The 144,179-nt window shown below is 47.6% G+C and overlaps 3 protein-coding genes, 1 long non-coding RNA gene and 1 other non-coding gene across 8 annotated transcripts; 1 reads left to right on the top strand and 4 right to left on the bottom strand.

Moving 5' to 3' along the window:
- Positions 1–64,955: 64,955 nt before the first annotated feature.
- Positions 64,956–65,062, bottom strand: LOC120680317. Its single transcript, XR_005677588.1, has one exon. It is a non-coding gene; the product is annotated as a small nucleolar RNA R71 (small nucleolar RNA).
- Positions 65,063–90,498: 25,436 nt separating this feature from the next.
- Positions 90,499–91,739, top strand: LOC120680074 (WRKY transcription factor WRKY51-like). Its single transcript, XM_039961718.1, has one exon. It carries the CDS (start codon positions 90,694–90,696, stop codon positions 91,558–91,560), a length of 867 nt encoding a protein of 288 aa, XP_039817652.1. The 5' UTR covers positions 90,499–90,693; the 3' UTR covers positions 91,561–91,739.
- Positions 91,740–100,723: 8,984 nt separating this feature from the next.
- Positions 100,724–101,890, bottom strand: LOC120677976 (disease resistance protein RPM1-like). The gene has a single exon (XM_039959152.1). The coding sequence runs from the start codon at positions 101,888–101,890 to the stop codon at positions 100,724–100,726; it is 1,167 nt and encodes a 388-aa protein (XP_039815086.1).
- A 15,828-nt stretch (positions 101,891–117,718) lies between these two features.
- LOC120679637 lies at positions 117,719–120,649 on the bottom strand. Of its 3 annotated transcripts, none has more exons than XR_005677278.1 (3): positions 119,820–120,649; positions 119,451–119,732; positions 117,719–118,712 (listed from the first exon to the last, which is right to left on the bottom strand). It is a non-coding gene; the product is annotated as an uncharacterized LOC120679637 (long non-coding RNA). The 3 variants fall into 3 exon arrangements; XR_005677279.1 differs by having other exon boundaries at positions 119,961–120,649; XR_005677280.1 differs by having other exon boundaries at positions 120,103–120,649.
- Positions 120,650–141,418: 20,769 nt separating this feature from the next.
- On the bottom strand, positions 141,419–143,898 carry LOC120679072 (60S ribosomal protein L7-3-like). 2 transcript variants are annotated; one of them, XR_005676960.1, is made up of 7 exons: positions 143,717–143,881; positions 143,454–143,636; positions 142,889–142,986; positions 142,673–142,810; positions 142,031–142,133; positions 141,614–141,935; positions 141,419–141,557 (listed from the first exon to the last, which is right to left on the bottom strand). XR_005676960.1 is itself a non-coding variant. In XM_039960570.1 (6 exons), exons 2-6 carry the CDS (start codon positions 143,634–143,636, stop codon positions 141,720–141,722), a joined length of 738 nt encoding a protein of 245 aa, XP_039816504.1. In that variant the 5' UTR covers positions 143,717–143,898; the 3' UTR covers positions 141,458–141,719. The 2 variants fall into 2 exon arrangements, 1 of the variants encoding a protein (XP_039816504.1); XM_039960570.1 differs by having other exon boundaries at positions 141,458–141,935; positions 143,717–143,898.
- Positions 143,899–144,179: the final 281 nt, after the last annotated feature.

Below are 144,179 nucleotides of genomic sequence, written 5' to 3'. Positions count from 1 at the left end.
TCCATAATTATCGAGTTAAACATGTGATTAGCGCCTCAATTAACACAGGGGTGTTACAAGTGTCCAAGCTTACCACATGCATAGCACTTTTCCAAAGTCGTGTTCTTCTTCTTCTTGAAGGTAGTGGTCTTGTTAGGCTTGTTGTTCCCTTTGTTCTTGCCACGTGGGAACTTCTGGACCAGGTTGGCGATGGACTGACCTTGATCTCCTTTCTCAGGCATGTCCTTCTTTCGAGCCTTCTCCTCAACATCAAGAGTTGCTATCAGGTTTTCAACTGATATCTCCTGTCTCTTGTGTTTCAGAATTGTGGCGAAGTTCCTCCTCTGGAAAGGCAACTTTGCAATAATGCAACCAGCCACAAACTTATAGGGAATAGGACACTTAAGGAGATCAAGATCCTTGACAATGCACTGCACCTCATGTGCCTGTTCCACCACAGAACGGTTATTCACCATCATGTAGTCATATGTAACACCCGGTTTATAAAAGAACATAAACCGAGCAATCATATACGTGCCAGGATCAAGTCACACGTATATACAACAGAATGAACAGTATATCATAGCACATATCACGTAAAAAGACATAATAAAGCGAATACGAATGTTATTTATTACATTAATGACAAAATGTCTGATACAGCGGAAGCAAAGTACAAAAATACGATAAAAGCTCTCCGAAGCTGAAGCAGGGCGCCACAGGGACGTCGACTGGGAGACGAACACCTAGAAGTCCTCGTAGTCCTGGTAGCGCTGGACGAACTCCCTCGTGTCGGCAGGAACTGAGCAGTAGTTGCGTAGCCAAGAGGAAAAAGTAGAGAAGAGGCAAGAGTGAGTACACATCTTGTACTCAACAAGTATAACACAAACTATGAGGCTCTAAGGTTGGCTGACTCAACTGCATTAGCTTTTAAGTGTTAGCAAGATTTTATTAAAGCTATTTACTACAAGTTGATGAATTACCCTTAACCCAGTTACATAGTATTTAATCAAGATTAAACATGTAACTACTGAGAAACCAAACCAAAACCAAGCCACCAGGGTAACCCCGAGAAGCACCTCCCTCGTCGGAAGGAGATAACTCCACTAATCAAAAGGAGGATCTGGGCCGCTCATAACCGTGAGCACGGCTAGTATACCAGTTTTACACTCTGCAGAGGTTGCACATCTTTACCCACAAGTCGTGAGCTACGCTAGAGGTTCATCACACTTCCTTAGGTGAGATGACTAGCGACTCACTACGAGGCCTTTACAAAGAATCTCGTTGGTAGGGAGTAACCGCGAGGGTGGATCAGCGACTATGGAGCAGGTCTAGTGGGCGTCAAGACACGAAGCACAGACGAGGCCACTCAGCACGAGGGCCATAGAAGCTTACCGCCCCTGCCCCGCAGGTAAGTTACTCCAAACCAAAAAGATCTAATTATTACGCCAAGTCTATCCCATTCTAGCCTTGTGGTAGCGCTGTTGTCCCAGGTTGTCGCTCTATGAACCGGTCCTTATGGAGAGTGGCCAACCAAGCACTAAGCACTGTGCTGGCCCCCTAAACCATGTTTCTACAAAAACATCTTTTAACGAGACGTGAGCCACTCAAGCACGAAGCACAGAGGGCCACTCTCAGAATTAAGTTCAAGTAAACCATTAATCAAATTAATTAAAAAGGACCAGAGTGTGTTATAGCGCAGCAACCTAGCACAACTAAACAAAATGCAACCCAAGGATATATATAAAGGATATAAAGTGGCTAGGAATGTCCTTATAGGCATACAGTATTAAAATGCAGTATGAAAATGTATTTAAAGGTGATAGGTTGTTCATGTTATACTTGCCTTCCTCGTACTGCTCCTGCTGCTGCTCAAAGTGCTCGGAAGACGGCTGCTCCAGGTACTGGTACTGGGGCTCCTCGGAAGGATCAACGTCTACTCACGAACACATGGCCAAAATAACGCACAACAATAAGCATACAAGCAAACACTAATAAAAACTAAGAAACAGTTCATCAATACATAAAAACAGCACGCTAAACTACTCTAATACTGTTCTACGCGTTACAACGATCGCGTGGATATAAAGAACGCTAAAAACGGAGCTAAAACGCATAATCTAGGCCAAAAACAAGTTCTAGGGGCTTAATTGCGAGAAAAACTAAGTTCCCGGGGGTTTTCTGCAAAAACCGAGGGCTAAAATGTAAATAAACATTAATTCTGGGGTCTAACTCGCAAAAATACTAAGCCTGGACGGCGGGTTCAAATTCTAGGAAGCTCAGGGGTGTTCTTGCAAAGTTTTGGGCCTATCTGCGATTATTTTTCAAAATAGGTGGACTGCGGGTTGAATAGGGAAAAACCGAGGGCCTCTTTAGAAAAAGAGCCAGGCCGAACCGGTATGATCTAATATGGGCCGTTGATCTCAGATCTAAAGGCCTGGAGCGAAGCGGTACGCCAATCTAATCCGGGCTGCTGATTCCGGATCTGGCGGCCACGGGCGAAGGGGCGTGCGGGCGGCGGCGCTGACCGCCGGAACAGGCGTTCCGCGGCGGCGGCTCGCCGGCGCAAGCCAAACTCAGCCTTCCCGTGGAGGATTCGAGCGGGGCTGGGGTCTAGAGGCATCTAGGCGGCATGCGCAAGCCACCTGAGGCCACAAAACAAAGGATTGGGGCCTGGTAGGAGCTTGCCACGGCGGGGAGCGGACTGCGCGGCGGCGCATCGCCGGCGTGCAGCGTCCTAGGCGCTAGCGCGTCCTACAGGCTGAGATTTCTAGCGCAAACAACAAGGGAGGCTCTGGGGGGGCTCACCAAGGTCCGGAACGGCCGGAGTTGCAGCGGAGCGGGGCCGACGTCGAGGTCCGGCGGCAGCGGCGGCGTGGAGGTCGTGGACTGGTCGCAGGGGTGGTTCTCCGGGCTCTGGACCTTCACGGTTCGTCTCGCGGTGGTGCTGCGGAGGCCTAACGGGGGTCAGGGTGGTCCAGCGGTCGCCGGCGACATGGAAATTGCGGCAGCAGAGCCACTTACCGGCGATGCGTCCCTGGCGAAATTCCCGGTGCGGCGTGACTCGGTCCGGGGCCAAGGAGGTCGAGGAGCTCCACTGGGCGGGGGCGAAGCTAAAGCGGGGGTCCCGGTCGATGGCGGGTCGACGGGGCAGCGCAGGCGCGGCGGTGGAGGGAGCTCTGTTCCGGGCGGGGTGGCTGCTAGGGTTGCGGCAGCCTTTGGCGTGGGGTGTGGGTGCAGGGAGGTGCGGCCTGGGGCGTTTAAAGGAGGGGGAGCCGGGGATTGCGGAGGGGCGCCGCGGGATTAGGATCCCGGCGACCTCGCCGGTGATCTCGGGGCCGTTGCGGAGCCGGGAAGGAAGGGGAGAAGAGGGGGCTGACGCGCGGAGCCGGCTGGTCAGCAGCGGGGCGCGCGTCGCGCGGCTGCCTGCCAGGTGGGGTCAAGGCGTCGGGGGAGCGGGCGGGATGCGCGCGAGCGGGCGGAAGCAGGCCGCGGCGTGGGCCGTGCGGGAGAGGTGGGAGCGGGCGCTGGGCTGGGCGCGTGGGCGCTGGGAACTGGCCATGGGCCGAGCTGGGCCGGAGCGCTGCGCTGGGGAAGGGAGGAACGGGCCGCAGGAGAGAGAGAAGGAGACCTGGGCCGCGCTGGGCCGGCTTGGGAAAGAGGTTTGGGCTGGGTTGGGTCTTGGGTTTTGTTGGGTTTTCTTCTCTTTTTAATTCTAAACTTTTCTATTCCTAATTCAAACAAGGTTTGACTTCAAATACAAATTTGAATTCAACCACACTCAAATCATTGAAAGTATGCACCGGCATGAATGCAACAACAAAATTTAAACCTATGATAAATTTTAATTACTTAAGGAACAAAAATTAGATTAAATGCCAACTAAACACAATAAACCTTAGAAAATTAAATAAAGCCAATTTAATTTATTAATAAATGCTGAAATTTAAATTAGGGTGTTACAGACCCTACCCCCTTAAAGAAATCTCGTCCCCGAGATTTAGCTGGGCTGGCTAGCAAAGAGATCTGGATATGTCTTCTTCAACTCATCTTCTCGCTCCCATGTAGCCTCAGCTTCACTGTGATGACTCCACTGAACTCTGCACATCTTGATGCGCTTGTTCCGAGTGACCCTCTCTGATGTCTCCAGAATCTTCACCGGATGCTCAGTATAAGTCAGATCCTCCTGGACATCTACTCCATCCAGTGGTGCCTGCTCCTCGGGTACTCGCAAACACCTCTTCAGCTGAGATATATGGAAGACATCATGAACTCCTGAGAGACTGAGAGGTAACTCCGGGCGATAAGCAACTTCGCCTTTCCGCTCTAGCACCTTGAATGGCCCCACATACGGAGGTGCTAACTTCCCTTTGACATTGAATCTGCGGATTCCTCTCATCGGAGACACCTTCAGGTACACATAATCACCAACACTGAAAGTCAGGTCTCTCCGTTTGCCATCTGCATAGCTCTTCTGTCTGCTCTGTGCAATCCTCAGATTTTCTCGCACAGCCTGAACCATCTGCTCTGCATCATCGATGATCTCAGGACCGAAGAGCTGCTTCTCACCAATCTGATCCCAATAGAGAGGAGTCCTGCATTTTCTGCCATACAATGCCTCAAAGGGAGACTTCTTCAGACTGGCCTGATAGCTGTTGTTATATGAGAACTCAGCATATGACAGGCACTTATCCCAACTAGTACCGTACTGAATAGCACAAGCTCTCAGCATATCCTCCAACACTTGGTTGGTTCTCTCTGTCTGCCCATCTGTCTGAGGGTGATAAGCCGTACTGAAGCGCAGCTTCGTATCCAACGAATCATGGAGCTGCTCCCAGAATCGAGAAGTGAACTGAGACCCTCTGTCAGATATGATCTTCTTGGGCACACCATGCAAGCAGACAATCCGAGAGATGTACAACTCTGCAAGTCTAGCACCGGAGTAAGTAGTGTTCACTGGAATGAAGTGAGCAACCTTCGTCAATCGATCCACTACTACCCATATAGAGTTGTACCCTTTCTGAGTACGAGGCAATCCAACAATGAAGTCCATAGTGATTTCCTCCCATTTCCACTCTGGAATCTTCAAAGGCTGTAGCAGACCTGCTGGCCTCTGATGCTCAGCCTTGACACGCTGACAGGTGTCACAAATAGCCACATACTCTGCCACTGAACGCTTCATCCCATACCACCAGAAACGTTCCTTCAGATCATAATACATCTTCGTGCTGCCCGGATGAATAGAGTAAGCTGTATCATGGGCCTCACTCAGAATCAACTTCCGGAGATCCTTCACATCTGGCACACATATCCGGTTCTTGTACCACAAAGTACCCTGATCATCCTCTCTGAAATGAGGAGCCTTGCCCTTCTTGAGCAACTCACGAATCTCCTGCAGCTTCTCATCATCTTTCTGATGCTGCCTGATCTCTGACTCTAGAGTCGGTACTGCCTCAAATGCTGCACTGGAAGTATGATGCAAGAAGCCCAGACTCAACTGCTCGAACTCCTCGCATAACTCTGGAGGCATCTGGAAAGCCACGGCCATGTTGACATAACTTCTTCTGCTCAGAGCATCTGCTACAACATTGGCCTTGCCCGGATGATAGTGAATCTCCAGATCATAGTCCTTGACCAACTCTAACCATCTCCTCTGCCGCATGTTCAGCTCATTCTGCGTGAAAATGTACTTGAGGCTCTTGTGATCAGTCTAGATATCACACCACTGCCCATACAAGTAATGCCTCCAAATCTTCAGAGCATGCACAACTGCGGCTAACTCAAGATCATGAGTAGGATAATTCAGCTCATGCCGACGTAACTGCCGTGAAGCATAAGCAATCAATCTGCCCTCCTGCATCAGAACACACCCAAGACCATCCTTCGAAGCATCACAATATACCGTGAACCTCTTCGTCTGGTCTGGCAGAGTCAGGACTGGCGCCGTAGTCAACCTTTTCTTCAGCTCATCAAAGGCCCTCTGACGCTCATCAGTCCACACGAAAGCCACATTTTTCTCCAGCAAAGAAGTCAAAGGCTTCGCGATCTTGGAGAAATTCTCAATGAACCTCCGATAATATCCAGCTAAGCCCAAGAATGACCTGACTTCCTTGACTATCTGCGGTGTCTCCCACTCTAGCACATCCTTCACCTTGCTCGGATCAATAGCAATGCCTCCCTGAGAGATAACATGACCGAGGAATGGCACCTCGTCAATCCAGAACTCGCACTTGCTGAACTTGGCATACAACTGATGCCCTCTCAATCTTTGCAACACGAGCCTCAGATGCTCTTCATGCTCTTCCTCTGTCTTGGAGAAGATCAGAATATCATCAATAAAGATCACCATGAAGACATCCAGATAATCCATGAAGACCATGTTCATCAGATGCATGAAGTAAGCCGGGGCATTAGTCAAGCCGAAGGACATGACTGTATACTCATATAGCCCGTACTTGCAAGTGAATGCCGTCTTCGGAATATCCCCAGGACGGATCCTCAGCTGAAAATAACCCGAACGAAGATCAATCTTCGAGAATATACGAGCACCTCGAAGCAAATCAAAGAGATCCTCAATACGGGGCAGCGGATGCTTGTTCTTGATAGTGACTGCATTCAGCTCCCGATAATCGACACACATCCTCTTCGAGCCATCCTTCTTATCTACCAGCAACAATGGGAAAGCCCAAGGAGAGAAGCTGCGACGGATATAGCCCTTGGCTAGCAACTCATCAATAGTTTTCTTGACTTCCTCATGCTCTATAGGTGCCATACGGTAGGGCCGCTTTGCAATGGGAGCTGTGCCAGGCAAGAGATCAATACAAAACTCAATGGCGCGTTCAGGCGGCATACCTGGCAGATCATCCGGAAAGACATCCGGGAATTCAGACACCACGCGAATACCGTCCGTGGGTCTAGCCTCCATCTGGTGAAGAAATCCAGAAGGCTCTGAAGCACTGACTGTCACCTCTTGGCCATCAGATGCCGATAAGTGAACTGTCCGCTGAGCACAATCAATACGGACTCCCCATCTGGTAAGGGTCTCCATGCCCAGAATCACATCTATCCCCGAGGAGTCAATAACTATCAAGCCAGTGCGGAACTCTACCCCCTTTATGACAATACTAACTCTGGAGCATATAGAACATGTACGAATCTGACCCCCAGGTGAGGTAACTACCATAGCTGTCCTCATACAAAAAACTGGTATACCATGCTGCTCGGCAAATGACTTGGAAATGAAAGAATGGGTAGCACCGGTATCGAAAAGCACTGTAGCGGGGTGAGAGTTGACCATGAACGTACCAATAACCACGTTAGGAGCCTCGGCCGCTGACTCGGCCGTCACGTGGTTCACCCTGCCCTGTGTTGGTGCCCTGGGCTGAGCTGGGCGCCCCTGCTGTCCCGCCTGCGCCTTCCGGGGGCAAGTGTTGGCGTAGTGCCCCGGCTGGCCGCAGTGATAGCAGACGCGTGCAAGTGTCGAAGCCTGCTGTCCGGTAGGAGCTGCCGGACGTGGAGCCTGAGGTGCTGGCGGCGCTGGTGGAGCAGAACGAGCCGGAGGAGCCGGTAACCTCTGGCCCTGCCCCGCCTGCTGCTGCTGTCGAGGCGGGTACTGCTGCGGCCTCGGCTGGTACTGCTGGGGAGGCCGGTACTGCTGCTGGTACTGCTGAGGCGGCTAGAGTCGAGGACGAGTGTTGCTGCCAGAAGCAACGGGGACAATCTTCCTCTTCTTGTCCTCCATCTCCAGGTGCTTGCGCTCAGTGTTGAGCGCGCTGTCAACCAGGTGGTTGAAGTCGTCGAAGCGGAGGTTGAGCAGCGCATACTGGAGGTAGTCCTCAAGGCCCTCCATGAAGTGCTCCTGCTTCTTGCCGTCATCCGCAACATCGGCAGGGGCGTAGCGAGCCAGCTGAAGAAAGCAATCACGATACTCCGTGACCGACATAGTCCCCTGAATTGACAAAGACAGATAGATATCGAAAGATTAACTCAAGATTCATAAGGATAGAACAAGGGGCATTAGCTCAAAAGAAACCGCTGAATGATTATATTTAAGGTTACCTGCTTCAGTGCAAGGAACTCCTTCTGCTTCATCTTCATAACGCCCGCGGGGACGTTGTGGCTGCGGAAACGCTCCCTGAACTGGAGCCAAGTAAGAGACTCGCGGTCGTGAACTGGGTGGGACTCCCACCAGTCCAAAGCTGCCCCTCGCAGCTGTCCTGCTGCGTACAGAACTCGCTCACGATCATCGCACTGGGCGATGTCCAGCTGACACTCCACTGCACGGAGCCAGTCGTCGGCCTGAAGAGGGTCGGACGTGTGAGAGAACGTCGGCGGGTGACCCCTCAGGAACTCAGCACGCCTGTCGCGAGGCTGCGGCGGTGGAGGAGGCGGAGGCTGAGTGTGAGCCTGCTGAAGAGCCTGAACAGTGTTGTTCAGGGTGGCCATCATCTGCATCTGGAGCTGGAAGTACTGCTCCGGAGTCAAAGGCGGCGGCATCGGGATCCCGGTCCCCTGGGTGTTCTGACCCTGGTTGTTCTGCCCCTGCTGGTCAGAACCACGCCTGGTGTTCACCATCTGATTTTGGACAAAAGATTTCACGAGTAAGGATATAGCAGGAATAAATTCAGATGGATATGATAACTCTTTGCGGATAAAGACTCAGCCATGATAAAGTAGACAGGATAGAGTGGACTGTTTTACCCCCAACGTTCTAACTCATTTTATTAATTAGTTAACTTTAACATCAGAGTGATTTTCTTTACACAAAATTAAACAACTAAGCTATGCAATCAGTCAAAAATCCAAATCAATCATGTAGCATAATAACAAGCAGACAATTTTTTTCACAACTTAGCCGAGTTTAACAAAAGACTCGACTAACACAACGCGTCGTAGAACGTGCTATCGTATTATTATAAAAGGGTCACCTAGCTAATACTCATGGTGGTCAGATGACTGATTCAGGCCAAAATCTACGAAAACTATTCTTCAGAGAGAAAAATCAAGGCAAGACGGGTAAAAAGTCATAGAAGTCAAGGGGTATAATAGTAAAATAGTTTCAGCAGACAAGGATTGGAGAGAAGAAGTCCTAAAACTCGACCAGTTCTATCTAGGCTTCGTCCTACAGTCGATACGGCTCTGATACCACTCTGTAACACCCGGTTTATAAAAGAACATAAACCGAGCAATCATATACGTGCCAGGATCAAGTCACACGTATATACAACAGAATGAACAGTATATCATAGCACATATCACGTAAAAAGACATAATAAAGCGAATACGAATGTTATTTATTACATTAATGACAAAATGTCTGATACAGCGGAAGCGAAGTACAAAAATACGATAAAAGCTCTCCGAAGCTGAAGCAGGGCGCCACAGGGACGTCGACTGGGAGACGAACACCTAGAAGTCCTCGTAGTCCTGGTAGCGCTGGACGAACTCCCTCGTGTCGGCAGGAACTGAGCAGCAGTAGCGTAGCCAAGAGGAAAAAGTAGAGAAGAGGCAAGAGTGAGTACACATCTTGTACTCAACAAGTATAACACAAACTATGAGGCTCTAAGGTTGGCTGACTCAACTGCATTAGCTTTTAAGTGTTAGCAAGATTTTATTAAAGCTATTTACTACAAGTTGATGAATTACCCTTAACCCAGTTACATAGTATTTAATCAAGATTAAACATGTAACTACTGAGAAACCAAACCAAAACCAAGCCACCAGGGTAACCCCGAGAAGCACCTCCCTCGTCGGAAGGAGATAACTCCACTAATCAAAAGGAGGATCTGGGCCGCTCATAACCGTGAGCACGGCTAGTATACCAGTTTTACACTCTGCAGAGGTTGCACATCTTTACCCACAAGTCGTGAGCTACGCTAGAGGTTCATCACACTTCCTTAGGTGAGATGACTAGCGACTCACTACGAGGCCTTTACAAAGAATCTTGTTGGTAGGGAGTAACCGCGAGGGTGGATCAGCGACTATGGAGCAGGTCTAGTGGGCGTCAAGACACGAAGCACAGACGAGGCCACTCAGCACGAGGGCCATAGAAGCTTACCGCCCCTGCCCCGCAGGTAAGTTACTCCAAACCAAAAAGATCTAATTATTACGCCAAGTCTATCCCATTCTAGCCTTGTGGTAGCGCTGTTGTCCCAGGTTGTCGCTCTATGAACCGGTCCTTATGGAGAGTGGCCAACCAAGCACTAAGCACCGTGCTGGCCCCCTAAACCGTGTTTCTACAAAAACATCTTTTAACGAGACGTGAGCCACTCAAGCACGAAGCACAGAGGGCCACTCTCAGAATTAAGTTCAAGTAAACCATTAATCAAATTAATTAAAAAGGACCAGAGTGTGTTATAGCGCAGCAACCTAGCACAACTAAACAAATTGCAACCCAAAGATATATATAAAGGATATAAAGTGGCTAGGAATGTCCTTATAGGCATACAGTATTAAAATGCAGTATGAAAATGTATTTAAAGGTGATAGGTTGTTCATGTTATACTTGCCTTCCTCGTACTGCTCCTGCTGCTGCTCAAAGTGCTCGGAAGACGGCTGCTCCGGGTACTGGTACTGGGGCTCCTCGGAAGGATCAACGTCTACTCACGAACACATGGCCAAAATAACGCACAACAATAAGCATACAAGCAAACACTAATAAAAACTAAGAAACAGTTCATCAATACATAAAAATAGCACGCTAAACTACTCTAATACTGTTCTACGCGTTACAACGATCGCGTGGATATAAAGAACGCTAAAAACGGAGCTAAAACGCATAATCTAGGCCAAAAACAAGTTCTAGGGGCTTAATTGCGAGAAAAACTAAGTTCCCGGGGGGGTTTTTGCAAAAACCGAGGGTTAAAACGTAAATAAACATTAATTCTAGGGTCTAACTCGCAAAAAGACTAAGCCTGGACGGCGGGTTCAAATTCTAGGAAGCTCAGGGGTGTTCTTGCAAAGTTTTGGGCCTATCTGCGATTATTTTTCAAAATAGGTGGACTGCGGGTTGAATAGGGAAAAACCGAGGGCCTCTTTAGAAATAGAGCCAGACCGAACCGGTATGATCTAATATGGGCCGTTGATCTCAGATCTAAAGGCCTGGAGCGAAGCGGTACGCCAATCTAATCCGGGCCGCTGATTCCGGATCTGGCGGCCACGGGCGAAGGGGCGTGCGGGCGGCGGCGCTGACCGCCGGAACAGGCGTTCCGCGGCGGCGGCTCGCCGGCGCAAGCCAAACTCGGCCTTCCCGTGGAGGATTCGAGCGGGGCTGGGGTCTAGAGGCATCTAGGCGGCATGCGCAAGCCACCTGAGGCCACAAAACAAAGGATTGGGGCCTGGTAGGAGCTTGCCACGGCGGGGAGCGGACTGCGCGGCGGCGCATCGCCGGCGTGCAGCGTCCTAGGTGCTAGCGCGTCCTACAGGCTGAGATTTCTAGCGCAAACAACAAGGGAGGCTCTGGGGGGCACACCAAGGTCCGGAACGGCCGGAGTTGCAGCGGAGCGGGGCCGACGTCGAGGTCCGGCGGCAGCGGCGGCGTGGAGGTCGCGGACTGGTCGCAGGGGTGGTTCTCCGGGCTCTGGACCTTCACGGTTCGTCTCGCGGTGGTGCTGCGGAGGCCTAACGGGGGTCAGGGTGGTCCAGCGGTCGCCGGCGACATGGAAATTGTGGCGGCAGAGCCACTTACCGGCGATGCGTCCCTGGCGAAATTCCCGGTGCGGCGTGACTCGGTCCGGGGCCAAGGAGGTCGAGGAGCTCCACTGGGCGGGGGCGAAGCTAAAGCGATGGTCCCGGTCGACGGCGGGTCGACGGGGCAGCGCAGGCGCGGCGGTGGAGGGAGCTCTGTTCCGGGCGGGGTGGCTGCTAGGGTTGTGGCAGCCTTTGGCGTGGGGTGTGGGTGCAGGGAGGTGCGGCCTGGGGCGTTTAAAGGAGGGGGAGCCGGGGATTGCGGAGGGGCGCCGCGGGATTAGGATCCCGGCGACCTCGCCGGTGATCTCGGGGCCGTTGCGGAGCCGGGAAGGAAGGGGAGAAGAGGGGGCTGACGCGCGGGGCCGGCTGGTCAGCGGCGGGGCGCGCGTCGCGCGGCTGCCTGCCAGGTGGGGTCAAGGCGTCGGGGGAGCGGGCGGGATGCGCTCAAGCGGGCGGAAGCAGGCCGCGGCGTGGGCCGTGTGGGAGAGGTGGGAGCGGGCGCTGGGCTGGGCGCGTGGGCGCTGGGAATTGGCCATGGGCCGAGCTGGGCCGGAGCGCTGCGCTGGGGAAGGGAGGAACGGGCCGCAGGAGAGAGAGAAGGAGACCTGGGCCGCGCTGGGCCGGCTTGGGAAAGAGGTTTGGGCTGGGTTGGGTCTTGGGTTTTGTTGGGTTTTCTTCTCTTTTTAATTCTAAACTTTTCTATTCCTAATTCAAACAAGGTTTGAATTCAAATACAAATTTGAATTCAACCACACTCAAATCATTGAAAGTATGCACCGGCATGAATGCAACAACAAAATTTAAACCTATGATAAATTTTAATTACTTAAGGAACAAAAATTAGATTAAATGCCAACTAAGCACAATAAACCTTAGAAAATTAAATAAAGCCAATTTAATTTATTAATAAATGCTGAAATTTAAATTAGGGTGTTACATCATAGAAACTCTCCATGAGGTACAGTTCATTGCCCACATCTGTTGCATCATACTTTGCAACCAGAGCATCCCACAACGTCTTCGTCTCTGTCTCATCAATGTGCACACAGACCAATCTGTCTGATAGATTGCTAATGATACATCTAACAAAAAGATTATTGGCCTCATTGTACTTCTTCTGCTCTTCAGCATTAAGTACGCCCTCAAGCTTGCCAAGTCTCATGTCCCAGATGTGCATAGCAGTAAACTAGAGGCAAATCTTTGACTTCCAGATCTTAAAGTTCACGCCAGTAAACTTATCTGGCCTCAGTGAAACCAGTCATTGTTAAATCAATAGATTGCCTATAATCAGGTTTTTGGATTGTTGAAAAATAGACAAATGTAAGTTTAAATTCCGAACTAGATTTAACATGATGAGAATTAAACCTAGCATGCAAGACTCTAACATACTAGACAGTACGAACATCATAAACATGATCTTAGAAAATATGATTATGAACTAGATCTAATCTCGAAATACCTACTGAGCGAGAGCCGCCAAAAAGATGAACGGCGCAGACGGGACGAAGACGGTCCTTCGAATGGGGCGCAGCAACAGGCGTTGCAGACGAGCAGTCACGCTTGGTGTCGGTGTTTACCGCCAAGCCTGCTCAGGGATACCCTTAGCAGGAAGATTTGTAGGTAGGGATCGACTGCTCTGGAACTCGATGGTACAAGGAACACAAAGATTTAGACAGGTTCGGGCCGCGAGTTGCGTAATACCCTACGTCCTGTGTCGTGGTTTGTATTGCCTTAGGTGTTGATGTGTTTCGAGGGGGTCCCTATCCGCCCTTATATATCCCGGGGGATAGGGTTACATGGAAAGTCCTAGCCAAGTACAGTTGGAGTCCTACTACAGCATGATCGGGTAGTTTCCTTTGTACTGCAGCTAGTTCTACGCCTATTCGGGTTGTTTACAAGAGAGGTAAGGTACATCCATGAGCTATCCCTTACTCTAGAACATTCTATGCCTATAAGTAGCCCCGCTGCCCCGGGTCTGACAAGCCCCCGAGCTCTTCGTAGTCGAGTCCTACAGGCATCGAGTACTTGGACGGCGTCTTCGAGTACTTGGACGGTGTCTTCGAGTACTTCAAGTAATCATAACATCCTTCTGGTTGCTTCTAAGCCTTCCTTCAGATGCGTCGAGTAGTCCTCCAAGTACTTGTGGTTGCTCTGAGGCTGTGAGGTGCTCAAGCCCTGAAATCTTGATCATATATGGTGCGCGAAGTACTCGTGCTCCATATGGTGTAGGCCGCGAGCCTTAGGTTGAATCGCAGAATCAGGCTGAGGGTCACTTCAGTTTCTTTCCTTCATTATTTTTCAAAAAAATTGAAAAATAAATCTCTGATACATATATACCGCAGCCCCCGAGTCTTGAATATAAATCTCTTAATTTAGATTTAAGAATCAAAAACTTGTGACAAAAAATGTGATGATACTTCCCTGAAAAGTAAACAATCCGTTGATCTTCTAGGTATTCACAAAATTTCCATCAAAGACCATATAAACCCGTTCGGTAACTTCTAGGGTTTTTATCTTCTTGACTCCTGGCCACCGTCAATTTCAGATTTACACTTCTCAACTGCTTGTGGCATCCATTAACCTCTCTCATAGCCCCAAGGCTAAACTCGTGACACTGAGATGGCTCCCAAGAAGAATAAGTCCAAGATTGAAGATGAAGCAGTTGCAAATCATTCGACGGGCTGGCGTATGAGCAAAATATCTCAAGTAGCTGTACAAGAACTGGAGAATATGGGTCTTCTCCAAAGTCAAGCTGTGATCCAATTGCGCACAGGCGAAGGAGAAGATTACCCTTTTGAAGGTACTCTTGAAACCATTTTGTTCCGTGATTTTGTGGAATGCAGTCTTGCAGTTCCTATGTCTGAGTTCCTCCAAGCTCTTCTGCAATTCTAGGGAATCCAATTACATCATTTGACTCCTCAATCCATCTTGCATCTTTCTATATTTACTCATTTTTGCAAAGTATTCCTTGGTATCCTTTCCCACTTCCATCTTTTCCAACATTTCCTCACCCTTGAACCCATTCCAAAATCCACCAAACCCGCCGTCGTCGGCGGATGTGAACTAGTGCTTCATCCTGAGACCCGATATGAGTACTTATCTTATGATCCAGCGGGTAAAGGAACCGAGTGGAAAAATTTCTAGTTTTGTGTTGGAAACTTCGAATCTCCGCTTCCAGAGAGAGTTGCTGGCACCCCCCAAGTCCAAGCAAACTGGTCGAGTACAGGACCTGGTGGCAAGCAAGTCGAATGTATCCTTAGAGCCATTGCAAATTTCAAAAACAAAGTAGTTGCTGGTGACCATGTGGTCTTTTCCTTTGTGAGTTGTCGGATTTAACCTCTTCAGCGTTGGAAGCATCCTACCTTCAGATATGAAGGTACAAACTATACCACTAGACTCTCTCTCCAGAAGCAAAGGCTCATTCTGAAACAGTCAGGAGATGTTGTAAAGTACTCGGTAATTTCGACAAGTCTTTGGTACTGCCAGCACTCTTCTCGGCAGTCAATCCTCCCGAAAAGACCTGGGTAAGTATTGAGAAACATGTTCGAGTACTTGTAGATAAGCATTTTTTTGGTCTTCTGACGAATCCTTGCTTTCTTCATAGAAAAATTATAAAACATGGTACTGCATGCCTCCATCTTCGGAAGATGCTGCTCCTTCTGATGATAGCAAGAAGCGGAAGGCAGCTCCTGGAGCTTTGTTCCAGAGGAAAATACCCCGCCTCGACAGTGTCCTGGAGTTCCTTATAGTTGACCTGTTAGGATGAACTCCGTCGAGTTACCCAAGTTGGACAAACAAGTAAAGGTATCAATATACCTTCTCGAGCTAGCGAGTAGGTTTTGTCGTTATACTAAGGATGAGATGTGGCTTGTATAGTTATCTCCATGGAGAACTGTGTAAGCTATCCTAATCAGGTTATCCAGGTCGGCATGAATATGTGGAGATTATCCTGGTTGGCAGAACCTGTTAGAGAATAGTCCAATATGATGCTGCCAGGTTGAAAACTGCCTCTTAATGTAGTTGATCGGATAATGGAAACCCTTGACTTATTAAAGAAATCAATTGACATCACCATGTTACTTGGATCAAGGATAAAATCTGCGCAAGTGCTCGATGTTCCAGGAATTGGGTACCTCATTACCATCTGCATCAGTAATTCTTTATGATCTAGGTCTTGTAACCTTGGATATGATGAAAGGTCCCTCCCATCTGGAATTTAACTTGTGCAGTCCCGTTTCATCTTGAATCCTTCGTAGGACTAGATCTCCTATGCTGAAGGATCTTTGCTAGACATTGCGATCATGATAACGTCTGACTCCTTGAAGGTACCTAGCCGATTGGGTCAAAGCATTGATCCTGGCTTCTTCGACTGAATCCAATTCAAGTTGTCGAGCTTCATCTACTTCTCCTTCTTGATAGGGTTCTACTCTTGGAGATTTCCACATGATATCTGCAGGTAGTATAGCCTCTGACCCATAGGTGAGGAAGAAGAGAGACTGTCCAGTTGCTTTGCTGGGCTGCGTTCGCAGCCCCCAAAACACATAGGGCAGTTCTTGGATCCACTTGCCACCTTTCTTGGAGTTGGCATCGTAGAGTCTTTTCTTCATGCCGTCAAGTACCAAGTCATTGATACGATTTGCTCGAATTATCGAGGATGAGCCACTGAAGCATACTTGACCTCTACGCAAGAATTATCGCAGAAATCCCAGAAAGACTGTGATGTAAAGTTAGAGGCAAGCTCTGTGATGATGGTGTGAGGAAATCCAAACTGGTGTATGATGTCGAAGATGAAATCCACCGCTCTATTTGATGAGATCTTGACAATAGGCTTGTACTCGATCCACTTGGTAAATTTATCAACTGCTACCAGCACATGATTAAATCCTCCTGGAGCTACGGTTAGGGGTCCGATCATGTCCAGACTCCAACAGGAGAACGGCCATGATGGAGGGATTGTTATCAAATTGTGTGCTGGGATGTGAGTCTTCTTGCCGAAGAATTGGCAGCCAGGGCATCGTCTGACAAGGTCTTCTGCATCCGATACAACTATTGGCCAGAAGAACGCTGATCTATAAGACTTGCCAACTAGCGTCCTTGATACGGCGTGGTTGTCATAGACTCCTTCATGTATCTCTCTGAGGATGTCTTTCCCTTCTTCAAGGGTAACACATTTCGTAAAGATGCCTGAAGCAGAGCGCTTATACAGATTGTCCCAATGAGAACGAAACCCATGCTTCGCTTGATAATGTGAGCAGCTTCAGCTCTCTTGGCATCAACATGTGGTGGAAGCTTGAACTCCTTGATGAAATCGATGAACTGAATCTGCCAGTCTTCTTCGATCATTAGCACTTCTCTGGCTGTGGCCGGGGCCTCCTTGTCAGTAGCTTGTTGGCTTTGTACCTTGACTGATGGATGATGTAGTTCATGAACAAAGACTCCAGGTGGAACAACTGCTCGAGTAGGTCCAAGTTTGGAAAGGAGATCAGCTCCCACGTTATTGTCATGGTCTACGTGGTGGATTTCCAATCCTGAAAACTTGTTCTCGAGCTTTCTGATTTCTTCAACGTATGCATCCATTGTGTCCTTGTTGATGTCCCATTCTTTATTTACTTGTTGGACGATGAGCAGAGAATCGCCATAGACAAGTAGTCGCTTGATACCGAGAGAAACTGCTAAGCGAAGCCCGTGTAGCAGTGCCTCGTATTCTGCTTCATTGTTGGAGACTTTAAACAGGAATTGGAACACATACTTCAATTGTTCTCCCTTGGGGGAGATGAACAGAACTCCCGCGCCGCCTCCATCGAGCTCGAGTGAGCCATCAAAGTACATTACCCAATGCTCAGGGATGTTGTGAGGTGCTGGGATTTGATTCTCTCGCCATTCCGCTAAGAAGTCGACTAGTGCTTGTGACTTGATTGCTGTCATTGGCTTAAAGTTGATTTCCAAGGCTCCCAGTTCAATTGCCCACTTTGAGATTTGTCCGGTGGCATCCCGGTTGTGGAGTATATCCGCCAAGGGGAAGTCAATTATTACTGAGATCTTGTACTCGTCGAAATAGTGTCGAAGCTTCCTGGAGGTGATTAGAATTCCATACAGAACTTTCTGGATTGATGGATATCTAACCTTTGATTCAAAGAGTACTTCGCTTATGAAGTAGACTGGCCTCTGAACGCCGTAAGCGTGGCCTTCCTCCGGACGTTCGACTACTATCGCCGCACTGACCACATGTGTAGTCGCAGCGATGTAGAGGAGTAGTTCCTCTCCTGGTAGTGGTGCTGTAAGAATTGGCGGTGAATGGAGATGATGCTTAAGGTTCTCGAGTGCTTCTGCGGCTTCTTTAGTCCAATCAAATTTGTCTTGTCGCATGAGGAGCTTGAAGAAGGGTAGGCCCCGTTCACCAAGCCTGGACAAGAACTGGTTCAAGGCTGCCATGCAACCTATAAGCTTCTGGACGTCCTTGATGGTAGCTGGGGCATCCATAGCCATAATGGCATTGATCTTCTTTGGATTAGCCTCGATTCCTCGGTTGCTGATGATGAATCCGAGTAGTTTTCCCGAGGGTACATCGAAGACACACTTAGTTGGATTGAGTTTCTAGCGGACCTTTCGGAGGTTGTTGAAGGTTTCTTCCAGGTCAACGATGAATTGATCTTGGGTCTTGGTTTTGATGATAACATCGTCGATGTAGGCTTCAACATTGCGATGTAGGTAATCAGCAAAGCACAGCTGTATCGCACGCTGGTAAGTGGAACCAGCGTTCTTCAACCCAAAGGACATTGTCTTGTAGGCGTATGCCCCGTAAGAGGTGACGAATGTCATCTTGATTTGGTCTTCTTCTTTTAAGGCGATCTGATGATAGCCTGAATAGCAGTCAAGGAAGGATAACAGGACACATCATGTCGTGGAGTCGATTACTTGATCAATGCGGGGTAGCCCGAAAGGATCCTTTGGGCAATGCTTGTTTAGATCGGTATAGTCGACGCACATCCTCCAGTCGTTGTTGTTCTTTTTCTAGAAGAGAACAAGGTTGGCCAACCATTTGGGGTGGTTGACCTCTTTGATGAAGCCTGCTGCGAGTAGTTTCGCCAGCTCCTTCTTGATGGCTTCTCGCTTGTCCGGGGAAAAACGCCGTAGCCATTTCTTCTTTGGTATGGCTTTGGAGTCGACTTTAAGGGCATGTTCGATCAACTCCTTGGGCACTCCTGGCATATCACTGGTTTCCACGCGAATACATCTCGGTTGGTGGTTTTTGGAGTCATCTCCCTCTTGTAGCTGAATAGTCTTGGTGCCCACGTCGCCAGTTGGCTTAACCGACGACTGGCTTGGTTTCTTGGATGGCATTGAATCCTATTTGTCACCCAAACCAGCTCCGATGATGGTGGTTTTTGGATTGTTGGCTCAACTGAAAGAATTTCTCTGAGTAGTAGCTTCTGGGCCCGCTTGGAGAAGCTGGGATCTGCTCCAAATATGACGTTGACGACATTTTGTTGTTGTTGGAACCCATCGGGGTCTTTCTCATCGTCTTCGTCATCCTTGTTCTGCTTTTTCTTGGGAGCATCTGGCGGTGTTGACTGGATGGATTTGCACAGGATCGTGCACTCCCACATCAAGTGGTTGCTCTTGGGGTGGATTGGGCACCACATGTTGTGAATGATCTTGTCAAACTGATCCTGCTGCTTTTCATTCTTCTTACCACGCGGGGTGCAATCCATAGTCCTGACAGTATCATCAGGCTTGTGCTTGCGTGCAGGATCCCACTGGTTGCTGGGCCCGCCACGGTCGTTATGACGCTTCCCATTGTTATCGTTGTTACGGCCACTAGGAGTACAACCTAGATTTGTTTTTGTTTTCAATGAATGATAACCACCATCACCTTGATCTCACCACGATGATATTCTTATATGCTCTTGCTTATGGAAAAGTGATGAAAGTTGCTGCTTTGTTTTACCTATGCTATGTTGTATATGACTTGACCATTTGCTCTCAATTAAATGGAATTAAAATGATTAAATACCGGCTCTTTTATTTGTGGAGGTTAAATGACTAAATTCTAAACCCACATATTCTATGTTGCTCTTTGATTTAAGTCTACTGATGACCTTACACCTTGTGTTATTTAATTTGAAAACTTAATTCCTATGCTATCTATATTTGTGAATCTCTTGCAAAGTTCTACCCACCAAAGCCTATACATACATATTCTTTCATGATGAAACCTTTAGATTGCAAACTTATATTTTGATGAGTTGGATTAAGATTGATTTCTTTGGTACGAGACTAAGAAGCTGGTCATTCCATTTTTTTGTGTAACCTTCTTTTTTGCTAGCCTATTTATCCATGCATTGTGAGTTTCTACTTTGGGAATTTTACAAACCTCGCTGGATATCCACCCTAAACCAAAAATATCTTTTTGTGATTACCTCCATGACCACAACCCACTTTGAGTATGGATTATCATTTCGACGGAATCAAAAGAATCAAGGGCACCATATAAAGAAAAGTTTTGGGAGACAAGTCTCCCCAGAGATTCAAGAGGTTCTACGAAGAAGAAGGTGAATTTGAGATACTTACCCTAGCTAGTTGGTTCTCCCACTATTCATACTCGAGGATGAGCATTCGTTCAAGCATGGGGGGATGGCTGGGTAAGTATTCTATGTTATCAAAAGTTCTAAGGAGAAAAAAGAAAGAAAAAAAAGAAAGAGAAAAATAGAAAATGATAGAAAAAGAAAAAAAGAGAAGAATAAAATGCTCCTTAGCTCTTTTTGGCTTCATTAATTTTCCAAGTTACTTTGAAGAACTATTCCATACTCAAATTTTCCAACCATGTGCAATCCGATAACGAGAACTTCATTTGTGTCTCGGGATCATCCATTTGCCACTTGCACATGTCCACCTATCTAAATGTGTGTGTTTCATCTTTCTCCCTCTCCAACATTATTTTCCAATGGCCTTTTTGAGTAGTCTCAGTAATTCCATTAGATCTCTCTCTTAGTTTGACAATATTTCAGATATAATGTTTTGCTAGGATTGTTTTTACCTACCAAGCTCCACATAAGCCTTCCACTTTTATATATGAGTAGAATAGGTTGAAGACAATCTAATGTAGGCTTGAGAGACTTGATGAGATGAGTATTTCCATGATCTTTTGCAAGAGAACCTCACTTATGTTTGATATGCATTCTTTTGAAAACTCTTCACGATGAAACAAGGTAAAGGTTTGAAGTTCGCATAAGTTTGAGAGCATTGCATTTATCTATTATTGTGGCTTGTTCTTTAATTGCTAGTCTATCTCCCATAATGAAAAAGTAGCCGGTCACAACAAGAACTTAAATGCTAAATACTTGAGAGGGAAATATATCTTGTTATGTATGACTAAGTGCAGAGAGGACATTGAGGGGCAACGCTGATTTCTTTATAAGCAAAGCTCCTGGACTTACTCGAGGACGAGCAAGGTTTAAGCATGGGGGGAATGTTGGCGCTCCTTAAGTACCCCTTTTATCCCTTGTTTAACCTTGAAAATGGCATGAATTTAATATCAAAATCACTAACCGTCCTAACCCCGGCCTAATTATTGGTCATTTTCACACTTGCACATATATTTTGGAGGAACTTCGTTTTTGTAGGTTTTTGGCCTATTTTGTAGCATGAAATGATGAGGCCCGTGAACGAGTGCTGACACGGGGAAAGACGAAGACCAAAGCCCAAAGGGAGGACCAAAGCCCATGTTGATTCGAAGCCCATTCACGCACATCCATCCTCCAAGAGAGCCCAAAGGACCGAGCCCATAAAGATGAGATCAAGATACTTCAGGATTAAGCAAAGCAAATGAAGATTTAAGGAAGGATTCTCTATCCCATCCTTTCATCGAAGATATCTCCAAGATAACGACGTCCAAAGGGGTGCAATCGTGAAGGACATAAACTCTAGAAGATGCGAGGAGTCTACACGCGAAAGAAGAGACCAAGGCGAGCCCGAAAGGGGGTAGGCCGGCCAGCCTAGGCCCATGGGGCCGGCCGGCCTAGCCCGTTTCTGAGGCGGTTCGGCCTCCCCTTCGACCGGTGGCTTCCTCGGCTTATAAATAGTTCGCACCTTATTCAACTCGGAGCATCCATCCACCCAGAACTCGACGAAAACCTAGGGCTAAGACCGGAGGGAGACGACGGCCGCCGCAAGTCTTCGAAGTTGTCTAGGAGATGGCTTAGGCCACCCCTAGCCGCCATGGCCTCCCTGCATGGTTGTGTCATGGTGGAGTTCATGAGCTAGTTGGAGTCGTCAATGATGTATACGCGGTGGTGACGATCCAAACGAATCTATTATGTGAGTAATGTCTTCATGTCATCCGATCTATTTAGCGATCATGTCTCTCCTCTTTGATTTCGTTCTTGCCTTGGGTGTGCTTATTCCTAGATCTATTCTCGAGATAGAATGAATGGGGTGTTCTTGTAGCTATGGTGGCTAGGAGTTCATACCGGATCTAGCCAGGGTGGTTCGACACTAGTGTGCTTGTGGGTGCCCTTGTCCAAAGGGAGTGTCGTGACAGGGCGTGGCCTGAGTAGGGGGATTCCCAAGGGGTTGGATTGGAGGTTTTGGTTTAAAGAGGCTTTGGATGAGATGCATGTTGTGTTTACTCGTTTAGCTAGAACTACAACTAGAATGCGAGCGATCGGTTTAGTCATGCCTTCGGTCATGCTTTATCCTTACCGATGTTCATGGATGAGATCAACCTTTGTACATCACTCATATCTATCAAAGGTTTACCCTTTATATGCAATCAATGCTTCATGTTAGGATAGATCTATTAGATTAGATGGAAAACCTTAGGTAGTTCATTGTCGATCCACGGATTGATAAACCTTGGGGGAATACTCTAAGGGAAAAGCTACCATGATCCGTGCGCTTGCGGTATATAAATTGGGGTGCTAAGGAGCGTCAACAGGGTGCTAGGGTAGTGACCTCATATGCGGGCATGGTGCCCGGGTATACGAGATCCTTCGGATATGACGGTGCTCCACGGTGTGACTGGGGTAGACCGCAGGTGGTGACAGCCCTGTCGATCCGCCAGGAAGCTGCTTCTCGGTTAGTGTACTCCCCGACGTTCGAGTACGGTGTAGGAGTTCATGCAAAGATGAAACGGGACTGGATGTTCTCCAATGCGGGTCATTCTCCCTGATGTCCCTAATTTCCTAGCACCTGCAGCTCTAAGCAATGCAGCTAACGTAACTTATCTGCTAACATGATTAGTATAACAGGAATCTTTGCCTATGCTCCCACTAACCTTAGGATTGCTTGTTTATTCTTTATTCATGAGAGTTGGCTATTCTGTGTGTGTCACATTACCCCTGATTATCCTTATCATTTATCACTTACCCCTGTATAGTCAATGGTCTTCATCTTGGTCATACGTGTCATGGTTATGTAACTAAGTAAATACACTTTACACAACCTAGCCATCCCTTGGGAAAATATAAATAACGATACCTTGAATACTTCCAGGTGAAATGCTGCAACGGTATATCCGTGCGCTTGCGGATCCTTCTGTAAACATTAAGACATACCACACGTCATCTTTGAGGCGCCATTGCTAGGAACTAACCACTCCTAGTGATGACGCTAAGAAATGCCAACAAGCATTTCTGGCGCCGTTGCCGGGGATGGCACTAGGTGTAAAGTTATTTACTAAAGTACATAAACATGGCAATATAAGTAAGAGGTAGCTACTACTTATACAGGCTAATGTGTTTATCTTTTTGTTTTCTCCTGATTGGATGAAAACAGGGTAGTGTATGTCTGGTTTCTCCTTGCCGACAAATTTTGTTGAAAATCCCGAGAAGCTCCTGAGAAGGGTCTGAGCTCGCGTCGTTCCTCCTCCGATCTCGCAGTCGACAAGTGAACCAGCTTTCGAAACACCATCAACTCAACTCATGGCTGAGAAGACTCTCCGTGACTTCTCCGTCCCCTCAGCTGCCAATGTGGCAACTGGACCCAATGTTGATGTTGGGGACGTGAACTTTGAGCTGAAGTCCAGCCTCATAAACATGGTGCAGGCTAGCCCATTCTGTGGCAAACCGAATGAGGACGCTAACGCCCATCTCCAGAACTTTCTGGAGTTATGCAAAACCGTAACCATACGGGGTGTTATAGCTGATGCCATCAGGCTCCGCCTGTTTCCTTTCTCCCTCCTGGGGAAGGCGAAACAATGGTTTTATCAGAACAAGGAAGCCGTCAGCACGTGGGACAAGTGTTCCATGGCATTCCTCGCTAAGTTCTTCCCGTTGGGCAAAACCAATGTCCTACGTGGAAGAATCTAAAGTTTCCAGCAGATAGGATGGGATCCATCCCAGAAGCTTGGGAAAGGTTGGAAGAGTACATACTCGCCTATCCTCATCATGGGATGAACGAGTGGCTCGAGCTCCAAAGCTTCTACAATGGGCTAACGACTACATCCAGAGCCCATCTTGATGCTGCTGCTAGAGGAGCCTATCTCGACCTCACAATTGCCAAGGCTACGGCCTTAATCGAGAAGATGGTCTCCAACCAGGGCTGGAACGAGGAGCATTCCCAGCCCAGAACCAAAGGCAGAATGCATACTGTCAAGGAGACGGATATGCTCGCAGCCAAGCTGAACATCCTACTAAAGAAGATTGATGAAGGGAACCAGCCATAGATGCCTGTTCCCGTCCATGCTACAAACTCGTACTTTATGTGCGAGGTTTGTGGTGACGGTGGACACTCGGTGAATGACTGCCCCGAGACCCGAGAAGACGCAGCCTACATCAACAACAACACCGGGTTCCGTCCACAAGGAGGCCAGGGGTGGGGTCAATCACACCCACCATTCCAAGGAGGAGGTAACAATTTCAACTCAAATTTCAATTCAAACCAACCCTCCTTGAGAGACTTAGTCTTTGGCCAAGCTAAAATCAAGGAATCCTTAAACAAAAAGCTTGCTGCCAATGATAAAATCCTAGAAAGTATACATGCTAAAGTTGAAACTCTTTCTTCTGCTCATAAAAAGCAACTAAGTTTCAACAAAATGATAGAAACTCAACTGGCTCAATTAGCTGCTGCTGCTCCTGTCTCTGAGAATGGGAAGATCCCGGGGCAACCCGAATCTCCTGTCGAAACTGCAAATATGGTGTCTACTGGGTGGGGCAACCTTCCCCGGCAGACCTCTCGCACTAACCATGCAGGAGGAACCACGCACCCAAGGATGAATGCGTGGGGTGGGCTGACAGCGAAACATCATGGAGACCCAGGGGTGCCCATGGTCACCTGTTCCATCTTCGATCAGTCCTTTACATGGGCCCTCTGCGACCATGGGTCAAGCATAAACATGATGCCTAAGGTAATCTTTGAGCAATTACAATATCCTGCTCTTTCCCAAACCCGTATGTTCGTACAGCTTGCATATTCCACAGTACGACATGCCGAAGGGATAGTCGAAAACATCTATGTACGAATCTGGAATTGCTTCGTCCTAGCCGATTTTGTCGTCCTCAACATGGATGGAGACTTGGGACTAGACCTCATCCTCGGACGACCTTTTCTGAATAGTGTGAAAGCTAGGATCAATGTCGGATCTGGAGAAGTCCAGTTCCGTATCGGGGTCGACAACATATTCTTTAAATTCCTCTACAGGAAGGAGCAGAAATTCATGATCCAGCAGGCTCACGATGGGAGTCCACTCTGGGGTGCACCTGAAACCCAGCCAGAAGGACCTACGACCACACGATCCAGAAAAAGACGTGCAAAGAAGATGTGGCGTAAGGTCGCAAGCTCGTCCTCGTCCAATTCTCCAGGACGAGCTGAGCAATGGTGAGCACAGCAGGAGAAAGGTCCCACTCATCAGACTCAAAACGACGAGCCCTTGCCGAAGGTAAATCGGTACGTATCTCATATTCACCCTCCATCATTTTACTTTTCTCAACTTTTTCGATTTTTCACTGCATATTTGAATTTTCAAAAAACACCCTTGCATGCTAGAAACTTTTCTAGCACATTTTCTATTTTCCACAAAAATCCAAAAATATTTCCGAGCATGAAAATCCCTTGAAAATAAATTTGAACATCTTTTCGAAGCAAAGTTTGGCCGGCACCAAAGTTTTAAAAGTTTTTGACCGTTAGAAGGGCAGTGGGCCCTAGCTTTCAGCAGGGTGGCCCACCTAGGGTTCGGCCGAACCCTAGGGTCGGCCGGCCCCCTGCCAATGGCTAATGGGCCCAGCCTTTTCCAACGGTCACTAGCCGTTGTGCCTGGCTTCTCCCAACGGTGCCCGGCCATTCTCTCTTTAAATAGAGGCCGAGGAGTGGGTGTTGAGCTCTCACACTCAACTCTCATTCACTCTCTCTCTCAAATTCTCTCAAACTTTGCTCTCGGGTTTTCATTGGATTTTTGCTCAAAATTTGAATTCAAGAGACCTCTCTCTCTCATTTCTTTGCTGCAAGAAAGAAGGAGCAACTCACGGGTAAGAACATTCAATTCGGTTTTACTAACGTAACCCATTTCGAGTTGCACTTGTCTTTGTTCCTTCATGAAAGGCATAAGGCGGACGGTTTCCCGCGCATTCAAGAAGATGATGGGTGGAAGTTCATCCCGTTCTCGGGGTGGCTCAAGCTCGTACACACCCGAACATATGCCTACACCAAGCACGATAGACTACGAGGAAGAAGAACAACACGAAGAGATGCAAGCCGAACCGCAAGCCGGGGTCATAGAGATTGATGCGGAAGATGCACCGTACCTCGACTTTCGAGATGATTGTGAACGACAAGGCAACACCATCCTCAAGAACAGAAGCTTCATCCACACCCGAGCATTCGATCCAGACCTCCTCATCAAAACAAGTATGTACGAAGACTTATCGAATGTTTGGCATGCAAATGGATGGGATAACTTCGTTCCCGTTGAGGAGTATGGTTCTCGACTCCTCACTATCCAACTTCTTTGCACTCTTCGGGAGGTGGAAAATGGGGTTTATTTTTGACTTTTCGGGAAAGAGTATTTGCTTTCTTAGAAAACATTTGTCGGCCACCTCGATTTCAACAAACGCTAGCCTATTTCTTTGGACCAAGCTTGCCGAGGTTTTAATCGTCATGAATTTTGGGGCCGGATTTCGGGTCAAGTTGTCCATGGCAAGTTTGCACCTCGGTGCAATGATATTCATAATCCAACTCTTCAATTGATGCACAAGTGATTGACCATCACTCTCTTCCCAAGAGATGATGTCCGACTCATGTGCAACGATGAGTTGCTCATTCTCTATGCCATGGTCAACAAGATCAAAATCTCCCCCGTGCAAGCTTTGGTTAGGCAATGGCTTTCGAATTTCAAGATGACGGGTCCTATTGAGTGCACTTCTTTGATTACTCGCATCACTACACGTATCGGTGCCTTAGAGGGGAATTTTATTCCTTTCATTGAGGGCGACTATGCGTATATCGACGAGGACTATTTGATCCAAGGTCACACATTTAAGAAAGGCCAGAATGATTCTTTGATTTTCTTTTACATGGGCTATACAAATGAGATTCCGCTGCCCAATGCGGAGTTCCATTTGTATAATTGCCATTCGCTAACCATCCCTCTCGTTCCATGAGAAGGGAGTCGTAGGCACAGATCTTCTGCTTTGCCTGGCAGGATGACAAGAAGCAAGACCAGAAGGGAGGCAGAGCCGACACCACCGCCTCAGCAGCCACACCACTCATATCAGCATGAGGCCAGTGGTTCATCTTGGCACAGTGCCAGCAGTGAGGAGTGGACACGGCAGGCACCAGGCCACCGGTCCACCAGTTCCAGCTCCGATGGAGCCCCGAACCTCATCAGACGGACATCTTCATCCCGAGGTTTCGGTGCCATCACCCAGCAGCTAGGTGAGCTGCGGGTGCTGGGCGACAACATACAAGAGATGCTGAACCAACACATCGATAGTACCCAAGCATGGCAGCGTCACACTGGCGAGAGACTCCACGACATGGAGCAGTCGCAGTTGCAGTGACAGGAGGAGTGGAGGGCATACTACGGCTGGACGGGTTTCAACCCCGACCAGCCGTAGTGAGCCTGAAGCTAGTTTGGGGGAGGACCCCCACGAGAGGTAACTTGTATCATTTCTCATTTACTACTTTCATAACATTGCATGAAACCCATAAAAATTTGCAAAATCAGAAAATCCATAAAAATTTGCATAACTAAAAACAAATAAAAATTTACAAAACTTAGAAAAAACCAAAAATATTTTCCTTTAATATGTGTAGTAAGCATGGTGTAAGTTTTTCCTTGTTGAGATGATGAATAGTTGCTTTGTTAATTTCCTTCATATGCATAGTTACAACTTTATGCTCTACCTAGTTTTGAGTTTGGTGGTTTAAAATGTTCATACCTTAAACTTGAAACTTGTGGGTAGCAAAAAGCATGATCCAAATCTAAGTTATTGTGAGCTATGATATGGTTAAGTAGAGTTGCTATGATCTTCTCTTATGTGATACTTGACATCCGGAGTATTTAATTTTGAAAACACAAAAATATAATAAAGTTCCTCGATGATATGAAATTTCTATCCAAAGCCATATGTTGTTTTCAATTGCAAAACCTTCCACATATGCAACTTGCTATCTCATTGAGTTTTGTCAAATTGTTGTGACCCTTAGTGAGATTCATTTCATACTCCCATGATCAAGATCACGTACACATTTCCACCACATGCTATGCTTCTACACTAGAAGTAAAGAAAATACCCATCCACAAAATAAAACTCCATGTTCATGTATAACACTACTCTCTCTCAAAAATATGTCAAGGATATGGGGCTATACAAAAAGAAAATAAAAGATGCATACCCAAAGAAGGTATGCCACATGCTTCGGCATGTCAAAAAAAAAGAGAGAGAATAAAAAATGCATACCCAAAGAAGGTATGCTACATGCTTAGGCATGTCAAAAAAAAGAAGAAAAGATAGCCCCTTATCCAAAAAGAAAGAAAAAGAGAGAAATGGTGCATACATCATCCACCAAAAATATCCACACACTTGCACATCTTGATCAAGGTTTATAACTTGTTTCTCCTTTGGATCCGGTCTTTGACTTAGCAAAATATGAGAAGCAGGTATGCCTTCAAATCCTCTATACCTACATCTCCACAAAAATAGCCATTAGAGATAGGTTGAGGAATAAAGGCACAATAAAAAGCCTTGGTAAGGAATTATACACATTGAGCGATCCGAGAGATCATCCGAGGAACTTTATAAATTTCTTTTGAAAAACTTTACAAAACCTCTGTATTGACGGTTGAGCTAAAGAGAAAGAAATATGAGCACTCTATGATACCGTTCTAACTCTCAACCGCCAAAGATGAGGTGAAGCTATAAGCACCACAAGAGTAAGGTAAGAGGTAAGAACAAAAGGCCAACTTATTCAAAATCAAGGTAAGAAGCATTCGGTTGTGCCTCAGTATGAGTTGGAAATTCAACATTGTAGAAACTCCTGATCAACAACGAGCACCTTGTTTTGCTCAGGGACGAGCAAAAGGCTAGCTTGGGGGTGTTGTTGACGGTCGTTAAGTACGAAATATGACCATCAACTGTACTCATTTAACAAGGAAAACTATACCTCTTACTCGCATATTTGAATCACTAACCTAGCTCCACAGTTGTTTTCGAGAATTTATGATTTCAGGAGCACAAGTCCGGAATAAGACAAAAACACAATGAATACGCAGACAGAAGTCACAGACGATCGTGTCCTGTGTAACATGAACAAAGGAGGCCCACAAACCAGACCAAACCGACCAAGCAAGCCCCGGCACCGACCATCTGACATCAGGACCCACAGAGCAGTGAACCAGAGATGGTCAGTGGGAAAAGGCGCCAAGGGGGGGTCGGCCGACCCCACCTGTCTGCCTCTCATGCTGATTTTTGGCGGGAAGCTTGATCTTATCCTCCCAATGGCGGTTTGGCATGTTTCCATACAAGGAGATGGCGGGAACCGACCTCTCAAGCTATAAAAGGGGCCTCCCACCACTCTCTCAACACACACCGCTTGGAAGCCTCCTTCTCTACACTCTCTTGTGACTTGTACTCCTTAGGGTAGTGGAGCTAGGCTAGTACTTCATCTCTTAGCGAATCCAGTCGTCCTCGGGGTCGGCGAGCAATCCTCGGCCTCTGGTATGGCTTTGTATTCCCAACTTTCTTTATGCTAATCATTCAGAGTTCGTTCTTGGTTATCTTGCTATGTTCGTAGCTTGCCATAGCATCTTACCTGTCCATCCGAAGGGTGGGGGACCCGGGGGTGCTAGGGTAGTGACCTCATATGCGGGCATGGTGCCAGGTATGCGGGATCCTTCGTATATGACTGTGCTCCACGGTGTGACTGGGGTAGACCACAGGTGCTGATAGCCCTGTCGGTCTACTGGGAAGCTTCTTCTCGGTTAGTGTACTCCCCGACGTTCGGGTACGGTGTAGGAGTTCATGCAAAGATGAAACGGGACTGGTTGTTCTCCAGTGCGGGTCATTCTCCCCGATGTCCCTAATTTCCCGGCACCTACAGCTCTAAGCAACGCAGCTAACGTAACTTATCTGCTAACATGATTAGTATAACATGAATCTTTGCCTATGCTCCCACTAACCTTAGGATTGCTTGTTTATTCTTTATTCATGAGAGTTGGCTGTTCTATGTGTGTCACATTACCCCTGATTATCCTTATCATTTATCACTTACCCCTATATAGTCAGTGGTCTTCATCTTGCTCATACGTGTCATGGTTATCTAACTAAGTAAATACACTTTACACAACCTAGCCATCCCTTGGGAAAATATAAATAACGATACCCTGAATACTTCTGGGTGAAATGCTACAACGGTATATCCGTGCGCTTGCGGATCCTTCTGTAAACGTTAAAACATACCACACAGCATCTTCGAGGCGCCATTGCTAGGAACTAACCACTCCTAGTGATGATGCTAAGAAATGCCAATAGTGCACAGTGGATGTCTACTGTAGAAGGTACACTATGAGGCACTGGAGAGTCAGGTGCCGGGCATGCAGTTGTCCTGGGTGATGTTCTGGCCCTGCGGAGATCGCGCCGGCCCCGCGCTCCCAGATCTCGGGCCCCTCTTTAAACCGCCCCGCGAACCCCCTCTCTCCCCATACCTCATCAGGGCCGCCCCAAGCCCTAGCCGCGGCCGCCGCTCTGCCTCACCGGCGCAGAAGCTCTGCGCCACCCCGGAACCGCCCCTCCACCGCACCCCGAGCCTCCACGACCCCCGATATAGCTCCGCCTGAGCCCCAGGATTCTCCTCGCGCTCTCCTTCCCCGGCCTAGGGCTCTACCCTCACCGGATTTCAGCCCGGGACCTGCCGCCGGTGAGCTCGCCTGCCGCTGAAATCCGCCGCCACCGGTGCTGTTCAGGTCGCCCTAACCCCCTGAACACCTACACAGGCCCCTCCCGGACTTCCTCGACGGATCCCGAAGCCCGGAAGACCACCACACCGCCCTGTCCGCGAGCTCCGCCCTGACCACGCCGCCGGTACTCGTCGCCGACCGCCCCTGGCTGCAGCTCCGGCCGTTTTGGGCCCTCGGTAAGCACCCTCAGGCCATCCCAAGCCTTTTTGCGCTAGATTAGGTATGCCGTAGCCCTGGAGTCCCCGGAGCACCCGCTCGCCGGCGAGGGTCTCCGTACAGAGCCGCCGCCGTCCATGTTCACGCCGTCTCGAGCTCCAACCCCCCATCCTGAGCACGTAGGTGGACCACGCGTGCCGTTCTCGAGCTCCTAGGCCAAATCCCGGGGCAAACCATGCACGGGAGCGCCGTTTTGGCTTGCTCCGGCGAACTCACCGCCGCGGAGCCGCGCTCCGGCGAGTCCCGCCGCCGCCCCACGCGCCCAAACTCCCAGGGCCCTCCGATCCGAGCCCAGCGGTCACGATTAGATCGTGGCCCGATCCGATCTGATCCGTCAGATCGTGATCCAATGGCCCTTATCTGAAGATACCGGTTCGGCCTGGTAATTTTGTTAAAGAGCCCCTGCCCTTCCTTGAATTCAACCCGCCGTCCTAGCCTGTTCAAAAATAATTCCAGTTAAGCCCCTGCTTTTACGTTTTAAACCCTGAGCTCTCCAGAAATTGAACCCGCCGTCCACCCCTGGCTTTTTCACGTGTTAGCCCCTGGATCTTTTCAGTTTTTATGTTTTAGTCCTCAGTTTTTGTAGAAAACCCCCTGGAACTCCAGTTTTCTTACAAATAAGCCCCTGAACCTTGTTTTTAGCCTAGATTATGCGTTTTAGCTCCGTTTTAGGCGTTCTTTATGTCCACGCGATCGTTGTAACGCGTAGAATAGTTTTAGACTAGTTTAGTGTGCTGTTTTTATGTATTGTTGTACTGTTTATTAGTGTTAGCCTTTGTTTGCTTGTATGTTTATGTTGTGAACTGTTTTTGGCCATGTGATCGTGAGTAGACGTTGATCCATCTGAGGAGACCCAGTATCAGTACCAGGAGCAGTCGTCTTCCGAGCACTTTGAGCAGCAGCCAGAGCAGTACGAGGAAGGCAAGTATAACATGAACAACCAATCACCTTTAAATACAATTTCATACTGCATTTTAATACTGTATGCCTATAAGGACTTTTCTAGCCACTTTATATCCTTTATATATATCCTTTGGTTGCATTTTGGTTAGTTGTGCTAGGTGCCGCGCTATAACATATAATGGTCCTTTTTAATTAATTTGATTAATGGTATATGCAACTTAATTCTGAGAGTGGCCCTCTGTGTGGCTTGAGTGGCTCACTTCTCATTAAAATTGGTTTTGTTAGAAACATGGTTTAGGGGGCCAGCACGGTGCTTACTGCCTGGTTGGCCACTCTCCATAAGGACCGGTTCATAGAGCGACAACCTGGGACAACAGCGCTATCACAAGACTGGAATGGGACGGTCTTGGCTTACTAATTAGGCCATTTTGGTTCGGGAGTAACTTACCGACGGGGCAAGAGGGGAGTCGAACCTCAATGGTGCCCAGGCTACGAGGCTTGGTGTGCGTACCCCTCGAGGTGGGTACCATTGATGCATTGCCTGAATCCTTAGCGGTTACACCTTACCAACGTGTCCTTTGTAACGGCCTCGTAGTGAGTCGCTAGCCATCTCACCTAAGGAAGTGTGATGAACAACTGGCGTAGCTCACGACTTGTGGGTAAAGATGTGCAACCTCTGCAGAGTGTAAAACTGGTATACTAGCCGTGCTCACGGTTATGAGCGGCCCAGATCCTCCTTTTGATTAGTGAAGTTATCTCCTTCCGACGAGGGAGGTGCTTCTCGGGGTTACCTTGGTGGCTTGGTTTTGGTTTGGTTTCTCAGTAGTAGTATAATTAATTCTGAATAATTATTATGTAACTGGGTCAAGGGTAATTCATCAACTCGTAGTAAATAGCTTTAATAAAATTTTGCCAACACTTAAAAGCTAATGCAGTTGGGTCAGCCAGCCTAGAGCCTCATAGTTTGTGTTATACTTGTTGAGTACAAGTTGTGTACTCACCCTTGCCTCTTCTCTACTTTTTCCTCTTGGCTACGCTACTGCTGCTCAGTTCCTGCCGGCACGAGGGAGTTCGTCCAGCGCTACCAGGACTACGAGGACTTCTAGGTGTTCGTCTCCCAGTCGACGTCCCTGTGGCGCCCTGCTTCAGCTTCGGAGAGCTTTATTCGTATTTTGTACTTCGCTTCCGCTGTATCAGACATTCTGTCATTAATGTAATAAATAACATTCGTATTCGTTTTATTATATCTTTTTACGTGATATGTGCTATGATATACTGTTCATTCTGTTGTATATACGTGTGACTTGATCCTGGCACGTATATGATTGCTCGGTTTATGTTCTTTTATAAACCGGGTGTTACAATAGCACAGCTTGCTCGGATTTGATTTTGCCGATGGGTCGAGCCTCAATCCACCTGGAGAACTTATCGACTGCTACCAACAAGTGAGTGAAGCCCCCGAGCGCTTTCTACAAAGGCCCAACGAGGTCCAATCCCCACACGGCGAACGGCCATGTGATGGGGATTATCTGCAGAGCGTGAGCCGGGAGGTGTGTCTTCCGGGCGTAAAACTGGCAACCCTCGCAGGTCCGCATGACGTTGGTGGCGTCAGCGACTGCAGTGGGCCAGTAGAAGACGTGCCGAAACGCGTTGCCCATGAGGGTGCGCTGCGTGGCGTGATGATCGCAGATTCCATCGTGGATGTCCCAGATCAGCTCCTTGCCCTCGGGGATGGGGATGCAACACTGCAGAATGCCTGAGGGGCTGCTCATGTACAGTTCGTCACGAACAGAACAAAGGACTTGGCCCGCCTGGCGATACGCCATGCCTGAGCACAGCCCGAGGGTAGAACCCCTCGGATCATCCAGTCGAGGTACTGGGTATGCCAGTCTCGCGGACATGGGGCCTCGTCAATCTCCATTGCTTCAGCCTCGTCTGCCGAGGAGGTCTCGGCTTCAGTGCCCATGGCCTCGGGCTCCTCCGCCGAGGGATCTTCGGCCAATGGCTTGATGGTCGCGGCCCCGAGGGTTCGGGTGCCGCTCCGATGGCCTCCGCAGGGTTCTTGAAGTCGACGGATGGCTTGGTGAGGTCGCGGGTGAAGATGTTTGGGGTTGCTCGTTGTACTTGCGCGCGATGTGGTTAAGCTCGAGCGATGTGGTTAAGCTCGAGCCCGTCGAACTTGTCTTCGAGGCGACGTACAGCGTTGCACTACGCCTCCATCTTCTCATTATGGCAACTGGCCTCCTTCATCACCTGGTCGATGATGAGCTGAGAGTCTCCCCGGACGTCGAGGCGCTTGATGCCGAGCCCGATGGCGTTGCGGAGGCCACTGAGGAGGGCCTCGTACTCTGCCATATTGTTGGACGCCGGGAACTGCAGGCGTACCACGTAGCGCATGTGCTCTCCGAGGGGTGAGACGAAGTGCAGGCCCAAGCTTTCGCCGGTCTTCATCACTGACCCATCGAAGTACATGAGCCAGCATTCTACTTGAATCTGTGGTGGGGGCAGCTGAGTGTCGGTCCACTCGGCAATGAAGTCTGCCAAGATCTGGGATTTGACCGCCTTGTGTGGTGCATAGGTGAGAGTTTGCCCCATTAGATCTACTGACCACTTGGCTATTCTACCTGTGACTTCCTGGTTGTGGACTATCTCCCCGAGGGGGAAAGACGAGACCATGGTGACGGGATGAGCCTCAAAGTATTGGCGCAGTTTGCGCCGAGCCAAGATCACTACGTAGAGCAACTTCTGGATTTGTGGATACCGCGTCTTGGTTTCAGACATCACTTCACTGATGAAGTACACCGGCCTCTGGACAAGCAGGGTGTGTCCCTCCTCTTGTCATTCCACAACGATGGCTGCGCGAACGACCTGAGTCGTGGCTGCCACGTATAGGTAGAGGGGCTCACCATCCATTGGCGGTGTTAGGATTGGTGCGCTCGTGAGCAACGCTTTGAGTTTGTCAAGGGCCTCTTGGGCCTCGGGGGTCCACGTGAAGCATTCGGATTTCCTCAGGAGCCAGTACAGAGGCAAGCCTTTGTCACCGAGGCATGAGATGAATAAGTTGAGAGCTGCTACGCAACCCATGACCTTCTGTACCCCCTTTAGGTCTCGGATCGGTCCCATCCGAGTGATGTCCGAGACTTTCTCAGGGTTGGGTTCAATGCCCCGCTGGGAGACAATGAAACAAAAAAGAATGCTTCGAGGGACTCCAAACACGCACTTCTCAGGGTTGAGCTTTACCCCTTTGGCCCTAAGGCAATCGAATGCGATCCTGAAATCCACTACCAGGTCGTCCGCCTTCCTGGTTTTACAATGATGTCGTCGACATATGCCTCTATAGTTCGCCCGATATGGTCCCTAAACACGTGGAGCATGCATCGTTGGTATGTGGCTCCGGCGTTTCTAAGGCCAAAGGGCATCATAACGTAGCAGTACATGCCAAAAGGGGTAATAAAAGAAGTCGCGAGCTGGTCGGACTCTTTCATTCTGATCTGGTGATAACCGGAATACGCATCAAGAAAAGATAGAAGCTCACATCCCGCAGTTGAATCAACGATTTGATCAATATGTGGCAAAGGAAAGGGAACTTTAGGACATGCTTTATTTAAACTAGTATAGTCTACACCAATCCTCCATTTCCCACTCTTTTTCTTAAGTAGTACAGGATTAGCTAGCCACTCGGGATGAAATACCTGCTTGATGAATCCGGCCTCCAAAAGCTTGTGCACCTCCTCGCCGATCACCCGTCGCTTGAGCTCGTCGAAGCGCCACAGGCGTTGCTTGACCGGCTTGGAGTTCTGTAACACCCGGTTTATAAAAGGACATAAACCGAGCAATCATATACGTGCCAGGATCAAGTCACACGTATATACAACAGAATGAACAGTATATCATAGCACATATCACGTAAAAAGATATAATAAAGCGAATACGAATGTTATTTATTACAGTAATGACAAAATGTCTGATACAGCGGAAGCGAAGTACAAAATACGATAAAAGCTGTCCGAAAGCTGAAGCAGGGCGCCACAGGGACGTCGACTGGGAGACGAACACCTAGAAGTCCTCGTAGTCCTGGTAGCGCTGGACGAACTCCCTCGTGTCGGCAGGAACTGAGCAGCAGTAGCGTAGCCAAGAGGAAAAAAAATAGAGAAGAGGCAAGAGTGAGTACACAACTTGTACTCAACAAGTATAACACAAACTATGAGGCTCTAAGGTTGGCTGACTCAACTGCATTAGCTTTTAAGTCTTGGCAAAATTTTATTAAAGCTATTTACTACGAGTTGATGAATTACCATTATCCCAGTTACATAGTAATTAATCAAATTAACATGATACTACTGAGATCCAAACCAAAACCAAGCCACCAAGGTAACCCCGAGAAGCACCTCCCTCGTCGGAAGGAGATAACTCCACTAATCAAAAGGAGGATCTAGGCCGCTCATAACCGTGAGCACGGCTAGTATACCAGTTTTACACTCTGCAGAGGTTGCACATCTTTACCCACAAGTCGTGAGCTACGCCAGTTGTTCATCACACTTCCTTAGGTGAGATGACTAGCGACTCACTACGAGGCCTTTACAAAGAAACTCGTTGGTAGGGAGTAACCGCAAGGGTGGATCGGCGACTATGGAGCAAGTCTAGTGGGCGTCAAGACACGAAGCACAGACGAGGCCACTCAGCACGAGGGCCATAGAAGCTTACCGCCCCTGCCCCGCAGGTAAGTTACTCCAAACCAAAAAGATCTAATTATTACGCCAAGTCTATCCCATTCTAGCCTTGTGGTAGCGCTGTTGTCCCAGGTTGTCGCTCTATGAACCGGTCCTTATGGAGAGTGGCCAACCAAGCACTAAGCACCGTGCTGGCCCCCTAAACCATGTTTCTACAAAACCATATTTTAACGAGACGTGAGCCACCCAAGCACGAAGCACAGAGGGCCACTCTCAGAATTAAGTTCAAGTAAACCATTAATCAAATTAATTAAAAAGGACCAAAGTGTGTTATAGCGCAGCAACCTAGCACAACTATACAAAATGCAACCCAAAGGTACATATAAAGGATATAAAGTGGCTAGGAAATCCTTATAGGCATACAGTATTAAAATGCAGTATGAAATTGTAATTAAAGTGATAGGTTGTTCATGTTACACTTGCCTTCCTCATACTGCTCTGGCTGCTGCTCAAACTGCTCCGAAGATGGCTGCTCCGGGTACTGGTACTGGGGCTCCTCAGATGGATCAACGTCTACTCACGAACACATGGCCAAAACAACACACAACAATAAGCATACAAGCAAACACTAGCAAAAACTAAGAAACAATACATCAATAAATAAAAACAGCACACTAAACTAATCTAAAACTATTCTACGCGTTACAACGATCGCGTGGATATAAAGAACGCTAAAAACGGAGCTAAAACGCATAAACTAGGCCTAAAACAAGGTTCAGGGGCTTATTTGTAAGAAAAACAGGGTTCCAGGGGTTTTTCTGCTAAAACCGAGGGCCTAGACGTAATTAAACATTAGATTCAGGGGCTAACTCGCAAAAACACCAAGGCTGGACGGCGGGTTCAATTTCCAGGAAGCTCAGGGGGTTAAGTGCTAAAAACAGGGCCTCTGCGTAAATATTTTTGAATAAGGCCGGACTGCAGGGTTGATTACTGGAAACTACAGGGGCTCTTTAACAAAAATCCCAGCCGAACCGTTACGCGCGAATCACGGCCGCTGGATCTCGATCTGGTGGTTTGGATCTAAAGGGCCTGAGTTCTAATCGCGGCCGTCGCTCCGAGATCGGGCGGCTGGGGGTTTGGGCGCGCGGGGCGGCGGCGCTGCTCACGGAGCGCGGCGGTGCGCGGCCGCGGAGCCACCGGAGTAAGCAAATCCGGCGCTCCGGGGGTCAAATCGACCCGGGTTTGGGTCGGTTGGACTCCACGCATCATGTGTGATCCACTAGGGAGGTTTCCCGGGTTCGGGGAGGCTCTGCAGGGGCTCGCCACGGCGCGGGGCGGAACTTGGTGGTGGTGCTCGCCGGCGAGCGGTGTTGTGCGGGCGGGGCTATGCTACGGGCTACGCTATCTTGCACAAAAGAACCAGGAGGCTGATGAGGTGCTCACCGGGCTCGGAAACGAAGGAAGGACCGGTTGGCGGCGAGCTCCGGCGGCGAGTCGCGGGCGGCGCTCGGTGGCGGGGACTCCCTGGTTCGACTCCCGGCAGGGCTGTGACGGTGAAGCGGGGGTTAGGGTGGTCCGGCGGTCGCCGGTGGCATGGAAATCGCGGCGGCAGAGCCACTTACCGGCGATGCGTCCCTGGCGAAAATTCCGGTGCGGCGTGACTCGGTCCGGGGCCAAGGAGCTCGAGGAGCTCCACTGGATGGGGGCGAAGCTAAAGCGGGGGTCCCGGTCGACGGCGGGTCGACGGGGCAGCGCAGGCGCGGCGGTGGAGGGAGCTCTGTTCCGGGCGGGGTGGCTGCTAGGGTTGCGGCAGCCTTTGGCGTGGGGTGTGGGTGCAGGGGGGGTCTGCCGGGTGGGTTTAAAGAGGCCGGGCGGGGATTGCGGCGGGGCGCAGCGGGATTCGAATCCCGGCGACCTCGCCGGTGATCTCGGGCGGCCGGTGCGGAGCCGGGAAGGAAGGGGTGAGGAGGGCGCTGACGCGCGGGCCCGGCGTGGCAGAGAGAGTGAGCGTGGGCGCTAGCTGGTGGGCCGGCTGGGTCGCTGGCGGGGTGGGGTCCAGGTGGCAGCGGGGTGACGCGCTCTGTGGGCGCGAGGCGAGCGGGCGCAGGCCGGCGCGAGCAGGGCCGAAGTGGAGCGGGACGCGCGCGCGCGGGTTGGGCGGGGTCCTGCTGGGCTGAGGTGTGGGCCGTGCGGGGTGAGGTAGAGCGAGGGGGACGCGGGCCCAGCTGGGAAAAGAAAGGGCCGCGGGCTGGGCTGGATTGGTGGGTTGGGTTTGGCTTTGGGTTGGGCTGGGTTCTTTTCTAGTTTCTTTTCTCTTTTCTATTTCTAAACACCACTCAACTATTTGAATTCAAACCAAAATTTGAATTCAAACCCTAAGCACTCAACCCATAAAATTTATGCACCAGCATGAATGCACAAGCAAGTTTGACCTAAAATAAATTTTAATTACTTTAGGATCAAAATTAGATTAAATGCAAGTCTAATCACCAAAAACCTTAGAAATTTAAATAAAACCAATTAAATTTATTAATAAATGCTGAAATTTGAATTAGGGTGTTACAGACCCTACCCCCTTAAAGAAATCTCGTCCCCGAGATTTAGCTGGGCTGTCTAGCAAAGAGATCTGGATATGTCTTCTTCAGCTCATCTTCTCGCTCCCAAGTAGCCTCAGCTTCACTGTGATGACTCCACTGAACTCTGCACATCTTGATGCGCTTATTCCGAGTAACCCTCTCTGACGTCTCCAGAATCTTCACCGGATGCTCAGTATAAGTCAGATCTTCCTGCACATCTACTCCATCCAGTGGTGCCTGCTCCTCGGGTACTCGCAAACACCTCTTCAGCTGAGATATATGGAAGACATCATGAACTCCCGAGAGGCTGAGAGGTAACTCCAGGCGATAAGCAACTTCGCCTTTCCGCTCTAGCACCTTGAATGGCCCCACATACCGGGGTGCTAACTTCCCCTTGACATTAAATCTGCGGATTCCTCTCATCGGAGACACCTTCAGATACACATAATCACCGACACTGAAGGTCAGATCTCTCCGTTTGCCATCAGCATAGCTCTTCTGTCTGCTCTGTGCAATCCTCAGATTTTCTCGCACAGCCTGAACCATCTGCTCTGCATCATCTATGATCTCTGGGCCAAAGAGCTGCTTCTCACCGATCTGATCCCAATAGAGAGGGGTCCTGCACTTTCTGCCATATAATGCCTCAAAGGGAGACTTCTTCAGACTGGCCTGGTAGCTGTTGTTATATGAGAACTCAGCATAAGACAGGCACTTATCCCAACTAGTACCGTACTGAATAGCATAAGCTCTCAGCATATCCTCCAACACTTGGTTGGTTCTCTCTATCTACCCATCTGTCTGAGGGTGATAGGCCGTACTGAAACGCAGCTTCGTATCCAACGAATCATGGAGCTGCTCCCAGAACCGAGAAGTGAACTGAGACCCTCTGTCAGATATGATCTTCTTGGGCACACCATGCAAGCAGACAATCCGAGAGATGTACAACTCTGCAAGTCTAGCACCGGAGTAAGTAGTGTTCACTGGAATGAAGTGAGCAACCTTCGTCAATCGATCCACTACTACCCATATGGAGTTGTACCCTTTCTGAGTACGAGGCAATCCAACAATGAAGTCCATAGTGATTTCCTCCCATTTCCACTCTGGAATCTTCAAAGGCTGTAACAGACCTGCTGGCCTCTGATGCTCAGCCTTGACACGCTGACAGGTGTCACAAATAGCCACGTACTCTGCCACTGAACGCTTCATCCCGTACCACCAGAAACGTTCCTTCAGATCATAATACATCTTCGTGCTGCCCGGATGAATAGAGTAAGCTGTATCATGGGCCTCACTCAGAATCAACTTCCGGAGATCATGCACATCAGGCACGCAGATCCGGTTCTTGTACCACAAGGTACCCTGATCATCCTCTCTGAAATGAGGAGCCTTGCCCTTCTTGAGCAACTCACGAATCTCCTGCAGCTTCTCATCATCTTTCTGATGCTGCCTGATCTCTGCCTCTAGAGTAGGTACTGCCTCAAACGCTGCACTCGAAGTATGATGCAAGAAGCCCAGACTCAACTGCTCAAACTCCTCGCATAACTCTGGAGGCATCTGGAAAGCCACGGCCATGTTGACATAACTTCTTCTGCTCAGAGCATCTGCTACAACATTGGCCTTGCCCGGATGGTAGTGAATCTCCAGATCATAATCCTTGACCAACTCTAGCCATCTTCTCTGCCGCATGTTCAGCTCATTCTGCGTGAAAATGTACTTGAGGCTCTTGTGATCAGTGTAGATATCACAACGCTGCCCATACAGGTAGTGCCTCCAAATCTTCAGAGCATGCACAACTGCGGCTAACTCAAGATCATGAGTAGGATAGTTCAGCTCATGCCGACGTAACTGCAGTGAAGCATAAGCAATCACTCTGCCCTCCTACATCAGAACACACCCAAGACCATCCTTCGAAGCATCACAATATACCGTGAACCTCTTCGTCTGGTCTGGCAGAGTCAGGACTGGCGCCGTAGTCAACCTTTTCTTCAGCTCATCAAAGGCCCTCTGACGCTCATCAGTCCACACGAAAGCCACATTCTTCTCCAGCAAAGAAGTCAAAGGCTTTGCGATCTTGGAGAAATTCTCAATGAACCTCCGATAATATCCAGCTAAGCCCAAGAATGACCTGACTTCCTTCACTGTCTGCGGTGTCTCCCACTCGAGTACATCCTTCACCTTGCTCGGATCAACAACAATGCCTCCCTGATAGATAACATGACCGAGGAATGGAACCTCATCAATCCAGAACTCGCACTTGCTGAACTTGGCATACAGCTGATGCTCTCTCAATCTCTGCAACACGAGTCTCAGATGCTCCTCATGCTCTTCTTCTGTCTTGGAAAAGATCAGAATATCATCAATGAAAATCACCACAAAGACATCCAGATAATCCATGAAGACCATGTTCATCAGATGCATGAAGTAAGCCGGGGCATTAGTCAAGCCGAAAGACATGACTGTGTACTCATATAGCCCGTACTTGCAGGTGAATGCCGTCTTCGGAATATCCCCAGGACGGATCCTCAGCTGAAAATAACCCGAACGAAGATCAATCTTCGAGAATATACGAGCACCTCGAAGCAGATCGAAGAGATCCTCAATACGGGGCAGTGGATGCTTGTTCTTGATAGTGACTACATTCAGCTCCCGATAATCAACACACATTCTCTTCGAGCCATCCTTCTTATCTACCAGCAATAATGGAAAAGCCCAAGGAGAGAAGTTGCGACGGATATAGCCCTTGGCTAGCAACTCATCAATAGTTTTCTTGACTTCTTCATGCTCTATAGGTGCCATACGGTAGGGCCGCTTTGCAATAGGAGCTGTGCCAGGCAAGAGATCAATACAAAACTCAATGGCGCGTTCAGGCGGCATACCTGGCAGATCATCCGAAAAGACATCCGGGAATTCAGACACCACGCGAATACCGTCCGTGGGTCTAGCCTCCATCTGATGAAGAAATCCAGAAGGCTCTGAAGCACTGACTGTCACCTCTTGGCCATCAGATGCCGATAAGTGAACTGTCCGCTGAGCACAATCAATACGGACTCCCCATCTGGTAAGAGTCTCCATGCCCAGAATCACATCTATCCCCGAGGAGTCAATAACTATCAAGCCAGTGCGGAACTCTACCCCCTTTATGACAATACTAACTCTGGAGCATATAGAACATGTACGAATCTGACCCCCAGGTGAGGTAACTACCATAGCTGTCCTCATACAAGAAACCGGTATACCATGCTGCTCGGCAAATGACTTGGAAATGAAAGAATGGGTAGCACCGGTATCGAAAAGCACTGTAGCGGGGTGAGAGTTGACCATGAACGTACCAATAACCACGTTAGGAGCCTCGGCCGCTGACTCGGCCATCACGTGGTTCACCCGACCCTGTGCTGGCGCCCTGGGCTGAGCTGGGCGTCCCTGCTGTCCCGCCTGCGTCTTCCGGGGGCAAGTGTTGGCGTAGTGCCCCGGCTGGCCGCAGTGATAGCAGACGCGTGCAAGTGTCGGAGCCTGCTGTCCGGTAGGAGCTGCCGGACGTGGAGCCTGCGGTGCTGGCAGAGCTGGTGGAGCACGAGCCGGAGGTGCCGGTAACCTCGGGCCCTACCCCGCCTGCTGCTGCTGTCGAGGCTGGTACTGCTGCGGTGGCCTCTGCTGGTACTACTGGAGGGCCGGTACTGCTGCTGGTACTGCTGGGGCGGCTGGAGGCGAGGACGAGTGTTGCTGCCGGAAGCAACGGGGACAATCTTCCTCTTCTTGTCCTCCATCTCCAGGTGCTTACGCTCAGTGTTGAGCGCGCTGTCAACCAGATGGTTGAAGTCGTCGAAGTGGAGGTTGAGCAGCGCGTACTGGAGGTAGTCCTCAAGACCCTCCATGAAGTGCTCCTGCTTCTTGCGGTCATCCGCAACATCGGCAGGGGCGTAGCGAGCAAGCTGCAGAAAGCGATCACGATACTCCGTGACCGACATAGTCCCCTGAATTCACAAAGACAGATAGATATCGAAAGATTAACTCAAGATTCATAAGGATGGAACAAGGGGCATTAGCTCAAAAGAAACCGCTGAATGATTATATTTAAGGTTACCTGCTTCAGTGCAAGGAACTCCTTCTGCTTCATCTTCATAACGCCCGCGGGGACGTTGTGGCTGCGGAAACGCTCCCTAAACTGGAGCCAAGTAAGAGACTCGCGGTCATGAACTGGGTGGGACTCCCACCAGTCCAAAGCTGCCCCTCGCAGCTGTCCTGCTGCGTACAGAACTCGCTCCCGATCATCGCACTGGGCGATGTCCAGCTGACGCTCCACTACACGGAGCCAGTCGTCAGCCTGAAGGGGGTCGGACGTGTGAGAAAACGTCGGCGGGTGACCCCTCAGGAACTCAGCTCGCCTGTCGCGAGGCTGCGGCGGTGGTGGAGGCGGAGGCTGAGTGTGAGCCTGCTGAAGAGCCTGAACGGTGTTGTTCAGGGTAGCCATCATCTGCATCTGGAGCTGGAAGTACTGCTCCGGAGTCAAAGGCGGAGGCTTCGGGATCCCGGTCCCCTGGGTGTTCTGACCCTGATTGTTCTGCCCCTGCTGGTCAGAACCACGCCTGGTGTTCACCATCTGATTTTGGACAAAAGATTTCACGAGTAAGGATATTGCAGAAATAAATTCAGATGGATATGATAACTCTTTGCGGAAAAAGACTCAGCCATGATAAAGTAGACAGGATAGAGTTGACTGTTTTACCCCCAACGATCTAACTCATTTTATTAATTAGTTAACTTTAGCATCTGAGTGATTTTCTTTAAACAAATTTAAACTACTAAGCTATGCAATCAACCAAAAATCCAAATCAAACATGTAGCATAATAACAAGCAGACAATTTTCACATCTTAGCCGAGTTTAGCAAAAAGACTCGACTAACACAACGCATCGCAGAACGTACTACCGTATTATTATAAAAGGGTCACCTAGCTAACTCATGGTGGTCAGATGACTGATTCAGGCCAAAGTCTACGAAAACTATTCTTCAGAGAGAGAAATCAAGGCAAGAAGGGTAAAAAGTCAAAGAAGTCAAGGGGTATAATAGTAAAATAATTTCAGCAGACAAGGATTGGAGAGAAGAAGTCCTAAAACTCGACCAGTTCTATCTAGGCTTTGTCCTACAGTCGATACGGCTCTGATACCACTCTGTAACACCCGGTTTATAAAAGGACATAAACCGAGCAATCATATACGTGCCAGGATCAAGTCACACGTATATACAACAGAATGAACAGTATATCATAGCACATATCACGTAAAAAGATATAATAAAGCGAATACGAATGTTATTTATTACAGTAATGACAAAATGTCTGATACAGCGGAAGCGAAGTACAAAATACGATAAAAGCTGTCCGAAAGCTGAAGCAGGGCGCCACAGGGACGTCGACTGGGAGACGAACACCTAGAAGTCCTCGTAGTCCTGGTAGCGCTGGACGAACTCCCTCGTGTCGGCAGGAACTGAGCAGCAGTAGCGTAGCCAAGAGGAAAAAAAATAGAGAAGAGGCAAGAGTGAGTACACAACTTGTAATCAACAAGTATAACACAAACTATGAGGCTCTAAGGTTGGCTGACTCAACTGCATTAGCTTTTAAGTCTTGGCAAAATTTTATTAAAGCTATTTACTACGAGTTGATGAATTACCATTATCCCAGTTACATAGTAATTAATCAAATTAACATGATACTACTGAGATCCAAACCAAAACCAAGCCACCAAGGTAACCCCGAGAAGCACCTCCCTCGTCGGAAGGAGATAACTCCACTAATCAAAAGGAGGATCTGGGCCGCTCATAACCGTGAGCACGGCTAGTATACCAGTTTTACACTCTGCAGAGGTTGCACATCTTTACCCACAAGTCGTGAGCTACGCCAGTTGTTCATCACACTTCCTTAGGTGAGATGACTAGCGACTCACTACGAGGCCTTTACAAAGAAACTCGTTGGTAGGGAGTAACCGCGAGGGTGGATCGGCGACTATGGAGCAAGTCTAGTGGGCGTCAAGACACGAAGCACAGACGAGGCCACTCAGCACGAGGGCCATAGAAGCTTACCGCCCCTGCCCCGCAGGTAAGTTACTCCAAACCAAAAAGATCTAATTATTACGCCAAGTCTATCCCATTCTAGCCTTGTGGTAGCGCTGTTGTCCCAGGTTGTCGCTCTATGAACCGGTCCTTATGGAGAGTGGCCAACCAAGCACTAAGCACCGTGCTGGCCCCCTAAACCATGTTTCTACAAAACCATATTTTAACGAGACGTGAGCCACCCAAGCACGAAGCACAGAGGGCCACTCTCAGAATTAAGTTCAAGTAAACCATTAATCAAATTAATTAAAAAGGACCAGAGTGTGTTATAGCGCAGCAACCTAGCACAACTATACAAAATGCAACCCAAAGGTATATATAAAGGATATAAAGTGGCTAGGAAATCCTTATAGGCATACAGTATTAAAATGCAGTATGAAATTGTAATTAAAGTGATAGGTTGTTCATGTTACACTTGCCTTCCTCGTACTACTCTGGCTGCTGCTCAAACTGCTCCGAAGATGGCTGCTCCGGGTACTGGTACTGGGGCTCCTCAGATTGATCAACGTCTACTCACGAACACATGGCCAAAACAACGCACAACAATAAGCATACAAGCAAACACTAGAAAAAACTAAGAAACAGTACATCAATAAATAAAAATAGCACACTAAACTAATCTAAAACTATTCTACACATTACAACGATCGCGTGGATATAAAGAACGCTAAAAACGGAGCTAAAACGCATAAACTAGGCCTAAAACAAGGTTCAGGGGCTTATTTGTAAGAAAAACAGGGTTCCAGGGGTTTTTCTGCTAAAACCGAGGGCCTAGACGTAATTAAACATTAGATTCAGGGGCTAACTCGCAAAAACACCAAGGCTGGACGGCGGGTTCAATTTCCAGGAAGCTCAGGGGGTTAAGTGCTAAAAACAGGGCCTCTGCGTAAATATTTTTGAATAAGGCCGGACTGCGGGTTGATTACTGGAAACTACAGGGGCTCTTTAACAAAAATCCCAGCCGAACCGTTACGCGCGAATCACGGCCGCTGGATCTCGATCTGGTGGTTTGGATCTAAAGGACCTGAGTTCTAATCGCGGCTGTCGCTCCGAGATCGGGCGGCTAGGGGTTTGGGCGCGCGGGGCGGCGGCGCTGCTCACGGAGCGCGGCGGCGCGCGGCCGCGGAGCCGCCGGAGTAAGCAAATCCGGTGCTCCGGGGGTCAAATCGACCCGGGTTTGGGTCGGTTGGACTCCACGCATCATGCGTGATCCACTGGGGAGGTTTCCCGGGTTCGGGGAGGCTCTGCAGGGGCTCGCCACGGCGCGGGGCGGAGCTGGGTGGTGGTGCTCGCCGGCGAGCGGTGTTGTGCGGGCGGGGCTATGCTACGGGCTACGCTATCTTGCACAAAAGAACCAGGAGGCTGATGAGGTGCTCACCGGGCTCGGAAACGAAGGAAGGACCGGTTGGCGGCGAGCTCCGGCGGCGAGTCGCGGGCGGCGCTCGGTGGCGGGGCACTGCGGTGGAGTTCCAAGCATCTGGACTCCCTGGTTCGACTCCCGGCAGGGCTGTGACGGTGAAGCGGGGGTTAGGGTGGTCCGGCGGTCGCCGGCGGCATGGAAATCGCGGCGGCAGAGCCACTTACCGGCGATGCGTCCCTGGCGAAAATTCCGGTGCGGCGTGACTCGGTCCGGGGCCAAGGAGCTCGAGGAGCTCCACTGGACGGGGGCGAAGCTAAAGCGGGGGTCCCGGTCGACGGCGGGTCGACGGGGCAGCGCAGGCGCGGCGGTGGAGGGAGCTCTGTTCCGGGCGGGGTGGCTGCTAGGGTTGCGGCAGCCTTTGGCGTGGGGTGTGGGTGCAGGGGGGGTCCGCCGGGTGGGTTTAAAGAGGCCGGGCGGGGATTGCGGCGGGACGCAGCGGGATTCGGATCCCGGCGACCTCGCCGGTGATCTTGGGCGGCCGGTGCGGAGCCGGGAAGGAAGGGGTGAGGAGGGCGCTGACGCGCGGGCCCGGCGTGGCAGAGAGAGTGAGCGTGGGCGCTAGCTGGTGGGCCGGCTGGGTCGCTGGCGGGGTGGGGTCTAGGTGGCAGCGGGGTGACGCGCTCTGTGGGCGCGAGGCGAGCGGGCGCAGGCCGGCGCGAGCTGGGCCGAAGTGGAGCAGGACGCGCGCGCGCGGGTTGGGCGGGGTCCTGCTGGGCCGAGGTGTGGGCCGTGCGGGGTGAGGTAGAGCGAGGGGGACGCGGGCCCAGCTGGGAAAAGAAAGGGCCGCGGGCTGGGCTGGATTGGTGGGTTGGGTTTGGCTTTGGGTTGGCTGGGTTCTTTTCTAGTTTCTTTTCTCTTTTCTATTTCTAAACACCACTCAACTATTTGAATTCAAACCAAAATTTGAATTCAAACCCTAAGCACTCAACCCATAAAATTTATGCACCAGCATGAATGCACAAGCAAGTTTGACCTAAAATAAATTTTAATTACTTTAGGATCAAAATTAGATTAAATGCAAGTCTAATCACCAAAAACCTTAGAAATTTAAATAAAACCAATTAAATTTATTAATAAATGCTGAAATTTGAATTAGGGTGTTACAAGTTCGGCAGGATATCAAGGGAGTGCTCGGCAACCTCCCTCGGGATGCCAGGCATGTCCGAGGGGCTCCACGCAAAGATGTCAGCGTTGGCGCAGAGGAAGTCGAGGAGCACTACTTCCTATTTGCTGTCGAGGGTGGCACTGATCTTCAACGCCTTGCCGTCGGTGTTGTTCGGGTTGAGGGGATGTCCTTGGTACCTTCGGCGGACTCGAAGGCGCCTACGTGCCGCTGCCTGGAGTCCATGGCCATGTCTGCCATGTCCTTTAGCTGCACAGCGAGGGCCTTGTCCACCGCTAGGACCTTGGCATGCTCGACGCACTCAACATCGCACTCGTAGGCGTGCTCGAATGAGGAGTCGACGGTGATGACCCCCTTCGGGTCCGGCATCTTCATCTTGAGGTAGGTGTAGTTGGGGATCGCCATGAACTTGGCATAGCACGGACGCCAAAGAATGGCGTGGTATGCTCCCCGGAACTCCACCACCTCGAAGGTGAGCACCTCCTTGCAGAAGTTGGCCGCTGTGCCGAAGCAAATGGGCAGGTCGATCTGGCCGAGGGGTTGGACCCGCTTCCCCGGCACCACGCCGTGGAACGGCGACTTGCTGGGGCGGAGCTTGTCCAGACCGATCCCCATGAGCTCTAAGGTGTGGGAATACATGATGTTGAGGCTGCTGCCCCCGTCCATGAGCACCTTGGAGAAGCGGGTGTTGCCGATAATAGGGTCCTCAATGAGTGGGTGCTGTCCCGGGTTCAGGACGTAGTCGGGGTGCTCCTCGCGGCCGAAGGAGATGGTGTCCTCCGGCCAGTCGAGGTAGGATGGCGTGGCCTTGTTGACGGAGAAAACTTCTCGGCGCTCGCACTTGTGCTGCCGAGAGGTCATGTTCGTCGTTGGCCCTCCGAAGATGAAGAAGGTGTTCTCCACCGAGGGGAACTCGCCATCGCCACCCATGTCGTCCGCATCCTTCTTCTTGCTCTCATCACGGTGTGCAACGTAGTTGTAGTACTTGCGAAGCATCTCACACTGCTCGAGAGTGTGGTTGACCGAGCCCTTGTGGTAAGGGCACGGCTTCTTGAGCATGTCATCGAACAGGCCGCCACCGCTTCGAGGGGGGCCTCGAAGGCCCTTGCGGTCTGGGGAAGCGATGAAGGCCTCGTCCGAGTCCTCCGCTTACCCCTGTCCGCGCTGGTTCGGTGGTGCCAGCTTCTTTCCTTTCTTCCCCCGCTTTTGCTTCTTTGCGGGGTCCTTGGCCTTGCTGTTGCTGCCCTCCGCGGGCGCATCTTCCTTGCACTCACTCGTCTTGTCATCGAAGATGGCACCAACTGCCTCCTTGCCGAAAGCGAAGTAGGTGGCGGCATCGAACAACTCATTGATGATGGTGGGACGGCTTCGTGCAAGCTCGTGCACCAGGTTCCTGCACGTCGTGCCATCGAGGAAGGCATTGATGACTTCGACGTTCGTGACGTTGGGGAGCTCGGTGCACTACTTGGAGAAGCGTCGAACGTAGTTGCGCAGGGATTCGTTGGGCTTCTGGCGACACCCTCGGAGATCCCAAGAGTTCCCAGGGCGCACGTAAGTGCCCTAGAAGTTGCCCACGAAGATCTTGACCAGGTCGGCCCAGTCATGGATCTGATTCGTGGGCAGATGTTCGAGCCACGTCCGCGTGGAGTCGGCGAGGTGCAGAGGAAGGTTGCGGATGATCACGACATTGTCCGTCGCACCGCCTAGCTGGCCTGCTAGGCGGTAGTCGTTGAGCCAAACTGCGGGGTAGTGGGTTGGCGAAAGCGTGGGGAAAATGGAGCAGTACGGATCTCCCGGCTGAACACATGGGTGCCCGGGGGCTCCGGTGATACACCCCTATCGTGCTCGGGGTCGATCCGCCCTCCGCGTCGAGGGTTGTATCTCTTCCCGTTGATGATGTTGCGGGCGTCTCCATCATCGGCGTGCCCGCGCGTGTCTTGGAGGCGCTCCTTCGCAGGAGGCCATTTGATGCAGTCATGCACCGAGGGTGCTTTCGCATCGTCGGCCGCGGCCACTTTGCCCTTTCCTCCCGGTGGAATGTGCACCGAGGCCTCGGGGTCTTGCCCCGCGGTGCCTCCAGCCCTTACCGAGGCTGTCGAACGCATGCGAGACGCGAAGATCTCAGCCTATTGTACTGTAGCCGGCTCGATGAGCGCCCGTGCCTCATTGCGCAGGTTGCGACCCGCAGGCGTAGAGGGTTCGGGCATGGCTTGGAGTAGGTATGCCGCGGTGACGAGTTTTTAGCTGGCCCTTTTCAGGTCCAACGGGTTGTCGACGTCGTCGTCGGCCAGGATCCGCTCCTGGGCGACACGCCTCGCTGCCCGAGCATGTGCACCGCGTGCGGTGCGCTCTTGCTCAAGCGCGGTACGCAGAAGTCGGGTCTGCCGACGCTCCTCATCGAGCCTGGTCTCGAGCTCCTTGAGTTGCGCCAGCTGTGCCTGTCGCACCGCCGAGCCTGCAGATGCAGCTGGGTTCGCGGCAGGCACCACTGCTTGGTTTGCTGGTGGGGGCTCCTCGTTGTTCCCGTCGTCGCTCGGTGCGTCGTCGATAGACCCATCCTCCAGCTCGACCACGAAGCACTCCCGAGTGGGATCGTAATCCCCCTCGCTGGAGTCCTCAGAGCAGGTGAGGCAATAATTTGCCGCAAGCTGAAACGACCGGAAAGCATCGAGGTAACGTACCCCGGAGTAGTCCCACTCCGGGGCCACAAGGTTGTCCATGAAGAAGTTTATGTCGTCGGTAGTGTCGGGGTAGGAGTCGTCGGGTGATGACGCGATGAGGTTGCGGATCGAGAGGAGGTGATGACCTGGCAGATCCTCGTATGCGCTCATGTTGGTGCTAATCGAAGAGGCGTAGGTTGCAGCGGCGTTGCGCATCCCGAAGGGAAAGGGCGACGGCACAGTCGCGCCTTCCTTGGGAAGTGCCGGGGCCGCACTTGGTGGTGGTGACGAGGTGGCGACGTCCCCTGCCGCGGCCGCAGGCTGCGACGTGCCAACCTCTACCGACGTGGGGGTAGCAAGGCGTGCCGCTCTGCACCGCTCCATGCGCGCTTGTCGTGCGCGCTGGCCCGAGCGCCTCCTGCGCTGGGGCGGTACAGTCGGAGTGTCAGGGTTGGACCTGGCCGGGAGGAGCTCCATGTCGTAACCGTTGCCGATCGCGACGAAGTCGAGGCTCCCGATCCGGAGAACCATGCCTGCCGGGAATAGGTGTGGCCCGTCTGCTATCTAGGAACAAGAGGGAACGAAAACAAAAGTCACGCAGCGCTCCCCCTACCTGGCGCGCGAACTGTCGGTGTCCAGACCCGGCGGTCCGGCACCAACTAGTAAAGATGCTGCGTAATCCCTAACCCTAGACGGTTGATGCAAGAGGCAATACAGGAACGCGCGGGTTTATCCTGGTTCCAACCATGGGGCCATACGTCCAGCAGGGGTGCGTGAGGGAGCTGTATTATCTTGCACCGGGGTGCCTGTAGTAGGGGTACAAGCAAGGCGAGAGAGGGAGGGAAGCTCCCAGGTCTCTGCTAGATGATTGAGGCAAGTGCCAATATCAGAGATGGAGAGAGAGCGAAGCTAAATGAGTTGGTCTGAGCAGATGAGAAGTTAGATCGCCTCTCCCAGAAAGGAGCCAACCTCCTCCTTTTATAGACACAAGGAGGGGCAGTGTACATGTACGGGGGGGGGGGTCAGAAGACGTCGTGTCCTCCCCGAATCGGGGGTGCATAGTGGATATCTACTGTAGAAGGTACACTATGAGGCACTGGAGAGTAAGGCTCCGGGCGTGCAGTTGTCCTGGGCGACGTCCTGGCCCTGCGGAGATCGCGCTAGTGTCCTGATAGCTCCTGGCGTCGTTGCGGTTGTTGTGGAGGGTACCGTCCTCCAGACTTGCGTGGCCGAGCATCGAGGGGCCTCCAGGCAGAGGTCTTGCTCTGGTCAAGGTCCAGGCCGCGTCCGAGGGTCGCGCCCATGCCGATCGAGGGTTCTGCAGTAGAGAAAGTACGATGGGAGTATGGGGAGTAGGCAGCACAGTGGCGGGAGCAGTGCCGGGGATGTCTGCACAGGGCCGGGGATGGCAGAGCAGTGACCAGAGTTGGCGGGCGGGACCCCAGTCACAGCTGCTGGACGGCGTAGTGGCATGTCACCGCCTGACTCCCCACTCAGCGGTGGAGTGGTAGGCATTTATTGCTTCCGTCAGGCGGGCGGGTGAGCCGGCGGGTCGCATACTCCGTCAGCCGAGGGGTAGCCTCGAGCGAGTCGGAGTTAGTTCGCTCTCCCGAGGGTAGGTCCGCTACCCTCGAGCGAGACGGAGTCGCAATGCGCTGTCGAGGGCCTCGGCGGGGAGGTCTCGAGCGAAGCAGAGATGGCTCTGCGGGTTCGATGGTGTTCGGATGGGCTGCACTGTGAAGGGCCGTGAGCCTAGCGAAGATGGGGCCTCTCTGGAGCCTTTCTTCCCCTTCAGATGGGAAGAAGACTGTAGGCTTTTGTGTGTCCGATTGCCGAACATGTGTTCTGCATTTTGAGGGCAATTTAGTCCCTGATTAGGATGCCCCTAATTATGGTACCCGACACTACGCCTACACCAAGCACGATGGACTACAAGGAAGAAGAATAATACAAGGAGATCCAAGCCGAACCGCAAGCCGAGATCATAGAGATTGATGCGAAAGATGCACCGTACCTCGACTTGCGAGTTGATCGTGAACGACAAGGCTACGCCATCCTCAAGAACAGAAGCTTCATCCACACCCGAGCATTCGATCCGGACCTCCTCATCAAAATAGGTATGCATGAAGACTTCTCTAACGTTTGGCATGAAATTGGATGGGACAATTTCATTCCCGTTGAGGAGTATGGTTCTCGACTCCTCACCATCCAATTTCTTTGCACTCTTCGGGAGGTGGAAAACGGGGTTTACTTTCGACTTTTCGGGAAAGAATATTTACTTTCTTGGAAAACTTTTGCCGGCCACCTTGATTCCAACAAATACTGGCCAATTTCTCTTGACCAAGATTGCCGAGGTTTTAATCGTCATGAATTTTGTGGCAAGATTTTGGGTCAAGTTGTCCATGGCAAGTTCGCACCTCGGTGCAGCGACATTCATAATCCAACTCTTCAGTTGATGCACAAGTGGTTGACCATCACTCTTTTTCCAAGAGATGATGTCCGACCCATGCGCAACGATGAGTTGCTCATTCTTTACGCCATGGTCAACAAGATCAAAATCTCCCCCGCGCAAGTTATGGTTGAGCAATGGCTTTTGAATTTCAAGATGACGGGTCCTATTGAGTGCACTTCTTTGATTACTCGCATCGCTACATGTATTGGTGCCTTAGAAGGGAATTCTATTCCTTTCATTGAGGGCGACCGTGCGTATATCGACGAGGCCTATTTCATCCAAGGTCACACACTCAAGAAAGGCCCAAATGACTCTTTGATTTTCTTTTACTTGGGCTATACAAATGAGATTCGGCTGCCCAATGCAGAGTTCCATTTGTATAATTGCCATTCGCTAACTATCCCTCTCGTTCCACGAGAAGGGGGTCGTAGGCACAGATCTTCTGGTTTACCTGGCAGGATGACAAGAAGCAGGACCAGAAGGGAGGCAGAGCCGACACCACCGCCTCAACAGCCACATCACTCACATCAGCATGAGGCCGGTGGTTCGTCATGGCACAGTGTCAGCACTGAGGAGTGGACATGGCAGGCACCAGGCCGCCGGTCCACCAGTTCCAGCTCCGGTGGAGCCCCGAACCTCATCAGACGGACGTCTTCGTCCCGAGGTTTCGGCGCCATCACCCAACAGATAGGAGAGCTGCGGGTGCAGGGCGACAACATACAAGAGACGCTGAACCACCATATCGATACAACCCAAGCATGGCAGCGTCACACCGGCGAAAGAATCCATGACATGGAGCAGCTACAGTTGCAGCGACAGGACGAGTGGAGGGCATACTGCCGCTGGACGGGTTTTAACCCCAACCAGCCGTAGTGAGCATGAAGCTAACTTGGGGGAGGACCCCCACGAGAGGTAACTTGCATCATTTATCTTTACTGCTTTCATAACCTTGCATGAAACCCATAAAAATTTGCAAAATCAGAAAATCTATAAAAATTTCCATAACTAAAAACAAATAAAAATTTGTAAAATTTAGAAAACACCAAAAATATTTTCTTTTAATATGTGTAGTAAGCATGGTGTAAGTTTTTCTTGTTGAGATGATGAATAGTTGCTCTGTTAATTTCTTTCATATGCTTAGCTACAACTTTATGCTTTACCTAGTTTTGGGTTTGGTGGCTAATTTGTTCAAACCTTAAACATGAAACTTGTGGGTAGCAAAAAAGCACGAACCAAATCTAAGTTGTTGTTAGCTATGATATGGTTAAGTAGAGTTGCTATGATCTTCTCTTATGTGATACTTGACATCCGGAGTATTTAATTTTTAAAACACAAAAATGTAATAAAGTTCCTCGATGATATGAAATTCCTATCCAAAGCCATATGTTGTTTTTCATTGCAAAACCTTCTACATATGCAACTTGCTTTCTCATTGAGCTTTGTCAAATTATTGTGACCCTTAGTGAGATTCATTTCATACTCTCATGATCAAGATCACGTACACATTTTCACCACATATGCTTCTACACTAGAAGTGAGCAAAATTTCATCCATCCACAAAATAAAACTCCAAGTCTATGTATGACACCTCTCTCTCAAAAATATGTCAAGAATATGGGGCTATAAGAAAATAAAAGATGCATACCCAAAGAAGGTATGCCACATGCTTCGGCATGTCAAAAAAAAGAAAATAAAATAAAAGATGCATACCCAAAGAAGGTATGCCACATGCTTAGGCATGTCAAAAAAAGAGAAAAAAAAGAAGAGAGAGAGCCCCTGATCCAAAAAGAAAGGAAAGAAAAGAGAGAGATAGTGCATACAAAGGAGTTCATACACCATCCACCAAAAATATCCACACACTTGTACATCTTGATCAAGGTTTATGACTTATTTCTCCTTTGGAACCGGTCTTTGACTTAGCAAAATATGAGAAGCAGATATGCCTTCAAATCCTCCATACCTACAGCTCCACAAAAATAGCCATTAGAGATAGGTTGAGGAAGAAAGGCAAAAATAGCCATTAGAGATAGGTTGAGGAAGAAAGGCATAATAAAGCCTTGGTAAGGAATCATACACATTGAGCGATCTGAGAGATCATCCCAGGAACTTTATAAATTTCTTTTGAAAAATCTTACAAAACCTCCGGACTGAGGGTTGAACTAAAAGAAAAGAAATATGAGCACTCTATGATACCGTTCTGACTCTCAACCGTCAAAGATGAGGTGAAGCTATAAGTTCCACAAGAGTAAGGTAAGAGGTAAGAAGCATTCGGTTGTGCCTAATTATAAATTGGAAATTCGACATTGTAGCAACTCCTGATCAACAACGAGCGCCTTGTTTTGCTCAGGGACGAGCAAAAGGCTAGCTTGGGGGTGTTGTTGACGGTCGTTAAGTGTGAAATATGACCGTCAACTATACTCATAAAAGAAGGAAAACTACACCTCTTACTGGCATATTTGTATCACTAACCTAGCTCTACAGTTGTTTTCGAAGATTCATGATTTCAGGAGCACAAGACCGGAATAAGATGAAAACACGACGAATACGCAGACAGAAGTCATAGACGATCGTATCCTACGTAACATGAGCAAAGGAGGCCCACAAACCAGACTAAACCGACCAACCAAGCTCCGACACCGACTATCTGACATTAGCACCCACCAGGCAGTGTACCAGAGAAGGACGGTGGCCAATGGCGGGAAGAGGGGGTCGGTCGACCCCACATGTCAGCCATTCAGGCTGAGATTTGGCGGGAAGCTTGATCCTATCCTCCAGAAGGCGGTTGATGATGTTTCCATGTTTAGAGATGGCGGGAACCGACCTCTCAAGCTATAAAAGGGGCCTCCCACCACTCTCACCACACACACCACTTGAAGGCCTCTCTCTACACTCTCTTGTGACTTGTACTCCTTAGGGTAGTGGAGCTAGGCTAGTACTTCATCTCCTTAGCGAATCCAGTCGTCCTTGGGGTCGGCGAATAATCCTCGGCCTCTGGTATGGCTTTGTATTCCGACTTTTGTTATGCTATTCATTCAGAGTTTGTTCTTGGTTATCTTGCTATGTTCTTAGCATGCTTAGCCTTGATCTATGCTTCATCAAGTTATTCTAGTTGCTTGCTTAGACCAGATGATCTGGGTAAGGATATCGGTTCGTTGTGCTTTCAAGATTTCCTTAGCATCTTACATGTCCATCCGAAGGGTGGGGGACCCAAGGGTGGTAGGGTAGTGACTTCATATGCGGGCACGGTGCCCGGGTATGCGGGATCCTTCGGATTTGACGGTGCTCCACGGTGTGACTGGGGTAGACCGCAGGTGGTGACAGCCCTGTCGGTTCGCCGGGAAGCTGCTTCTCGGTTAGCGTACTCCCCGATGTTCGGGTACGGTGTAGGAGTTCATGCAAAGATGAAACGGGACTGGATGTTCTCCAGTGCGGGTCATTCTCCCCGATGTCCCTAATTTCCCGGCATCTGTAGTTCTAAGTGGCTAACATAATTTATCTGCTAACATAAATAGTATACTAGGATCTTTGCCTATGCTCCCACTAACCTTGGGATTGCTTGTATATTCTTTATTCATGAGAGTTGGTTGTTCAATGTGTGTCACATTACCCCTGATTATCATTTATTTATTACTTACCCTTGTATAGTCAGTAGTCTTCATCTTACTTCATACGTGTCATGGTTATGGAACTTGTAAATACACTTTACACAACCGAGCCATCCCTTGGGAAAATATAAATAACGATACCCTGAATACTTCCGGGTGAAATGCTGCAACGGTATATCCGTGTGCTTGCGGATCCTTTTGTAAATGTTAAGACATACCACACGGCATTTTCAAGGCGCCATTGCTAGGAACTAACCACTCCTAGTGATGACACTAAGAAATGCAAACAAATACGATCGGGTAGTTTCCTTCGTACTGCACCTAGTTCTATGCCTATTCGGGTAGTTACAAGAGAGGTAAGGTACATCCATGAGCTATCCCTTACTCTAGAATATTCTATGCCTATAAGCAGTTCCGCTGGCCCGGGTCTGACACTTGGCGCTTCCCAAAAACCTGATTCGCCCTCTCCCGGTGCAGGATCACAAGAGCGAACGGTTCCGGAGACCTGCTCTCCCGTTCGCCGGTGCACGCCGGCGCTCGGCATGGAGCAACAACGAAGGCAGCGCAGCAGCCAAGAGAGGCAAAAACCCTAACTTGATTAGATGTCTTTTTGGTAGAGGCCGATGGGTTAGATATATAGAAGAGCCCATGACCTCGCGTCGTCATCAGTTCCGAAAAATCAGGAAACCGATTAGGATTCCATATCTCAGTAGACTTAAAGGCCAAGTAACCAAAAATGGCAAAAGGAAGCAGCGCCCACGCAAGGCGAGGGGCCGAATTTCGGCGGATCATTCAAACGTACGTCGTGCGCCCGCATTTTTCGCCACGCCATGCCACATCATGCCACGCCACAATTAGGATTCCATATCTCAGTAGACTTAAAGGCCAAGTAACCAAAAACAGCAAAAGGAAGCAGCGCCCCCGCAAGGCGAGGGGCCGAATTTCGCCGGACTATTCACGCATACGTCGTGCGCCCGCATATTTCGCCACGCCACGCCACGCCACGATTAGGATTCCATATCTCAATAGACTTAAAGGCCAAGTAACCAAAAACAACAAAAGGAAGCAGCGCCCCCGCAAGGCGAGGGGCCGGATTTCGGCGGACCATTCACGCGTAGGTCATGTGCCCGCGTATTTCGTCACACCACGCCACGATTAGGATTCCATATCTCAGTAGACTTAAAAGCCAAGTAACAAAAAATAACAAAAGTAAGCAGCGCCCTCGCAAGGCGAGGGGCCGGATTTCGGCAGACCATTCACGCGTACGTCGTACGCCCGCGTATTTTGCCACGCCACGCCATGCCACGATTAGGATTCCATATCTCAGTAGACTTAAAGGCCAAGTAACCAAAAACAGCAAAAGGAAGCAGCGCCCCCGCAATGCGAGGGGCTGGATTTCGGTGGACCATTCACACGTACGTCGTGCGCCCGCGTATTTCGCCACGCCACGCCATGATTAGGATTCCATATCTCAGTAGACTTAAAGGCCAAATAACCAAAGCAGCAAAAGGAAGCAGTGCCCCCGCAAGGCGAGGGGCTGGATTTCAGCGGACCATTCACGCGTACGTCGTGCGCCCGCGTATTTCGCCACGCCACGCCACGCCACGCGACGCCGCGATTAGGATTCCATATCTCAGTAGACAAAAAGGCCAAGTAACCAAAAACAGCAAAAGGAAGCAGCACCCCCGCAAGGCCAGGGGCCGAATTTCGGGGACCATTCACGCGTACATCATGTGCCCGCATATTTCGCCATGCAACGCCACTCTCGACAAGTCGAGCGAGCAGGCGTGTGTGGAGCTCTCCTTCTCTCCCCACACATATAGCTTGGAGAGGTGAAGACAACCACCATATTTAAGTTGGTCATACTCAACTTCAACTAGTAAGGTGGGACTAAAGGATTGTACACTAACTCACTTCCTCATGCACTATATGGGCCTTTGAGATTTATTTGAAATTTTTAAAATTTCTCATGTGCCAAGCCCAACAAATTCCATCAGTCCACATATCGGTGAAAGCGACGGTATTTATTTTCTATCGTCTGAAGCTTGCCTTGCCCGGAATTGGGCCACGAGTGAGAGCAAGGTTAATAATATAGCTGTAAGGATTTCTTATAGCTTTTTCTAAACCAATTCATATAGTAGTTGAGCTCTTCACTATTAATGCATGGCCCACCTATCTCTCTCACAAATTTTCCTAGTTCTTGTGCATAAGCGGGCTGTAAACTTGCAGCCCACCTTTCTTCTTTTTTCTCTTCTCTCTTCTCCACCTCAGTATTTAGCCAACTTAGAGCCCACTATAATACTTGCTCTGAGCTGGCTGCAAGCGAAGGAGCACGTGAGCGAGAGGACCTAGGTGCCTGAGCGGGCCGCGATAATAGAATATTCGGTTTTCCTATGTCATTTTGTCAACTATGAACACTTGAATATGTTTATTCTACAATAAAAGTTGTTACATGTCATCTGTTTTCGAATATCTAGTCTATCCATAAAATTAGTGCACAAAATAAATAAAATTGTTCTCACGTGAAAAGATTATTCAACATGAAGGAAAAACGTGTCCATATTGACAACAGGTGAAAAGTTTAGTCATAAAACTAACAAATAATTTAATAGTTCGAAACGCAAGAACCCCCCTCCCCTCCCACACACACACAATTTTTTTCTACATGTATACGTCCATATTGCAAAGAAAAAAAAATAATTTCATATGAAGAACAAACACTTCAAATAAATTATTCATACAATTCAACAAAAAGTATATATACATAGCAAATAAGTGTGTATACAAATAAAAGAAAGAAGAAAATAAAATAGATAAAAAAATATAAAAAATAGTACTACTGAAAAGAAAAAATACAAGGAAAGAGAAAATAAAAATATATTTTTGGAAAGAATAAAGAAAAAAGGAGAAAAAAGACATGACGTTGACATAGATAGAAACGGAAATTTCTCGAACGCTGATCATCAATCTTTTTTTTCGGAAAAAAGAAGCTTTATTGATCTAAGAACAATTCCAGTCAGACCCTCTAAACAGCCCCACATCCCAAGTTTAGAGGGCTAAGCCAAAAAATACACTCCAGCAGACCCTCTACTTCACCCTCTATTTTGGGGAGGCCTCCAAAATTCCTCCTCCACCCTCCATTCCTATGGGGTCTCTAGGGAGCTCTCTATTATATATTGGAATTGAGGGCTATTGCTGGAGTTGAAATAAATTTAGAAGCCCCTAAAAAATAGAGGCTGCCCCTATTTAACATTTAGAGGGTCTGATTTAGGTGTTGTTGCTGGAGATGCTCTTAGACAATTACATCAAGATGATACAATCATACTAAGATCCAACCCGGCCTCTGCATAACCAGGATGACACACATGCTAAAGAGCAAAAGGAACAAAAGAGCGATATGACAAAAAAGCATGCCGAAGCAAACTACAACATACAACTTCATCTTTAGCTCCTTGCCTCCTTCATTACCATAGCAACACCTGGACTTCGAATAAGACTCCCAAAACAATACCACCAACGTGGAAACGGTACGCGCACGCACCGCTATTGCAGTGACCCAACCAATTAAGGCCAGATCATAGGTTTTCACCATAGAGAGCAAATCTTCGGAATCCAAACAATGCCTTCAGCAAGGCCATTGCTAGGTACAACCAGTTAAGGTTAGACCTTGGAATTTCTTTCTGTCACCGAAGAATTAGTACCGAACAAGTACCACATAGACAAAGTCATTTGGTGCTGCTCCCCCTTTTTGTCATGCCAATGCTACCAAATAGACCAGACTTGGCCCACTTCAAACAGCCACGAACTCCAAGTCTAGCAAACCATCTGTAGCCTCGTCTGCCGCGAATACCATGCTACAAAGTGGCCAATATAGCTACGTGCATAGTCCACCGGAACAAAGTGCAGATGGAACCCATCTTCGGAGTAAGAGAATCCGCATATTGAAGCCAAGATGACACGAGCCTCTGGAACTGCGTGGAAGACACAGGTGAAAATACAATGAAGATGTCGTCGCCAGAAGTAGTCACGAAACCCGGAGCTAGGCTCTCCGTCGTCGAAGCCGGAGGCCCTCACGACAAGGAACCGCGAGAGGGATCGACGCTAGGGTTGAGACTTTGCCACTGCCGGGAGGGAGCCGCGCCCAGATCTGGCACGAGGAAGCAGCATCGTCGGCAATTAACCCCACCGCCGCCATCCTCGGGACCTAGCCCAATGAACCATGGCCATCACGCACAGACCACCAAGCCGCCCGCCAGGACTGGCCTTGTGCGAATCAGCTGGGGGAGGCGCCGGATCCGACCTCCGTGGTGGCAGATCCGAGGTTCGCTGGTCCCCATGGCCAGAAGGCCGGCTCTGCAAATGGCACGTACGCCGATGCCCTTGGAAGGTTGAACGAGAGGAGGGAGGAGCTCAAGAAATGGCGGACAAGTGCCCTGCCGCCGCCGTCATCGCGGCCATCCGGGCTTCCGGGGGTGTGCTCCGGCGGCGGCCGGACGGCAAATGTGCGCGCGGGAGTGAGCTGGCGGCGCGCGTGGGGGAGCGCCACCCAAGTCACCAGTACGGACGAGGGGGGGGGGGGGGCTGTTGCAGGTCGAGGGTTTCCTCCTGATCTGATCATCAATCTATTAAGAAGGATATAAGACAAAATATACAAAAGTTCCTATAATCACAAGCCATTCAATGGTGTGGTGGCAATTGGCTTATTTTTCTCACTCAACAGACTTGGGGTTCAAATTCCAATCTCTAAACTACTTTAATGGTTCCAGTGAAAAGAAAAGGGGGAAAAACAAACGTGGGCTTAGCCGTATTAGCAATGCAAAACGCATATAGCTCTGTTCAGATGGTAATAACGGCTGGGCTGGAGAGGGAAGCGGGAATGAGAGAAGTCGAAGGAATGAGAGAGGGGAGTCCAAAGATGAGCCCGAACGGCGGATGATCAGCCTAGCTGGCTTGGTTCTCCTTTGCTTCGCCTGTGTATGATAATGCGCTCAGGTTGGGAATGGGCCGGCCCGGATTATATAAGTTAGGGTCTCAAAAAGAATTAAGAAAAATCCCCACATAGCGATACCCTTTGTTCTCTTAATGCCGCATTCAAACTTGCCCAGAACCAAAACAAACATCACATGTTCACTGCTGAAACAAAAAAAAATCACATGCGCACATTTGCTGTCAGCAAAAAATTTGTTCAAGTTACATTACACAGATAAGTAGTATATCGGACTACGGTCTCGCTGGTGCTATATAACGAGCAGTCAGATCATAAAGGATTGCAACAATTAGAAGTCCACCAAATCAGTAAAAGAACATCCTATATACTAGTCCATTGTTTGGCTTGACCGAGTAAGTAAGCAGGCAGCAGATATTGCCGCACGTGATGGGGAACAGATTCTAGAACAAAACCTAGGTCAACCAATGGAGAGGAAAGAACAGAGACAGAAGAAACCTAGGCCCGAGCATACTTGTAGCTCAATCCATCCATCCATAGGCCCTACAAGAAGGGAAAGCGCGCTTCGCCGCGCCTGGTGATGGGATCGCACTATCGAACCAAATTACAAATACGGAACCTTTAGCAGGATTATTAGCTTTTGGGCCAGCAATAGTTATGGAAATTATTGACCACGCACCAACGATTCGCACAGAGATATATAGCCCACCAGGACGCTGAACGAGAGGCCCAAAATAAGTAGATGCATGCCGCTAGGGAAATAACCCGTGTCGGAGTAAAAGAGCAAGTTGGCATCATGCACGTAAAAAACAGAAACCCAGGTACACGCGTCAGCTATCGGTAAGTAGAGATGGGAGAGCTGCTGCCTTTGCTCGGAATTCTTCCAGCATAAGAGTGTACATATTCTTGCAGGCAGCAGGACCACTTGGGCTGAGCCTTACGTACTGGACCTCTCTTTCTTCTTTTGTTCTAATGGATGGGCCCATCTCAACTAAGACGCGCCATAACTTTTGAGCAGCCGGACCTCTTCATACCTATTTGGGCTGAGCTTTATGGACTGGACCTTTATTCTTTTGTTCTAAATGACGGGTGCTGACAAAAAAATGGTAAAAGTTTTTTTTTTTTTGCCTCCCTCAACTATACGCAAAATCTGACTTTCCTCCCTAGACCGCAAAACCGTCTGACTAGGCTCCCTGTTCTTCCCATACCGGGCACGGGTCTTCCTTTAGCGGGTTTGAGACCGGTTTCGTCCGATGTGGCGCAGGGTGGATGACACGTCCGTTGTCTCGCGTGGCGTCGCGTGGCAAGGGCCCACTCATCAGTTCTTCTCACTTCTCACTGATAAACGGTCCGCCGCCACTGCTCGCGTCCTCTCTCCCCCCATTTCCCCTTTCGTCCCAAACCCTAGCTTGCACCAACCCAATCCCCGTCATAGCGAACCCTAGCAAGGATGTCAAGCTCGATGAGCTCCAGCACAGGTCGTGGGCCGTGGAATGGAGATGGCTGGCGCTGCCAATCGCCCATCCCGTACCGCAGAGATTCGTTCAACTACGAGCCCGTCGTGAACTGCTACTGCGGGACGAAGGCGGCCCTCCGGGTAAGTACATAAAGTTAACTGGATTCGGTAATGTTAGTCTGTAATACAATGTACGTTTGAAATGGATTGGTGGGAACATTGCAGTCTGGAGGATGTGGTTTCATGGGATGGTTCGACGGGCATGTGGATCCATTCGTCGCTACCCTGCTGGTGGACCTGCGTGATGCTGTGTGGGCGCTGAAGCGTGAAAGGGTCGAGCTGAAGTCTACAATTGCGATGTTGTGGTAAAGATGGAGCAGCAGAAGAAGGAAATCACTGCTCTGAAGGAAGCTAACGAAGCTCTGAATGCTGGCAACTTGGCGAGGTCACAGAAGGCAATGATGAACAAGCTGTGGCTTGTTGGTTTGGTTGTGGGCTTTGCTGGTGCTGCTGCTTTCATGCTCTTAGATTAGGCTTGTAGTGTTGCCAGTAGTTTGTGTTTGACCAAGAAGAAGTGCACCTGTTAGGAATGCTAATGATCTAGATATGTGATCTAGGAGTGGACCTGGTAATGGAAGTAGAAGGTGTATCTGTGTGGTAGGTTGTATTTTGTGTTCTACCACCTCTTTTGTGATGCATCTATAATGGCAGTTGGTGCACTTTGAAACTGTGGTGTGTAATGGTAGTATTGTCTAACTTATGGAATTTCTGCTACCCTAGGATGTATGTGTATGCCTCGAGTTTGTGATGCAAGTAACTTGAAAAAATTGCAAGGGTAATAGAATGAACGATATTATTGGCACTGTTGACGGCCATAAATTCACATTCTAGCCATCAACTTCTCGGGGAATAAAATGAGCTGAAATTCACATTCTAGCCGTCACATTCTAAGTCAGTCGATTAAGCTAGCACGGTTATCACTCGATTTACGATACCCTTTACCGTAGTGCTTCCCTGAGGAAAAATATGATACCCTGAAATACTCCAAGGTGAAGTGCTATAGCGGTGATTATGTGCGCTTGCGGAATATCTATTCTATCGGGCATAAGAAACGCCAACAAGCATTTCTGGCGCCGTTGCTGGGGAAGCAATTGGCTAAAGATATTGTAGATAGTTTGATGAACCTTACTAGTTTGTCGCCGCTAACCCTAGCGGGCTTATCATTGTCGTCTCTATCTTTTGATTGATGCAAAGCAGTGCATGACCGGTTTCGACCTACCAAGCAACTTCAACCCGAATCCAGAAAGAATTGGGAGAAGCGTGAGATGCCGTGTCGTGCCACCTCAGAGGAGACTCACTTGGCCTTAGAGTTCACCATCCACTTCAACATCCTCACCCATGGCTCAGAAGACTCTTCGTCAGTTCTCTGCCCCGTCCAGTAGCCATATCCCTACTGGATTGAATATCAACCAAGCCGGCAATGACGGCTTCGAGCTGAAGACTGGACTAGTGAACATGGTCCAAGCAAGTCTGTTCTGCGGAAAGGCATCCGAGGATGCCAATGCCCATCTCTAGAACTTCCTGGAGGTGAGTAACACCATCAACCCCAAAGGAACCACACTGGATATCGTCTGTCTTTGTCTGTTCCCGTTCTCACTGCTCGGGAAAGTCAAGACGTGGTTCTATTCCAACAAGGAAGCTTCCACTACATGGGAAACTTGTTCAAATGCATTCCTAGCCAAATACTTTCCGGTGGGCAAGACAAATGCCCTCCGGAACAGGATCACCAGAATTCAACAATTGCTGGATGAGAGCATCCCGGAAGTCTGGGAATGTCTCCAGGAGTACATTCAAGTATGCCCACACCACGGCATAGAAGAGTGGTTGATTATTCAGAACTTCTTCCATGGCCTGAATCAGCAAGCCCAGGACCACGTTGACGCAGCAGCGGGTGGTTCTTTCCTTTCTCTCGATGTTGCGAGAGCAAAAACGTTGATTGACAAGATAGCTTCCAACCAGAGTTGTAAAGGAGAAAGGCAGCCAGCCCGTCCCAGGGGCGTGCATCAGATCGACACAGTCGATATGTTAGCTGCCAAATTGGAATTTTTGATGAAGAAGCTGGAATCTCCACACCAGGAGGTTAATCAGATTTCGGAGTCTCGTATGACATGTGAAACATGTGGCGAGACTGGGCAATCGGGCAACTCATGCCCATTGACTCAAGAGGACACAAACATCGTTGGGAGCAACAACAATCCCAACTTAGGATTTCGTCCTCAGCAGGGTTGGAACTCCAAGCCCAACCTCCCCTTCGGTCAACAACAATGTATGAATTTCAATAACAGTTTTCAGCCCACATTAAAAGACCTAGTGTACGGCCAAAAGCAAATTAATGACAACATTAGTAAGAAATTCCTTGCTAATGACAAGATCTCGGAATCTATGACTGCGCAACTAGAGGGATTTAATTCTATTATTAAGAACCAACTGAGCTTTAACAAGATGATAGAAACTCAAGTAGCTCAGCTTGCATCTTCTTGTCCTAACGTTAACACGATAAAACTACCCGAGCAACCAGAAGTACCCCCAAAAGAAAAAGTTAGTGCGGTGACCACGCGTGGTGGTAAGACCATGCAAAAGCCACCTTTTCCACAAGGTGTAGGAAAGCAGCAGAAGACCGTAATCGCTAGCCGTACCAAAGTTGAAGACGAAATGCAGGAGGAGGCTATCAAATCCAACACTTCTGCTACCCAGAAAGACACCGTAGAATCTCCTAGAACTTCATGGGACTATCACGACACAACTGCCTTACCGTTTCCAGAGCGGATAAGGAAGCCGGTGGCCGACGAACAATTCAGCAAATTCGTCGAGGTAATAAAGAAGTTGTATGTAAATATACCAATTCTTGACGCTATGCAGGTACCTACGTATGCCAAGAATATCAAAGACATCCTTGGAAATAAGCGGATGCTGCCCACCATCGAGGTTGTGCAGTTAACTGAAGAGTGTAGCGCTTCTATACTTGATCCTCTCCTAGTGAAGAAGAAAGACCCAGGCTGTCCCACCATCACTTGCTCAATCGGGGCCCAACACTTTTCGAACGCCCTCTGCGACTTGGGAGCAAGCATCAGTGTCATGCCAAAGGTAGTTTATGACAAACTTTACCATCATGCACTTGCCCCTATTGCCATGTGTTTGCAGCTAGTAGACCAAACGGTCCACTACCCCGCAGGAATAGCAGAGAACATTTTCGTGAAAATCCGGAATTTCTTCATTCCCGTCGACTTCGTCGTGCTCGACATGGAAGTCGACACCAAGACGCCGCTCATCCTGGGTAGGCCATTCTTGAGTACAGCAAACGCCCACATTGATGTTGGAGCTGGAGAAATTCAGCTCAACATCAATGGTCAGAAGGAGAAGTTCGCCTTCAAACCGAAGGTCAAACAATGCTCACTAGTCAAGGAGGTACATTGGAAAAAGAAACCCGAGAAAGAGGCGAAGAAACCATCGCTTCCCAACATTGAAGCCCTCATTGCGTTCATAGAAAGTCTGCGGATTCAGGAGGAACTGAGGATTCAGGAGGAAGCGAAGCAAATCAAGCTTCATAATCAGAAGAATGCCAAACGAAGAATCTAGCGTAAGAAATTTCTGGAATCGCAGAAGACAAAGGTTGAAACACCACCCACACCCAAGAAAGTGTGGCGGAAGAAAGTGTCATCGCCCAAGACTCCATCCGGCGACGACAACCAAACCAACGGAATGGAGAGTCCAACTCCAGACTCTAAATCCGAGCCCTCGCCATGAGGTACGTGGCACATATCCATTGTTGCATTGCATATAGTATAGTTTAATTTTTCCTTGCATAATTTTTTTCCTTTTGCATAATCATGTTTGAAATTTAACTAACACATGTTTAAATTTTGAAACTTTGCATCTCTAGAACTTCACAGAAAAAATCTCGAAAAAAATTTGACCGAGTGTCAGGCCGGCCGGCCCCACCTTCCTTTTTCTGGCAGAGAGCAGCAAGGAGTGGAATCCTGGAGTAAAGAAGAAGCAAGGGACAAAGGGGGAGCATTGGACATGCAAAAGGCAGGCCACGCGGCCCCATATAGGCCGACCGGCCTCTACCCTCCACTCGAGTCCCATCACCACCGACGGAGGCACGTTACATGCAGGTCTAGAGGCATAGACTGTCGGCGTGGCTCGCTGACCGCCGCGCAGGAGCCGACCGGCCTGGCCTAGGCCGGCTGGTCGGGCCTGGCCTAGGCCGGCCGGTCGGGCCCTAGCGCCCGGCTATAAAAGCCAGCGAGAGCGACGCTTCTCAGTGCACCAGAGTCTCAGGTTTAATTGCCTCAGCCTGAGCTCCTTAATATCCTCTCCCTTTCTTGAGTTTATTTTGCTTAATTGAGCTCTTTTGAGTTGATTAAGTAAAGAGCTTAAGTGCTAGCTCGCCCCAAAAATAAAATTTGAAGTAGTAATTAGTGAAGTTCATAAATCAGAAAATACAAAAATATTTCCCCTCTAAATAATATCATGGCACGCTGAACATTGAACATTTGTGGTGGTTTAAACGCCCCGCAAGAACGACTAATGCTAATGCTAACCCTCTTCCTAACCCCTTGTTTCCTTCGGGTACTGTTCGTACTAATCTTTTGCAGGCACCATGCTGAATCAATCCAAGGAGAGAAGGTCAAGAAGGCACTCTCAAGAAAATCGAGAAGCTCGCGGAGTTCGTCTTCTTCTCGGGATAGCATGTCGGTCGACTCTGGTCACCGGTCACACGCATCCCGGGAGGATGAAGAAATTCTTGTAGCCCCACGAAGCTGCTTCCACATCAGGATCCTGACAATAGTTGAACAAATTGTCATCAAGAACGACTACGAGCGGCAAGCACTTGAGCTACTGAAAAGGCAGACCTATGCCCATGCCAAGAGGTTCGAAACCCGCTTCCTCATCATGACGGGACTCCTACAAGACATGAACCAAGCTTTCACTGTTGTCGGATGGGAGAACTTCGCCGACATCGTTGAGCTAGGTTTGCAACTCTTGACCATGGAATTCCTCATGACTCTTACCATTGAAGAAACATGCACTGAAACTAAAGTTTACTTTTGGTTCTTTAATGAACAATTCGAAATGACCCTTCAACAATTTAGTGTCACTTTGGGATTTAATAAAAGATGCATCCTAGACCACAACACACTTGTTGAGCACTATGAATATGATCGTAGCTCTTGGTGGAGTTTAATTTCTAATGAACCTGAGACTAGTAAGAACAATATAGTCTCAATTCATAATCCTACTCTGAGGTTTCTCGCCAAGTGGCTCGCCATGGTTGTGCATTCTCGCACAGACCTTCGCCTCTGCAGCTTGCCTGAGCTGCAGTGTCTATATGCTATGGTGAACAAGATTTGTTTTTCGCTCATCTGAAGCATGCTTGCTCATTGGCAGAAGATGATTTCGGGCAGAAGCCCCATCGACATAACCCCACTGGTCACTCGCGTGCGCGAGGTATGTCAAAGCGATGGAGGGCGCCAAAGTCACCTTCTTGCCTGAGACGGAGGCGTACAGATACGAGGTCGGTCTTGAGCATTTTGTGCAAGGGCACATGATGCGAGAGGGGCCAGGGAACTCTATCTTTATGTGTTACCCCAGGTACGATAGGGAGATCGAGCTTCCATGCCCGAGACTCTCTCTCTCTACTCAGTGAAAAGTCTAACATTGCAGATGGAGAAAAGAGAACCCGCACGGAGGAGTGTTGCAGGTCCACAGAAGAGGAGCAGGACCCGGCGCGAGCAGGCCGGAATAGGTCCATCACGACGGACGCCCCCGGTTCATGCCTCGGCACAACCTGGGCTGTCCACGCAGAACATGAGCTTCGAGGAGGCATACGGGCATTACATCTATGACCCGTATCAGGCCAGTGGCAGTGGATTCGCCGGTGGGCAAGGACCGTACTACCCCGCAGGTATGCATCCGTCTTATGGTCCATAGGTGGGTCCCTCATCATCAGCACGCTTTAACTATGAGGACCCAATTCTCTGGAGCATCACGGATCTCTCGAACTGTGTCAGCACCCTTGGTACACAACAGCTGCAGATGTAGGACACGATGGCACACAACACCCAGCTCACTCAGGAGAGCTGGGGGCTGACTTCCGCTTTGCAATACGATATCTCAAACGTCTTCATTCACCTTGGGCTGGACTATCAGCAGTCCCAGCCATACCAGCCGTACCAGCAGCCCGAACAGGAGAACAACGACGACGAGGAGGAGAACAACGACGACAAGAAGGAGAACAACGACGACAAGGAGGAGGATAATGATGATGAGGACCCCTACGAGGGAGAGCAGGACTCCGATGAGGAGGACTGAGCTTCATCGAAGCTTGGGGGGTCACACTATCAGGTAAGTCATTGCACCCGTCCTTTTTTATTCAGTAGCCATGCTAAAAAATATAATAACATGATAATAAATAATCTCATAACAAAAATCCCAAAAAATATTTTCATGCTTTGAATAAAATTTATATGAGTGGAAATCCATGTAAGCTCGTACTTCGGAAATGATGAATAGTTGCACTGTTTAAACCTTGTATGTGCCTCGTTTACATCTTTTTACTCTCCTAGTACCTGAACTAGTTGGGACATATTAGTTTCACTGAAAATCTGGTTGCGTGGAGGCATGACGTTAATTTCTAAAGTCTAATTTGTTACGGGATTCGAGATAGGCCAAACTAGAATTTAAACTACTTGCTCTAGTAGGGAACCCCTCGGAATTCTTTTCAAAATTAAAATTCTGGTAAAGGTTTCCCTTGGTTAAAATGACCCATCCAGAGCCTTATATTGCATAAACCATTTGAGCTATCTGAAGTTACTTTGAGCTTTGTCGAATGGTGCGTCCGCTTTGGGAATGGTACTTGCCATCTACAGGTCTTTACCTCCACAAATTCACCATCTGCTAGCCCAAAGAAATCTGGCCTGTCAGTCACCCGTTTCGGGTCTTGGCATCCACACCTGCCAGATATACTCCCCCGCAATCCTAACACCTCATTCATCCCACAAAAGATCTTCTCAATCAAGACTCCATAGAATTCAAGTTATATCAGTAAGGGAGAGTGAAGTTATCTTTTAAAAAAAAGAAAAAGAAAGAGAAGTCCACTCTCCATCCCTAAAAGAGTTGCAAATCATGGAGTTCAAATAAAGTGGGAAGTCATCTACTTCATCCCCTCACACCTTCTAGATATTCCATGTAACATGAGACCTGAATTTGGCTAAGAACCGACCCCGTCGTGGATTACTCTTCGGCTGGGCAATACAGGTAACCAAGGTATGCAGATATCTTCCAACCTACAAACTCCATATTTCAGCTTTAGAGAAAAGAAGAAGATGGTTAGATACTACGACCATGGGTGAGAATCATACACTTTGAGCGACTCGAGAGTACCATTGCGAAACCTGAACCTCTTTTGAAAAAACTTTTATAAAAATCCAAGCTGGGAACCTGAACATGTAGTAGGGAACATTCCGGTGAAGGTTGTTCAGTCCAACAACCGCCCAAGACTGAGGGATGAAAAAATGAATACACCCCATCTTCCAGAACCTTAGGTATGAGCCAACTTTTCATAAGTACATACGGGAAGAGTAATATGCTGTGCACAAGGTACCTGCAGGGGGTAAACATTGACGCAACTCCTGAACCACCGAGCCTCAGTTTAAGCTTTGCTCGAGGACGAGCAAAAGTTTAAGCTTGGGGGGGTGTTGACGGCCATAAATTAATATTCTAGCCATCAACTTCTCGGGAATAAAATGAGCTTTACACTATATTCCATTCATATTTTGTTTACTTCTAACGAGTTCCATGAGTTTTGGATGATCTTTGATTTCAGGAACAAGTGCACCAAAATGGACAGAACTGGGCAAAATCCCAAGCCAAGCGACCTCTCCTAGGCCGGCCGGCCTAGCACCTCTAATGACACGGCCCCGGTTTCGATCCAGTGGCAATGTGACATACTCATAATGCCCTGAGTCGAGGATTGGATCTCGGTTTGATCAGATGGGCCGAAAGGCATTGGCATGAATCCAAGAACCCACAAGGCAGCCCAAGATCACGAGTAAATCAATGATCCACCTCCCTGGACAAAGCACAAGTGTGGAGAGAAACGTCGGCGCAATAGAGGGCCGAGATGGGCCAAAGGGAGGCCGGCCAACCTACAACCTCAAGCGTTGAAGCCACGCAACGAAGACCGACATCAGGGAGAGATCAGAAGCGTCCAGGAGAAGGCGGTGGCCAGATGGCCACAATCCTAGGCCGGCCGGCCTAGGAGAGGCCGGCCGGCCCCACTTGGAAGCTTCTCAGGCTGGGTCTTGGCGTTGAAGTTAAGCTCAACCGCCATAACTGCTTACCACTGATGCCAACTGCTATACTGGCCAAAAACCGACCTTGGAAGCCTTTAAATAGAGCCATCCATCACTTGTATGACACACTATTGGAGCTCTTCTCTCCTCACTTGTACTTTCTAGAGTAGGTTAGTAGCTTGGGAGTTAGAGTCGAGTCGAGCTTGCTCGGGATTTCGGAGTCGTCGGAAGTCTGGTATAGCTCTTGTATCTTTCTTTTGACTTTATTAATATAAGTTATCTTCTTTACTTTTCTGGGTTAGATTTACTTTCTGCTGTCTTTTATTTACTCGAGTCTGAGTGTCCAGCTCGAGCGCGGAAGTTTTCCTTTAGCTTAGGCTAAGTTATCTTTCTAGCAATCGGGATCTTATCTTACGGGTTTTCTCACCCGGACTAGAGTATCTCAAGTCAATGCTCTAGGTTGAGGGGGATTTCTCTCGAAGGCCTCGAGAGAAATCCTAACACCGAGTGCAGACGTGGTGTCTGACCTTAGTGTTAGCTAGAAAGTGTGTTCCACCCCACAGAACCGTTGTAGTAGTCGGTAGGTGCTGACAGCCCTATCCGTCCTTTGTAGTCCACCACGTTCGGGTGTTTTCATAGCAGTAGTGCAGGTTGCCGTTGGACTCCCCTCTCATCCCTTTCTGAAGTCCTTCCTCTTCCAGCCGCCGAAGTAAGCTCTGCTTTCCCGAGAACTAGTTAGGTGTTTAGTTTGATCTAGAGAGGCTAGCTCGATAGTTCAGAAGTGTATCAGGTGTCTTATATCGCTCGTTGTCCTCCCAGCTGTTACCTCTCTAAGGAGTTGAACCTCCGTGTGTCACTCGGTCATTAACTGGCCATTTATCTTACTTATCTATCTGGCTTACCCCCGTCTAGTTAGTCGGTCGATTAAGCTAGTACAGTTATCACTCGGTTTACGATACTCTTTATCCTAGTGCTTCCCTAAGAAAAAATACGATACCCTGAAATACTCCAAGGTGAAGTGCTACAGTAGTGAGTCTTTGCGCTTGCGGAATATCTATTCTATCGGGCATAAGAAATGCCAACAGGCACACATAATATTCAAGGCCATAGAGTTTTGGATTTTGCATAGGGCATAAGACAACAAAGTTGCAAACCTAACAGCAGTAGCCATTTAAGTTTGGCATACATGACACAAATAGCCATATAGTTTGGCATACATCACTCAACAAACATGACAGTTTAATGACACAAGAAGCCATACAGTTTGGCAAACATCACAGATGGAAATAAATTGTTTGGCCTACATCCAGTAGACATGGAAGCACTTCACAGTTTGGTAGAGTCCCAAGGAGGAAGGAGAAGCATTAGTCCTGGTCCAGTGGGCTTCTTCTGAACATGTTTCTTGTTTGCTAGTTCTTGAGTTGAACTTTGTGCAGATGCTGATCCTGCCCTGACTTGAACACTGACACCGGATGTTGTTGTTGACTTTGGAGCATGTGCATGCGTTTTGATGGTTACTGACCCTGATGGGCCAGTCTGAACCCTTGCCTTGGCCCTGCTGTGCACCAAACCTAGACTTTTTCCCTACAAAAGAACATAGCTTTAAATGGTTGATAACGGTTTGAAAAGGGTTGCTAGATATGAACTAGTTGAACATTGTGCCTTATTATTAGCAGTAGTGGTGCCAACAGAGTCTTGGCTTCCAATTGTTAGGGACTGCTTCCTTTTGCTGGTTGTAGGCCCTTGATTGGAACCAGATGCATGACCAGTAGCAGATTGAGCACCAGGTGTTGTTGCATGAGGAACTGTGGCGGGTGGAGCAGATAGGGCAGTGCCACTCCTGCCTCTAGTAGCAGAACCAGATGCATCAACACCAGATAGGGCAGTGGCACTCCTTTTGTCGCAAGAGCTCCTATTGTGGCCAATACCTTTGCACTTTGCACATCTGATGACAGTTCAAACTCTAGACATCTTATTGGTTGCTTTTGGTTTATCATGTGGTTCTGTAGTCCTTTGTGTCTTGTGTCTACCTAGCATCTTAATGTATCCAGGAGCTCTCAGTTTTTCTCTATCAGAGATAGGCCAGCTATCTTGGCCTTCAACTGGTTCCAAGCAGTGCATGTAGGTCTTTCTTAAGTTTTCCACTGAGTAGTAGTTAGCAATGTATTCATCCAAAGAATTTGTAATGAAATAGATACTTAATATGGCATGGCAACAGGGCATTCCAGATAGTTGCCAGTACCTGCAACTGCATGTTTTTACCTGAAGGTCAATTGTGAATCTATGATCCCAATGCTTCACCTCAAATTTGTCAGCTCCATTACTTATGGCATGGCAATCCTGACATTTTGATGTAAGCATTTAATTTCTTCATGATGTTGGGACAAATTCCCCAGTTCAACCTTTCTTCTTTGCTCTTCTGCTCTTGGATCCTGACCATGACCTTTCTCCTTATTGCCTCCAACATGGTGATGATAGGAAAGAATCTGGCCTCCACTATCCACTTGTTGCATCATAGGCTTTCTGCATCACTATGGTCTTTGCTCTTTTCAACTTGGAGATGGACACATCAACAAACATCTCTTCTAGCACAGTACTCTTCATCTGAGCAAAATTCCACCCAGGGTTGGCCACTATAAACTTTTCATACTTGGCAGCAATCCTCCTAGCAGTGGCATGCTTGTTATCTCTCCTAGGGGGGGCCAAGTATGTTCATCTCTGAAGGTTGCTATTTGCCAGCTGGTTGTTCTGGAGTTCCTAGAGCACAAACAAACCCAAGGGCAGTGTTGCCGATCACATATAGCCCTGACTACTTTTCTTTCATGCAAGCAATACCTGATGATTGCCTCTTTGAATTCTTTCTTTCCACTGAATTTCATCCCCAACTCAAATTTGGGGACATCATCACTAGACTTGAACCTCCTGTAATGATCTTTATTCTGCCTCACTTCCCCATCACTGCCTATCTCTTCAAATGAGTCATCAGCATCTGAATCTACATAGGGAGTATCATAATCTTCACTCTGAGTATCTTCTTGAATTTGATTGGAGCTTTGCTGCCTAAGACCACATCATCTAATGAGGCCATTACACCCTTCCTCAACTTCTTCTTGAAAGCTTTGTACTTATTCAGAATTTCTGTAGCTTCATCATCTTCTTCTGAGGAACATGCATCCCTAGGCATATAGTCACTGTCTTCTGAGTCATCTGATCCATCACTTCCCTTCACCTCCTCATTAACAGACCCACTGACTTGCTTAAACTTTTTAGTTGGACTCCTGTAGAATTCTTGCAGACGCATTATTTGCTTCTCAGCTTCAGCCCTACACTCTATTTTACTGACTACTTGCTTCTCAATTGCTTCTACAACATCATCTTCAGACATTTTCCCTTCCATATCAATAAGCTCATCCTCAAAGTCATTCACATTCCTCTCAGCATTAGACTCATCTTCACACTGTTTTTCTGCTCCACCATCCTCCACAAAAATCTCAGCAACCCCTCCTTCTACAATGCATTTTGACATCTTCAGACATGCATCATCATCAAACAACACACGCAGACCATCATCCAATCCCTTTCCTGGAAACAACCAATGCAGCAAACCCCCTTACATTCCAGTGGTCGCGAAGGTGGCCTACTATCTCTGGTAGAGATACCTTATCTCTGTCAATGTAGGACATTGCTTCCCTTCCTCCAACATAGGATTTTTTTTTTGCCATGGCAGACAAAATCACCCCCAAAATGGAACCTAACCGGCAATGTATCTAGGACATCCATGCCTCAGACCAGATCTAGCTACGCACATGCAATTAACAACAAAGCCACATTCAAAATCCTACATTTGTAAATCTACCCCAATATCGAATCCAAAATCTATATAGCCAAAATCGAAGCCTAAGAATGGATATAGATTCCTAACTCATCTTAGTCCTCCACGGGCCGCACCTTGTCTGCTCCAACCGTCGGGGAATCGAACCCCTAAGCAGCAGAGAAGCGGCAGAGAAAGAGCTAGGGTTCAGGTGGCGGCGGCAACCAAGACAGGGAAATGTGGAGAGAGGACATGGGCGGTGGCGACGGACCGTTTATCAGTGAGAAGTGAGAAGAACTGGCGAGTGGGCCCTTTCCACGCGACGCCACGTGAGACAGCGGACGTGTCATCCACCCGGCGCCACGTCGGACGAAACCGGCCTCAAACCCGCTAAAGGAGGACATGTGCCCCGTATGGGAAGAACAGGGAGCCTAGTCGGACGGTTTTGCGGTCTAGGGTGGAAAATCATATTTCACTTATAGTTGAGGGAGGCAAAAAGGACTTTTTCCCAAAAAAAAATCAACGCCCCTTTTCTTCCTCCATAAAAAAAGAATGGGCCTCTAGTTTAATTTCCATTTACTTTGATCATTGTTACCGATCTTGTAATCCTGTCGCGCATAATTTAGCTGCCCTGCTGGTACAAACCTTTTCTGGGAGGTTTGTTGAGTTGTGATCCAAATTCAGTTGTACACGTATAAAGGCCGACTTCGGACGGAGCCGGAGGCTTGGGCCGGAGTGAAGCGGTATGGATCATATGGCCTGTTAGGGTTTCACCTTTATATATACCTCTTGTAAGTTGTCGTTCGGGATAAGAAGTCATTGTAAATCTCCGGCATTGTAACCACACTGGATATAGTGAAGTTTTGCTGGCTGGCGCTCGTGGTTTTTCCATTCTGCTTTTGAAGGGTCCACATTACATCTTGTGTCCTCTGCGATTGGTTTGTTCCTCTTTATTGTTTGTTTGTCATCCGTTTGTAATAAGGGGGTACCACCTGACAAGAAATTCTTCCCAACGCATTTTCCTCCCTGGTCATCCAGAGTGCAACGAACTATGCATTTAAACAACTCGATAGTAATTGCCATATATGCTGATATTGTACAGCGGACTAGTAATGAACCCAAAGATAGTTCTTCGGTTTAATATATCTTCCCCTTCGCAAAAAAAAAAGTCATTGATGCATGGTTGCGTTGTCTAAGATCGATCGAACATTTTTATAGAAAAAGGAAATGTCTCCGACCTCTGCAGGCCATCTAGATTGCACATGGTTTTGTAAATAAATGTAATCTTCAGACCTGCAAGATTAGATCTGACTTCTTATTTTGTTGATTAAATTAAGTACAAGTAGTGGAGTATGGTGGAGCATTAGAGGAAGCATAAGTGCATAACCACGTGCAAAAGCAAAAGCAAAATAAAAATAAATTCAATTATTGCTGGAGTCAAACATCGATGGCATCTTATCCTACATTAGTTTTTGTCTGTTCAACGCACATCTCTCTGCTGGCCCGAATTTCAGAAGCCCTAAAATATATGTAGACAAAATAGTAACGATTAAGTTTTGGTGCTGGTGTCAAGGGCCAGACCCCATTGTATATAGGTCCAAGTCTACTCCCTCTAGCTTCGTATTTTCAAAGATGACCTTTAGCTTCAGTTGACGACCTGACCTGCCGGCCATTGGTATCCTAGTCGGTCTGCAAGTGGTTTTATAGTAAGATGCAGGCAGGCTGCTTTGCCAAGACTCCCTCTGAAGCCCACTAGCTGAATTCAGTAACCTTCCCCTTTCGTTGATTATTCAGATCTCAGATGCTGTGGCTGTAGGTCGACCGTGTTGATGATTGGTTCGGGTTGGAGGTGCTGATTTGCCATTTGGAGTAAAGCTATTTTGTTGGAAGTAGAACAGTTGATCTGTGGGTGTGTGCCAGCATCTTTTTATGGACCATTATTCAGGCAAAATATACTACTAGTACAACTTTGAAGCTTATATATGTTTGGTAATTCTAACCTAGAATCCCATGTCATCAAATTTAAAAAATGGAATTCGTTAAATTTGTTTCATATATGGACCAGAATTTTTGAACTTCCACAAGTCGAGCTAGTTACACAGTCCAGGTAGGACAATGCTGACGTGGACAACAGGTTAATGGTCTTGTTTGGTTTCATTCTAGAATCTCTAGAATGGGTACTGTTCACAACTTGGACCGCTAATTAGGGGTATTAAATAAAGACAGTTTACCAACTAACCCCGCCGAATCTAATGAGACCTTTAATCGCATGACTAGAAGATAGTTCCTGTAGTGTCACTGTAGCCAATCACTAATTAATTACCATCATTAGATTCATCACGACAAGTTACACCCATCTATGAAGAGGTTTTGCAAATAGACTTTATTTATTATTTCATACGGAGTCTAGAATTGATATTCTAGAATCTCTAGAATGTAACCAAACAGGGCCAATTTGAAGTAGAACAATGCCGTCAACAACTAAGCTAAAGTTCAGCATCTAATTCGCATTCCATTCGGAAACAAAAGACGGCCTCTAGTTCAGATGCTTTGGCTGACTGCCCTGCACTGTAGGCAACTCCGGAGAGCAGAACAACAGTAGCCAATGCAAATAGTGGTGCCAAACACTGGCCTACAGGAGGAGTAACCCAGTGACAAGTCTGAGCAGAGAACGATTGACCGCTTCTGAACCAGGTCAACAGCGCGCAGCGCGTGACGACCTAACAGGGAGGTCCACGTCTCTACGCGCCTGTCGCATGCTGCAGGTAGCCTCTGTTTTCTTGTAACTGAAGCTGTAGGCAACCTTCAGGCTGATGTGCTTCGTCTCTGTTTCGTTGTTTAATTATAGCATATAATAAGAGCAAGAAGAAGGGAAAGAAGACCCCGAAGAGAATCAGAGGCCGACTAGTCGTATCATATCGTGTTCCTGACTTGGATCGCACATGGTTTTTTCTAAACAGATAGTAGCAAGTTGGGCTGCAAGATTAGAGCTGACTTCCTCCTTTCGCTGATTATTAATCAGTTGCTACTACTAGTGGAAATGGAGTAGCAGTAGACGAAGCATGACCTGACGCGAAACAGGAAGGAAAATTTTAATCTAATTTTTGCTTATCCTATGTTTGCTTTATTTGCTTGTTCATCGCATTTATTGTTCCCAAGGGTAGGCCCCATTGTTCTACTCACAATTTTTTTTTTTTGCGAGAAGGATGCCACGTATATTAAAAGGATAAGGACGGGACATTACACCTTTCTTTTGCAGAAAGGACCCCAAAAGATAAAACAATTACAAGCAAGTCCCTACTGCTGGCACTACTGTTCTTCGTCAACGTCGCACCAAGGAGATGCCGCACTGCCGCTCGCAGCTCTGCTCATCGAAGCAGCCAACCTCCATCCACTGTCCCCTAGATTGAAGATCGGACAAGAAATTGGAAAGCTGCAAAGAATCTCCGTTGAAAGAACAGCAACCGTCGGACCTCCCGATCTGGCGCTCCCCACGCCTCCGCACACCCATCCACTCCAATCCACAGTAGCAACAAAGCGAAGAAGGCAAGCATCAACTCAAACAAAGGCAAAGAACGAAGAACCTGGGCCGCCGCCACCATTGGCCGACGGCACGCTCCTGTACAAGCCTCGACAAGATCTAAAGCACCGGCACGGACTCCAAATCTGACGAGGACAAACCCCACAAGCTCATCGCCGGCCTCAGAGCAGAGGACGATGAGGTTGAGGAAGAGCCGGAGGACCAAAATCCACTGAAGCACCGCCGCCCTCACCTTGCAACCGACGCCGGGATACAGCACCACCCTCCAGACAGCAGCACCTGCATCCATGCCGCAACGACGGAGGATAGACCTCCTCGTCGCTAGCCGGACCGCCGCCGCCACCGAGGAGCAAAAGGTCACATGCGACCACGTCGCCACGGACCAAACCTAAACTACCCTAGATCTACTACTATCTAGGAAGTATGCACAACCGGCGGCCGATTCCCCGCTCCCTGCTTCGCCGGTGCCGGAGGTGAAGCCGGAGAAGAGGGGAGCTGCCGGAATCGGCCCCGGAAACAGATTCACCGCTCCTTCTGTAGCTTTCTGTTCTACTCACAATTGAGAACCTAGTGGAGGTTTGTTTTCAGGAGAGGAGAACCCATGTGTAGAACTATTGACCGGTTCAGCAAAGGTCTGATGAGACCGGTGCACGCGCTGAGACCGTTGGATGCAAAAGGCCAGAGAGACAAGACAACGCTGGAAGCTACTGTTCCTTTTTGGCACCGTTGACTTGCGCCTCATTAGCATCAAGGCCTCCTGAAAATTAGTGAACTGGTTCCTCATCAGGCCTGACATTACATTACAGCTCGAATACGTCTACAGATCTCGTGACAGATCGTCAACGTGCTAAACTGAACCGGAGAGCAAGCAATGGCGTGTGCAGTGGCAGCTGGAAAAGAGAGCTAGCTAGCAGCTGAGCTAACTTCAACATCTAGCTGGGGATCCAGGCTAGACTAATCAAATCAGCTGGAGGGGAAGACTAAAATAATCGCGGTGCTCAAGCTGTAACAGGTCCTTTATTATTTCTAATCATGCACGCCACAAGTTCTAGGAACCTCGATGGCTCCATCGACCTCTTCCAATGGGTTGACTTCAAAGCCAAGTTTGTTCCACTTTACAAAGTCTACTGCCGGCCCCTTCTCTCTACCATAGTCTAGAAAAGAGGTCAATACAAAATGGTCGCATGCGTATCGTTATTTCCAAAGTGGCCAAACTCTCCGAACGTCGCAGGCCCAGAAGTCAGGGGACGATTTGGCGATGTTTTTACACGGCCCCTAATGTTTTACCGTAATTACAAAAAGGTGTGCACAATTAATGGCAGAAGGCTAGGGTTTCAAGAAAACACGAAAAGGGTGCACAAATTAAAGATCCTATTAGTACTCTAGAAAAATGCATTATCTTCAACAAAGTTTCGTTTTTGGCCTTTTGGCCACTAGTATTTGTTTGAACATGATACGAAGCGCAATGAATCATTCATATGATGTTCATGTTCCCGGTCCAAATTTTTAAGGAAATATTGATGGTCAAAGCTTTTAAAATTTTGACCAAAACGTTGTCCAAACTGTATGTATTTGTGGTCCATGGGAATTACATGCGCCTCAAAAGCTCCGATGGTTAAATAAATCTAAAATAAGAGAGATGTTATATTGTTTTTGTCAGAGGAGGTTGTTGGCCCCATCGCATACAGGTCCAACTCTATTACATTTTTTTTATACTTAACTCTATTACCTTTAGCTTACCTTTCAAGAAGCTTTAGCTTTAGTTCAGGAGCTTTGGTACTTTTATAGGTCCCATTTGGTTGCGCTCCGTAAAATTTTTGAAAAGATATTTTTTTACATTTAAAGTACTAAACATAGAGTAATCACAAAAATAATTACAGAACTCATCTGTAAATCGCGAGACGAATCTAACGAGACTAATTAATCCGGCAGTAGAGGTTATTTACTATAGCATTACTGTATCAATTTAGAGCCTGGTTACAGCCTAATTAGGTTCATTAGATTCGTCTCGCGAATTACAGGCAGCAGTCGCAATGCGTTTTTTATTTCGTCTAGATTTAAGTCTCCATGCAGGTGCCGAAAAAAAAATTAGAATTTTGATTTTTGCATCTAAACACGGGCATAGTCTTGAAAAGATCGGCTTCAGCCTTCAGTTGACGACTTGACTCTGCTATCCTAGTCAGTCCGCAACAGATTTTGCAATAATTAAGCAGGCAGGCTGGTTTGACAAGACTACCCCTGAAGCATACTAATGGATTCAATAAGCTTTGCTGTTGAATGAGGCGTTGTTTGTGGATTGTGTTGATTGGTTCAGTTCCAGGGTGCTGATTTGCCATTTGGACAACACCTGTTGGTTAACTGTAGTAGTAATAAGCTCTTAACTAGTTTTAAGTGGCTGACCGCTTTAGATGCCTGGACTAGCTAGCACATACTCCCTCCGGCCAAAAATATAAGGAATTCTAGAGTTCAAATTTTGTACTCAAATGTAAATCATTCTAGGTTGAAAGTGAATCATATCATTTTAATTATACATCGTTTTTGAAATTTGTCCAATAGAAAGACGTGCATGCAGCCATGTAGGGGGAGATGCAGGTGGGGAAGGTGCATGGGAAAAAGGATGGTATTTTAATTAGCACATATTTAATTACTCAAATAGAGTCCCAATGCTTAATAATTAAGGATATGAGAGTCTTTTCTCCATCTTCATAATCTATTGAAAAAAATCCTAGAATGACCGACATTTCAGGATGGAGGGAGTATATGTGACGGCATGTGTTTTGAGATGGATAAGATGGCCGTTCATGCCAATTTTGAGATTGAACAAAATCTTGTGCAAGGAGAAACTAAAAGACAAAATCAACATGAATCGGGTCGGAGTGTACTTTTTAGGGTGGATGGAACCCAAATTAGCATCAATCTTATGCCTATTCTCTTTTCTGTCTCTCCTTCCACAAAATTTGGTTCAACCTAATTTTTGCATGAACATATATTTGCTTCTTCTTTCCATCGATATTTTTGTTTGTTTTTTAATAATATAATTTTTCATCTCGATTTTTTAGGTGGGAGCATGGAAAGGGAAGGTGGGGAGCACTTCAGGCAAGATGCCAAAAGGCCGGCTGTGGCAGAACCGCCCGACATAAACCGGCTTAAGTGCACTAACCATCACCGAAACGGTAATTAGGGTTAACATGCACTTGAAACGGAGTAATCCGGCAGTGTTGTCGGGTAAAATCCCGATTAAACCACTTCAAACAGGATCGACAAAGCAGTCCAGAGAATGCAATATTCCACAAATTTTACAGCACAAAGTATGAAATTGAATTATTATTGCAAATCAAGTTTGAATTTATAAAAGTACAACAGAGTAAAGTTTGACGGAAAATGAACGATAGTCTAGCGACGAAACAAGACGTCATGATGAAGCCCGTACATAACGTCAGCCACATCCTCAGATGTACCACCTGAAAAATAAAGCCACAAGCAAGGATGAGTATACTAATACTCAGCAAGGCTTACCCGACTAAGGGTATACTTAGCCCTTTATCTAGACATGCAAAGCTTTTGGCTTGAGGGGTTTGTTTTGCCGAAAAGCAGTAAAGTGTAGATCCTTAATTTCAGGTTTTAGCTTCCAGATTCTAGTTCAATTAACCACTCTAGGTGAGCATCTATCCAATAGCATACATGGTGAAAACAATTATCTTTTATCATTCAACCAACCATATTCATCATCATCATCATCTTTCACTTCTTACTCTATGTGGAAAAAGGGTTAAGCAGTCCCAAACCGTGAGAAGCGGACGATTCGAATCGAATTTGTTAACCTGGCCAGGCAGACCTAACACACACGTATGGGAACCAAGTCGCCCACACGACTTTTCCCCTTTTTTCCGGGTTGTGGATCAGGGTCAGCCACCTCGACTACAAGAATCCACGCCACAGTACGTCGGGTCGTGAGCCTTCTTACACCCGCATGTGGCTGCATGAGAACAATGTTCAAAGAGGGTGAGGGAGAAGTCCACTCGCCGGGCCGATCAGGTACTTAAGCTTACCGATTACCATATTTCTCGGTATGTGGTTATTACGTTCAAAAGCTTAACCACCACTACCACACACTGCGGCCTTATCCATTTTCACTAAACAGACGGGGTATCACAAGTACCACAACCCCGTCCGTGCGCCTTATAGTTGCAGTATGTAGTAGACATTCAACTCCTATAATTCTCGCGAGTGACAGGAAATCACTCGACTTCTACCGAACCATTAGCCTATCCAACTAGCGACCTACACATACTAGTGTTCAAGCATAGGTACCTAAGATCATGCAACTAAGGTTCCAAGCAACTCCTATAAACTTAAATGCGCAAGTAGATAGGAATAATAATAAGTTGCATAAATTTAAAATAGATAGGATATGCTCCGGGGCTTGCCTGGGATTAACACTAGATTAGTGTTAGTTAGAGGATAAGTGCTCGACGAGCATCTTCCTTCGGTCGTGCACATCGGGATCCATCCGTCCATCTTCTAGACGTGTCCACCATTCACCGTCTTCTGGCTCGGTTCCAACATCACATCCTTCACGTGGTACATCTATCGTACCTAACTGAAATGCAACAATGCATCTATATGAATGCAAAGTTTCGAGTTGCTCAACAATGTAGATGTTATTATTTTTCCTTCACGATAAAGTTGTAGTCCAACATAAAGCGAGTTGGATGTGAAACTTCTTAATTAACATTTCCTGGTCAGTCATTTATAGAGCAGTAATTTAACATGATTTAGTTCGTGAAAGGAACAGGGTGGTTTTCAAAATTTTGCCAAGTCATGCAACACAAGTATTTCAACAAACAATAGACAAACAAGAATAAATTGTACATATCAAAACATGCTAGTAATGGTAATGAAAATTTAACTGAGTGTTGATGACCCAATGATGAGCCTACTGTACACTTTTCAAATTTAAAGGAGCACTACTCAGGGCATGAAAAATAAAGCAAGTTATAGTGGCATAGATCAAGATTAATTTATGCAGACCATTTTACTAAGATTCTGTTAAGTAATGAACCCTAAACATTTTGTGGAGCATCTACATAACTAGGATATAATTCCGTGCTACTTTCATCTACAAACATGCAATATAATGACCAGTGCAAAAATAACAAACTAGACATAGGAAAAACATGAGCTAAAAAATTATCTCTACTTAATCTAGGTATTTGACCTTCCAATTTTTCTTGCAGGTTTATCTACTCAAATATAGCAACTGGTAAAAGTTTCGTAATTTTCCAAGTAACAGAATTATTTATCATGAGATAGCACTATTAACCATGGATTTAAATCAAAATCAAAGCTAGAGAGTTGTGATGGCTCCTAAACTTTTACCATATTGTTCATTTAGTATCTAAAGCATACTGGAAAAATTTTATTTGAAAATACCAAGTAGAGCATCAAGAGCAAAATACAGCATTTATTACTAGCCTAGAACAAGATCTAATAAAAACCCATAGCTACACTTATCTTCTAGACCTACAGATTTTACATAGGATTCAACTTTCAGGTACATAGTTGTTGTCCAAAAATCATATGCAGGTCATGTATACAACTCCTAGAATAATAATGAGCTATTATTTCTAATCTTTACCCTAGATTAAAAACTAAGCAAAAACTGGGTATGTGGATGTAATGAAACTTGTAGATCCTGTTGCAAGGAATCCAAAACATTTGAGTTTCCATTTTTTTGATTTTTATATGAATTTTTACGAATTTTCAAAGTTCACAGCAAAATTTAGAAAAACTAACTAAACCTTACAACGGGGTCCCTGGAATTTGCATAACTGCCCCTGGAAAGATTTGGGGCCTTGCGAATAGGCCCTTGGCCGGATTAAAACAGGGGAGGGGGAGCGGTGGTCGGTTTTGGCCGGAATCCGGTGAGGAGGCTCGCCGGCGGCGAGGGGCCCGGGGTGGAGGAGCTATAGGAGGGCGGAAGCTACCTAGAGGTGTGTTCGGTTGAGCGCGGGACGGCCGGAGGCGGCGGGTCGGCGGTGCAGGGGTGGCGGCGGCGGCGGCGGTGAGCGGCGGAGGCGGCATTCTGGTGGCAGTCCGAGGGCGGAAGCAGGCCGATGAGCATCACCGCGGCAAGAGAAAAGTGTTGGCATGCTTGGTTTGGGTGCTGGGGGCGTGGAAGAGGGGGCTCCATGGCACCAGCTGCCGGCGGCGGCCCTATTTCGCCGCAGCGGCGGCCCGGTAAGGCGGAGAGGGGGCAGCGGGGCTGGGTAGGTTCCAGGGGAGGTGGGGAAGTCGATTTGGGTCCTGGCTCGGGTCGAGAACGGGTGGAGTGGGGGCTCGGCATGGAGGCCGTGGGCAGTGGGGCCATGGGCGCGACGGCGAGCTCGCCCGCGAGCAGCTGGGGGCAGGGGCCGGGTTTCCGTGTCGAGGGAGGGGAGGAGAGTGAGATGGGGACGCAAGCAAGCTGAGAAGGTGGTGTGCAGGTCGTGGACGAGGTGCACGGGTCGAGCGGCGCGTGGCCGGCCATCCTCGACGTCGTGGCGAGCAGAGGGTGGCGAGGCGCGTGGCGAGCGCGGGAGGGTGCCAGGGCGAGCGGTTTCGAGCGAAACCGAGGACGCACGAGGAGGTTTGGCCGGGGGCACGGCGAGGGTGCGACGCGTGGCCGACGCCGGCGGCGAACGCCGTCACGTCGAGAAACAGAGAAGGAGATGGAGTGAGGGCAGTTTCGTAAATAAAGCGAAGTTCAAAACTCCAGTTTGTAAACTCCATTTTTATCCCTATTCCAAAGGTCAAATGAAAAACTTTTGAATATCAAACTTGCTTAAAATTTTGAGATCTACAACTTTCGTTTTAGGCACTTTTTCATTTGAGGCTTCGTTTGAAAAATAAAATTTGAAACTTGAGTGCATTTGAAAAGGTACTATATGCTTCGAAATTCAAATTTTTCTCCCATTTTTGTGTGATAACTCGAAAAACTTTGAACACGAAAATTTTTCGTCTTTTGAAAACCTACAACTTTGGTTTTGGACAAAAATTCATTTGAGCTATATTTAAGAAATTATTTTCAAAACATATTTGTTTAAAATTTGAAAGATTGTTTAAAACCTTGAATACTATGGTTCATTTGACCTGTCATTTTATGTGCAAAATTTCATATACACATAAACACACATACATACACATGCATATTCATACATACACATACATTAATTCAAGGTTTCCTATTTAATGATGCATGATTTGATGCTAATTACCCTGAAGTGGATATTTAAAAACCTGAGCCGTCGTACCGGGAAAGTGCCAAAGTGGAGTAATTGACATCAAGATAATGGAAGATACTGTAATGCGACCGCGTCATCCACCGTTCTTCATCTGACGGCCAGCATCTTTTTTTATCAACCTCCCGGCCAACTGCAGCAACGTTCAATCTCAATGTTCAATCTCAATGGACCGAATTTGCTGGAACCGAAATAAATAAATAAAAACTTCCAAAAACTAATCATATTTGTTACATTCAACTATCCCATCAACCTTGCTCTCACAGGTAGGGCCGCTGCGGCTTAGTCTATTTTACGATCGACCGTAGGGAGAAGTTCCTTACGGTCGATTTTCCGACCGTTCACTTTTTCCTGTTTTGATAAGTTTTTTGTCTTTTTCTAATTTCAAGAAATTTTTTAAGAAAAAAAGTTTGAAAAAAGAGAGAAAATTTTGACGGGAAAATTTTGAGAAGCAAATTGAGAAAATTTGAAGAGAGAAATTTTGCGTCCAGAAAAAAAGTTTTAGGTAAAATATTTTTGCATTAAAAAACTCAAGGTAAAAAAATTGCATGCAAAAAAAAGAACTTCGGTATTTTTTTTATTTGTAATTTTTGCATAAACTTTGCATCCACAAAAATAAAAAAAGCACCGCCGCACCCGGGCTCGCCGCCGCCGCGGGAGGCGAGCCCCCGCGCGGGCGGAGCTCCCGCCGGCGCTGCAGGTGGAGCTCCCCGCGGCTGCCACGCCGGACCGCGGGCGGAGCTCCCCGCAGCCGCCGCCCCAGCCGCCGCGCCGCGACCTCGCCGCCGCCGCCGCCGAGGATGCAAGAGGAAGGAGGATGGGGAAGGGCGCGCTGGGATGGATATGAGGAGGAATGGAGGAAGGAGAAGGCATGGCGGGCTGCGGGAGGAAGGAGAAAAGGGGCGGGAGGAAGGAGAAAAGGGGCGTGGGAGCGCTGCGGGATCCAGATGCAGCAGCAATAAAGAGGTGGATAGTGATTGGTGGGCCCCGCCACATGAGGCACCGTTGAAAAAAATCGACCGCGGGGAAGAGAAACTCACGAGCAAATGTAAAATCAGGATTGAGGCCCGCTGCTGAGGTGTTCGTGGCCCGACGCGAGACTAAAAAGTGGGCCCTAGCAACCCCTAACATAAACATCCAAATGATATTCAATATATATATATATGAGAAATTCAGCCAATAATAAATACATAAAAGCATCATACAAAATCACCACCGTTGACTTTCGTTAAAAAATTAAATGGTTTCCTTGAATATTTGTCTTCAAATTCTAGAACACCTTTATTGGAGTACAAATTTTGAATCTTTTAGATTTTTTTGAGATATTGAATCTTTTAGATGGGGGACACGATTTTGGGGCCCAGGTCAGCCGTCTCGCTCGCCCTGCCCCAGCGACGCTTTTTTGAATTGACAAGCTCGTTGAGATTCTCCTTCTACAGAACAAGACAGACCCTTTGGCCATAGCTGCCCTGGACTGTCTGGCCGGCGCGCCGCTGCTGACGACGACCGGCACCAGCGACCGACCGAGTAGCCAGCCGGAGAGCTGCCGCCAAGGAGCTAACAAAGCTGACCGCTTCAGCAACGGTGTCGATTTGATCTGGAGGCTGGAGGCTGGAGCCTTGTACGTTACGTCTCCACTGTGCATGCAGCAGCAACATTTTTTGATGGTCATTTCCGACGGGAGCGGCCGGCCAAAGACTGAAGCTGAGGCCAACGCCCTTTCAGTTCAGGCTTCCAGCCAGCGTTTTACTCCTTCAAACCTGAAAATCTCTCTCTCTCTCTCTCTCTCTCTCTCTCTCTCTCTCTCTCTCTCTCTGAATAAGGCAGCAATCGTATCCTTTTTAAAAAAAAAAATTAGCCCCGTTAACTTTCTCTCCCTCACCCTCTCTGTGTGGTAAACGACTAAACGTAGGAGTCCATCACGGATCTATCAGCACAGCCGCACCAGGTACGATGAGCATGAGCCATGTGACAGGTTGTCAACGGGCTAACAAAAGAGGATGGCAATGCCGTGTGGAAACAAGAGATCGAGGAGGAAGAACCAAAAATCCTCTGAATCTCTGACCCCCTTGCCTATCGCGATTTTCTAGGAACGTCGCCACCATTTTTCCAAGAGTTGACTTTCGAGCCTAGGCCATGTTTAGTTGGATCCAAAATTCCAAAATTTTACAAGATTCTCCGTCACATCGAATTTTTCAACGCATGCATGAAATATTAAATCTACACGAAATAAAAAACTAATTACATAGTTTGCTTGTAAATCACGAGAGGAATCTAATGAGCCTAATTAATCTATGACGGGACAATAATTACCAAATACAAACGAAAGTACTACAGTGTTTTACACCCTAAAATTTTTGCAACTAAACACGGCGCTAGCTCCCGCGTTCAAAAGTCTCCTTCTACCAAATCTGGAAAAGGGGCCCACATGAAAATTTTGTTGCGCCGCTGCTTGCAAAGCGTGGCCTCCAACTACTCCATAGGAGCAAAATTTATTATGGTAGACTACAAGACTACGTGACGAAGAGAAAAGAAAAGAAAAAAAAACAGGCGCTTCACAAACCACTTACTACAAGCACTTTATTCTTTGCTCGTGGACCAGCACCATCGTACCCATCGGCTTGAAGCCTGCAGCATGCGTGGAACGGCGCATGGCCGCGCGTCCCAATTGGCTGGCCAGCAGTATTATTAAATTTGCTCTAACAAAGATCTCAAAACTAGGGATGACAAAGGGTAAAATCCACGCGGATACCTATTTCATGGACCCGTACCCGCGAGCCAAATTCTATGTCCACATCCGCGCCCACCACCCGCAACGGGCAGAAACTCATGCCCGAACCTGCTATCCGCGGGTACCCCGTGCCCCGCGGGCACGGCCGTGTACCCACTGCCCCCTCCCTGCGGCGGCGGCGCGAGGGCAAGGAGGAGGGGCGGCGACACGCGAGCAGGGACGATGGGGGTGGTGGCGCGCGGCCAAGGAGGTGCCCGCGACTAGGGAGGGGGCGACGGCGCGCGTAGGAAGGTGGCGCGACGGCGTCACGCGCACAGGGAGGGGGATGGCGGCGCGTGCGCTAGGAGGAGATGGCTGCGGCGGCGGCAGCAAGGAGGACCGGAGGAGGGGGCCGTGGCGGCGCCATCAGGGAGGAGGGGGCTGCGGCGTCCCTTGCAGGAAGGAGGAGGGGATGATGGCGCCAGCTCGGAGGAGCCATCGCGGCGGCGCGACGCTCGCGCAGGGAGGGGGCGATAGCGCCCAGGAAGGAGAAGGGACCTCCGGATCGGATCTGAGAGGAATGGAGGAGGGGGGCGCTTGGTGGGATGGTGGGGGTGGCGGCTAGGAGTAGGCAGTGGATGAGATTTGGGGGGGGAGAGAGATGAGTGAAACCCTAGAAGTTTCTTTTATATACAGAGGTATTGGACCCACATGTCAGCGGATTTGCGGGTTTACGAATTCGGATATCAAATTTTGAAACCCGTTAGAAAATACTCATTGGGTTTGAAGTTGTACCCGCGCCCGCGGATACAAACCTAAACCCAAATCCGCGCCCAACGGATTCGGTATCCGCGGATTTGCAGATATTCTGTACCTGTTGCCATATTGACTCAAAACTAGTACCGGCATATGATGAGGCGAGTGAAGAACCTACAACAAGGAGCTAAGGCCTTTGTGTTGGTTACCCTGATTTATTTTGAGTCACCCCACCTAAAGTCCGTTCAACTCAGTTGAGATCCAAACAGACTTGACTTATAGAGACTTAAATCCATAAGGCACTCATCAAAGGTAGTTTAAAGGGACTTATTTGTACCAAATTAGAAGCCGAATACAATTTATTGGGCGAATAGAGGAAACGAGAAAGCTGCACTGAACTTCTATGTCAAATTTGATTTCAGCTGGAGTGGAAGAGTTACGCACTCTTTTATGTGACAAGTCATGTGGTAATTTTCTTGTACAGCCCTTTGCTATTCAGTCCCGCCAAAAAGCATGGAACTTTGTCTAATACAGAAAAGAATTCACAAGCACACCATACTAGAATAAGTATATGAGGAAATGAATGATATTCTTCAAATGCCTGCTAGAATAAGTGAGAAAGCCAAGGTGGCTCATGAGAAAAAAACCAAGGCTGATCGAGGACTCAGCAGTCAGCACCTCAGAATTGTCTAGTGCTTTAGTTAAAAAAAAGAATTGTCTAGTGCTAGAGAGGGAGTGGAAAAGAATTTTCTATTGCTAGATAGAGAGTGGAAAAGAGGAAAAAGAAGAAAAAACTTAGAGGGAACCAAGGCATTGACTTTGCACCTCCTCGGTTGGGTTCGGTCCTCCTCCCTCTCCCCAGTCCCACCCATTTCCACCTATAAAACACACCCCACACCACCTCTGTTCCAAGCTCGCAACCCAACAAGCCAAGAATCCACCACCACCACCACCGGCGCCGGCAAGCAAGGAGCCAGGTTTCGCTTCCGTCGCTCCGTGCATATCTCTCCGATTCAGCGCCGGCAGGGAGACAGCGGCGCAGCCAAAGCCATGGCGGTGGACCTCATGTCCTGCGGCAGCGGCGGCGGCGGCGCGTACGAGCACCTCGCGTTCCAGGAGGCCGCCGCGGCGGGGCTCCGCAGCCTGGAGCTGCTGGCGTCCTCGCTCTCCCCGCGCGCCGCCGGGCGCGCCGAGTCCCCGCCGCTGGGCCAGATCGCCGACCAGGCGGTCTCCCGCTTCCGCCGCGTCATCAACCTGCTCGACCGCACGGGCCACGCCCGCTTCCGCCGCGCGCCGGCCGCGCCGCCCGCGACGCCCCCCGAGTCTCCTCGCCCGGCGCCCGTCTCGCAGCCCCCGGCGGCGGTTGCCCCGCGGACGACGAGCCTCACGCTGGACTTCACCAAGCCGGCGCCCCCTGCGCCGGCGGCGTCCGCGACGTCGACGTCCTTCCTGTCGTCCGTGACGGCGGGCGGCGAGGGCAGCGTGTCCAAGGGGTGCAGCCTGGCGGCCGTGTCCTCCGGCAAGCCCCCCCTGCCAAAGCGCAAGCACCCCGCCTCCGCCGCCGCCCCCGCCGCGCACCACCACCACGCCGAACCCGGCGCCGCGCGGTGCCACTGCTCGAAGAAGCCGAAGCGGAGCCGGCACGGGCTGTCCTGCCGCACGGTGCGCGTGCCCGCCGCCGCGGGGGCCCACGCGCCGTCGTCCTCCGACATCCCCGGCGACGAGTACTCGTGGCGCAAGTACGGGCAGAAGCCCATCAAGGGGTCCCCGTTCCCGCGCGGCTACTACCGGTGCAGCACCGCCAAGGGGTGCCCCGCGCGGAAGCACGTGGAGCGCGCCGCCGACGACCCCGCCACGCTCGTCGTCACCTACGAGGGCGACCACCGCCACGACGCCGCCGCCGGCGCCGCGCAGTGAAGGATCACCGGACCGGATCACCGTTAGTCCTAGCAGTAGCTCTAGCACGCTTGTTCGATTTGTTCTTTGGGTTAGCGGTAGACGGTCGCGCTCGTGCTGTCTTCTTCTTTCTTTGTAAAGAAAACCATCAATCAAATCAAAGAGAGCCTCTCCAACTGCATCCCCAATCGGGAGTTTTCCATGGCAATCCCAAAGTTGGGATTTTTGTTTGCCGGAATTTGAAGTCCATTTGTCAGCGACTCCTGCAGATTATCAAATCGCACGCCTGCAAATAAAAATTTGCGAGGAAGAAGAGGATTGAGGCAGTCAGGTCGATGAGTTTTGGAGGTGATTTTGAGGTGGTCGACGCTGTCGCAGGCTCGCAGCCGAGCGAAGGAAAGGATGGGCAGGTTCGCCGAGCTCTTTCGCGCAAGTAGGAAGATGGGGCACTACGTTTTTCAAAAAAAGAATCACGCATGTATCAAAAAAAAATCTGGCATGTAGGAAATATTAAATGAAATTTATTTGTAAAAATTTTTTAGGAATAGATGTAATTTTTCGTGACGAATCTAGTGAAAGTAATTAATTGATGATTAACTAGCGCAGGGTTCTGGAGTTAGTTTTATAAATTGATTTTATTTGAATCATAATTAGTGATTAAAGTTATTATTATTCCTAACACATTACCATTATAGCGCGAACCAAATAAGATTGATGCCGGGCCCACGAGCGGAGCCGGTCAAAAGCAGTTGGGCGATGAGGGGTCGCTTTCGTTTGGGTCGGGGGTTGTGGGGTCGCCGCCGGATCGTACGGCTCGCATTCAACGTGCCGGTGCCCAACAGCTCAAGAGTTGACCGCACCCCACACCACACACCCCTGTTGGCCTCCGCTGAGCGTGGGAACCGAAGCGACGCCGGGGCCCACCTGTCGGGTGGCGCACCGGGGCTCTCGCCTTTGTTCGGCGGCACGGCCATTGGCGGGGGCGGCGGCCCCGCTCGGTGCTCCTCTCCTCTCCGTTGACTATTAGGCCTTACAGGCGGCAGGTACAACTGTAAAAGTGGTGTTAATTTCATCGGCATGTAAAAATTAAAAATGAAGCTCAACCAAAGAGTTGGCAAACCCCCAAAAAATTCACGATCTATTATCACTTTTAGATTTTTACTGTATTAGATTCGATATTACGCGTATACTATAAAGTGCCACACCATCTCTATTTTTCTCTAGCTCCGCTCTTGTGTGCTAGATTCTTATCGTGCTCTATATATAGACAGAGATGGTCCTATTTGATTACTCACCACTTGTTGGAAATGAATGACAAGGCAAAGCACCTGGTAGATGCTATGATGCGTGCCGCTTTCATGTGAAGCCGAACGCACTTTTCCACCGTTTTTCTTTTTTGTTTTCATTGTCATGGTGGAGAACAAAGTTCGACAAGTTGCATATTTTTTTTTGTATGGTATTGGTTTGGATCAACATACGAATGTCTCTGTACTAGTATAGAGGAAAATTCCATGCACATGACTGGATCCACAATTTCAAACCATCAGTGGGGCGCTGACTTTTTGCTTTCAACACCAAGGCGGTTTACTCCAAGTGCAAGCAAAGCATCATCTCCCGATCAAGAACTGGTGGACTTTTTGGTGGGTCGACTCTTCCCTTCCCTGCATGCTGGCCCTGTTTAGTTTCAAAAAAAATTTGCACAATACTTATTACATTGAATCTTCAAACACATACATAAAGCATTAAATACATTTGAAAAAAATAATTAATTACATAGTCCAATTAATTAGCACGAGATGAATTTTTAAACCTAATTAGTTCATGATTAAATATTATTTGTTAAGTAATAACGAAATGTGCTACAGTACCAAAATCCAAACTTTTTCACCAACTAAACACACCTTAAGAACCGAAGCTTCTCTTGGTGGCAGTGCATTGGACTTTTGACTTTTGGGTCTGGCGCCAAAGGAGAACGAATGAACGTGGTGCGTGCATCCACGCACTAGCTCCACCTGCACGGCCTCATAGATCATGAAACACGGACCGTGACAGAATTCGTTTTCTTTCCCTAAGAATCTGACTGACTGGCTAGCAATCCAAATTGTTGAACGGTCGCGCCATCACACGTGAGGGCCAAAGCAGCAGCACGCAGGCGATGACTGGTGAAGGCTGGTACCCTCGGTCAACGGTTTACAAAAGTCCTCCGGCCGATCCGGTGGACGAGAATGCATGCATGCTTTGTGTGTTTAGTTCACTTTGCATTTTGCGTTTTTGTGTTTTCGCAAAGAAATCTTTAATATTTGAAGTATTAAATATTGACTAATTACAAAACTGATTACAAATCTCGTCTGTAAACTACGAGACGAATCTAGCGAGCCTAATTAGAGGATCATTAGAGCATTTTTTACTGTAGCATTACTGTAGCAATCGCGTCCTACTTAGACTCATTAGATTCATCTCGCAATTTACAATCTATTTTTGTAATGCGATTTATTTTTCGACTATATTTAATACACCATGCAAGCGATTTACAAAAATTTTATGTTTTAAGTGTAAAGATCTAAACACGGCCTTAGACAAGCAGCAAGGCAATCCAACTAATGTCAACCTTAATTGGCCGGCCACAATTTGAAACAGCTGCTACGTACATGCACGTGTTAGCACCAGGACTACCAGCAAGCAGCTAGCTAGTTCTGGCCAGGGTTCACCAAACCGTCAGTAACCGGTCCCGGTCAAACCGGTCTGGACCGGTTCCGGTTTGGTCCGGTATGAAACCGGTCCAAATTCAAAATTTAAATTTGAATTCAAAAAATGAAAAGTTCTCAAAAAATTCCTAAAAATACTTCAAGATGCGACAAATCTAATGGTGTCAAATTTTCTCAAAAATTCGTTCATTTAGTATAGTTTGCGGGGATTTGAAGTTAAACAAAAAAAACGTGCATACAAAAGTATACAAATACAATGTAAAAGTAGTACAAAAGAGGGTTGGAGGGTTCATTTAGACTAAAATATGTTATACAAACATTTATTTAGTATACTTTGCGGGCATTTGAATTTAAACCAGAAAAGAAAAAAAATTGAATTTGACCGGTTACCAGTCAAACCGGCCGGTATACCGGTACGAACCGGTTGCACTGGAAAGTTTGAATTTAAATTTGAATTTGTCCGGTTCCGACCGGTAACCGGCCAAACCGGACCGGTATACCGAAACCGGAGGCCGGCGATTACCAGTCACCGGTCGGATTTTAAAACCCTGGTTCTGGCACGCCAAACACTCGAGAAACATTCTAGTCCACCCTAGCCGGCGGGCAATCTCAGCTCGCGGCACGATCGACCACCATGTTTATGTTTGACCCTGAGAGCTCCTTCCTAGCTTCGAGATGTTTGGGAGCTTTTGAGGATGGAGATCACACCACTACTATAATAAAGATTTGTGGGAACATCCTGATTTTTTTCGAGAAGTTGGTCAAAATATAACTCGATCCTACAAAGTGAGCGGGGCTACTATAGCAACCGATCCACTTATGAAAATATCATTTGTAGGGAAGGATCACCCCTTCACCCGCCCCCTAAAAATGACGCCCATTTTCAGAGGCGGGTGAGAGGTGGCCCGCTCTAGAAAAAGATTTTCAAATTTATTCTAGAAATTCATTTAATTCAAAAAATAGCAAAACACATAAAAAAGTAAAATTTCTACCATAAGGCTATTGTGATTTATAGAACTACTAGAAAAAATCATTAAAAGTATATTTCAGTGTATAGAGTGATTATGAGTGTGGAAACTACAAAGTGAGCCTTGAGTTATACTATGAGATAGTAGTGTTGGGTACGGTGACTTATACATTATGGTTTCATACTCTTAACTATTATATATGCTAAAGTATAGTTTACATATTTTTTAAAGTTCTACATGTCACAATAGGCTTATTGTTCAAATCTCACTATTTTTATGTGTTTTTCTACTACTTTTGAATTAAATAAGTTGCCAGAATTAAAAAGAAAATCATTTGTAGGGGTGAGGGGAGGCTCACCCACCCCTACAAATGTATTTTCAAGGGCGGGTGAGGGGGTGACAACCTCTACAAATAGCATTTTCAGAAGTGGGTCACCCCTTCATCAGTCCCTAAAAATGCCCCAGACCACCCGCTCGCTCCCCAATCCTATGGTGGCCACGTCATCAATCTGCGCTCCCTCACTCTCGGCTAATCGTGTGTCCATATGGCCTCTACATGACCCGCTTGCTTCCTTCATTCTCCCTCTGATCCCCTCCCCTCCTCTCTTGATATGTTCCCTCCTCTCCCTCCCTGTGCCGACTGCCAGCGCCACCACGCTTGCTCCGGCTGACTAGCGCCGCCCCACCCGCCCTCGCTGTCGGCCGTCGCGAGCCGCGTTGGCCGCCCACTCACTATGCCGCCGATCACGCCGAGCGAACCTCGTGGATCTACGATGTCCATGCCAGCCACCACGAGCCGCGCCACCCATCCCCCACCCGCGAGTCGTGCTGTCGTTCTAGCCCCACCACAGTTGCTGCTGCCCCCGAGCCGCCACTCTGCTCCCCGTACCCACCACAGGGAAGAGAAGGTAGGGTGGCGGGGGAGAGAAGGGATCCCACACCCAGGCGGAGGCTCTGTGTAGCCCGTGTCCCCGCTCGAGGTGGCGGGAGCGTACTACAAGAGGGTGCGAACTGCGTGGATATTCGGAGAAGGAGCGGATACAGAAGCTCGGCATCCTTGACCTCGCGCAGACCCTCACCAACTCTCCTTCGCCACCATCGCCGGCTTAGATGAGGGCATCGGCATGGGGAGGTGGAGGCGGAAGCTCGTGGAGCTGGGGTCCGGCGGCGGGGGGTGCACCTCCTTGTTGTTCTTGCAATGTTAATATTTGTGCTGTTCTCCCCCTTTCCTCCTTGCACATTTCAGAGTTAGATATCATTTTATTTGCTGATTTTGTGCTTCCTGTATCGATGGTGACTGGATCTGATCAGATGTGTTTGTTCTCCCACAACGATCCTGTGACCCTTGGCGGCGGGGTGGGGTGGGCATCCCCATGGGGTCCATGGGCGGCGACAGGAGAGGTACCCTGGGCAGCAGTATGGGAGGGCTCATTTTTTTTGTTTTTTATTCAACTAGTAGAGACGCACGTGCCCTAGGCACATGTTCTAAAAATTTAATGATAAACTTTTTTGCAATTATAAGAAATATTGTAAATAATAATTTATATTTATAATAAAGGTGTGCATGCAACAAGAACATATTTTTTAAAAATTAGTGACAAGAATTTTAGATTCAAGAACTAATAATTTAGCATTACATAGAATAATATCATTTAGTAACAAAAAACTTGCATGTTTCTTCTTTTTTTCTAGCTTTACTTGGAAGCATCGATTTAGGGCTAAAATACAATGCACTATTCTAACTTTTAATTTTAGACAAGTCCTTCTAAAAAAAGATCTTGAGCATCAACACACGTGATTTCAAAAATTCTAGTAAAAAAGAATCCAAAGAACATTATAAAATTCATGCATCACTAATAACTAACATTCTGATATTATATTCACAATATTTTAACCAAAATTTGTAAGCACGTAGAAATCATAAATATTCTCTGTTGACATTTGGGCCATGTAATAATTTGAATTTTAATGTTAATGTATGCAAGGTTCAAATGTCGAAAAGTTTAAATGTACACGTACATATATTAATCCTCCAAACATCACAAAATTTAAATGCACACTTATATATATCCATCGTCACTCTTTTCTTGTTATGCACAAAGCCAAATTAGAGCAAGAGGTCCCACGCGCTTACAAAAAATCTTGATCCCTTAATAAATTACCAAAAATCTGCACTTTATGACTACCATTCTTTGGTGCGTTGTTTGCCGCCTTTTCCTCCACAACGCCACTTCCAACCTCTTCCGCTATTGCTGCCACTGCTTTTGTAGCCCTAAATATCATAAGAAAAATGATCTAAACATACAAACCTATTTCAAAATATAGGAGTTTGGGAAACCATCACCAGTATACCAAACTAATATGAATCAACCAACTTTTATCTATACAAGTTAACATTGGAATTTATCGAGCATGTTAACTCTGATATGACTCCTTTTATCAATGCAAGGATCCTTTTATTCTTTCCTGGTATACAGATTTAACATCTAGAATGGTTTAATATCCCATTCAATTCGACGGATTTCTATGCACCATTGCAACCAACGACCAGCTCAACTCAACTCGCACCTCTAGGGCCGGCTTCTATGGGGACAGGGGCGATGGTGTGTTCTAGAGACAATGGGCGCCGGTTACCTCTAGGAAAACGGGCGCTGGTGCTGACGACCATGCAATATATGACGCTAGGGAAAATAGGGGAACACCAGCAGTGACGACCAGGGAAACACGCGCCATTCGAATGGAAGGAAGAATGGGCTTAAATGTTACCTCTAGCAGCGACAAAACAATATGGGGGCGTCGGTGGACAGGAGAACAATGGGTGCAGGGTGGCCAGCAGAACAATGGTCGGTGGTGAACAAGGGGTGACGGTGTCCAGGAGAACAGAGGCAAGGAGACATGTGTCGTTCCTATAATGGCACTATGGCAGGGAGAATGGGAAGTGATCAAACTTCCAAAGAAGCTACGTTTGAGGGTATATTCCTTCAAAACATACCGTGGAGTTTCGCATGTGCAAAGGAAAGCCGACTTTGTGCGTAAGGAAAGAAATATGTGAGATCAAGTTTATCCCTTAATTGTGCACGTGCGGGCATTTTTCTTCCAAACATACAGTGACACAAATTATGGTCACACAAAGGAAAGTTGAGTTTGTGTCTAAGGAAAAAAATATGCAGGAATCAATTTTCTCCCTTAACTGTGCATGTGAGGGTGTTCCATGCGGCGGGTACATCAGGTGAGTATGTAGAAGGCTCTGGTAAAAAAAAAGTTTAAGGTTTTGGGTGGAAATATTTTCCTTCTATCAAAAAATATGACTCCATCTCTTTCGTCAAATCTTTTGATGGTCTTGCAAATGGGACCTTCGTGAGAGGTATGGATCTAATCTTGGTGAAAAATAATTTCAATTGTTTCAATTTTTAGAGTATAGATTTGTAAGAGAAAATCGTCATGTCGTCTGCTCCTACAAATCTATTTTTAGGGGTGGGGCACCTTCTAACCTGCTCTTAGAAATGTATTTTCTAGAAGCGGAGGAGTGGGTGGTCTACTCATGTAAATCGATTTTCAAGGGTAGGTGAGGGGGTGATCTGCTCGTGAAAATGTGTTTTTCAAGACGGTCGTGTTATCCGCTCATACAAATAACATTTGTAGCTACGAGAACTGCTACTAGCAGGTGACCACACGCATGGCCGATGCGGACAAGTTAAAGCCCATGGCATCCATGCTTTCATCGTCGTCGTCGTCCTCGTCCTCGTCATCATCATCATCATCGATGGAGGCCGCAGGCATGGTTGCCGTCCGTGGTCAACTTGTATTGGTGACCGCATGGGTTATGGGTACGTGACGTGCGCATGCAACTGCACGCCTGGCATGCAGTGCCAGCTCCCAACCGAACAGGAGAGTAGTTGTTTCTGCTTTGAGCAGCGGAGGTGGTGGATGGAGATGGATCCATCATCCGGCCCTGCCGCAGGACTTGAATGAATGATTGAATGGAGACGACGACGACGAGACCCAGCAGGGCAGGTCAGGTCAGCCGCTGTTCCAAGAGTAGGTTCATCTCCGGCGTCTTGCTTTGGCCTTGTTCGGTTTTCCGTGCTAGGAAGTGTTAGGAGATTTTGACCGCTAATTACGATATCAAATAAATTTAATTTATAAAACCAACTCCAGAATCTCTACGTTAGGAACCCAAAAGAATCTAATGAGATCTTTGATTGTGTAATTAGATGATGGTTACTGTAGCATCACTATAACCAACCATCGATTAATTACTGTCATTAGATTCATCGCGAAAAATTATACACATCCCTTAAATAATTTTATATTCGATTTTTTTTAAAAAAACATGCATTCTAGAAATCCTAACCAAACAAGGCTTTAATGGTGGGAGACTGGAAGGCCAGCGACCGACCTTGGCAGCCGGCAGTAATGGCGGCGGACTGACCGCGGAGGCTATGCGCAGGGGCGGGCCGGGGTAGTTGGGAGTTGAGGACGACGACGGTCGACGGCGACAGCTGCCGCCGTGGGTACGTTTGCCCATTGATGGAACTGGCAGCAGCGAAAATGGTAACGTCTCTGCTGACCGTCTGACCTTCCTTCGTCGTCACTACGCTCTGTTGCTCTCCAGATGTTGCATGTTTTTCATCGAGTGTGATCAAACACCGAGCCCTGTTTGGATCTTAACACCTAAATCTAAAATTTTTGTAAATCATCTGTATGATGTACTAAATATAGTCGAAAATAAATCGCATTACACAAATGGACTGTAAATCGCGAGATAAATCTAATGAGCCTATAATTAAGTCGTGATTAGTAGACACTAAATTGTTACAGTAAAACTACAGTAAACATGTGCTAATGATGGATTGATTAGACTCATTAGATTCGTCTCGTAGTTTACAGACGAGATCTATAATTAGTTTTGTGATTAGTCTACATTTAATACTTCAAATGTTGAAAGATTCCCTCCCAAAATCCAAAATCCAAAGTGATCTAAATTAAACAGACCCCGAGTCATGTCGGAGACCATGCATGTTTCCGTGCCTGTTTGCCGGAGAAGTACGTTATGAGCAAGACTGCTACAGTATGTAATGAGAAATTTTTCAATAATTGGAACAAATAAAGGTCCTTCGTCATGTTAAAATGTTTAATGCAGCAGCGAAAATGGTGACAGGGAAGTGTCCGATGGAGGATTAGGGGATGGGCTTGCATTGTAGTTGTAGATTGTAGGCATGCTGCTAGCTTTGCCGGCCGTCACGTCCAACGCTCTCTAGGTGTTGGATGTTTTCATCTGATGATCCAGTGTAAAGAGATTTAAAAGTCATGACCAATCATAGTCGCAATATTACAAAATGATGAAAGACAATAACAAAAATAAAAATATATAAGTCAGCAGAAACTAATAATGTAACAACATTTTGCATTTGATCAATTAACCTTGCACAACTCAGTTGCTTCGTTCGTCGTGAAATGGCTCCCGGCGAGGTGTTCAGGACCTTCACTGTGATAGACCAAATCTTCTTTCTACTCAGTCTCTTCCACTTTGACAGCACTATCATCAGTACGAAAAACCCGGAGTCTTTCTAGTAGGTCCTTTCTGACGAACAATCTCAACGTGCATGACTTGACGATCAGTTGCCGAATCCGGCGTATTGCTGTCTCCCTGAACTTCACTACCAGCAGATTGGGTAATCCTACAAGATCCAGCCTTTTGAGCGCTGCAAAGCTTCCTGCGTAGAAAAACAACTGCTGGCCGATGTAAGAACTGTCCAGGAGAGAAAGGGTAGTCAGGCTGCGTATTCTGTCCAGGCCATCTACATCATCTTGCTGCAGATTGGTCCTGTACAATTTTACCACGGAAAGTGTCAGCGAATGAGAAATCCATTCAGGCATCTTTCCGATATGACCGTCCAGTTTTATGGTTTCCAGGCGTGGGAACTGCAGCGATGCCATCTTCGTGGGAAGATACTCGAGTGTCCCATTATTCCTTCGACGTGCTCCAAGATACAGGTACATCAGTGAAGGGGAAAGCTTTGTCAGGATTTCGGAGACTTCTTCGCTGTTCCTCTGTGTAAGGCCTGTCAGTCCTAGGTGCTTCAACCGAGTTAGCTTCCACAGAGCTTTGGTTGCTGAGTCGGTGCTGCCATTAACGTCCACTATATCCAGCCATTCTATGTCTGCTAGGTTCTCCATACCCTTTGGTATCAGTACACCTTCCGATGGATTACATGAGCAGCTGCTAGCACGAAGAATCTGTAGCCTCTCAAGTTGAGTGATCTCGCTAGGAAGGCTTGTGATCTTCGTCTTCTTCAAGTTAAGAAATTGGAGGAATGGTAACATACCGATCCAAGGAGGAAGCTCCCGAATGCTTGATTTGTAAAGATTCAAGTACCTTAAATGGAACAGTTCACCAATGTGTCTTATGTCCTGCTGGGTGATTCTGGGGCTAGCTTTTGAGAAATCTAAAATTCTCAGTGTCTTCATTTGGGAGGAGCAAATAAGTGAAGCAATGCATTCAGATGGTTTCTTAAACACTGTCAGCGACCTGATACCTGAAAGGTCCACCCATTTATCTAACTTCCTGTCACTCTGGCCGTTTAGTGCTAGGTGACGGAACTTCTTTGCTGGAACAATAATGGAACTTCTACCTTCACCAACTGTAATTGAGAACTTCTCTTCTTGTGCAGTCATTGTTGGAAATAAATATTTCAGTTAAGATATTGTGATCTTCACTATTAAGGAAGCGTTTAAACCATCTAAACGTGATTAAGGAAACCTGATGATAAAACCCTAATGGGCTGTGATCAGCAGGCCCATTAGGCCCGTTTCCAGAGGCTGGCCCCCAGCCCCACAGTGCCTATAAATATAAGGTCGTGGTTAGCACCTTAATCACCCATTCATCTCAATCTAAAACCCTAGCCACCGCTAGTCTGATCGCTAAAGGCACTGGAGGGGTTTGGAAGGCCAAGCACTCCCGTTGGCGCCCGGAGGACGCCGATTCGCCGCAGCATCTTCTACACCGACAAGAACGCCTACTTCCTCTACGGATCAGGCGTAAATGGCTGCTGCAACTGCTAACGCTGGTATAATGTTTACCAATTTATTCCGCATTAGATTGATTTGTCATGAACTAGGTTATGTTCAGATCTTGGGTTATTAGCCTCTAATGTTTAAGCCTGGCTAATTCTAACAATTGGTATCAGAGCCATCTTAACCTAGTCATGCACGGTCAATTTTTGAGTATGTTTATGCCTCTGTTTTTCGTCGGTTTAAGATGCAATTAGATTCTGCATAATGGCTTTTATGTGTTAATCATGCGTGATTAGATCTAAATCATGGTTAATTAAGTTTCTGATCACGAGATTAGATCTAATCTAATTCGGTTTAGGTCAAGTTTAAGATTAATCTTGATCTGTTAATGCTAAGTGTCTCGGATTAGATGCAAATCATTAATGTTTATGCTAATTCATGACTAAACCGAGGCAATTGATGATTAATAATGCAATTAGGGATCTAGGGTTTCGATACTAAGTTTTTCCCCAAATTAAGCCTCTGTTCATGTTTAAATTCCGCAAATTAGATTCAGAACCATGAAAGAGATTGCATCAGTAAGCAATTGGAAGGAGGGGAAATACCAATTTCAGATCCCATGAGAAAAATCCCAAATTTATGATGAACCCTAACCCTAACGGATGAGTCTTTACCTGGAGGTGTGTCTGAGCCATTAGATCTCGGCGAAGGACACCCCAACGGAGCCCCTCGACGGGGAGCCGCGCGACTCGGTCGCATGGCACCCCGGCGAAAGGACCCGGAAGGGCATCACGCGCACATGAGAAGGCACATCAGAAAGCGCTGTCCCTGACAGCTCGCGTGCGCATGAGGCAGGCGCTGCATGTGGGAGCAGTGGCGGCCTGCGGGTCCATGCACCGAAGCGGCGGCCGGCCGGCCGTGCCTACAGCGGCCAGCTCCAGGGCGGTCTGCGCGTGGCACACCATGGGCGCCAGGCGGTGGCCTGTGCGGCCCGCGTGCCGAGCCCCAGGCGGCGGCCGGCGCTCGCAGACGGGGTGGGCGCGCTGCCGGGCCCGCGCGTGGCCCAAGGCGGTGGCTTGCAGGCGCAAGGCGGCGGCCAGCCGGCCCGAGCCGCAGAGCGCCCCAGGCGCAGCTCCCTGCTGCGTGCGAGCGGCGGCAGCCAGCACCGTCCACGCGTTAGGCGCGCGTCAGGCGGGCCTGCCTGCACGCACGCGCTGCGACGGCCAAGGCCCCGCGCGGTTGACGCTGGCGCGCGCGGCGCTGGACTGGAGACGAGCGGCGGCTGTTGTCTGAGGAGAAAGTGGAGACTGGAGTGAGGAAACTAGGGTTCACACGGCCTCCACTGTTTTATACAGCATCAGATTAGTTCGTGGCCCTCCGATCGTAACGAACGGCTGAGATTGTTCCGCATTAGGGTTTCGCGGGATGGGCCAAATGGGCCAAATGCGCAGTTTGGGCCGCGCGCATGGGGATATTTTGGGCTGTTTTCATGAGTTTTAGCCCATTTAATGTTAAAGCCTTATTCTATTACTGTTTCTTATGATATTAGCTCAATTTAATTGCTGTTATGTTTAAAGGCTTTAATTATTTCTGTTGCACTTATTTATTACCAGCATTATGTTAATTAATTTCCATGAGTTATTTAAATGCTTTTAATCATGTTATAATTGCATTTATTCACTGAAAATTATGTTCATCCACCTTAAGCAATTAAGATGCACTCTATTTAAATGGAACCATCGGGAAGTTTATTTAGAGCACTTGTAATTAATTCTGACCATCGTTGATTTAATTACGAGTTTTAATGATAAATTTCGTTTGTTTTCCCCATCGGTGATGCAAATTGAAATTTATGTATGATTTTAATCAGACCATCGTAGGGTTAATTTCATACTTCTTATGCGCATCTTAATTGTGAGTTTAATTAAGTTATTATTCTCATGATTTTCAGTGAACACTGTGACGGGCTACCTGAAGTCCATTGAGCCCCTGAATGGCACCAACTACCCCAGCTGGTATAAAGATGTTCAGGTGGCCATTGCTGTGTGCGAGTATGATCTTGCCTTACGTCAAGACAAGCCAGCAGAGCCCACTGATCCCAATGGTGATCGTACTGCCATTGAGAAGTGGGAGAGATCAGACAGGATGGCCAACATGATCATTAAGAACACGATCACTCCGGCCATCTGTGGTGCTATTCCTGATAAGGACCAGGATGGTAATGAGCTGAGCGCCAAGGCATACCTTGCCAAGGTGGAGGAGAACTTTAAGAGTTCTTCCAAGACTTATGCTAGCACCCTGATCATGAAAATGCTGACTTCACAGTATGATGGGCAAAGTGGAATCAGGGAGCACATTATGAGCATGTGTGACATGGCAAATAAGCTGAAGACACTAGATATGGCTATCTCTGATGGTTTTCTGGTGCACTTCATCATGACTTCTCTGCCAGCACAGTATAGTCCCTTCAAAATAAGCTACAACACTCAGAAGGCGACTTGGAGCATGGCTGAGCTCATTAGCTACTGTGTTGATGAAGAAGAAAGGCAGAAAGCTGAGAGGATGAAGGATGCTGTCAACATGGTCAGCGAGCGCTTTGGGCGTGTTAGCATGAGCAACACTCCTAAGCATCAGGCTGAGTCTGGCAGCAGCAGGCAGCATAAGAGAAAGTTTAAGGGCCATAAGAGCAAGGCCGTGTCACATAAGAAGACCTCTAATGAGAGGCTGTGCAAGTTCTGCAAGTCACCTAAACATGAGCAGAAGGATTGCCATGGATTTAAGGAGTGGCTTAAGAACAAAGGTACAATTACTGATTATGTATCTTTTATTGATGAATCATTCTTAGTGAATTTTTCTCCCAATACTTGGTGGATTGACTCAGGTGCCACTGTGCACATTTCCAATTCACTGCAGGTATTCAGTTCTATCCGAACTATAAGAGAGGGGGAGCGAAGTCTAAGAGTGGCTGATGGCAATGAAGTGAAGGTTGAAGGCATTGGGAGCTTCAATTTGGAGTTACCAGGCGGCTTCAACCTTAGTTTGCATGATGTTCTTTATGTTCCCAGTTTGAAGAGAAACCTTATTTCTGTTTCGCGTTTAGATAAGTCGGGACATATTTGTGAGTTTGGCAACTCAGTGTGCAACATTAAATTTCATAATTTAAGTGTGGGCCTTGGTCATTTGCAAGGCGATCTTTATTTGCTCTCTCTTGATAAAGTTTATTCTGCAATGAATGTGGATGATGTATCGCATAAGCGTAAGCGTGATGATGAGACTTCTTCGAAATTGTGGCATTGTCGTTTGGGCCACATTTCGAGGGGGAGAATTGAGCGTCTCATAAGAGAAGAGATACTCCATTCATTAGATCTCTCAGACTTCGATCAACAATGTGTTGATTGTATTAAGGGGAAATTCGCTAAGACAATTAAGAAAGGAGCTACTCGGAGTACGGGCCTATTAGAAATAATTCATATTGATATTTGTGGCCCGTTCCCAGTAAAGTCTGTTGATGGTTTTGACTCGTTCATTACTTTCACAGATGACTTCTCTCGTTATGGTTATATTTACCCCATTCGTGATCGATCCGAGTCATTAGATAAATTCAAAATATTCAAGGCTGAAGTGGAAAATCAGCATAATGTCACTATTAAATTAGTGAGATCGGATCGAGGTGGTGAATATTATGGGAGACATGCTCCATTCGGCCAAGTACCTGGACCATTCGCTAAGTATCTTGAAGAGAATGGTATAAAGGCCCAGTACAGTATGCCGGGCGAACCACAGCAAAACGGAGTTGCTGAGCGTCGTAATCGTACACTAATGGACATGGTACGTAGCATGCTTAGTTATTCTACTTTATCTGTGGAGCTGTGGATGGAAGCATTAAAAACAGCTGCGCACATACTTAATCGTGTTCCTTCCAAATCCGTGCCAAAAACACCTTATGAGTTGTGGTTTGGGAAGAAACCATCGCTTAATTATTTGCGTGTGTGGGGCTGTCCAGCCGAAGCTAAGTTATTTAATCCACAGCAAAAGAAATTAGATGATAAGATGGTGAGCTGCTATTTCATCGGATACCCTGATAAGTCTAAGGGATACCGATTCTACTGTCCTGATCGTTTCACTAAGTTCGTTGAGACCAGGCAGGCTATATTCCTAGAGGATGCAGGAATCAGTGGGAGCTTTCCGAGGAGGGAAATAAATCTTGAAGAAATATGGGCTGAGCTTCCCATCCCGGTGATTCAAGAAATAGTAACACCTCAGTTAGTGCCGCTGTTCGTTCCTTCCGTTCAGAGTACACCATCTGTTCAGATTACGCCTCCTGTTCAGAGTACTAGCGCTGCTCCGCCTGTTGAAGTAACTCCTGATCCTGCGAGCGAACAACAAGCTGAGCAAATAGTGCCTAATGCTGAAGTTGAGAACCCTGTCGAGGTGCCTCAGACTGCACCTCAACCAGCACCTCAGCCTGTTGAACCATTAAGAAGATCACAGCGGGCTAGGAAACAGACAGTTTTCCCTGATTGTGAAACATACTTAAGTGAAGACATGTATGATATTGGGAAAGCTGATGATCCTAACTCATTTAGAGAGGCAGTATCATGTGAGAACTCTGCCAAATGGGTTGAGGCCATGGAAGAAGAGCTTAAGTCCATGAGTTCCAATGATGTTTGGGATCTGGTAGATATTCCTAATGGAGTCAAACCAGTAGGCTGTAAATGGGTCTACAAGACTAAACGTGATTCTAAAGAGAATGTCGAACGATTCAAAGCAAGGCTTGTAGCCAAAGGTTTTACACAAAAGGAAGGGGTTGATTATAATGAAACCTTCTCCCCTGTGTCTAAGAAAGATTCATTCAGAATCGTTATGGCGCTAGTGGCTCATTATGACTTAGAGCTACATCAGATGGATGTCAAAACTGTGTTCCTTAATGGTGACTTGGATGAGACCATCTTCATGGCACAACCGGAAGGTTTTGTTGTGAAGGGCAAGGAACATTTAGGATGCAGACTTAAGAAATCCATTTACGGGCTTAAGAAATCCATTTACGGGCTTAAGCAAGCGTCAAGACAGTGGAACCTTAAATTCGATCAAGTGATTAAGAAATTCGGATTTAAGGAGAATGATGTGGATAATTGTATCTACACTAAGATAAAGGGTGGTAAATTTATAATTCTAGTGCTTTATGTGGATGATATCCTATTAGCGAGCAGTGATAAGCGTATGCTGCATGAGACAAAGGATTTCTTTCATCCAATTTTGATATGAAAGATCTTGGTGAAGCCTCTTATGTTCTGGGCATTGAAATACACCGAGATAGGACCAAAGGAGTACTAGGATTGTCTCAAAAGACATATATTGAGAAAATGCTTAAGAGATTTAATATGGATAAGAGTAAGGCCACACCTGTTCCATTAGCGAAGGGCGATAAGTTTAGTGAAGCCCAATGTCCTAAGAACCAATTGGAATCAGATGAGATGAAGGACATACCTTATGCTTCAGCTGTCGGAAGCCTGATGTATGCACAAGTCTGTACGCGTCCTGACTTGGCATTTGCTACCGGAATGTTTGGAAGATATCAGAAAAATCCCGGAAAGGTCCACTGGGTTGGTGTCAAGAAGGCATTACGTTACTGCCAAGGCACTAAAGACTTCATGCTCACATACAGAAGATCAGATAACCTTGAAGTTGTGGGTTATACTGATGCTGACTTTGCTGGATGTGTGAATAGTAGGAAATCTACATCAGGATATATCTACATGTTAGCTGGTGGAGCTATATCATGGAAAAGCTCTAAGCAAAGTTTAGTTGCAGCGTCGACGATGCAAGCTGAGTTTGTGGCATGCTATGAAGCAACTGGACAGGCTGTTTGGCTTAAGAATTTTATTCCGGGCCTTAAGGTAATTGACAGCATTACGGAACCTATAATGTTATACTGCGATAATCAGTCTGCAGTATTCTTTTCGAGTAACAACAAGTAAAGTGGTGCTTCCAAACACATTGACCTTAAATATCGTGTTGTGAAAGAAAGATGCCAGGATCGAACCATTAAGATTGAGCACATAAGAACTAATTCTATGTTAGCGGATCCGCTCACTAAAGGCTTACCACCGAACGTGTTTAAGCAGCACGTTACTAATATGGGTTTGGTGGATAGTCTTTAGGTCCTGGTTTAGGGCCATTATGACTCCCAACTAACGAATAAGCGTTCTACCGAGGTGTTTCAGTGAGACTGTGGGTAATGGGGTCCCAGTAGTGTATCAAGCTACTGACGACGCATTGGTCCGGTACTTTCTGTTACTACTAAGGGTGAACATTAGTATGATACGAACATTAGCCTTAACCGTTCGATCAAGTGGGAGAATGTTGGAAATAAATATTTCAGTTAAGATATTGTGATCTTCACTATTAAGGAAGCGTTTAAACCATCTAAACGTGATTAAGGAAACCTGATGATAAAACCCTAATGGGCTGTGATCAGCAGGCCCATTAGGCCCGTTTCCAGAGGCTGGCCCCCAGCCCCACAGTGCCTATAAATATAAGGTCGTAGTTAGCACCTTAATCACCCATTCATCTCAATCTAAAACCCTAGCCACCGCTAGTCTGATCGCTAAAGGCACTGGAGGGGTTTGGAAGGCCAAGCACTCCCGTTGGCGCCCGGAGGACGCCGATTCGCCGCAGCATCTTCTACACCGACAAGAACGCCTACTTCCTCTACGGATCAGGCGTAAATGGCTGCTGCAACTGCTAACGCTGGTATAATGTTTACCAATTTATTCCGCATTAGATTGATTTGTCATGAACTAGGTTATGTTCAGATCTTGGGTTATTAGCCTCTAATGTTTAAGCCTGGCTAATTCTAACAGTCATGACCAGGATATCTCTCATCATAGGATGGATCCAGCATGTTTTACATGACCTGTTCCTTTTTAATCTGGATGCCTTGATCAAATTCCGATCCAAGAGCTCCGATAGATACCCTTCTGCAACAGCCCTGGAACTCATCCCTGTCATCTCCCTCACGAGGCCTTGTGCCACCCATCGGTGCAGTACAGTTTCCACATGGATGTTTGAGTCCTCTGGAAAAACACTAAGGTATAAGAAGCATGGCTTAAGATAAGGTGGTAGGCATTTGTAGCTCTGAGTCATCACTCTCTTTATTCTGTCTAGTCTTGGGTCATTGTAGAGCAATGAAGGAAGATCTTCACATAGTTTTCCCCATTGATGTGGGGGTTTTGATGCAAGTAAATCTGCAAAGGTTTCTATAGCTAAGTTTAGGCCCCCACATTTTTTCACTACTTTTGCAATGGTGTCAAATGGTGGTTCTGGTGGTTTATCTAATTTATTAATAAGGATGTCTGGGCCCAGATCTTCAAGTCCTCTCTGTCCTCAGGGCTCAATTTTGCTTTTTTTGATTCAAGAACTGATTTTTTCAGATACTCAAATGATTTCAACTCGGATAGTAGTGGGACGCTGTGAAAAAGAGTACCTGATCCTATCTTATTCCTTGCAAGATGAAGGATCTCTGTTGTCACAATAATCCGGCTTCCAGCTATGCTAATACGAGGCAGTGCCCTTTTGATGCGAATCCACGCATGCGATCTCCACAAACCATCAAAAACAATCAGGAACCGTTTTCCTTTTAGCTGACCCTGAATGTGATTGGCTAGCTCCTCTTCTTCACTAAAATATCCAGCTTGGGTTGGTGGATCAAGAGGGAGTTGCAAAATCATAGTCTTAAACACCCTTTTGACGTCCACAAATGGTGGCAATTCGATCCATGCATGACAATCATGAAAATGTCTTTTGCTCTTATCATATATCTCACGAGCAAGAGTAGTGCCTGATCCAGACATGCCAGCTATTGCAACAACCTTGGGAGCTTCTTCTTCTGTGCTGGTTTCTTGGGTTGATGTATATTCTTTTGTCGGGGCTTCGAACAACAAAGCCACCTCTTTCTTCTTTTTCATGTCACCAGAGGAATCATTTTCAGTCGTGCCTTTCAACAAGGGAGAACGCACATGGCCCAGTACCACTGTAATAGTCAAATTACTTGAGGCGGATTCGTAGGGAGGGACAAGATGATACCGCCTATTTCTTTCGCTCACCTCTACAATCCTGGACCTAAGATCACTTAACCTGCCAGCAAAATGGTGGAGAGCTGATCTGTAATTGAGTATCCTCTGTGACCAACTAGATCTGTGGGTGAGGACAATGATGTGTTCCTCGAGGCAGTCTTCCATGTCATATGCTAAATCTTTCACTTGCTCCGCCCAAGGTTTAACCATTCGATATTTTGGGTTCTCCTCTTGAATATCCTCAATGTGTCCGTCGCCAAGGAATGCTCCAATTGTTTGTAGTTCATCCTTGATGTACCTGCCAGTGGATATCACAATTTCTTTTTGAGGGAACGATGAGAACATTTTATGTCGAAATGTAGGCTAATGGAGTGAGAAACTAAGAACTCCTTGTTGGCCCAAATGGATCAATTTCATTAACAAAGGATCAAAGGGCAGTTATACATATACATATACATATAGCGAAGACACCTCTTTATCCCAGTCCTACCCAGGCGGCCACGGGAGGTAAAAAAAAATCCTCCACGTGATCCTATCGATGGTCAAGATCACCCGGGGCAAGGCTATACCTAGCCCTATCTAGCAATATAGATAGATACATGGATGTGCAAGTGTACTTATCTAAGATTCTCCCCCTAAGTCTCACATAGTGATCCCAATCATGATCACCCCAATCCTGAACCGCAGCCCCTGAAACTTGACTCTCCAAAGAGATTTGTGTACTGATGTAGTTGGCCTTGACACTCCCATCCTCCAAGCAGCCACTTTATAAATACTTCACCATGATGTGCTTGCTTTGCTCATGGAAGAAAAGGTTCTTTGTCAGAGCCAGAGTGGACTTGCTGTCCACCAGGAGCTCCACTTCTTCAGCATCTCTGCCAAGGAGATTACCAAGCAGTTGAGCTAGCCAGATCGCCTGCGTCCAAGCGGAAGTAGCTGCAATGTACTCTGCCTCACAACTTGATAGAGCCACTACCTGTTGCTTGACCGACTGCCAGCTGACAAGACACTTGCAGAGGAAGAACATCATCACGCTCGTACTCTTGCTCATATCAATGTCGCCGGTGTGGTCGCTGTCACTGTAGCCGATAAAGTGTTCTATGCCAGGAAACCTCGAGTAGTGCAGGCCGTAGTCGAGGGTTCTCGTGACGTAGCGGATGATCCTCTTAACGACTTGTAGATGCTCCGTCATCAATCGCTGCATAACCGACTAACGTAGCCGATAGCGAACGCTAAGTCCGGCAGCGGAGTAGCGAAGGCTCCCCACAGGGCGTTGGTACTCCGTGGCGTCAACCTCCTCCGTGGTGCTATCGCGGCTCAGCTTCAGCCTCTCCTCCATCAGCATGATAGAGGGGTTGCATTTGGTGAGCCCAGCAGCAGGGCATAGCCATCCTTGCCCCACCGGTAGACGGAGGCTTCGTGCGGGCTTTGCACGAACCCCATGGTCTTCACGGTAGTGTCCAGCATGGCTTCCCAAGCTCAGGGTGCCTGCCATAGGCTGTAGAGGGCCTTGCGCAAGGGAAGGACCTTTCCCTCCTTTCCGGGGATGACGAATCCTGGCGGCTGGTGGACGTAGATCTCCTCCTTCAAGTCATCGTTGAGAAAAGGCAGACTTGATGTTCATGTGGTGGACGCGCCAGCCCTCCTGGGCTGCCAGTGCGACGAGGAGACACAAGGACTCCATCCGCGCAATGGGCACGAAAGCATCGTCGAAGTCGACCCCCTCCTGCTGCACGAACCCGTGTGCAACCAATCAGGCCTTGTGCTTGACAGCCGCACTAGCTTCGTCTTTCTTCAGCCTAAGCACCCATTTGAGGGTGATCGCGCAGTGACCGACTGGGAGATTAGCCAGATCCCAGATCCGGTTCCTCTTGACGGCATCCATCTCCAGCTACATCGAGGCACGCCATGCCATGCTGCGTGTTCCTCCGCCTCAGCGATGGAGTGGGGCTTGCCGTCATTGTGCGTCAAGTGCAGCTCCGCCTCCAAGTCGTGCAGTACAAGTCCAGGTACCAGCTGCTCACTAAGTATGTCCTCCACAATGCAATGCCGCAGAGGCTCGCCATTGTGGTATGCATTGATGTGGTCCTCGTCGTTGGAAAGCGGAGCGGCAAACTCCACCGTGCAGTGCTGGCGATGCTGAGCTTGGAGGAGTGGACATTGGGGTAGGCGTACTGGGCGCCGACATCGATGTACCGGGCACTGACGTAGGCGTACTGGGCGCTGACGTAGGCGTACGGGGCACCGGAGTTGGGGCAGACATGATCGGTGAAGGAGAGCTACCTACTCCCCTAGCTTCGTCGAAGTGAGCGTACTCAATGACGAAGTCGCTGATCTTCGAAGTCGAGCTGTCATCCACCATGTTGTCCCATGCCCAACCTCGACCCTCATCGAACACAACATCACGTGCGATGCGCACACATTGTATCACATGGTCGAGGATGCGGTAGGCCTTCACGCTGTCCGCGTAGCTGATGAAGCCCCCTGGTTCGCTCCTGTCGTCAAGCTGGCCGACGTGGCCAAGCTCCTTGACGAATGTGAGGCAGCCAAAGATGCGAAAGTGATTGACCGCCGGCTTGCGGTCGTGCCACACATCTGGACGCGAAGGCTAGCGGTTGAGCAGGTGAACGGCGGTTGGGGGGGGGGGGGGGTTCACTGGAGCCGCCGGCGTGCGAGGCCCAGCTCGCCGGGGATGCTGATACCATTGTTGCGGATGAGGCTGCCGTGGCTAACTTGGCACCACTCCCCACCGGTGGTGAGGCCTCGGACTCCGACCCCGCAGAGGGCGAGCGCGGTGCTCGCGCCTCTTTGTTGGTGGCGGCCGACGTCTCCCCGGCGGTGCTCTCGGATATTGCGTCTTCAGGAGCCTTCGTCGTCGAGGAGACCCGAGCGATGGTCGTCTTCTCCCCCCGGAGGCCCGACTCGTCCAATCTCCCCCAGGACATAGAGGACGACCAGTTCTAGGCGCTATCGGGGATGATGGCCGCATTGCCGGGGACGATGGCCATGCTATGGTCCACCTGGGAGCGGTATGAACGCTCCCGCACCGACGGAGCACGACGACTCGCTGCAGTGAGCGATGAGCTCCCCACCACTCGTCGGGAGCTGGACCCTGCTTGAACGCAAGCCAATATGGATGCGGTGTCCATCAGCCATCTACACCGCAAGCGGGATCGGCTCCAAGAGTCATTGGACGACCTCCGCCCGGAGCTGGACAATCTGCACTAGGAGCGGGACGACCAGGTGGCCTGACTCCAGCAAGAGCACGACGAGGCAGCCGGTGAAGCTTCCACTGACCGGCAACTCCGTCAAAGTGCGGAGATGTCGTGCGTCGATCTCCTGAAAAGGGTGCAAATCCAGCCGAACGAGATCAATGCGTACCTCCGCGACACCCTCGAGCTCCAGCGGATGATCACTGGTGAGCCTCGCCTTCTCCCGCTTTTTCCCTTAATCCGCCAGGTTACTCTATCTCGCGCCTGGCATCTTGCACAGTCATTGAGGGTAGGCATCGGCAGGAGGCCACAAGGTTGCGGGACCTGGAGTATGCGCTAGAGCAGGAGCAGCGGCAATTCGCCGCCGAAGACGAGGAGCACGACGCCCTCCGGGTGGCCGTCGATACGGTGCTCAGCGATCTTGGCGTCACATCGGACCAGGGGACGAGCTCGCTTGCGGTGCAGGTGCGAGACCCATTGTACCTTGGGGTACATCGCACCTTCACTATCCTGTGTTCTCACTACGAGAACGCCAACCTGCAGACGCTCGGCCGAGGCTTCTACCCGGGTTATTCCGAAGAGGAGTTTATGGAGATCGAGGAAGCCGCCGCTCCTTCCGCCCAGGATCTTGCTGCAAGTATGGAGGAGGAAGTCCTCCCCAACAGAAATTATTTCAAACACTCGTGGGACAACTTTTGGGGTCGTCGTGCCCAGTGAACGTTTTATGAACTTGGTTTCTGTAAAGTTTGATCGTTTGACTCTGCCGTGACAACGGAATGACTTTGTGTGATGTTTTTTTGGTAAAAGATCATCGCAGGCCCGCCTTTCCTGATTATGCTGGTGAGCTAGGTGCCGTAGCCTCTGGGGCGTAGGTTCTTTGCAGTCCGTACAGTTTTACTTAGTTTTCGTGCTTTTGCGACCGCCACCGCTCACCCTTGATGCACAAGAGGGGGACAATGTGGATAAAGGTGTTTTCACACATATGGATGCATTCCTGGTAACCCCCAAGTGAGGTCTAACCCGCGGCGTGCTCGGGGTCTGGCATCACTCTGAGACTCAACAGTAGGGAAAAAACAACAGTTTGGAAAACAGGTTTCAAAAACTTGAAATCGAACGAGCATGTACAAACTGCGGATAGTTCGTTATGCTGAGGAGGGTAAATGACAACATAATCAAAAGGGGGTATGTAGCTGAATCGGGATAAGGATGAGTCGACAGGGTACTTCGTCGCCGGTGGTCGATCAGGGCGCGCCGGGGACAGGAGTCCGGTCCGCCTCCCCAGCGCTCAGATGCTTCTGTCTGGCTTGGGGAAGTCGTGTTGGGGGAGCCACCTTGGACTAGACAACGAAGGCACGATGCCCGAAGACCTGCTTCCGAGGAGCGGGCCCGGGAACGGAGCCGGGACTGAGACCCACGAGCGAAGCCCCTGGAGCGAAGGCTTCCCCCCGAAGACCGGGACCGGGATGCGAGTCTTTGAAGGTGGAGCGTGGGCCAAGATGGATGAAGGCACAACGCCGAAGGCTTCCAAGGACGAAGTTGTCAAGGGACGAAGTCGCTCGAAGACAAATCCCCACTCCGGAGGCGGGGGCCAAAGGACACTAGCGAAGGGGTTAATGTCAGGTTAGCGAAGAGCATGTGGGCCAGGTGTGGGGAATTCAGGCGAACAGCATGTGGGCCAAAGGCCACTAGCTGTAACCCACTATTATTGTAATTTTACTTGTTTGCCCACGGAATATTCCAAAAATCTAGCAGTTAAGGGATATTACGGGGAATTCAGGCTGACGGGTAGGTGAATAGCCGCCTATAAATACCCCTGTAACAGTCATTGATAGGACATTGAATACAAATGAGCAATTATGCCTTCAGTGTGCTTTGTGTTCTCGATCTACGAGCTACTCCCTCCTTCCCCGTTTATAAGGCATGGTGGAACATGACACGGTCTTCTAAACAACACTTTGACCATTTATTTATCATATATTATATCACTTTTGATTATAAGCTTATAATCATTGTAAACTATATTTGATTATGAATCCAATCATATGAAATTTGCATTATAAAAACAAAAATTTAATAGTCAAATTATTGGTCAAAGATGAGAAGGTTTGAATCTTGATATACGTGTATGCCTTATAAATGGGGAAGGAGGGAGTATCTGTGAAGGGGACTTTGATCTCCAGTTCATGTGCTGTTGTGATATCCCTTCGCTCAGAAGGATATCTTCCACCAACAAGTCATCCTCCTTTGCCTCGGCCTCGCCTGCGGCTGCTGCTTGCTCCTTCTTCCTTAGTCCTCCGCGCTTCACTCTGCCGGCCAAGAATCGCCTGATGAGGGAGAAATCCTTGTAGGCATGCTTGACGGTGTACGCGTGGTTCGGGCACGGTATCTCAAGCTTCTTCTCAAAGAAGTCTGGAGGATCGCCATCGGAGGATCGTCCGCCCTTGCGTTCGGCCACGGCAACGAGCGAGCCCCCGGGCGCCTTCCGGTTTCTCTTCCTCTGGAAGCGGTCGGATTCGCCCTCATTGGCAGTCGTGTCCTCCCGATTGGCTTTCCCCTTGTTATGGTCGAAGATTGGCTTTCCCCTTGGCTCCGGCGCGTCGGGGCTCAGGCTCCTATCATCCGTGCTGTCAGATCACTCACCGTGTCTCGAATGGGACGTGCGACTCACCTCGGGCTCGTCCCAGCCCAGTTCGCGCCTGCAGGCGTTGATGGTGTGCCGCATGCCGCGGTTGGCGCCTTGGCGGCTCCTCACCGGCGCATCGGACTGCGCATGGTCGACCATGACATTCTTGGTCCCCGACCCGGGCCGTGAGAGATGGCCATGGCTTAGAGCGTGCAGCCGGGAGATCGAACTCTCAGCTTGCTGCTGCGTCACGCGCTCCAGGAAAAGATGCTGAGCTTGTCATGCTCTTGGTATTCCTCGGGTTCCGCGGGCTCAGGTAGCGCAGCGAGCCCCGCCGCCGCCGCGGCAATGTTCTGGCTGGCCCAGATGAACTTGGGGAGGTCCGCCTTGTCGTCAACGATCTGCCGGTTCACCTCGCAAGCATGATCATGCGTACGACCGCCGTCTCCTCGGTGCCCCATCTGTCGCCTGACCTCAACGCGCTCCTTCTCTAGCTGTCGCATGGCCTCATTGAGCTCCTTCTCGTGGTACTGCAGTTGGTCGGGCCGCGGCGCCGGTAGAGCACGAGAGCTGCCCTCCAGCTCGTTGCCGCGATCAGCGGGAGGAGTGGCCTCCCGGGCGTTGTGCAACTCATGTTCATCATGTGAATCCACCATGAAGCACTCGTGCGACAGGTGGTGGCTCGCCTAGCAGGAGCCCGAGCCGAAATTTATTAGCAGCAATTTGGTTGTTTGTAAAAGTAGTGTTTGTGTGGGTACTTTTCGAGTTAAAAAAGTGTTTTGTGAGGTAAAAGAAGTATTTGGTTTCACTAGCTCCTAGAAGGGTACAAGAAGAAATTAACTGGTAATAATAGAGAGAGAGAAGGGGGACGACGTTAATTACCTGGTGTTCTCCGGCACACTCCGCAGCAAGGTCGCCTCCTTCTACACTAGCACGGAGATCACTTGGATCAAACGCGGCACCAAGCTCAGGGCAATCTCCGCCATCTCCACCTGCGCCTGACGAACATAAGAGAGACCCCACGAACAGGGCAGTAGAGCACTCTGACCGGTGAGTTGGTATATATATATATATGGCACCACTATTTGGACCCACTATTTGGACCCCGGGTTCCAAATGGTTATTTGGTACCCAGACCTATCCGACAGCAGCCCAGCCCAGCCTACACGACTGAGCTAGGCATGCGCATGAGACGGTCTTCCCCGAGCAGGTTTTTTCTTTTTCCATTCCAATTCACGTGGTCAGTTCCTTTTTCTTGCCTTTTTTAGGTGTGTTTTTTGTCACGTTCTTTTAGTTTGTTTTAGCCTAGTGTTTTTTGACGAGACGACGTCCCAGGAACCATGGTTTGAACATGTAGCTTTTTTATGCTTCGAAACCCAAATTTTATATTGTGACTAGTGAGGGGGAAAATTCTCAGACTGAACCTTAAAGATGTGACTTGTATTTGTGACGGATTTTCATTTAAAATGAATCAGTCAAAGCACATATTTCTAATCATCAACCTTTTTTTCACCAAAGACATTTTTTTATGCTTCGAAACCCAGAATGCATCCATACACGTGAAACATGGACGCATGTATGAACACAGGAAAATAAGTTGGCAATAGGATATCAAGTTCCTTCTCGGTACACAATTCCAAATTAGTTCAAGGCATAGCCTCATAAAACTCAGCTTGAACTTCCTCAACCGTTTACAAGATGCTCCTTCTTTGCAACAGAAGTAAACAAATGATAAAAATAATATTACTGACTGAAGCCTCCTGGTATTCATAGATGGGTTCCGTCATCTTGAGCACAATGAAGTACAGCAGCGGGCACCTGCACGAGCACCCGCTTGTACATCGCTGATGTGGCACTGCTCTCATCCTGGTTTTCCTTAGCCTATGCAAGTGTCTCATGGAATCCAAGCCATCGGATTTGGCTCAAAGGAGAATACAAAAAACCATAAAAATCGATCTATTGCTTAACCAAACCAATGCAATATCAAAATATCAAACTAAATGTGAATCTGACATTTCTCAAATATCTAGTAAAATATATGGATCAAGGAGAAGTATCAAATAATCACTTGCTTGGATGAAAAACAATAAACACACGTAACAGATTGTATCAGGAATACTCAACCATAAGAACAAAACAAAGGAATGGCCCACCATTTCTTGGCCGTTTGATCAAAATTTTCTGGAATCACTTTAAACAGCTTATTCAGATTACACAAAGATAAAACAATAAATATAATGAAATGGGCACTTATCAATGTGCAAATAGTTCAATCGAACCAGGAAAAATTATGAGTAATTACCTCACCACCAACAACAATAGTTAAGTTAGTGCCTGTTGGAAGAGTCCATTCGGATCTCCTCAGTCCAAGTATCTGCAGAAAAAATATCTTACAATTAATATCCTTCCTGCTAGCAGCATCACATACAGTTCAAGATTTGTTAGATAATCCTGATTGAGCATTCACATCCACATGGTCCAGGTTGCTTCTCAAAGTCCTCACTTGCTAGGCGTAAAATAGAGCCATCTGCATTACGAGCCCTGACAACCTCCAAACGCTGAGTACCATCATCCTAATAAAAGTAGGATGTCAAAGACCATTTAATCTAAAAGTTATAGCCAGTCATCAACACGCAGAAAAAAGATGCGGTGATGCTTAGATGCTCAAAAGGATATAGTAGGCATGTTTTTTTTTTAAAAAAGGACACACATATGAATAGAATGGTCAAGAGAAATTCTATAGGATTTTGCAACGGTGAAAGCTATCATATCTGGACATCCATCGATGTAATAGGTTTTTCATCGAGTATGCACAGAGAATCTGAAGCGTGCTAAGGAGGCAATGCAATCTGTAGAGGCTGATTCAGCAGCACCATCTTCCACATCTAAGAATTGTACAAAACATGATGGAATGCATCATGCATCTGATTCAGAAAAGCCTTGGAGTAAAGTTAGAATGTCAGATGCTAAAGCCTGGCAGTTTTCAAAAACCTGAATGCAATGGTATTGTCTGAAACCTACAGCTCTTTTTGTGCAAATGTTTGTTTTCAGTGATCTACAAAATCAGTACCTTATACCAAACAGATCTACAAAACAAACAATGGTATGTTAATTTGGCCAGGTTATAGAAAAAGGAAAAGATAGTATTGCCTCAGCCTCACTGTGATACTGAACCTTAATTTGGCCAGGTTAGAGAAAAAGGAAAAGATAGCATTGCCTCAGCCTCACTGTGATACTGATCATTTCAGTACTACCAAATTTGCTCCATCCAGTTACTATGGTTATGCAAATGGCAGGGAATCGACACTGACCTGTCCATCAAGGGTAGCAATAGCATCATCCAATTCATCCTGCGTTGCCATAGTTACAAAATCAAATCCCCGCTAACGCCCAGATTCTCGGTCATAGACAACTCTGGCATCAACCACTTTGCCATGCTCGCTGAACAACTGCACCAATCTAGAGTCATCCACTTGCCATGGCAGATTGCCCACATAAATCCTGAAAGGACCACCAAATTGTCTGGGAGGTCTTTCCACACGAGAGCCTCTAGGAGCTGTTTTATTTACAGTAAGGAGCCTTCCATTGATATCCTGTCTACATGAACAGGTAATCAGCTACACATGTACTGTAGGATAGAATCATGAAATTTCGATATATAGCTAGCTGTTCGTACTGACATAGAACTGGGTAATCAGCTACACATGTACTGTGGGGTGTATTACTGAACAAGCGTCGATAAAGTAGGTTGGAGAGGGGCAGGATTGTCGGTGGGGGGAGGTTGGCAAGTCCGGCAATGACGGCGGCTCGGCCATACATACCGCGAGAGAGGAGCGGAGCGAGGAAGAAGTAGCATTCGCGCGGTGGCTTGGCCTGCGCAGCTTGGTCGTACAGACCGGAGGAAGTGCGGGTTGGTCTGCGCGGCGGCCTGGTCACACGAAGGAAAGGTGAGGACAAACTCACGTTTGAGAGTGGCCGACCGGAGGAGAAGGTGTCGGCGGGACAGGATTCCCCGGCGGGGAGGAGGGCGCCCAGCAGGAGGGGATCGTCCGCCGCACGCGGATGAGGATCAGGTGACGGCAGGACGGGATTCCCAGGCGAGGAGGAATCCAGTGGGGGAAGGACCCTTCCGGCGCCGAGGATATCCGCCAGTGAAGGTTAGCTCGGGATAACGGGCTTTCTCGGCAGTGAAGGAGAGCTCGGAGAGGAGGTCGCTAGGCGGGAGGGGAGCTTCCGCCGCAGAGGTGACGGCCACTGCGCCGACGGGTGAGAGCGCGGCCCGCTCACAGAGGTTGAAGAAACTGGGCGACGCCGGCAGTGAACTCGGGAGGGAGACGCCGGCGGTGAACTCGGGATGGCGACGCCGGCGTTGAACTCGGGATGGCAACGCGACGAAATGCTCCCGGCCTCGCGAAGCAATTGGAGCAGCGGGGTCGATGGAGGAGCTGCGGAGCGGCATGTCAGGAGGAGGAGCTGGTAACCGCCGGGAGGTGGGGGAGGTGGTGGTGGGATGGGTGGGGGGGTGGCGGGCGGCGGTGTGGGGATTGGAGAACGGCGACCGCGAAACCGTCGGGCGGAGGTGGGAGGCTGGGTGCACGGACGAACCAAACGGGCTCCCGAGCCGGTGCTCCTGTACGCGGGTGGCCTCGAGCCGATGGGTCGGCTTCTCCTTTCCCCTTGTCTGCGTTCGGCTCGTTGGGGACTGAATCGTATTTGAACCCCGGGGTCCATATATCAATACTATATATATATATATATATATATATATATATATATTCGGTTAATTGCACAGTAATTAACCGAATGTTCTTCAAATTTAATTGCACAGCAAACCCTGAGGTATATATTTTTTGCAGCCGTATTTCCTTTGGCTTCTATGGGAATTTGTAAAAAATGAGGATAAGTTTCAAATGTTCTTTCTGACGTAGTGATTGATGCCATCCCAAGGTAGGATTCAACGTGGCCATTTAACCCGCTTTCAGATTTTTCCATTCATTAATCTGTATATATTCGGTTACGGCTTTTGCCCAAAGCATCTTTCGCTCTTGGATTAATCAAAGATCATTGGATGACCATAATAGTGAGCAATGCAAGTATTTCTCCTTTTTTTGTTTTTGTATTTCATTCGGATTAATCTTGACCATTTTATTATCACTACAATCAAGGATGGAGAATGTGTCTTTTATTATTAGTTGCACTTGCATTGATATGAAATATTTAATTTATCTAGATAACTGAATCATCATAATAATCCATCTAATGGTGTAGAGCTTCTCTTTCATTAGCTGTGTTTTATCTGAAAATGTAGACCATGAGACATTCATAATAACCCAAGAATGTAGGTTCTTTTCCTTTTTTTATTTCTAGCTCTAGGGAGCAAAGTGGTGGCTTAATGGAGAATAAAATACAGCGCTTGCCAAAAAAACACAGCCTTACTATTGTTAGCAGTTTTTATTTCTTTTACCATACAAGTATTGTCTAAAGCGTCAGATTCAAAGGGGCTTATATGTATAAATTCAGGGTTGAGGGGGTTGACTGCACAAGGTTAGTTAGGAAATAATATTGATGCTAAAGTAGACGTTGAAAATTTGAAACTAATACTAGTTATAGACCTTTTATATATGCATATAGAATGTTCTTGGGAGGTTACATACAGCATAATTTTGGTAAGCTCATAATCATGACTACATCTCGCATCTTTTGAACAAAGTTGCCACATGATTACTCATGATCAGTTCTTAATTAGCATGGTCAACAACAAGGTAACCAATTAACCGCAAGGATCTAGCTACTTGTGCTTACTATCGCCCATGATTGGGCCTGTACAACTGGCCCTGCGTGATGATATGGGAGTAGGTGTAACGATCTTTGTGCTTACTACCGCCCATGGTCTTCATTCTTGCCAACCTCTATCCATGTAGACGACAATCTATGGGCAAGCATGACGAGGACCGTGACTCCATGAGCCGGCGCAATGGAACGGCGCAATGGAAAGGTACAGGGCGTTCTTGCTTCATTCGTTCCCAAGACCATGTCGCTTGGTCGATCAAAAAAAAAGAAAAGACCATGTCGCTTCGCACTTTGGCAGATCTGCAAGTAGCATCCGTTACTGTCACTACGTCAGGCAAGAATGTATTGTCAACAAATCCAAACGGAATTTTTCCCCTTTCCGGGAGTTCGATAACACTTGGTGTAACACCATGAGTGTTAATCTTTTCCATTAGTCTCTAATCATATGCTTAAATATGATCATTAGCACTACTACAAAAACGCTTTGTAGCAACACCTCAATTTTTTTAGGAACGGACCAAAATTTCACACGCTCCTACAAAGGGTGAGTGGTTACTGTAGCAATAGGACTGTCACTAAAAATACATTTGTAGGGACAGATGATGTCATTAGCCGCCCCTAAAAATGGGTTAATTGTATGGGCGCACATTTTAAATTTCATGTCATCACAAGCATTCAGATTACGTTAAGTTTGTGCAAATTTCTGCTAATTGCATGTTTAACCAATATTTTGAAAACAATGTGAACAAGTATTTTAGGCTAAAATTTTAACCATCTTTGAGGCAGGTTAATAATTTATTTTGCCTAAGTACTTAACTTTTGGCCAATATAAAACTTGTAGCCCTATGTTTGTGCTTCATTGTGGTGTGTTCTGTTTTGAATGAAAACTTCATTTAGTAGTTCAAAACTGCATTCAAAATCTGGCCAAACCTCTATTTTGAAATTTCAAATCTGGGCTGAGCTTCAAATCTCTTTTTCTCCCAAATCCAAATCATTTTTTGTCCAACATCAAAGTTGTAGATCTTTTTGTCAAAATTTAAGTTTCAGTATGAAATTTTGACCTTTTAACCATTAAAATTGAATCAAAATGATTTTGAACTTTCTTTTCACCTACTCCCTTGTTCCTTGGTACCACGCTCATGCCGGCGAAGCAGCACAGTGCTACGACCGCACACGCGTCAGCTGCCCTGGCCATCCTCACTCAACGCAACTCGCCCTTATCCACTCTCGGCACCCCATCCACATTTTCCCCTCTCTTCTTCCTCCCGCTCCGGCCATCCCTACCGCACCCCCTTTGTTGCACCCCAAGCCTCTCTAACCACCCTCCACCTTCCCGTCCCCAGCCGAGCTCTTACCGTACGGTCTGGCCGGAATCGACCGAGCTGCCGCCGACAACATTAGAGCTTCTCTGGAAGCTCCACCCCCAACGTTGATGATCCTCCTCTGGCGCTCCGCCTCGCCATCCAACCGCACAAATCGGTCCCCATGAGCCTCTCGATTCTTCCGGCATGTTTTCCCTCCGTTCAGCACAATGCAGGCACGGAATGCGGCCGCACCACCATCGTCATGCGCTTATCTCTGGTCATGAGCACACCGTACCACGCCACCGTGCGCGCCAGCCACTCCTGGGCCAGCGATTCGCCGCTGTCCGGCCTTACCGCCAACGGGAACATCCAGCGCCGGCCATGGCCGTGGCCGTGGCTTCCCACTAGCCTGTGAGGCCCGGCTGTCAACCTCTATTTATGGTTTAGAGTGTTCTAAATATTGTTCAAATTGGCTGAGATCTTGTAAAGTTCATAGAAAACTGTAGAAAAATAAAAAAGGTAAACTAAGTTTGTTAGCTTAGTTAGATCCAGAGGATAATTATTCATGCATGTGAAATGTCAATTTTTTTCTTTGTTAGCTTTTAAATTGTGTTTACACTTGTTTAATTTGTTTATGTAAATCTATTAGTCTAAAATTTATGAAATTTATGCAGTACCTTACTATTCTCATATATAGTTCTCTGAAAATGTCATAGTTCTAAATTGCGGGCTATAGCGTCTGGAGAGGGTCACCACAATGGGCTATAGCAGGGATTTAGCGGGCTAAAGCGCGCTATAGCGGGGATTTAGTGGAGTTTTGGATTGCTACCGCTAAATCCTATAATCCGCTATTTAGAACCTTGGTAAAGATTTCATGTCCAAAAGCTAGGTGCATTTTTGTAGATCTTTATTAGTTCAATTTGTCTTGCTAAGGCTAAAATAAATACTTTCTATTGTTAATAAATATTGGTAATTTTTTGTTGCATGCTCTAGAAATAGCTTGTCATGTGGGTAAATTTTGTTACTACTCCCTCCATCCTAAAAAAACAAGTCGTCCTTGCTGGTAATTTTTTGTTACTACTCCTAATAAAAAATGGTATGGTTATTCCATCTACTCAATAATCTTGACCAGTAGATGGTACTAGGACGATACATGCGCTCCACTGCGTGGGCTCCACCACATTGAAAGAAATATAGCACAAAAGAAAAAAATGAAAAGAGAAAATTAAAAAAACTGCCCCAGCTCAATTCCCATCGAAATCATCTCCTTCTACACTGCACAGCTAGGCCCCCATGCCGCTGCTCCATCGAGGAGTCTGCCGAACAAACCCACCGCCCGGCACCTGTGCCTCCAGGTCACCGCCCCCCGTGCCTCCGCCTCACCGCCACCGCAAGAACCCACCACCTCCAGGAACTAAAAAGAAAGTAAAAAAATCTAGCACAGGTCCACCGAATGCCGCTATCGACGGCCGGATCCGCCGCCAGCGCCTTCTCCTCGACGCCGCCGGCCAGATCCGCCACCGGTCAGATCCCCGCCCTGTACGTCGAGATCCTCCAAGGCAGAGGCCCGCGGCGATCGAGATAGAGCAGGAGGTGGAAGGGGGCGGACGACGGCGTCGGAGGGCGGGGTGGACCAGATCCGCCATTGGCACGCCTCTAGTCGGATCCCCAACCGGCGGTGGGGCGGAGCGGACGGCGGGGGTCGGAGGGGTGGCGGCTTGGGGTGGGGGTCGAGAGGTGGGGAGCCCGAGAGGGGGTGGTGGCCGGCGGTGGCGGAGGGCAGCGGGGCGGCGGCGGGGTCGTTAGGGTTAGGGGAGAGGGGGGCGGGGGAGGCCAGGGGAGGGTGCGCGGGCCGGGGGTGTGGCAGAACCGCCTAAATTATCCCGGCTCAAGTGCGTAAACCATCACCCTAAAGGCAACATTAGCTTAAACGCACTTCAAACGGAAAAATTTTTGGTCTGTCGGGTAACGTCCCGATACAACCACCGATTCTCGGATCGAACAAGCATACCCCGCACGAAGGTGAGTCCAGAGATATTACAACCAAAATTTTTACAACACAGGCATAGTAATGATTACAAACCAGTTGAAAACCTTATTACAAAGCCAAACTTAAGTAAAACAGTTATACAAGCCATGATTATAAGTTCAGAGTCTAAACAGCGGAAGATGAAACACGATCACTACAACACGTCGCCAAAAGTATACCAAGCTAGCCCAAGCCTGGTATCACTCGTCATAGTCATTGCCGGCCGAAGACGTATCCCATTCTACGGACCAGCCAGGAGGCAACGAGCAAGGATAGGTCAAGCTAGCGACCTGATCCTCAAAAGTCATACCTGAAAAAGAGTTTCAACAGCAAGGCTGAGTATTCTAATACTCAGCAAGACTTAACCGACAACGGGTATAAGTAGCCCACCTAAGCTAGATTATGCAAGGCTTTGTAAGGCTCTGGTTTTCCTTTGCTGAAAAGCAATAAAGAGTAGGTCCTTACTTTCAAGTTTTAGCTTCGAGATTCTAGTTGATTAACCATTCTATGTATGCATCTACTAACCAAACATGGTGGAACTTCTAAGCAAACAACAAGATTAATAAGAATATTGTTGCTCTTATTACTCTGTGTGGCAAAGAGATCAAGCAGTCTCATTTCATCGTGAGAGGCGGACGATTCTGAATCGAAATTCAACCTTGCAAGGGTAACCTAGCACACACGTCTGGAATACCGTCGGGTCATTCCCAAACAACCGTTAACCTTTCTTTCCGGCTTGTGGATAGTGCCACTCTCCCCGACTACAGGGCTCCAAGGCCGAACCTTGTCCCTAGAAGTCGTAGTGTTGCGCAACATATAATAAAACCTATCCCTACTGAGAGAGTGGGAGGTATATCCACTCCCCGGTCCAATCGGCTACTAGGCTTGCCGCGTACCATATTTACGGCATGTGACTAGTACTTTCAAAAACTTAACCAGCACTACCACACACCGCGACCTTAGCAAGTTCATCAACACAGACGGGGTCTCACATAGGACATGATATCGAACACAACCCCGTCCGTCGTCCTTATATTGATAACAGAAAGTAAACAAGCAATTTCTATGAAGCTCGCGAGTGACAGGCAATCACTCGACTTTTACCGTTCCTATAAGCTTAGCAATTACTCGAACTCAAGTCTAGTGTTCAGTACATAGGTTCCTAGGATCATGCATCTAGGGTTTCAATCCAAATCCTAAGAACTGTAAATGCACAAGTACGTAATACAGTAAATGATATTAATTTGAAGTATAGGTTATGTCCGGGGCTTGCCTTCTCGGTAGTTGCTAACTATTTCAGCGCTAGGCTCTTCCGAACTTTGGTTCGGGGCTTCAGTTAGTTCCGCAGTGTTCACTTGAGCTTCGAGATCACCTCCGTCAGACTCCGGAATCAACTCGTACGTCCCGTCTGACAAAGTAGTCGTATCTATATGTAATGCAAGAACAACATTATAAATAAACATGGGCAATCGTTTATAGAGTAGTTAAATAACAAATTTAACTACACAAGGCATCATGATCAACAGCACAAATGAAGTTGACTAACTTCATAAACAAGTGGGGGTGATTTCCTATACAATTATGTCACGGTTTGTAAATAAATCAACAAATCAGAGTACAAATAGTAATAAGATCTACCAAAATTACACTAAACAGAACGTGAACAAAGTAATCTACCCTGTAAAAATCATGCCAAGACATTTAACCATTTAAACACAATAAATCATTTACTCAGATAACATCTAGAACAAGCAAGAATTACACAGGTCAAACTAAAGAAGATCAGAAGCTCAAAATTTAACATGAGATCTACACAGGGATGATCTAGCTACTGCGAATTTTTAATGATTTTATATACACGGAATTAATTCAGATAAATTAAACAAAACAGACACCAGTTTATCAAGATTCAATTTTAACTCCTGTTCTAGCCATGAAATAAGGCTCAAACTTCCTGGACAAGCTAACATACTCCAGAAGAACACTCAGGAATATTTTCATGATTTATCAAGAACAGAAACTATTTACCATGAATAAAGTCTATTAAACAAAGATTAAATCAAATAAATAGCTACAACAAAGAACTGATCATGAAATTTTTATAGTAAAGCTAGTGTAACAAGAGTAAACTACCACCAAAATTTCAGAGCAATACAATCTTTCAAGCATCAGATAAGAAAAAGATTAAAGAACAAGTATTTATACACCTAGTAACACAAAACAACATCTACAGCAAAAACTTGCAACTAAAGCCTAACATATTCTGGTTCTACTGCATAGAGCTCTTCAAGAGGATTCCAAAACATCCAGATTTGCTATTTTACGAATTTTCTACGAATTTATACTGAATTTCAAAGTTTACAGCAAATCCTAGCAAACAAGTCCCTGAAGGCACTATTCATATGTGTCTTGGGTTTGCAGACAGCCCCCTGGGCTTTTCCAAATTCAAACACGCGGTCCTTGGGTCGGGTCAGAGAGGGGAGGCGAGGTTTGACCGGCGGTTTCCCGGCGAGGGGCTCACCGGCGGCGAGGGTGGAGGGGTGCGTGAGCCTCACGGGTTCAAGGCGCACCTCTGGGTGCTTGGAATCGAGGCTAGGGCGGTCGGAGAGGGGGTGTCGACGGCGAGCGGCGGTTTGCGGGCTCGGAGCACGGCGGCGGGGTGGCTCCGGTGGTGTTCGGGTGAGGGAAAATGGCCTGGGAGCTGCGCGAGGTCGAGGCGGTGCTAATGGTGGGGGATGTAGGGGTGGAGCGGGTCTGGGTTGGCGGCTCCGCCGTGGGGTGGAGCTCGCCGGGGTTCAAGCGGGGCGGCGATGGTGTTCTGCAGCGTGGGAGCGAGGAGAGAGCAAAGGAGCGAGTGAAATCGAATCCTGGGGTTCTTGTAGTGCTCAGGCGCGCGAAAGATCGAGAGCTGGGCCTCTGGTTTGGGCTCTCCACGGCGGCGTCGCGGTGGCGGCCGCCGGGGAGGTTCTGGGCGCGGCGGGGGTGCGTGGCGAGGGGTGGGGGCTCCAGCGCGAGGCAACAGGAGGGGGAGGAGCTCGCCGGCGACGCGTGGGAGCCAGCGCACGGCGAAGTAATGGCCGGGAAAGCCGGGAAGGCGCTCCACGGCGGCGCTGTCGGTGGCCGGCGGCGAGAAGCAGAGCAGGGGGTTGAGGTGGAAGAAAAGGTTCGTTTTGCAATTACCAAAAGTTCCAGGGACCCCACTGTAAAACAGCGATAACTTTTAAACCAAAGCTCAAATGAAAAAGTGCCCAACATGAAAGTTGTTCAATTTTTCAAGAGCTACAACTTTGATGTTGTGCAAAAATTTATTTGACCAAAGGATAGAGAGCTAAATTTGAAAACACAAGAGGGATTTTAAACTCTAGGAATTTTGTCTTTTTCAATGCAAAATCACTTCAAATGTAGACTTACAAACAAAATGACTACCATGCATTAAATGCACTGAAATTTTGCACAAACACCCTCCACTAAAACTATAATTACACAAATAACTTTATAAAGGACCTCGCATAAAATCATAATTACACATATAACCTTTCATAATTACAAAAAGATCCTTTTTACGCATTTCAAGCACAAGATGCATAGCAAAAAACACAATTACTGTGCAGACACCTATTTAATTACTGTGTAAACACCCGGGGTGTTACAGCCTTCCCCCCTAACAGGAATCTCGTCCCGAGATTATAGTAAGAAAAGGGTGCAACGACTTGGTACCTGGACTGGTTCTAAGAAAGTCGGGAAAGTTTCTTTGGAGAAAATTTTCAGTTTCCCAAGTAGCTTCTTCTACAGTATGCTGATTCCACTGGATTTTGTACATTTTAACTTTCTCCCTTCTAGTACTTCTTTCTTTTGTGTCAAGAATCTTGATTGGATACTCCGTATAAGATAGATCGGATTCAATCTCGATATCCGGTGGTTCAAGGATTTCAGTAGGTACCCTGGTGCACTTTCGAAGTTGTGATACATGGAAGACATCATGAACGGCGGCCAACTGAGATGAAAGACGAAGTCGGTAGGCAACGGGTCCACAAATTTCGATAATTTCAAATGGTCCGATATATCGGGGTGCTAATTTCCCTTTTAAGCCAAAGCGTTGAACACCTTTAGTAGGAGATACTCGCAAATATACAAAGTCTCCTACCTCGAATTGCAAAAGATCTCTTCTTTTGTCTGCATAACTTTTCTGTCTTGATTGAGCTGCTTTAAGATTAACCTGAATAATTCTGACTTGCTCCTCTGCCTCAGAGACTAAATCTGGCCCAAAAATTTTGCGTTCTCCAGCTTGGGACCAATTCAAGGGAGTTCGACACCTTCGACCATATAATGCTTCAAATGGTGCCATTTGCAAGCTGGATTGATAACTGTTATTGTAAGAAAACTCTGCCAGTGCTAGGCACTTAACCCAATTCTTGCCATATTGAATAACACATGCCCTCAACATGTCTTCAAGGATTTGATTGATTCGTTCAGTTTGCCCATCTGTTTGTGGATGATAAGCCGAACTACGAATCAATTTTGTTCCAAGGGATTCCTGCATTTGCTCCCAGAAACGTGCTATAAACTGAGGCCCACGATCAGAAATAATCGTCTTTGGAATGCCATGTAAACGAACAATCTGATCGAGATAAATCTCTGCGTACTTCTTGGCAGAATAAGTGGTGTGTACAGGAATAAAATGAGCGGTCTTGGTGAGTCTATCAACGATTACCCAAACAGAATCATGCTTATGAGGAGTAATGGGTAAACCAACGATAAAATCCATACTGATGTCCTCCCATTTCCAGGATGGAATAGATAAAGGTTGGAGAGTACCAGCTATTTTCAAGTGACTAGCTTTAACTCTTTGACAGACATCACACTCAGAAACATATTTGGCGATCTCTCTTTTCATTCGAGTCCACCAGAAATTTTGTTTGAGATCATGGTACATCTTGGTACCACCGGGATGAATCGAAAATTTCGAAAGATGTGCTTCATCAAGGATTTGCTTTCTAAGCTGATGATCCTTAGGTACCACCAGTCGGGATTCAAACCATAGAACTCCCCTATGATCCACTCTGAAACATTTGTACTTTGCTTCTCCCTGTGATAACTTTTCCTTGATGACCTTGATACCCTCATCATGTAATTGTCCCATGATGATGCTATCATGAAGTGTAGGCTCAAGGGATATATGGTTCAAACTTCCTTGAGGTACCATTTCTAGGTTTAACTTCATCATTTCCTGGCATAGAGTTTCATTGAATGGTTCTACAGATAGACAATGGCATTGTGACTTGCGGCTGAGTGCATCCGCAACCACATTAGCCTTTCCTGGATGATAGTGCACTTCTAGATCATAATCCTTTATCAACTCTAGCCAGCGTCTCTGCCTCATGTTGAGATCAGCTTGAGTAAAGATATATTTGAGGCTCTTATGGTCAGTGTAAATATTACAGTGAGTTCCCATAAGATGATGTCTCCACATCTTAAGAGCGTGAATAACATCTGCTAACTCTAGATCATGGGTTGGATAATTCTTCTCATGGTCCCGGAGAGCTCTTGATGCATAAGAGATAACCCGGTTGTCCTGCATAAGCACACAACCAAGTCCCGTACCCGACGCATCACAATAGACATAAAAAGGTTTAGTACTGTCCGGTGTAGACAATACTGGAGCGGTAGTTAATCTTGCTTTGAGAGTTTGGAAAGCTTCTTCACACTTATCACTCCAAACAAACCTCACTCCCTTCTTCAATAACTCCGTCATAGGCTTGGCTATTCTGGAGAAATCAGTAATGAATCGACGATAATATCCAGCTAAACCAAGGAAACTGCGAATTTGATGAACTGAAATAGGAGATTCCCAATCCATCACTTCTTGTACTTTAGTTGGATCAACAGATATACCATCACTGGAGATAGTGTGACCTAAGAATTTCACACTGTCCAACCAAAATTCACACTTGGAGAATTTGGCATAAAGATGATGATCTCGTAATCGTTGGAGAACGATACGCAAATGTTCAGCATGATCTTCTTCATTCTTGGAGTAGATCAAGATATCGTCAATGAAAACCACGACGAATTTATCCAGCTCCGGCATGAAGACTGAATTCATCAAGTACATGAAATATGCTGGGGCGTTGGTAAGGCCAAAAGACATAACCAGATATTCATATAGTCCATATCTGGTAGAGAAAGCAGTCTTTGGAATATCACAAGGCTTGATCTTTATTTGATGGTAGCCAGAACGAAGATCAATCTTAGAGAAAACCTTAGCTCCAGCTAACTGATCAAACAGAATATCAATGCGGGGAAGAGGATACTTGTTTTTAATAGTGACCGCATTGAGTGGTCGATAATCAACACATAGCCTCAAACTATTGTCTTTCTTCTTCACAAACAGGGCTGGACATCCCCAGGGTGAAGAACTTGGACATATAAAACCTTTGTCAAGAAGGTCTTGGAGTTGGACTTTCAATTCTGCTAATTCATTTGGAGGCATTCGGTACGACCTCTTAGAAATAGGGGCGGTACCGGGTTGAAGTTCAATAACAAACTCGATGTCTCTATCAGGAGGCATTCCAGGTAAATCATCTGGAAATACATCCGCATACTCCCACACAATAGGGATATCTTCAAGTTTAATTTCTTTTGCGGCATAAGCACAAGAGTTAATGTACTCTCGTTGTGGTAGATAAAGTATGGTGGCTCCTTGATGTGGTGAATCTATCTCGATAGCTCGGGAAGAGATATCTAATAGTACTTTATGTGTAGTCATCCAATTCACGCCTAGAATAACATCCATGCCTTCTAAATTCAGCAAGATCAAGTCTGTCTTTATCAATTTGCTACCCAGCTTAATTGGCACACATCTAGTGATTTGATTGGAAGCTATCTTCCCACCAGGGGTTGTTATCATAAAAGATCCCTTAGTATGACAAAAATCCAATCCTAATCTTGCTCCAAATTTGGCACTTATAAAACTATGCGTTGCACCAGAATCAAATAATATGACTGCGGGTTTATTGTGGATAGAGAAAGTACCCGTCATAACTGGTGCTCCTGCTGGAAGGTCTGCAAGAGTAGTGAAATTAACTCGCCCTTGCCGGACTTGCACCATTTGCCTCTTGCCCTTGCCCTTGTTGTTGTTGTTGTTGTTGTTGTTGTTGTTCTGATTAGAGTTTTGCCCTGGATTATTCCTTCTGGGTTGTGGACAATTCTTGGCAAAATGAGAAGCACTGCCGCAGTTGAAACATCGATTATTACTATTCCCACTATTGAACTGTGGGGCATTCGGCCTTGGGCTAAACTGCTGCTGTTGCTGTTGCTGAGGCACTGGAGGTCTGAATCCTCCTTGTTGCTGAGGCGGCTTAAAGACAAACCTACCCACTGGGGCATTTCTTTGTGGAGGCCTAGGTGGAGTATTTTGCACCAGGCGATACCTCGGTGGCTGGGCACTCGAGGGTCCCGTTGGTGCCTTCCGCTTTTTCTCAGCACGATGTGCAGCAATACAATCTTTCTGTGTAATGGCCATATTAACCAGCTCATTATAGGTATTGGGCTGAACCAAGTTTAAACGTTCTTTGAGCTTAGTATTGAGGCCACGACGAAAACGATCACGTTTCTTGGCATCAGTATCAGCATGATGGCCCGCATATTGGCACAGATGATTGAAGGTCTGTGCATATTGAAGAACAGTGCGGGTTCCCTGATCTAGAGCCAAGAATTCATTCAACTTTCTTTCAATTAGTCCTTCCGGAATATGATATGATCTGAATGCAGTTCTGAATTCCTCCCAAGATATGATATGTTCAGCAGGCTGCATTTCACAATAATTATCCCACCATATACGTGCAGGACCGCGAAGCTGTTGGGCGGCAAAGGGGGCCTTGTTCGCATCAATACATGGTACTGCTAACAAAGCAAACTTGGAATTGATTGTACGAAGCCAAGCATCGGCATCCAATGGGTCATCAGCTTTGCTGAAAAGTGGAGGTTGGGTACCAAAGAATTCCTGGTAACCCGCTGGTTGTGCCTCCCTTCCTCCATACTGTTGGCGTGGCTGATTTTGTTGCCCTTGGACTAGCTGGCGAAGCAGCTCGGTTTGCATGGCCATTAACTCGGCCAGATTCGACGGGGGTGGCGGTGGTTGCTGAGATCCACTGCCATTTTCACAACCGAAGCCATCAGGAGTTCCGCGTGTATGACCAACCATCTGTAATCATGGAAGACATCCATTAGATACATATTTCTCGCTTCCAAAATCAATGGTACGTATAATGATCATACATTTGGATAAAACAAAATCAGCAAAAAATGTAACTAGATGCGGTGTAGCACAATGTGCACAACACATAAATGTGCAACCCACAAAAATTCAAAACTGGTCAGCGGCTAGATAGCTTCATGCTTCATCGTATAGAGACTCAATGCTGAGAGCAAAGAGTAAAGAAAATAATCTATCAATTCGCTCTTCAACGCTATGTACTATGTTGCTAAACAACAGAGATCATAGAAGGGGTTGGACTAAAATTTAGCCTCACAGATTCAACATGCTAACATTTGATGAGCACATATGCCACAAAAATTTGCAACCTCTTGTATTCATCAAACGGCGTGAAGATGCACAAATAAAGAGATTTGCTAAGTAGAAAGATTATGATTTCCAAACTGGTAGTCGCTACTTATATTACATCCAAAGCAGCCTTATTCTTACAACCTAACATCGCTTAACCTTACCACATATAATACAGCAAGTGGTACTCCTCCCTAAGGCTATTTTACAATAACATCTTCCCTATATACATATGATACAACAAGAGAACACAACTATCTAGGACAAGTCTAAGACGCCTAGAAGTCGTCGAGGTTGCCCACAGAAGAGGCACTGCCGGAAGAAGAGTCGTCCGGCTGAGGGTTAGGCTCAGCAAGTGCGTGCTCTGAATCTAAGTCAGATACTCCCTCAATCTCCTCTGGGTCCTCCTCTGCTGCTGCAGGCTCAGCTGGGGCATCTAGTTGCTCCTGGAGCATACCAACATGTGCTAAAGCATCAGCCCAATCTGCTTGCAGCTCATTCACCTGCGCTTGAAGAAAACCGATAACTGTGTTGCGCTGCTCTATCTCAGCACCATACTCCATAGCCTGATGCTCAAACTGTGCAATAGCAGTGTCCCTCCCAGCAACGGCATCCTGAAGTCCCCCAATCTGAATATCCTTCAGACGAAGGCCTCGCTGAAAACTCTGGGCCAAGTCTATCACCTGGTCCATGTGTCGCTGCTGAAGTATCTGGTAGTGAGACTGGGCATTCATATATCTGACTACTGCCTCAATAGTCTCATCCGCTACATCACCAATCAAGTGCCCAAAGTGTGTGACCCTGAACAGCCACTCTGCATTGCCAGCACTGACTGCTGGAAACAATCCAATAGGATATGCTGCTACCTCCTCGGGATGGTGCTCACAAAAAGTGGTGATAGCGTTGAGAGCTGCTTTCTCAAACGCATCCACAAGACGATACCCAATCACCTCAATCTCAATCGGTGGCCACTCCAAGGTGGGGTGCTGAGGAATGGTCATCTTAACTCTGTTCTTCTTAATTCCATCCTCCGAAAACTGGCGTCCCGTGTACTGGGGTGGATCTGGGTAGTGGAAGATACGAAGTGAATCCCAAAGAATCCTCGGAAAACCCTCCCAGTACAGACAGTCGGTATGAGCATTTCCCTCCTCATCCCAAAAGATCTGGGAACAAGTCGCCATCTGAATCAAAAAGGATTCAAATGTGAGTAATGCAATTATCTCAAGACTTCTCAAATAAAGCTTTAAGAAGACTGCGGTAAAACAAATGTGATTCTAATTCACAAGATGATATGATTCCAACTCAAAGAATAATAAACCACAATTGGTACTGGTTCATCATTTGAGATTCTAAGGAATGAAAAGATCCTTATAACAACAAGATGGGGCTTAGGAGGAAGGCAAGACTCGAAACCATATTTTTCATCCAAGGAAACCTATGCATTTTACAAGTATGCTTCTAAAATCAGAGTTTCACTCACTCATGGTTTAAGCACACTAACACTTATCTTATAAGGATTCAAACTAGAAATTCCTTAACAAGCTCATGTAGCAACTGCAAATATTATGAACCAATTAAACATCAACCAAATATGTATGCACGTCCTAACCGTCCTCACAAGATAGACAATTGCCAACTATGGTTGGGCTTACGGGGTTAGCACGGTGGTATACATAAATACGGCTCTCCCTATATAGCTAGTCGATACATTCTAACCGTTCTTATCTTAACAAATCGCGGTTAGTGTTCCTGCAGAAGATTGACAGAACATATATATATATCCAATGAACCTTTCATGCCAGCACTCATGAAAGCGTTCCCAAACATTACCGCTCACTATAGAAGCGGCAGCCATACAATTTCCGCCGTATGGCCAACGTTAACATTCGCTACTCAGAGGCGTATTCACAAGTTCCTTTACTCCCAATATAGTCGACCGAGGTCGGTATATTGGCAGCAGCTCAAGTAGGCCACTGCTTGAGCGCAGCGTTCGGTTCGCATCGCCGACGGGAAGGTCAGACTCCCTCAGCTGACTGAGCACACTTTACTTCCAATATAGTCAACTAATAGTCGGTATATTGGAAGCACCTCAAGTAAGCCACTGCTTGAGGGCAGCGTTCGGCTCGCATCACCGACGGGAAGGTCAGACTCCCTCAGCTGACTGAGGATCCTTACCATCTTACCTCACGTAGGTGCGTCGTTACAAAAATTAAGAGTTGCTTGTGAGTATGCTTTGTCAAAATGTAAAGTGCTGGAAGTCAGATAACATAAACCATACAGAAATAACCACCTAGTAATTCCCATAAATTCCCTAGGACTTTACGTTCTAAGCACAACCCTTAACGAATCCAACGTAGCTTTTCGAAATACCCTGTTGTTCCAATTTTATACGGAAAGCGATTTTTAAGGTTCCAACACCTCTGGTATACGCTTGTAGCTCTGATGCCAGCTGTGGCAGAACCGCCTAAATTATCCCGGCTCAAGTGCGTAAACCATCACCCTAAAGGCAACATTAGCTTAAACGCACTTCAAACGGAAAAATTTTTGGTCTGTCGGGTAACGTCCCGATACAACCACCGATTCTCGGATCGAACAAGCATACCCCGCACGAAGGCGAGTCCAGAGATATTACAACCAAAATTTTTACAACACAGGCATAGTAATGATTACAAACCAGTGAAAACCTTATTACAAAGCCAAACTTAAGTAAAACAGTTATACAAGCCATGATTATAAGTTCAGAGTCTAAACAGCGGAAGATGAAACACGATCACTACAACACGTCGCCAAAAGTATACCAAGCTAGCCCAAGCCTGGTATCACTCGTCATAGTCATTGCCGGCCGAAGACGTATCCCATTCTACGGACCAGCCAGGAGGCAACGAGCAAGGATAGGTCAAGCTAGCGACCTGATCCTCAAAAGTCATACCTGAAAAAGAGTTTCAACAGCAAGGCTGAGTATTCTAATACTCAGCAAGACTTAACCGACAATGGGTATAAGTAGCCCACCTAAGCTAGATTATGCAAGGCTTTGTAAGGCTCTGGTTTTCCTTTGCTGAAAAGCAATAAAGAGTAGGTCCTTACTTTCAAGTTTTAGCTTCGAGATTCTAGTTGATTAACCATTCTATGTATGCATCTACTAACCAAACATGGTGGAACTTCTAAGCAAACAACAAGATTAATAAGAATATTGTTGCTCTTATTACTCTGTGTGGCAAAGAGATCAAGCAGTCTCATTTCATCGTGAGAGGCGGACGATTCTGAATCGAAATTCAACCTTGCAAGGGTAACCTAGCACACACGTCTGGAATACCGTCGGGTCATTCCCAAACAACCGTTAACCTTTCTTTCCGGCTTGTGGATAGTGCCACTCTCCCCGACTACAGGGCTCCAAGGCCGAACCTTGTCCCTAGAAGTCGTAGTGTTGCGCAACATATAATAAAACCTATCCCTACTGAGAGAGTGGGAGGTATATCCACTCCCCGGTCCAATCGGCTACTAGGCTTGCCGCGTACCATATTTACGGCATGTGACTAGTACTTTCAAAAACTTAACCAGCACTACCACACACCGCGACCTTAGCAAGTTCATCAACACAGACGGGGTCTCACATAGGACATGATATCGAACACAACCCCGTCCGTCGTCCTTATATTGATAACAGAAAGTAAACAAGCAATTCCTATGAAGCTCGCGAGTGACAGGCAATCACTCGACTTTTACCGTTCCTATAAGCTTAGCAATTACTCGAACTCAAGTCTAGTGTTCAGTACATAGGTTCCTAGGATCATGCATCTAGGGCTTCAATCCAAATCCTAAGAACTGTAAATGCACAAGTACGTAATACAGTAAATGATATTAATTTGAAGTATAGGTTATGTCCGGGGCTTGCCTTCTCGGTAGTTGCTAACTATTTCAGCGCTAGGCTCTTCCGAACTTTGGTTCGGGGCTTCAGTTAGTTCCGCAGTGTTCACTTGAGCTTCGAGATCACCTCCGTCAGACTCCGGAATCAACTCGTACGTCCCGTCTGACAAAGTAGTCGTATCTATATGTAATGCAAGAACAACATTATAAATAAACATGGGCAATCGTTTATAGAGTAGTTAAATAACAAATTTAACTACACAAGGCATCATGATCAACAGCACAAATGAAGTTGACTAACTTCATAAACAAGTGGGGGTGATTTCCTATACAATTAAGTCACGGTTTGTAAATAAATCAACAAATCAGAGTAAAAATAGTAATAAGATCTACCAAAATTACACTAAACAGAACGTGAACAAAGTAATCTACCCTGTAAAAATCATGCCAAGACATTTAACCATTTAAACACAATAAATCATTTACTCAGATAACATCTAGAACAAGCAAGAATTACACAGGTCAAACTAAAGAAGATCAGAAGCTCAAAATTTAACATGAGATCTACACAGGGATGATCTAGCTACTGCGAATTTTTAATGATTTTATATACACGGAATTAATTCAGATAAATTAAACAAAACAGACACCAGTTTATCAAGATTCAATTTTAACTCCTGTTCTAGCCATGAACTAAGGCTCAAACTTCCTGGACAAGCTAACATACTCCAGAAGAACACTCAGGAATATTTTCATGATTTATCAAGAACAGAAACTATTTACCATGAATAAAGTCTATTAAACAAAGATTAAATCAAATAAATAGCTACAACAAAGAACTGATCATGAAATTTTTATAGTAAAGCTAGTGTAACAAGAGTAAACTACCACCAAAATTTCAGAGCAATACAAGCTTTCAAGCATCAGATAAGAAAAAGATTAAAGAACAAGTATTTATACACCTAGTAACACAAAACAACATCTACAGCAAAAACTTGCAACTAAAGCCTAACATATTCTGGTTCTACTGCATAGAGCTCTTCAAGAGGATTCCAAAACATCCAGATTTGCTATTTTACGAATTTTCTACGAATTTATACTGAATTTCAAAGTTTACAGCAAATCCTAGCAAACAAGTCCCTGAAGGCACTATTCATATGTGTCTTGGGTTTGCAGACAGCCCCCTGGGCTTTTCCAAATTCAAACACGCGGTCCTTGGGTCGGGTCAGAGAGGGGAGGCGAGGTTTGACCGGCGGTTTCCCGGCGAGGGGCTCACCGGCGGCGAGGGTGGAGGGGTGCGTGAGCCTCACGGGTTCAAGGCGCACCTCTGGGTGCTTGGAATCGAGGCTAGGGCGGTCGGAGAGGGGGTGTCGACGGCGAGCGGCGGTTTGCGGGCTCGGAGCACGGCGGCGGGGTGGCTCCGGTGGTGTTCGGGTGAGGGAAAATGGCCTGGGAGCTGCGCGAGGTCGAGGCGGTGCTAATGGTGGGGGATGTAGGGGTGGAGCGGGTCTGGGTTGGCGGCTCCGCCGTGGGGTGGAGCTCGCCGGGGTTCAAGCGGGGCGGCGATGGTGTTCTGCAGCGTGGGAGCGAGGAGAGAGCAAAGGAGCGAGTGAAATCGAATCCTGGGGTTCTTGTAGTGCTCAGGCGCGCGAAAGATCGAGAGCTGGGCCTCTGGTTTGGGCTCTCCACGGCGGCGTCGCGGTGGCGGCCGCCGGGGAGGTTCTGGGCGCGGCGGGGGTGCGTGGCGAGGGGTGGGGGCTCCAGCGCGAGGCAACAGGAGGGGGAGGAGCTCGCCGGCGATGCGTGGGAGCCAGCGCACGGCGAAGTAATGGCCGGGAAAGCCGGGAAGGCGCTCCACGGCGGCGCTGTCGGTGGCCGGCGGCGAGAAGCAGAGCAGGGGGTTGAGGTGGAAGAAAAGGTTCGTTTTGCAATTACCAAAAGTTCCAGGGACCCCACTGTAAAACAGCGATAACTTTTAAACCAAAGCTCAAATGAAAAAGTGCCCAACATGAAAGTTGTTCAATTTTTCAAGAGCTACAACTTTGATGTTGTGCAAAAATTTATTTGACCAAAGGATAGAGAGCTAAATTTGAAAACACAAGAGGGATTTTAAACTCTAGGAATTTTGTCTTTTTCAATGCAAAATCACTTCAAATGTAGACTTACAAGCAAAATGACTACCATGCATTAAATGCACTGAAATTTTGCACAAACACCCTCCACTAAAACTATAATTACACAAATAACTTTATAAAGGACCTCGCATAAAATCATAATTACACATATAACCTTTCATAATTACAAAAAGATCCTTTTTACGCATTTCAAGCACAAGATGCATAGCAAAAAAAACAATTACTGTGCAGACACCTATTTAATTACTGTGTAAACACCCGGGGTGTTACAGGGGGGGGTTGCGTAATGGGGGAATGGGGATGTTGGGAGGGTAGGCGGCGGGGGTTGTTTGTAAAAAAATGTGGACGATGGGTTTAAATAACAACAAACTAAAGGGTCTATTTGCAAAAAAAAACAAGGAGCGGCCTGGATGAACCTCCCGCGACGGATCAGACGACTCGCGCCGGGCTATCTCTCTTCGGGGACACATGTCGCCACCGGGTCCTCCCAGGCCTCCCTCCACGGTGTATAGAAGAAAGAGTATAAGTCACCTAATCAAAAATGGCATGGTTAACAGTTATGCTTAGATTAGAGTTATGACTTACTAATGTGGGCATCTCCTTTCCATCTTATATTTTGCTCGAGCATTTCCACAAGCACCTCCTTAAGAAAGCGATGAGAGATGGGGTGCAGTACCTGATGTTCCCTGGCACGCTCCACAGCAAGGCGGCCTCCTCCGCCAGCGCGGAGGCATCGAAGAGCAAGCGCGCGGAGATCTTCTGAACCAAGCGCATCACCAAACTGAGGGCAATCTTCTCCATCCCCGCCTGCTCACAGCTCTCGCAACGACGAAGAGGCTTGGAAAGAGAGTGCTGACTGCTGGCTGCTTCCCCTTGGCACCTGCTTTTTAATTTTTAATTTAGGCTCCAAAATGAACTTTCACCTTGGACTGTTTCAATTCACAAAGCCCATGTAAATGTACAAAGACAAATTAGAGCAAAATTTACCAAACTTCGAGCAAGGTGGTCATGAAGTGATTGTCACAAAACTGCACAAGTATGTCAGGGAGATGCAAATCTTCTGTGTAATTCTCGACATAGTGAGTACAAAGCATATTTTGGTCAAGTTGTGGCATTATCACCAATTTCTAAGTTATGTCAAAGTCATGTGACCTGTAATCGACATGGATATAGCTACATATATTTTTGGTTTGCAATCATTTGACAGTATTTATAGCCTGTTTTATAAAACCAAAAAAAAATCATCACTGCAGGTACAACTCGACTTGCCACTTTGCCAGCTTCTTGCATTACCAAAAAACTGCAATAGGATTCGTTGCATAGCATGCATGATATTATGCAGGTTACAGGTAGCTTTCTTTGACACACAACAGGAGGAACCATTGCATTGTAATTCTGAATTGTAGTGGTGCTGAGTAAATACTAAATACAAGGACGAAATTACTGAATAAAATCTTTTGGTTTGACTTTGTGGTTGCAAAAGATTCAACCACAGCCAAAACTGACATCTACCACAAAATGGACTCTTGGCTGTCAAATTATTGATGGTACGGGGTACCAAAATTAGTCAACTCAATCCAACTGCAAAACAACATTTGCCACCACCCAATTAAGGAAACATGTGCCCAATCTGTAAGACGGAACTGCAACCAACCAAAGCTAAGAAACATGATGAAACGACAGCATACACAACCATCTCAAGAAAGAACAGCAAAATAAACAGGTACAAGTCTACATTCTGTTTGGAAGAGAAAAATCCTATTGGAAGTCTCACTGAAAGAGCAAGTCTACATTCTGTTTGGAAAGCCAAAATTGCACATCCACCATTATCCAGCATCAACTCCCTAGAGTATAACTTCTCAAACATTGAAATCATTCTCACAGGATACAAGAACCTAGTTCATCCTCTTGATTAGCTCGTTGATGTAGTTCTCACGGTTACCGGCATCACCACCCTCAACATAGTGGTTCCTCTTCTTCTTCAGGCCACCAAGCGGTGCCTTCAGCTTGAATGGCCAGAGGAAGTTGTTAGCCTCCTTGAAGTGTGGGCCAACAGTCATGATCTCATGGACAAGATCCTCAATGCAGATGATGTTGTGGTTCCCAAGGCCCTAATGAACAGCAAGCAGGTAGACAACATTTAGACTCAAATTGAAATGTGTTGTAATCAGAATTAGCACAGTAGTCGTAGTCGTAGATGGCAAACCTCCTCAATGACACTGTTATTGCTCAGAGGAATCCTCTGCTTGTTCAGCTTCCCATAACCTCTCTTATAGATCAATTCCCTAACACTCTTCAGGTTCGGGTATCTGAAGAAAGAATAGATGTTTCAGACTTCAGAACATCAAAATAATAGGAATCAAGCACTATTTCTGTCTTCAGAAATTAAGAACACCAAATTGGGACTAGCATCAATATGCAGGTCACAAACAGGAAGATAACAGATAATAAAGAGCTGAAGTGGCTATACAAATTGGCCTATAATATGTTCCATTCTTTAAATCTAGAAACTGAATAAATATGCACAACAATAAGATATGAAAAATATTTAAAAAATTTCCTCCAGGATAGAACCTAATAAGCCTAAAACATTTCTACAAGCATATTTATGAAACCAAAACACAAATGTGTGAAATTATAAAATCAATAGAAATTGTAGCATTTTGCACCTCTCATGGAAGTTTATGAAACATTACATATACAATGCAGCAGTCACACCATTCTAGCAGAAGACCCTGAATTAATTCTGGTATGTGAGGGTAGCACATAATTGTACTTCAACAGCCTTAAGCACAGTCCAAAGTGGGATTTTATTAAAAATGTACTAGCCAAACAAATGCAAACTTACCCATATGCAACATATGGCTCGACCCTGCGCAGCATGTTAATGGTAGCCTTGTTAACCTTGAGGAAGACACCATTGAAGATCTGCCTCAACCGCAGAAGCTGCAAGATCTTGCGGGTCTTGGGGTGCATGGCATTGATACTGCACAACAAATTTGACCCCAATTAACATTTCAGCATGACAAAGAGAATCAGCAAGCCAAACGAGACAGTGCCCTACCCGCGGATGCGGATCACAAACAGAAGCTTGGCCTCAGGGCTGACATAGAACCCACCCTTCAACCTGGCCTCACGTTTGAGCTGCACAAGCTCCTTATCCTGCACAAAGCACAAATTCAATTAGAACAGATTACCTATGTACCTACATCCATCCAAGAAGACAAATAATATATCTAAAGTAGCATTTCATCCATCATGAGCACAACAAACATTGCAACAATCAGCTATCTTATCCCAATGCTAAAACTGAACCGATCCGGAATCAGCATATAATCGCACTACTTGTAACATCACCCTTTATTACATCTAGGGCGAAGAAGCATTTGCCATTCAAACTAGTGAGGTCCAAAAGATAGCACAAATAGACAATGGCCAACTCATAAAAATCAAAGAAAGACTACGAACATGCCCACGGTTTCCACAGACCTCCATTTCAAATGCCCACGGTTTCTACAGACTCCAACGAGCACAACCCTAGACGGCAAATGGCTTTTACACCAGATCGCGGGCAGACGCTAGACAGATATCCTAAAAACCAAGTTACAACCAGCCTGATGGTAACAGACCTGGGCGTCGTACTCCTGCGCGTACTGCTTGGCGCGCGCGCTGATGATCTTGCGGCTCTCGAGCGCCTTCTTCCTGTCGGCGTGCTCCTTCTCCTTCTTGTCCGCCGCCCACTGCTCCTCGCGCTTGCTCTTCCGCAGCACCGACTCCGGCACCGGCGCCGCCTTCGCCTCCGCCGCCGACATCTGCGCGGGGGGCCACCAGCCTCAGATCCAGCGCGCGCAGGGGGCCTCGAGAGGGGAGGGGCGCTGGCGCGCGTGCTTACCTCGCTGACCTGCGTGCGCGTGGGAAGGAGGGAGGAGAGGGAGGCCGCCGCCGGGGGGTGGGACGGGAGGAAGTGGCGGCGGGAGGAGGCTACTTATGGGAGGCCGAGGGTTTTGCTCCGGCTAGGGTTTCGGCGTGGCTGGATCGGACGGCTGCGGCTCCTGCATCCGACGGACGAGACCTGGGGCGAGAAGGAAATGGAAGAGAAGAGATGATGGGCCTAATCTGGTGGTCTGCTGCTGGTGCTGTTCGGAGCGCAAGTTGGGCCTGCTGCGTGCAATTTACTTGGGCAGTGTTTGGGTTTTAGTTCGTTATGCAGTAGCATTAAAAGAGTAAGAGCATCTCCAAAAGCTCTTGTATACTTGATAAGTTAGTGTTGCCTGTGGCGGTGATGACCTAGGTTTCTAGGGCTTGGCGACTTCGGCGGCGATTTGTGCCGATGAAGGTTTTCCACCGACACCAGT

This window comes from Panicum virgatum, chromosome 6N, assembly GCF_016808335.1.
Source record: "Panicum virgatum strain AP13 chromosome 6N, P.virgatum_v5, whole genome shotgun sequence".
In the NCBI taxonomy this organism is placed as follows: domain Eukaryota; kingdom Viridiplantae; phylum Streptophyta; class Magnoliopsida; order Poales; family Poaceae; genus Panicum; species Panicum virgatum.
Note: the sequence above shows the minus strand (reverse complement) of the source record. Positions and strands in the feature narration are given on the sequence as shown.

Coding starts and splice junctions, on each gene's coding strand:
- LOC120680074 (XM_039961718.1), top strand. CDS start 90,694: ATGGCGGTGGACCTCATGTCCTGCGGCAGCGGCGGCGGCGGCGCGTAC.
- LOC120677976 (XM_039959152.1), bottom strand. CDS start 101,890: ATGACTGCACAAGAAGAGAAGTTCTCAATTACAGTTGGTGAAGGTAGA.
- LOC120679072 (XM_039960570.1), bottom strand. CDS start 143,636: ATGTCGGCGGCGGAGGCGAAGGCGGCGCCGGTGCCGGAGTCGGTGCTG. Junction 142,811..142,888: donor TTTGTGATCCGCATCCGCGG/GTAGGGCACTGT, acceptor TTTGTTGTGCAG/TATCAATGCCATGCACCCCA. Junction 142,134..142,672: donor GAGCCATATGTTGCATATGG/GTAAGTTTGCAT, acceptor TTCTTTCTTCAG/ATACCCGAACCTGAAGAGTG.